Source organism: Delphinus delphis, chromosome 3 (genome assembly GCF_949987515.2).
Source record: "Delphinus delphis chromosome 3, mDelDel1.2, whole genome shotgun sequence".
NCBI classification, from domain to species: domain Eukaryota; kingdom Metazoa; phylum Chordata; class Mammalia; order Artiodactyla; family Delphinidae; genus Delphinus; species Delphinus delphis.
Window position 1 is genome coordinate 109806187 of NC_082685.1, and position 144179 is coordinate 109950365.

At 41.0% G+C, this 144179-nt stretch overlaps 2 protein-coding genes across 4 annotated transcripts; one reads left to right on the top strand and one right to left on the bottom strand.

Moving 5' to 3' along the window:
• Nucleotides 1-4640: 4640 nt before the first annotated feature.
• Nucleotides 4641-54702, bottom strand: THBS4 (thrombospondin 4). The gene is made up of 22 exons (XM_060007000.1): nucleotides 54434-54702; nucleotides 48832-49035; nucleotides 37373-37620; nucleotides 33888-33996; nucleotides 33422-33504; nucleotides 33034-33085; nucleotides 32608-32813; nucleotides 30843-30980; nucleotides 29146-29214; nucleotides 21281-21433; nucleotides 18136-18240; nucleotides 17113-17220; nucleotides 16647-16806; nucleotides 15218-15336; nucleotides 14097-14149; nucleotides 11355-11548; nucleotides 9812-9990; nucleotides 9120-9168; nucleotides 8830-9026; nucleotides 8025-8197; nucleotides 5429-5568; nucleotides 4641-4888 (listed from the first exon to the last, which is right to left on the bottom strand). Exons 1-22 carry the CDS (start codon nucleotides 54519-54521, stop codon nucleotides 4827-4829), a joined length of 2889 nt encoding a protein of 962 aa, XP_059862983.1. The 5' UTR covers nucleotides 54522-54702; the 3' UTR covers nucleotides 4641-4826.
• Nucleotides 54703-113700: 58998 nt separating this feature from the next.
• On the top strand, nucleotides 113701-127993 carry MTX3 (metaxin 3). 3 transcript variants are annotated; one of them, XM_060009234.1, is made up of 9 exons: nucleotides 113701-113782; nucleotides 114288-114357; nucleotides 114727-114803; nucleotides 115745-115837; nucleotides 116356-116538; nucleotides 116685-116761; nucleotides 117278-117435; nucleotides 118713-118801; nucleotides 121586-127993. In XM_060009234.1, the coding sequence occupies exons 1-9, from the start codon at nucleotides 113702-113704 to the stop codon at nucleotides 121694-121696; spliced, it is 939 nt and encodes a 312-aa protein (XP_059865217.1). In that variant the 5' UTR covers nucleotide 113701; the 3' UTR covers nucleotides 121697-127993. The 3 variants fall into 3 exon arrangements, with proteins under 3 accessions (XP_059865217.1, XP_059865218.1, XP_059865220.1); XM_060009235.1 differs by lacking the exon at nucleotides 115745-115837; XM_060009237.1 differs by lacking the exon at nucleotides 118713-118801 and having other exon boundaries at nucleotides 121586-121704.
• Nucleotides 127994-144179: the final 16186 nt, after the last annotated feature.

A 144179-nucleotide genomic window follows, 5' to 3' on the forward strand; every position in this document is an offset into this window, starting at 1 on the left:
AGGGAGGGCTGCACCAAGGTACAGCGACAGTCCCCTCTGTAGAGTGACAATCCCCATGGTAGAAATGGGCTGTGCTCTAGAACAACTGTCAGCCACTTATTTGGAGTTGAGGATGCATTTCCCAGACTCCTCCAAAATTAAAAAAAAAAAAAATTCTATCAATGTTGTCACTTAGCTGTTTTTTGTTGATTTTGCTTTTTTCCTTATGAAGGAAGCTTTTGTACACAGAAAACACAATTATGACTACTGTAGATTCTTCCAGCACAAAAAGAATCTGGTCTAGAGGTGAGGAAACTTGAGAACTAGGTCATTTATACATGAATCTAGGGGAGTGGGATATGAGCCGCCCCTGTTTGGAGGGCATACACTTGAAATCCCTAATAACATTGGGACTATAGGAGAGCCCAGCTTTCCCTTTGGGGTCATGAGAAAAATCCCCTTCAGTGTCCAGAGCCCCAAAACTTTGGCTAATAAACAACCTCAGTCCACTGAGTTCACCCCAAATGTCTTGAAACAGTATAGTTTCCTTATTGGGTAAGGGTCTTTTATTCCTAAGAAAACTTAAATACAGAGATGCTGAACCAGTCATCCCAATATTTTTGTGTGGTGTTTGGGAATTATCTTTGACTATGTGGTGTGTAAAGTACTTGAAATATTTAAGAGAATTTGGCATATTCGAGAATTTAATAAACTGAATTTGAGTATTTGATTTTAGTCTTGTAATTTTAAGTTAAAAGGTATGGGAGGGTTTGGTTGAATATATAAATAGGTGGTTAAGATACCTTGTGACCCACAATATTCATGTTTGTTATATTTGTAAGAGTTACGTAAGTATGTAGGTAGGTTTTGTCAGACAAATGACAGAAAAGTTTATAAGTGAAATTGAAACATAGTAAATTTATAGTATATCACAAATTACTGTAGTATTATGTTATAGATTAATGTATTAAGTTTATAAATGCAATTTTAAATGCTTAGGGAGATTTAATTGTTTGCAAATGGGACTAAACAATCAAAAGCTTAAAAGTGGTTATAAATTTTGCTATAGAGTACTGAGTAGATTTGCATATTGATAGAGTATAGTAGAATCGTAAGATTTTTAAAAAATTGAAGTACAGTTGATTTACAATGTTGTGTTAGTTTCAGGTGTATAGCACAGTGATTCTGTTATACATATATGTGTATATATGTATATATCTATTCTTTTTCAGATTCTTTTCCCTTGTAGGTTATCACAGAATATTGAGCAGAGTTCCCTGTGCTATACAGTAGGTCCTTGTTGCTTATCTATTATACATATAGTAGTGTGTATATGTTAATCCCAAACTCCTAATTTATCCTCCCTGCCCTTTCCCCGAGTATAGTAAGAGTTTTAAGTTGAACTTATAAACTTCAGATTTTGTAGTTTGTATCTTTAGTTAATTCTGAGATCCCGGAATAATAACCTGGGAGGGGAGAGGGAAGAGCTTCCTTTCTTTCTTGGGTGGAGGCAAAATGTGCTCTACCTCCCTCTTTGCACCTGCTCCCAGGCCCTGGAGCTGTCTCCTGATGCCCTCTGCACCCTCCTCCTGCCCCAAGAACTCTCCCCACACCTGGTGGGAGTCTACCCAGGCACGGTCTTTTCCCCACAGTGATGAGCCTCTTCTCTCGGCCAGTCACACCTCCCACGCCCCCAGGACCCTTGATCTCAGTCAGAAGTGAGGAGGTGAATAGGCAACGGGATGACTTTATCCTCGTTGGTGAGTGAGTGATGGCTGCTCAGACTCCTAGGGGTGTTACTAAAACTCAAAGAAGGACCTTACTAACCTGAATGAAACTCTAATAGGAATTTGAGTCACTGAGATAAAGTTGAGTGTAAACATTCAAAAGTCCCAGGTTGTGACTTGGGGAAGAGGGTACCACACCTGCTAGTCTGTTCCTATGGTGTGTATCTGGCCTTTGTCTAGCTTCTCTCAAGTGCTTCCCAATTTTCACAGTTTTTCCACTTCTTTGCTTTTTTAAATTGAATATATTTGATATGTAACATTGTGTGAATTTAGGGTATACAACATGTTAATCTGATATATTTACATGTTGTAATGTGATTGCTGTTGCAGTGATATTTGGCGCCTCTATCATATTACATAATTATCATTTCTTTTTAGTGGTTGGGATAATTAAGTTTTAGTCTCAGCAAGTTTGATGATTGTAGTACAATATTGTCGTGTGTATTCACTGTACTGTGCATTGGCTCTCTATGACGTATTTACTTCTTATTGCAAGTTTGTACCCTTAAACAACAGCAGGCTTATCCCCTCACTCCCCATCCTCTGGCAACCATCATTTTACTCTGTTTTTCAAAAGTTTGACTTTTTTAGATTCCACATATAAGTGATATCACACAGTATTTGTCATTCTGTATCTGACTTATCTCAGCATACTATACTCAAGGTCCATCCACGTTGTTGCAAATGGCAGGAGATCCTGCCATTTTATTTCTCATGCCTGAATAATATTCCATTGTGTGTGTATACTACATCTTTTTTTTAAAATCCATTCATCCATTGGGCATTTAGGTTGTTTCCATATCTTGGCTATTGTGAATAATGCTGCAATAAACATGGGAGTGTATGTATTGCTTTGCAATCCTATTTTCATTTCTTTTGGTATATACTGATCTTACGGTAGATCTATTTTTAATTTTATGAGGAAACTCCATACTGTTTTCCACAGTGGCTGGACCAATTTACATTCAGACAGTGTATAAGGGTTCTCTTTTGAACACCTCCTCGCCAGCACTTGTTGTCTCTTGTCTTCTTGATGATAGCCATTCTAATAGATGAGATGAATCCCATTGTTTTTTTTTTGTTTGTTTGTTTTTTTGCGGTACGGGCCTCTCACTGTTGTGGCCTCTCCCGTTGCGGAGCACAGGCTCCGGACGCGCAGGCTCAGCGGCCATGGCTCACGGGCCCAGCCGCTCTGCGGCATGTGGGATCCTCCTGGACCGGGGCACGAACCTGCGTCCCCTGCATCGGCAGGCGGACTCTCAACCACTGCGCCACTAGGGAAGCCCCCCCCACATTGTGGTTTTGATTTCCATTTCCTTGATGCTTAGTGATGGTGAGCATCTTTTCATGTGCCTGTTGGCCATTTTGATGTCTTCTTTGGAAAACTGTTTAGTTCTCTGTCCATCTAAAAATTGGATTGTTTTTTGTTATTGAGTTGTATGGGTTTTTAAAAATATATATTTCAGTTTGGCATGTACTTCAGTGATTAGAATGAAATCCCCCAAGAACAGTATCTGTAGCCTTCATCACATATTGCTAGTAAAGTGCCAAGGACTCCAGAGAAAGCGCACTAAAATTTTGTAGTATGAAATACCTTTTATACCTATAAAGGTAAGACGTAACTCTACCATAGAGTGGGTGTGGACCAGGAGGGCCAGAGAGCTCCTGGAGGCCCTCAGGGCTCAGGAAATAACCTTTCAGTGGGATACAAAAAGCAAGGAAAGCGGGGAAGATTGACAGGTGACAATCTCCAACCGTATGAATTTACTTCTCCTTCCTGGGCTTTTTGGAATTGGGAAAGATTTGTAGATGTGGAACCACAGGTGTCACAACAATATGGCCCAGAGATCCTGGGAAGGCAGCTCCTGTAGCAGGATCTGCCTGCGAGACTAGATTCCCTCTGTGTCAGCAGAGGGAAGAATTGGTAGACAGGTCTAAGTTCTGTCCACTCACTGAAGACCCTGATTGAAGGTCTAAGTCCTGACTTTTGAGGCAACCTCCATCTGTAGGCTTTACATGTGAGAGGTGGCCCGAAATCCTGCACATCTCATATTGGTCATGCATATGCCACTGTGTTTTCTGACTACTGAAATATAATAAAACAGTGGTCACAGTGTTTACCCTTTATTTATGATTTAAAATACTTCCAGGAATTTTAGAATTTGGAGAATATATTACTGCCCAGCAATGTTCCTTGAAACAAAAATCTAAGGGAATTTATAAAAATTTGCCTGGATCTTTGCCTAACAAATGCAATGGGAGAAAGCGCAAAAATCAGGCAAGTTTCTGTCCCCTACACACAGAGAGGCTGCCGATACCACCGCACATAGAGTGTATGTTGTGAGCAGCTTTCTGAGTTGTAGGAGGGCTTATATGATCCATATACGCTATTGTCCTTATTACTTAAGAGGCATTCGTGCATCCAGCCAGCCAGAAATTTACTGGATATCTACTCCATGTCGGGCACTCAGCTTATACAGATTGTAGTTAAGACATGGTCCTTTATTCTCAATTAGCTGATATTCCACTAGAGGGAGCCAAATATATAAATAAGCACAATAACCGTGTTGAAAGTGCTGGCATCGGAGTCTGGGCAGAAGGTGTGTGTGTGAGGTGGGGAGGGTAACAGAAGGAACTGGACAAATCTGCCCCAGGATGGGTCAGGAAAAGTCTTCATAGGAAAGGTGTCCCTGAGCAGTGTTTCTGAGGCTTCTTACCCAGAATAAGGAGGCTGCTGAGGTGAGCACGGAACTGTGAGGCTTCTGTGTGAAGCTAACTGGAGAGACGGAAGATGAGACCTCTGGCCTGAGCCTTTTGACTGTTGCACGTGGACACCACACAGAACGGCACACACATCATCAAAGCCTGAGCCACGTGCAAGCGATGTCTGGGTAACACAGTTTTTAGAAATTCTCTTCTTTATTGCTACATTCATATAAAAAGTTTGGTATATTTGGGTGGGCAAAAGAAAGCCACAGTGTATATAAAGAAAGTTGTAGGAGGTTAAAAAAATATGTGGTTTCAGTGTTTGGAAAAGCAGTCACGGATTGTTTCTTTGGTTTAGTTATCCAGGCGATCGAAATTCTGGGTTTGAAATTCTTGGAAGTCCTCTGGGATGGTGTCTGCAAAGGAGAACAGGCACAGGGGGATTAGGAAGGCTCCCTCCAGCCCACATCCTGGTGCATCTCACGCTGGGAGGCATCCTGTAGGGGTTGCTGTCAGCCCACCCAGCAGGCCCCCAAAGACACCACTTCACGCCACACCCCCCGGCAGCCATTTTCTACCGCCGCTGCTTTGCAAATTGTTGGCTTAAAGCCCAGGAATGCTCATTCACAGGCCTAAAGAAAAAATGGATTTTGAGTTTATGATTCTGTGTGAGCTGTATGAAAATGAAGGCTGCCTGTCAATTAAACCTGCCTGAATCTCTCACTGAACCCACGTTCTAAGCCAAGCAGTTTAATTCTCTGGGGCTCAATTTCCTCATCTACCAAATAGGAGAAATGGGATCTACCTTTTACTTGGATGACACAGGGATTCTCAGGTTTCGGGAATATGTGGCGTGAGCTTGTGGCTTCTGGAAGGGATGTGTGCTATACGATAGGGTGGCATTATTGGATTTTTTTCTAGTAGTAATAGTATGCAGCGACAAGAATGTACGTTACCATTGCAGCGATATTTGAGGTTGGACCAAATGATGTTTTCCTGGGAGAAGCAGAACACGCCGAGCCGGCCTCCACGCATGGTGGTGTCTATGGTGACCCCCGAGTCAGCCACCAACTCGGAGCCTTCATAAAACTGCACCCTGTGGACAACACAGCCAGAGCGGGTCTCCGTGAGTAGGTCTCCAACCAAGGTTGGGGGAAGCGCCTGTCGTAAGACCTAGGGGTCCCACTTCTTATCCACCTGCATCTTTGCTCTGTTTCATACTCCACTTTTCACAGACCTGGATCGTGCTCCCGCTGCTGTGTTCCCCTTTCCCTACGAGACTGGAACCTCCATGAGGTCAGGGACCACCCGTCCACATCTCCCCTCTTCCGTCTCTCCAAAGGCCTAGCATGATGCTGGGCACCGAGTTCAACTCGCTGGGTACTCGCTGATGAGTTAAAGAGAAATCACAATACGACTCAGGACCAAGAGGCTTTGTGACTTCACTGTCCAGTGAGTTACCTTGTCCAGACCTCATGCTTGAAAACCACTGCTTTTCTCTAGGTCGAACTGATAACATTTGGTGGAATCCCAGAGCAATGATTCTCCTCGGGAGGGACGGCACTCCCTAAGCAGGGTTTGAGACATTTGTGGGAGCATTTTGAGCTGTCACCGTGGCATTTAGTGACAGAGGCCAGGGGTGCTGGGTAGCTTACAAGGCCCTGGAGAGAAAAATCAAAACTTGTCCTGCATCCAGACACTTTTGGGGTGCTCCTCCAGACCCGTGGGTAGGTGAAGAGACTGTTTATCTGGGCTTAGAACCTAACTCTCTCTCACTTGTGAACATCAAGTAGTTTTTGCACTGGTATTAACTGATTTTCCAGGGTAAATCGAGAAACTGAGTACAGTCGACCCTGAAACAACATAGGCTTGAACTGCATGCGTCCACTTACGTGGATTTTTTCCAAATACTACTTTACTATGTGATCTACAGGTGGTTGACTCTGCAGATACTGAGCCGCTGATACGGAAGGCCGACTGTGGGACTGGAGCATCTGCAGATCTTTATCCCTGGCGGGGTCCTGGAACTGATCCCCTGAATTGCTCAAAGGTCAGCTGTACTTTGTTTTGTTTAACAGTTAAGCTGTTTACTATTTACTTATTTTATTGGAGTATAGTTGACTTACTTACAATGTTGTGTTACTTTCTGCTGTACAGCAAAGTGAATCAGTTATACATCTACATATATCCACTGTTTTAGATTCTATTCCCACATGGGCCATTACGGAATATTGAGTTCCCTGTGCTCTACAGTAGGTCCTTATTAGTTATGCATTTTATATACAGTAGTGTGTATACGTCAATCCCAACCTCCTAATTTTTCCCTTCCCCGCCCCCCCGTAACCATAGATTGTTTTCTACATCTGTGACTCTACTTCTGTTTTGTAAATCAGTTCATTTGTACCTTTTAGGTTCCACATGTAAGCGATGTCATACAATATTTGTCCTTCTCTGTAGCTGTTCACCATTTTAGAAAGTCACATTACCACTGTTGTGTCTACAACACACCAATCTGTAGTAGGACATCGCCTCTGCCGTGACTCTAGGCACAGGTGCCAGTGTCTGTCTCATTTTGTGTTGGGTGTGGTTGTGTCCAAGCATTTACACGATTTTGTTATAAATTATTATTTCTGTATTAGGGATCAGATTGACTCTCTAAAATAATATGTGCAGGTAGGTTATATTTTCTATGATTTCATTTTGGGACACAGAGGGGGCATCTCAAAATATGTCATAAAAAAGGGGCATTAAGCTTAATAGGGCTGAGAACATGATCATCTTACTGTGAGACAGATTACATTTGATGTAATGTCTCAAAGAAGGACAAAATGTGAACTAGCCCTCATGATCCGTTTTTTTCCACTCAGCAGCTTCCTTGCCCCCGGTCAGCAGAAAGCAATCAGCACCCTTCCTAAAAGTGCTACATAAGCTGGCAGGGGTGTTGATCTGTAAGTTTGAGGAATGAGAGAGAAAAGTACACCGACTAAATTTCAAAGATGTAGTGCTAAGGCATCCTAGCTTCTGAGAACAGTTGTTTGTTTTTTAAATAGTCCTACAGGGAAATAAGGCAGATTACATCCGCTCACATGAAGGTCAGTTCATGCCATCACTGTGTCAGGCACTGGGGAGACCAAGATAAAATGAGACATGGGTGCTGCCCTCGTGGAGTTTATCAGACCGTGAGGGACTCACTGCAGCGTGAAATGTTTGTGGGTAAGTGATGATACAGGGCCCAGAGGGACCACATGGGGATGCGGATGGGAGAGTCAGTGCATGTCTCACCTCACACGGGTCAGCGTGGCAGAGGGGAATCACCGTTTTGGTGCCCCGGTGCCAAGGCCTCCCCCACAGAAGGTCCTTCTACCCCCAGTTTGGCCCTACCATCCAGGCGGTCAGTCTGAGCTGGGTGTCATCCTCCCACCTCTATTCTGGGAGCCTGAGGTCCCAGCATGTCCTCGGGGACCCTCGGCTCAGGGAAGCGGAGGCTGCGCGATGCAGGAGGAGGATGCGCTTTACTTCAAGTGCACGGGGAGGAGGGGGCGCTGCACCTACCTGATGTAGCCCACCTGGGGCCGGTGCTGCAGGAACCAGCGGTAGGACACCTTGTCCTTCCAGCCAACGTTCCTGGAGTCCTTCCACAGCAGCCTGACCTGGTCGCTGGTGTCCCCGGTGTGCCACAGGGAGTTGCGGAGATGCTCCCCCGGACCCGTCTTAGACTTAACGGCCTGGACAACGACACGAGTGAGGTCTTAGAACAGAACGCACAGACCACCCTTCCCGCACCCTCCATCCCTGGGGTGGTGACGGGGTGGGAATTCACGGTTACAATCTGGTGGCTTTGGATCTGGACACAAAGCATCAACACTTAAGTGCCATTTCTACTGCGATGCTCCCCCCAGCCTTTCAGTAATCCGCACTGGCCAGTATTCCACTAACCCAGCCCATGTTTTTCCTGCTGAAAATCCATTGCTCCCCACATTTGGCCAATGAGGCCTCCGAAGTGTGCCTTTCCTCCCAGCAGGAGTGACAGAGGTAGCCTCCCAGCCCTCCTGTACAAAGCTGGCCCCATTGAGGAAACACAATACCAGTTTCCAAAAGAGTATGCCTGAAGCTGCACCCCAAATCCTCCCCACCTCTTGGGCCCCTACTGGGGGGCTGACATTCTCACCATCAGTCACCCAGAGGGAAGCACGTAGCTTGTACGCAGGAGTGAAGGCAAGGCCCTGGATGGGCTCCAGTGTTCCCTAACTTGAATGCTGGCACGAATGCATCAGTTCCTTAGATGGATAAATGCCATATGGGAGAACACAGAATTTAAAAGGTGGGTGAAGGGCCCAGAGGAAAGGGAGATGAGTACCTTGAGCTGAATGCCAGGTTCTGCAACAGCTCGGAACGGGGTGGCCTGCCAGTATGTCTGCTCCGTCTGCTTCCACATGACCACATAGAAGCTGGAACTGTCTTGGTAACCAAAGATAAAGCCAGCATAGTCATCGTCCGTCTGGGTGTTGACGTGGAAGGTCCCTTCGAAGTCCACGCCATTAAAAGCCGTGTACCCTGTAACGATCAAAATAGATGAGAAAAACAGACAAGCCACACCAGCTCGAAAGAGTGAATTCTGTACCAGTGGTGATGAGGCCCTGGACGTACCCACTGCCAGGCCTGGATCGCTGTTCATGGTCTGCACGATCTCCATGCCCTGCGGAGAGAGTTGAAGGGGTTAAGATTAACCTTGGAGGGCGTAGAATCATCTCAGAGAAGCCCAGAACCTCAGACCTCCATGTAAAGATTTCATTATCTGAGGAACTGCTCTCCCTTGTTATGTGCTCAAAGAAAGCGTACCCTTAGAAAAAAACAAAAACCCTCAAAGCTAAGTAGAAATAGTTTTGCTAAAACTGTCACTTAAGCTGAGTCAATAAACCCTTAATTAGAGAACATATGCTTCTAATGAATGTGACCTCCTGGGTGACACTGGAAAACCGACGAAGCCTCTCTGTGCCTGTCTTCTTTAGGTCCACAGGGAGGAGGACACACGGGAGCATCTACTGCAGAGATTAGAAGCATGGCTCTAGGGTCAGACTGCCTAGGTCCCAAATCCAGCAATCTTAGCTGCTTAACTGCAGTGCTACCATGAGTAATCATTCAAGCTTTGTAACACTTGAGCTCATCATCTGTAAAACGAGGCTAATGAAAGAGCTCTGTCACAGGGCTGTTGAGAGGAACAAACACGACGTGGAACAGTACCCGGCTGGAGGTCGGCACCCTCAAAATTTACCCACTACTCTCAGAAGGGCCTGTGTCGAGAGGCAACGCTGAGCCGGTGCCGACCGCATGACCCTCACCTTGTTCAGGACCACCCAATTGGGATCGATCTGGGCGTCCCCTTCAGGGTCCAGGACCACCGTCTGATAGGCCCTGAAGTCGGTCAGGGTGACCTCTGCGTTCTCCGGGCACACGTCGATCCGATCGATGACCTGGTCGTGGTCGAAGTCTGTCTCGCAGATGTCCCCCACGCCGTCGCCTGTGGGGGTGGAGGAGGAGGGGACCAGTTCAGTAATGCCTACTACCCCCAAGCCACCCCCTCCGTGACAGAGGGGGCTGGGCAAGGAGCAGAGAGAGCCCAAGACCCAGCTCCACGTGGAGCCAGGAGTCCTGGAATCATCCGTGTCTGAGCCGGCCCCACGGTCCTCGTGGTGGGTTGGTGAACCCCACTGCAGGTGAGTGAACCCCACTGCAGGTGATCAAAAGGACTTCTTAGGGACAGAGTGGAGGGCAACTGTCCAAAGGTGACCTGACAAGGGACTTCCCTGGTGGTCCCGTGGTTAAGACTACATCTTCCAATGCAGGGCGTGCGGGTTCGATCCCTGGTTGGGGAGCTAGGATCCCACATGCCTCGCAGCCAAAAAACCAAAACAAAAAACAGAAGCAATATTGTAACAAATTCAATAAAGACTTTAAAAATGGTCCACATCAAAAAAAAAAAAAATCTTAAAAAAAAAGTACACTTCAAAGTTGACCTGACAGGAAACCCTGGCTGTCCTCTAGGACAGGGGTTTCACCAACTGGTGGATCTTTTTTTTTTTTTTTTTTTTTTTGCGGTACGCGGGCCTCCCACTGTTGTGGCCTTTCCCGTTGCGGAGCACAGGCTCCGGACGCGCAGGCCCAGCGGCCATGGCTCACGGGCCTAGCCGCTCCGCGGCATGTGGGATCTTCCCGGACCGGGGCATGAACCCGCGTCCCCTGCATCGGCAGGCGGACACTCAACCACTGCGCCACCAGGGAAGCCCCAACTGGTGGATCTTAAGCCTGACCTTACGTAAGCAAACGTCTACAGTACTTTCTGGACTATGACGCATAAAAAGCAGGGAAATTATGGTCACCAAAATCTAAGAAGAATTTACAGTGATCCTTAGGCTGAATATAGCCCAGTGTCTTTTGTCCAGCTGACAGATGGTATTAAAATTTGAATTTGCATACTGGGATGGGCATGCCCTCACCAACGCACCACCATGTGTCCTCACCACTCTGCTGTCTCATTTCTGGCTCTGTGCATACCTTTCCTTAACAGCTTGGCCCCTGCAGGCATCAGGCAGCGCTGCGGTGCCCTCCTCTCCATCCCGCTCCTGCCCTGTGACTCTGGCGAAAGGCACGAGCAAGATGGTGGAGCAGCTCTCCAAGCCCCGAGCAGCACGTGGCTGCTTCCCTGCCCTGTGTGGTCTCATCCTAGGGCTGCGCGGAAGCAGCTCTTCTCTGACAGTTGGAGACTGGTGTCTAGCAGATGTCGACTGTCCACACAAGCTATGGCTGCTCAGAGAAGCTGGGGCCCTGGCAGAGGGAGGCCACCATGGGCCTGGCTGAAGGGAGCCTGGGGCTGAGCCCACTTACTGTTGCTGTCCTCCTGGGCAGGGTTGGGGACCAGCCGGCAGTTGTCTGGTCCAGGGGGCACCAGGTCTGGGATGCCGTCATTGTCATCGTCATCATCACACTCGTCACCAATTCCATCCTTATCAGTGTCCAGCTGGGCACTGTTTATGACAGTGGGGCAGTTGTCTGTACTGTCCTGGTGCCCGTCTCCATCACTGTGGGAGAAAGGAGAGGGGGTTTGCGTCCCAGTTCAGCAGAGGACACGAAGAGAAGCAATGTGTCCAGTTCTCAGGAGGGAGAGTTTGGGTTTGGGGTCTTAACCAGGCTTGGTCTTTTATCACCCCCACAGGTCCTTAGATGAGGCTGCCTTATGGGCCTCAGAGACCATTTCCCACTTCTCCAACCTGTTGAAACAAGTAGATCATTTTCTATTCAAAATAAGGGCCTATTTCTGTGATTTGGTGACCAGATGCTCCTTTCAGTCCCCGGGCACGACTGTGACCCCCGACAGAGAAAGTGGGAGGGGAACAAAGTGAGGGGCAGTGGACTCACTGCCCGCTGCGAGTCCTGGCTCCGCTGCGCACCAGCATGGGGCCCCGGACGTGACCCTTACCCCTCTACGGCTCAGCATCCTCCCCTGTACCATGGGAATAATAACAGCCTACCTCACAGGGTTGTTAGGAAGATTGAATGATTAAGTGATTAGAATTTTGCATGTTACGTTTTGATATAAGAAAAACACTTCTGAGTGCCTGGCTCTTGGGAAGCCCTAAGGTGTTTCCTTTTCTATGACTCTTCACCATGCCCGGCCAGTAAGCCCGAGAAGTGTCAGACGGGAATGCACAGGGAGAAGGGCAGGAACAGCAGGGCCGCCCTTCCCAAGAACTGAGCACGTAGGCCGGGCTCGGCCCTGGGCTAACGCGCTTCTCAGAACCCTCGTTCTCTGCCCACCTGACATGCCTTCTTTCCAGGCCTAACGGCCACCTGAGGATGAGTCTGCCCTGTCCCCAGGCTTCCCTGAGTTGACGGAGGCCTCCCACGGCTACCCTGGATTAGAGCACATACTCCTTTCACGGGCGCCACCCACAGCTCGTCCTGGACCAGCAGCTGCCCCACGCTGTCCACAGTGGGACAAGGAAGGGAAGCCAGGGGCCAGTCCATGCCCTTCAGGCCAATGCTTCCCAGATGGGTCCCAGAGAAAGTGAGGTCAACCCCGACAGGCAGAAGGTGACACAACTCCAACAGTGGAATTCCTGGGCATGTGGCAGGGCTGCTTTCCAAATCATAAGATTGAGCTGTTTCCATTAGCAGCCATTCCATCTAGCCCTGAACATTTTTATGCAAAACCAAGCAGTTTCTGTCCTCAAGTTTGTGGGAATTAAAATGTAGTGGAATGAGTTATTTTAGGCAGAAAATCTAGAGGCTGGTGGGACAGGATATTTTAGAAATCACTTAGATGGCACTGAGAGCACAGGATGACCTACAACAGGGAACATTCTTGATGTACATTATCGAGGGAAGTTGTCAGGGTACCAGCCGCATCTTAACCTCAAAAACGGAGACATCCTATGTCAAACTGTCTCCGACTTGCCTCTCCTTTCCTCATGCTGTGATAACACTAGTACCTCAGTTACCATTTTCTGCAGGTTATCTGAGGGCCAGCACTGTAGGTAGGAGCTTTACCTACATTATCTTTCTTTTTTACCATCACTTGGCATTTAATTCTCTCTACTTTGCAGATGAAGAAATTGAGACTCAGAGACTGAGAAGTCTGTTGACGTTCACTTAGCTGGCATGTACTGTGCTTCAAGGACACGGAGCACAAGGACTTGATAGGAGCTGTCCTTGAGCAAGGTTGGGCTTGGGAGCTGCTGCCTGTAGGGAAGCCTCTGAGAAGAGGTTGAGAAGGGCAGCTATGTTTCTTCCTGCTTTGCCTTTTAGACTCCTTTCCCTCTCTCACCCCTGTCCTGCTGCCCCTATGATTCCCTACAGAGATGAAAGGGTTTAGAGTCTTGGACGGCAGGTACCTCTAGGGCAGAGCTGGCCATGCCTACATTTTTGATGTTCCTATAGCATCTGATCCAGCCCCGTGTCTTAACGTAGGACTCCATCCATGTGGGGCGAGAAGGGCTGACAACATTCATTTGCATAGAACAACTCCACCCAAATAAAGAAGACTGAAAGAAAAAATTCCAAGGACAATGAAATAACAGTGATTCCCTCAGCACACTGACAGCTCTCTATTTTGGGATGATGATGAAGCTTTCCTGAGCTGAAAGAATATAACAGCAAAAGAGCTAACATCGATGCAACAGAAACTGTAATATGTCCTTTCCATAAATTAACTCAACTTTCACAAGAGTCCTAAGAGCTACATTCCATTTCCATCCCCATTTTACAGATGAGACAATGGAGGCACAGAGAGATGAGGTAACTTGCCTAAGGTAAGCTGATGTGTAGGTGGAGGAGCTGGGATTTATATCTAGCTGTGTCGCTCCAGAGCCCATCTTTAAAGCATGATGCTACACCGCCTCTCCTGTGATAGAGTCTCAGTTGCTTGAGTGCCTAGTGGCCCCTCCTGGTACCGTCAAGTCCCCCATTCATGGAGGTGCAGTGACCCTGACCAAAGACAGGGCTATGGTCCCTCCAGCAACTCAATCTGCCCAGAGAGATCCCAAAGCATGGCAGCAATGGAGAGCTCTGAAAGAGAAAACTTCCTCTGGAATTTTCATCAGCCCTATGCAGCTGGGAAACGTGCCATACCTGTCCTGATTGGTGTCACAGGAGTCCCCAACCAGATCGTTATCCACATCAGACTGCAAAGAGAACAAAACGTGTCATTTACCCCTGGGCCTGCACAGAATGTTCCAGAGAAGGCAGACCCAGCCCATCATCACTGGATCTCAGGAATTATTCCTCTGGAATTGGGGTGGTGCAAACTGCAAAAGGACAACACCATATTGGTGTAGGCACAATGCTGAATTTTCAAAAAAGCCTTCCAAAATATCAAGCTCCAAGGATGGGCTGCCTACACACCAGATGAGCTGATTGGAGAAGGGCGCTGGGGCAGCATGGTGGCAGGTGGAGACGTGGCACTCAGGCACGGGTCGGAAGGGAGCCAGCCACAGGCACGGGGACAAGGCAAACAGATTTTGCTTTGCTTCTGCATTTTGGAATTGAGCCAGCATGGGAGTGAGTCAGAGGGCAATAATGACGCCCCTCTCTCAGGGCTTTAAAAATAAGTGACACATCATATCCAATTATCCAGACAGGAAGGAGGAGAGAGAAGGCAAACAGCACATCGCTGACTGATCCCAACCTGAAATGTCCATACATAGGCTGTTGTTGGGATTTGGGGATGAAAGGGACATGAGGCTCCCCATGGTTAATTTCCACATTGCATTTTCCTTTCAGCCAAAAAAAAAAAACAACTTGTTTTGGGCATCATTAAACTATTACTGGGACTTCCCCGGTGGTCCAGCAGTTAAGACTGTGTGCTCCCAATGCAGGGAGCCCGGGTTCGATCCCTGGTCAGGGAACTAGATCCTGCATGCCGGAACTAAAGATCCCGCACACAGCAACGAAGAGCCCACGTGCTGCAACTAAGACCCGGCGCAGCCAGATAAATTTTAAGAAACCCCCAAAACAACTATTCCTAACCTCACAGGGACTTCACAGCCTGTGAGATTAGTCCCGAAGGCCTCAGATCTCCCATCACCTCCAGGCTTAAGTATACAATTTCACCACCTCTGCTGTTAGGTATAAGGCAACAGCAAAGAACTGGGCTGGCGGGCTCGGCTGGGCTCTTCCAGACACGTGTCTTACGTGAGTCTCTGCATTGGGCAGTTCAGCCTAGAGTTTGGATGGCCCTGGATCCTACTAACCTGGTTAGGGTTGCTGACATCAGGACAGCTGTCACAGGCATCCCCCACGCCATCACCATCTTTGTCCTGTTGATCACGGTTGGGAACTTTCTGGCAGTTGTCCAGGATGTTTTTTATTCCTATGAGAAAGGAATGCTTCTCTGAGTCAGGTGAACATCACAGAAAGGTCTGGAGCACAGACTTCCAGGTGCTGTAGAGATCAGGCCAGCACATGGCACACAGTAGGTAATGTCTGCCTGGGCCATCCTCAGAGAGCCATACCTTTTCCAGCAGTTACCTGGAGGTAATGTCAAAGGATGGATTCTGGGAGCCTTAAAAGAAGAATGACCTGAGGCATTTATCCACTGAGTTAGAATTTGTTGAAGATATCAAGGGCTATCACTGCAACCAGATGAGGGGGTCATGAGGGCTAGGTGGGCCGACCCTGGAGAGGGAGGACCTCACGGGTGTGTGAGCTATGACGAGGGCCCCGGGGCTCAGGCAGTGGTGTGCTGGAGTCAGGCCAGTCATACCCATTTCTCCCCAGCTTCCCGTTCAATCATGTCATCTCCTCTTGGTACCTTGGAACCAGTGATGGTGGGAGTGGTATTTACATAATGGAAACTGGCAAATGCTACAACTCGGTGCGTTTTTTGTTTGTTTCGCTGAGCGGGTTTACCATCCGTCAGGCTTATAGAAGGTGGGATCGTGTTTTAGAGACATGGGAATAGTCTGGAGTGTCGGGTGTGTGTTGGTTAGTGGTGGGTGTAGTGTATTTCTAAAAGGAAATTCCTTCAAAGTCCTGTGTTGTGATGTGTTTTTCAGAAACTATCGGATCCAGCCTATACTTTGATGATAGTCACCTATATGTTACGGAAGCTATACAGGAACAAACGTCCTCCCTCACGGCCTGTGAGGCTCCAGAGTTGTGCTCCAGAGGTGCTATTCACACAGACCACAATACGAGGCCCCTTCAGTGGCCCCTGGAGCTGGGTGATGCAGCCGCCCTGCCTGACGGCTCTTCCCAGGCTCCTGGGAAATGCCCGAGTCTCTGCAGGAGGAGCCTGACCCAGGGCTGCAGCCCATGACCCTGCTCAGCCCCTCTACCTCAATCCTCCACTTCCAGGACCCTTATGCATGAGAAGGATGGTGGGGAGGGAGGAAAGCTGCAGTCTGGGAAGACAGATGCCCTACAGAGTCACGTCCCTGACAAGACACTGCTCGAAGGGATTCCTACAAAGTTTCTGGCAATGATATAGAGTTCCCAGAACACCAGGGTTCTTCTTCCACAGAAACAAGTGGGCCTTGGGGCCACCAGGCACAGGCCATGTGGAACCCCCTGGAATGGAAAGGCCCTCAGAGTCAGTCATTCTATTCCTGCTCCTAAGAGAGAACAAGGGGAAAAAGGACAAATGAGTCCCAAGTAAAAGACTAAGCAAGACACACCCACCATCTCCATCCATGTCGTCATCACAGGCATCTCCTTTTCCATCCCCGTCCGTGTCCTTCTGGTCATTATTTAGGACATTCCGGCAGTTATCACAGGCATCCCCAAACATATCTTTGTCACTGTTCCTCTGGTCCACATTGTGAGTCAGGACACAGTTGTCCTAAAGGATCAAAAGACCGACATTAACTCTGACTTTTACTGAATCCCCACTGTGTGCCTGGTCCTGCGGTGGATGCCAGCCAACCTTCCCCCGACCGGCATGAGATGTCGCAACTCAGGAGGCCCAAGTTCATCAGTTTTATAAACATTTCATAATCTTAGAATAAAAAACTGCAGTGTCATGGGAACGCAGGCATGGAAACAGACAATCGGGATGATTAATATAAATAGTTGACTTCACGGCCTTTCTTCCACCATCCCTGGTACGTGGCAATTCATAGGCCCTCCCAGCAAAGCAGGTACTTACCTGCTCATTCAGGATCCCATCTCCATCAGCATCCTCGTCACAAGCATCTCCAAGGCCATCTCCGTCTGCATCCTCTTGGCCGGAATTTGGCACATACTTGCAGTTGTCCTAAGTTGGAGAAACACAGCTCAGAGACACATCTACATTTGTATTTTTTCAGCTTTATTGAGGTATAACTGACAAAATTGCAAGACATTTAAAGTGTATAATGTGACGATTTGATATACGTTGATATTGTGAAGGGATTCCCCCATTGAGTTAATTAACATATGCATCACCTCACATGTTTATCTCCCCATGTTTTTTGCTGAGAACATTTAAGTTCTACACTCTTAGCAAATTTCAACTATACAGTACAGTGTTATCAACTATAGTCACCATGTTATACATTAGATCCTCAGATCTTATTCACCTCATGGCAGAAAGTTTGCACCCTTTCATCAACTTCTCCCCATTTCCCCCATCCCCATCTCCATCTGTCTTAAGTCAAAAACTATTTCTGCCTGTACCTGTCTGGCTTTTTTTTAAAAAATAAATTTATTTATTTTTGGCTGTGTTGGGTCTTCATTGCTGCGTGCTTTCTCTAGTTGTGGTGAGCGGGGGCTACTCTTTGTTGCGGAGTAGGGCTCTAGGCACACGGGCTCACGGGCTTCAGTAGTTGTGGCACGTGGGCTCAGCAGTTGTGGCTCACGGGCTCTAGAGTGCAGGCTCAGTAGTTGTGGTGCACGGGCTTAGTTGCTCCACGGCATGCGGGATCTTCCCAGACTAGGGCTCGAACCTGTGTCCCCGCCTGCACTGGCAGGCGGATTCTTAACCACTGTGCCACCAGGGAAGTCCCTACCTGTCTGGCTTTATTGTTGATGGCTGTTTTGCTACATTTGAGATGCAGCTACTTCAAAAATACAATTTTAAATGGAAGCCACAGAACCTCTGCCCCATATAAGATGTGGCTTTGGAAAGCCACAGAGTGAGTGCGCGTGCACGTGCGTGTGCGTGTTTTTTTCTCCTGCTCGACCCCCTTACCTTTTTGCAGTTGCTGGCAGAGCACAGCAATTCTTCGTCAGGGTAGCTGTCAATGTCCACGTCCTTTCCGCAGATGTAGCCGTCACCAGCCCAGCCAACCCCACACTGTGAAGGAAAAACCCATCAGGAGTCCAGGAGCTGAGCCTGGTGGGAGGCCAGGGTCCGACAGGGGCCTCTGCTCCTGTGTGTGCATCCCCAGAGGGAGGGCCAGAAAGCTTTGTTCGCAGGATTTTAAAACTATTAAACTGTGTTTTGAATAGTCTACTGCTTCAAAATTCAAAAAGTACAAAGGGAGAGTGAAAACTCCTTCCTGCTCTTGCACCTTGGCTCAGGAATCAAGGCAATCTGCTCTCATGAATACTTTCAGAGACATGCTGGGGAGAGATCAGCAAACACACATACGTTCTTTTTCTCTTTTTGTCGTTCAGCACAATTGGTAGCACACATATAAACACTGCTCTGTACCTTGAATTTTTAAAAAATTAACATTATATCTTAGAGCTCTTTTCATATTACCACACGTAGATTAGTGTCTTCCTTTCTAATGGGCACAGAGATAACATACATAAAGTGGAATGCATGCACCTCAATGAATTCAACCAGTCCCCTACTGGTCGGTGTCAAGTCGTTAAAACCTTTTTCTGTCGCAAACAATGCTGCCACAAAGAATTTGAGGACGTTTATCATTCTGCACATGTACTGGCTTCTTAGCATGAAATTCTTGGTTCAAAGGGTATTTGTACTTTTGAATTATTGTCAAAATGTTCTCCATGTGATTATCCAGTTTCTTCTCCCAATGGAAATGAATGCACACAAGGGTGGAGCGGCCGCTGTGGCACCTTCCTTAGCATTCTGGAGCCACAGTCGTGTCTCTGAACCTAATGGTCTTCTAGATCAATGTCCACCACAGCAGGAACCTTCCAAAGTGCTTTACCTCCACTCATATCTTTTAACAGGTGAAGATTCCCACAGGGGTAGTGCTGGGTCTGCATGTTCTCTACGTTTCTGGAAAAGTCTACCCAAGTTCCGTGCCACCACCAGCTGCTGAGAGCAAGCCTTCCTTGTCAGCAGAAGAGGCATTAAAATAACAGTTATTCTATACCGGACTCTATAAGCATTATCTCCAGTCCTTACAATGATGCTGCAAGGTCATCACTATCCCATTTTACAAAAGAGTCGACTCAGCTCAGAGTGGCTAAGTCCCTTGCCCAAGGTCTCAGAGCTGGGACTTGAACTCAAGACTGTCCCAGTTCAATGTTTTCTGCCACATGTATTTGGTTAACAAGCACTTTGAGTTCTCCCTCTGATATTCCATATAGTTGGCCTGGCTAAAGGATGAATGATAAACCCAAGAGAAAGGAAATCCTTCAGTAAGAGGTGTCCTGGGTATGAGGTGGTACCTGGGAGCTCAGCTCAGGAGCAGGATAGGTGCCCGAGGAGGGGCAGGCAGAACTGCAGAAGGAACAGGAGACAAGGGGGCCTGGAAAATGACAGGGAACCAGCAAGGCAGGGGCAGGTAAGAGCCGGGGGAACAGGGCCAAGGAAAAAGAAACTTTACATGAGTAAATGTTAAATTTCCTGCCCTCATTAATCAAAATAACGTGATTTAAGACCAGTGACTTCCTAAGCTGCAGGCTGGCTGTTCTTAATCGTGTGCACCCCGCTTCTGCAACCAGAGATGTAGAAGGCAGAATCCAAAGACACCCCTCCCCGTAACTACCCCTATTTCTGTTCAATTGCTTCAGCAGGGCCTTCAGAGGGCCTGCAGAGCTCAGCCGTGGGGTATGGTCCTTGACTCATTTTAATGAAGAAAAGATTTCCTCTAGGAACAAGGTTGTTTTTAATGAGCCATTTTCTGGCAGATTAAATTATTTTAGTAGTCACACCAAGTGTATTAATCCTTTACCATCTGTCATTGTGCCTCACCACAAATTCAAAAACACATTAAGGGAAAAAAACACAAAACACATGAAGAGCCTCCTCACCCACCATCCCAGGGGAATCGTTAATTTGTTCACAGAAAATGAGGATTTAAACATAGATACACGCTTGCCTCTCAATGGGAATAAACATGCCCCATCAACAGGAATTAGAGGAACCCCTTGAACCCAGCCCATTCCTTCATCAGTATCTTGTTACAAATTATCTGTGTTGATGGAGAGAGCTGGTGCCATTACAGTTATTTCTCTAACTTAGTTTTGATTCTTCTCATTTTTCCTATTTGAAAGTGATATGCCCATTGTAGAAAATTCTGAGAACCTGAAGGTAAGGGAGTCTGAGTTTGAGGTATAAAGAAGAGAGAAAAAGTCTCCCAGGATCCATCCTGCCGCTCAGGGTGATCGCCATGAACCTATGAGCCCCCAACTCTAAAGGGCCTGGCTCCCTGGGGAGGTGAGTGGCTGAAGACGGCTGATTGAGCAGCGCCTAGTATCCCCCAGGACTCCAGGGCAGGATGGATGGCAGGCATGAACCTCATTCCTCGCCAAGGGCCCACTACACACCTGCCTGGTGGGAGATCCTTGCAAGGCTGCAACTGCCCTGCCCTCTACCCACCTCCCTCCTCCTCCCCAGGCCGGCTCCCGGGTGGGGAACCGCATGGGAAGGGAAGTGAGCACCCACTGAGCTACTCCTGAACCCGGCCGAGGTGGGCACAGAGAACAGAGGGTGCTGCGGAAGATGGGAGGTTTCCTCCCAGGGTTTATAAGAGCAGCCCACCAGCCCTCCGCTGTGGCTCACCTCCTGGAGTATGAGGCCAGATTTTGAAACTGGATGCCCTCAGGGTGAGGACAGTAAGGAAGGGCAGCAGTCGGAAGGGAGGGAAGGAGGCTCCTTCCGCTCCGGCTGTTCACTTCTTGGGCCTTCCAGAGGGGGTGGCTGGGAGCTGGGGCTCCACCACCGAGGTGCCCAAGGGGATGGTGCCGACCCACGGCCAAGAGGGAGAGAAAGAGGGTGGCTGATGGTCAGGGGGACCTCAGATTGCTCCCCACAAACTCAGCTGACTCTGTTATTACTACATCCTTTGTTTACTTTGATGGAATTGTTTTCATTCTTGAGTACTTTTACCCTGAAGCAAGTAGAAACCGGAGAGGCATGGTGTTTCAAATGGGAAGGGGGAAAATGATAAAGAAAGTAGCAAACAACTTACCACGCATGTCACATCCCCCTGCCTCTCTTCAATGCACTGTGCGTTCACGCTGCAAGGGTTCAGTTCTGGATTCCTGCAGTTTCTTTCCATTTTGCATCCCCTCGTCTGATCACCAATGTACCCTGGTTTACAAGGCCCACAGCGATAAGATCCCTGTAAGGAGCAGAGCAAGACGGTGAGCCAGGGCCTCAGACCTGTGAGCAGCTTGTGTCTATTTTTACATGTACTCGATGATGCCAGGATGAAGTGAGCCCCATGCCTGCCTCTGCTTATGTGTATGTCTTCTAACACTGTGTGAGTATTGGGGGAGACACTACCAGACTGGAAGCCACAGCAGGCCACGGAGACATGAAGGAACACAATCGAAGGGAGAAGGCTGGCCAGTGAGCCACTTTGACTTGCCGGCTCCACTGTGGAGGGCAAGGAGGAAAGGGCTGAAAACTCCAGTGAAGTCCTGGGAGGTGGAGTGAGAAAATTTACTCTGGGGACAAAGAACACAGTTTGGTAAAAAAGCAAATGAGAAAATTGTTTTTAATGTTCATTTGGCTTTTTTTTTTTTTTTAACAATCAAGTGACAAAGGAACAGAGAAATGTCGTCGGCCTTGCGCTGAGAATTCTTGATGAGGTGGGGTGCTGTGAAAGAAACCTGGCAAGTGAGCTGTCAGCTCCATTGCGGTGGCGCTTCCGGGACAAACTTGACTTCTTTTTTTTTCTTTTTTACTGAGATAGACTTTACATATCATGAAAGACATCCACATAAACTACACAATTCAATGATTTTGGTCACTCACAACCCCTGACTCACTGAATCCAAAAGATGCTTTCCAAGTATTATTATTTTATTTTGCCCACACTGCAGGGCTTGTGGGATCTTAGTTCCCCAACCAGGGATTGAACTCAGGCCCTGGGAGAATCCTAACCACTGGACCGCCAGGGAATTCTCTCCAATGATCTTTCTTGATCTGTCAGCCTCATTGGAAGACTCCCTTTGGTCAGTTCTTTCCTTTTCTTTGTTTCTCTGCTCTTTTTCCTTTGCCTACTCCTTCATTTTTGAGGTTTTCTAGAGTTCTATTTTGTAGACAGTTCCACTGTCTACTTTTCCTCTCCCTGAGTGACTTTAGTTATTACCTTCATGTCAGTGTCTCCCAAATCCATTTCCGCAGACTAGCTTTGTCCTGGTAAAAAGCTAAGAAGCTAAAAAGCTAATAAGTCCCAGTATATTCCTAGGCAGCATTGTGGATAGAACAGGGCTCTGCAGCCAGACTCGATGTCTTATGAGGTGTGTGGCCTTCGCCTAATTATTTAACTTTCCTGTGCCTCAGTTTCTTCAACTGTAAAATGGGGATAATAATAGTGCCTATTGACAGGTTTGTTGTGAGGATTAAAATAAGTGACTTGATATTTATAAAATGCTTTGACATATAAGGAAGCTAGGAACCTAGAGATTAAAAACCTTTCCCAGGAACATACAGTAAATGAGAAGCAGTCATACCTGGAGCCAATAGTTCCTTCATTGACAGTCTACTGTGCTACACCTATCACCTTGGAAAGAGTCAACAGGAACTTTCAGGAATAAAAGCCAAATCTGATTAGTTAAAATTTCAACCCAAATGGAATATTATTCAGCCATAAAAAGAAACGAAATTGAGCTATTTGTAATGAGGTGGATAGACCTAGAGTCTGTCATACAGAGTGAAGTAAGTCAGAAAGAGAAAGACAAATACCATATGCTAACACATATATATGGAATTTAAGAAAAAAAAATGTCATGAAGAACCTAGGGTTAAGACAGGAATAAAGACACAAACCTACTAGAGAACAGACTTGAGGATATGGGGAGGGGGAAGGGTGAGCTGTGACAAAGCGAGAGAGAGGCATGGACATATATACACTACAAAACGTAAGGTAGATAGCTAGTGGGAAGCAGCCACATAGCACAGGGAGATCAGCTCGGTGCTTTGTGACCGCCTGGAGGGGTGGGATAGGGAGGGTGGGAGGGAGGGAGACGCAAGAGGGAAGAGATATGGGAACATATGTATATGTATAACTGATTCACTTTGTTATAAAGCAGAAACTAACACACCATTGTAAAGCAATTATACCCCAATAAAGATGTTAAAAAAAAAAATTCAACCCACTAAGCGTTAGGCATTTTAATTAAATACAAATGACTTTCGAGAAGTCCTATGAAAATAATGAATACCATTTGGGAATTGTGTTGTCACGAGTAAAATGCATATTTTGGAATACTGAACTATTAATACAAACTAAAAAGCTCTTCCTATTTAAAAAATACTAGAATGATAATATTTTATTCAATAAACATTAATTCAAAAGCCCAACACTGATCAGGAAACTTGCATAAGCCTCTGAGATAGCCTCATCCACCAGAGGGCAGACAGCAGAAGCAAGAAGAACTACAATCCTGCAGCTTGTGGAACAAAAACCACATTCACAGAAAGATAGACAAGATGAAAAGGCAGAGGGCTATGTACCAGATAAAGGAACAAGATAAAACCCCAGAAAAACAACTAAATGAAGTGGAGATAGGCAACCTTCCAGAAAAAGAATTCAGAGTAACGATAGTGAAGATGATCCAGGACCTCGTGAAAAGAATGGAGGCAAAGATCGAGAAGATGCAAGAAATGTTTAACAAAGACCTAGAAGAATTAAAGAACAAACAAACAGAGATGAACAATACAATAACTAAAATGAAAACTACACTAGAAGGAATCAATAGCAGAGTAACCGAGGCAGAAGAACAGACAAGTGACCTGTAAGACAGAATGGTGGAATTCACTGCTGCGGAACAGAAGAAAGAAAAAAGAATGAAAAGAAATGAAGACAACTTCTGGGAGGTTGAAGAGACCTCTGGGACAACATTAAATGCAACAACATTCGCGTTATAGGGGTCCCAGAAGGAGAAGAGAGAGAGAAAGGACCAGAGAAAATATTTGAAGAGATTATAGTCGAAAACTTCCCTAACATGGGAAAGGAAATAGCCACCCAAGTCCAGGAAGCGCAGAGAGTCCAATACAGGATAAACCCAAGGAGAAACACACCGAGACATATAGTAATCAAATTGGCAAAAATTAAAGACAAAGAAAAATTATTAAAAGCAGCAAGAGAAAAACAACAAATAACACACAAGGGAACTCCCATAAGGTTAACAGCTGATTTCTCAGCAGAAACTCTACAAGCCAGAAGGGAGTGGCATGATATACTTAAAGTGATGAAAGGGAAGAACCTACAACCAAGATTACTCTACCCAGCAAGGATCTCATTCAGATTCGATGGAGAAATCAAAAGCTTTACAGACAAGCAAAAGCTAAGAGAATTGAGTGCCACCAAACCAGCTCTACAACAAATGCTAAAGGAACTTCTCTAAGTGGGAAACACAAAAGAAGAAAAGGACCTACAAAAACAAACCCAAAACAATTAAGAAAATGGTCATAGGAACATATATATTGATAACTACCCTAAACGTGAATGGATTAAACGCTCCAACCAAAAGACACAGGCTTTCCGAACGGATACAAAAACAAGACCCATCTATATGCTGTCTACAAGAGACCGACTTCAGACCTAGGGACACCTTCAGACTGAAAGTGAGGGCATGGAAAAAGATATTCCATGCAAATGGAAATCAAAAGAAAGCTGGAGTAGCAATACTCATATCAGATAAAATAGACTTTAAAATAAACAATGTTACAAGAGACAAGGAAGGACACTACATAATGATCAGGTGATCAATCCAAGAAGAAGATATAACAATTATAAATATACATGCACCCAGCATAGGAGCACCTCAATACATAAGGCAACTGCTAACAGCTATAAAAGAAGAAATCGACAGTAACACAATAATAGTGGGACGTTAACACCTCACTTACACCAATGGACAGATCATCCAAAATGAAAATAAATAAGGAAACACAAGCTTTAAATGACACAATAGACCAGATAGATTTAATTGGTATTTATAGGACATTCCATCCCAAAACAGCAGATTACACTTTCTTCTCAAGTGCGCATGGAACATTCTCCAGGATAGATCACATCTTGGGTCACAAATCAAGCCTCAGTAAACTTAAGAAAATTGAAATCATATCAAGCATCTTTTCTGACCACACGTTATGAGATTAGAAATCATTACAGGGGAAAAAATGTAAAAACCACAAAAACATGGAGGCTAAACAATATGTTACTAAATAACCAAGAGATCACTGAAGAAATCAAAGAGGAAATCAAAAAACACCTAGAGACAAATGACAATGAAAACACGACGATCCAAAACCTATGGGATGCAGCAAAAGCAGTTCTAAGAGGGAAGTTTATGGCTATACAAGCCTACCTCAAGAAACAAGAAAAATCTCAAATAAACAATCTAACCTTACACCTAAAGGAACTAGAGAAAGAAGAACAAACAAAACCCAAAGTTAGCAGAAGGAAAGAAATCATAAAGATCAGATCAGAAATAAATGAAAATGAAGGAAATGATAGCAAAGATTAATAAAACTAAAAGCTGGTTCTTTGAGAAGATAAACAAAATTGATAAACCATTAGCCAGACTCATCAAGAAAAAGAGGGAGAGGACTCAAGTCAATAAAATTAGAAATGAAAAAGAAGAGTTACAACAGACACCGCAGAAACACAAAGCATCCTAAGAGACTACTACAAGCAACTGTATGCCAATAAAATGGACAATCTGGAAGAAATGGACACATTCGTAGAAAGGTATAACCTTCCAAGACTGAACCAGGAAGAAACAGAAAATATGAATTGACCAATCACAAGCAATGAAATTGAAACTGTGATTAAAAATCTTCCAACAAACAAAGGTCCAGGACCAGATGGCTTCACAGGTGAATTCTATCAAACATTTAGAGAAGAGCTAAACCCATCCTTCTCAAACTCTTCCAAAAAATTGCAGAGGAAGGAACACTCCCAAACTCATTCTGTGAGGCCACCATCACACAAAACTAGACATGTCAAAACCAGACAAAGATACTACAAAAAAAGAAAATTACAGACCAATATCACTAATGAATATGGATGCAAAAATCTTCAACAAAATACTAGCAAACAGAATCCAACAACACATTAAAAGGATCATACCCCATGACCAAGTGGGATTTATCCCAGGGATGCAAGGATTCTTCAATATACGCAAATCAATCAATGTGATACAGCATATTAACAAACTGAAGAATAAAAACCATATGATCATCTCAATAGATGCAGAAAAAGCTTATGACAAAATTCAACACCCATTTATGATAAAAACTCTCCAGAAAGTGGGCATAGAGGGAACCTACCTCAACATAATAAAGGCCACATATGACAAACCCACAGCAAACATCATTCTCAATAGTGGAAAAACTGAAAGCACTTCCTCTAAGATCAGGAAAAAGACAAGGATGTCCACTCTTGCCACTATTATTCAACATAGTTTTGGAAGTCCTAGCCACAGCAATCAGAGAAGAAAAAGAAATAAAAGGAATCCAAATTGGAAAAGAAGAAGTAAAACTGTCACTGTCTGCAGATGACATGATACTATACATAGAGAATCCTAAAGATGCCACCAGAAAACTACTAGAGCTAATCAATGAATTTGGTAAAGTTGCCAGATACAAAATTAATGCACAGAAATCTCTTGCAATCTTATACACTAATGATGAAAAATCTGAAAGAGAAATTAAGGAAACAGTCCCATTTATCATTGCAACAAAAAGAATAAAATACCTAGGAATAAACCTACCTAGGGAGACAAAACACGTGTATGCAGAAAACTATAAGACACTGATGAAAGAAATTAAAGAAGAAACCAACAGATGGATACACCATGTTCTTGGAGTGGAAGAATCAATATTGTGAAAATGACTATACTATCCAAAGCAATCTACAGATTCAATGCAATTCCTATCAAATTACCAATGGTCTTTTTTACAGAACTAGAACAAAAAATCTTAAAATTTGTATGGAGACAAAAAAGACCCCAAATAGCCAAAGCAGTCTTGAGGGAAAAAAACAGAGCTGGAGGAATCAGACTCCCTGACTTCAGTGTATACTAAAAAGCTACAGTAATCAAGACAATATGGTACTGGCACAATAACAGAAACATAGATCAATGGAACAAGATAGAAAGTCCAGAGATAAAGGCACGCACCTATGGTCAACTGATCTATGACAAAGGAGGCAAGGATATACAATGGAGAAAAGAGAGTCTCTTCAGTAAGTGCTGCTGGGAAAACTGGACAGCTACATGTAAAAGAATGACATTAGAACACTCCCCAACACCATACACAAAAATAAACTCAAAATGGATTAGAGATTTAAATGTAAGACTGGACACTATAAAACTCTTAGAGGAAAACATAGGAAGAACACTCTTTGACATAAATCACAGCAAGATCTTTTTTGATCCACCTCCTAGAGTAATGGAAATAAAAACAAAAATAAACAAATGGGAACTAATGAAACTTAAAAGCTTTTGCACAGCAAAGGAAACCATAAACAAGACGAAAAGACAACCCTCAGAATGAGAGAAAATATTTGCAAACGAATCAACGGACAAAGGATTAATCTCCAAAATATATAAACAGCTCATGCAGCTCAATATGAAAAAAACAAACAACCCAATCCAAAAATGGAAAGAAGACCTAAATAGACATTTCTCCAAAGAAGACATACAGATGGCCAAGAAGCACATGAGAAGCTGCTCAACATCACTAATTATTAAAGAAATGCAAATCAAAACTACAATGAGGTATCATCTCACACCAGTTAGAATGGGCATCATCAGAAAATTTACAAACAACAAATGCTGGAGAGGGTGTGGAGAAAAGGGAACCCTCTTGCACTGTTGGTGGGAATGTAAATTGATACAGCCGCTATGGAGAACAGTATGGAGGTTCCTTAAAAAACTAAAAATAGAATTTTTTAGTTTTTAGTGGGATACAGCAATCCCACTACTGGGCATATACCCAGAGAAAACCATAATTCCAAAAGACACATGCACCCCAATGTTCATAGCAGCACTGTTTACAATAGCCAGGTCATGGAAACAACCTAAATGCCCATTGACAGACGAATGGATAAAGATGTGGCACACATATACAATGGAATATTACTCAGCCATAGAAAGGAACGAAATTGGGTCATTTGTTTGAGACGTGGATGGACCTGCAGACTGTCATACAGAGTGAAGTAAGTCAGAAAGATAAACACAAATATCGTATATTAACGCATGTATGTGGAACCTAGAAAAATGGTTCAGATGAACTGGTTTGCAGGGCAGAAATAGAGACACCGATGTAGAGAAGAAACATATGGACACCAAGGGGGGAAAGCCATGGCAGGGGGTGGTGGTGGTGTGATGAATTGGGAGATTGGGATTGACATGTATACACTGATGTGTATAAAAGTGATGACTAATGAGAACTGCTGTATAAAAAAAAAAGAAAAAAACCCCAAAGTCCAACACTGCAACTTTGAGAGAAGATAAAGAACAAATTTGGCATTTATAAAATTATTATTATTATTAATTTTTTTGGCTATGCCACACAGCTTGCGGGATCTTAGTTCCCCGACCAGGGATTGAACCCCAGCCCTCGTCAGTGACAGCGCAGAGTCCTAACCACTGGACCACAAGGGAATTCCCATATAAAATCATTCTTATATAGAAAATTACTTATAAATTACTCTTACATTAAAAACTGTTTTTCAGCACAAATTTTATCCTCACTTGCAAGTCAAATATATTATGCCCATATGTTCTCCATGTGTTTTGGGGTTATGATTTACGTACACATACTTGTTTTAATAACTAGTCTTCAATAACAAGAGCCATGAAAAATACTCACCAAAGTGTTAACACAGATAGAATTGAGAACACACGCTCCACTTCGACACTCATCCATGTCAGTGCAGACCTAGTGCAGAGAAGTTTAAAGGGACACTGTTTAAGTAGAAAGACAAATACATTTTGCTTTGTTTTGACATCTTTGTGTGAAGCGAGGACGTGCAATTTCAGGTAGGCTGGCGATCAGAGTATATCCTTAGTGGCCCTGCTTTTGCTTGAGGGTGTCCCACTTGCCCTGAGTTTTGGAGTCTCTTCACAAAGTGATATTAGCCAGGGTCCTGGGGATTTTACTGCTCTAGGGCTGGTTTTGATGTCAATTTTGGGGCTCCTGTTTCTGCATTCTATGTGTAACATAGGTTTGGAGCTCATGACTATGTGTCTTACAAGTTTGGAGCTTTGATTTGTTGTGGGCAACTGTCATTTCTGTCAACCATGTCCCAAAGCTGACATCAAGCTTCCTGTTGACTTTTGGGGCCTAAGAAAGTTTTCTCACCTCCTTGTAATAAGTAGGGTAGCTCTCTAAGGCTTCTGGCTTTCTTCAGGGGTATTAGGTCTTTCTAAAGGTTCAAGACTACATCTGCTATACCCACACAGTGCTTGAACCCCAGTTTCCCACTTGGAGGACCTAAAACCATCTCCCACCTCCCATGAGCTGCTGTGACATCAGTTTCCACCCACAGCTCTGACTCTGAGTTCCCTCTTTGTTTCTCGAACCTGCACATTTCCTCTTATTTCTTTTGATATTGGTCATGCATTAAAATTTGTTGTTTAATTTCAGCAAGTTGGTTCCCTTTGACCTGAGTTCATTCTGCCATATTCTGGAAATCCACTGGAAGGGCTCCTTCCTAGCTTACATAAAGCACCTTCTGTTTCTTTTTGTCTATTTTCCTTAGCTTAGTCTTGGCGATTCTGTCTTTAGAGAAGAGGAAGAAAAACTTAGGTCATTACTCCAATGGCTTGTCATTCGTGTGTGTCGCGCTTGGCTCCTTTTTCTAGTCTAAAAAATGATGCCCTCTAGAATCCTTTGATAGGCTGCTAGGAAATAATGAACCTCTGCCCTTCTTTAAAGCTAATAATTTCCGTAAGGTAGTAAAATATATTTATAGACCAACCATTTTTAGGGGCTGAAAACATCAAAAAGAATTTCACGGTCAGTCAGTTAAATAATGGTCAGGATATAGTAGAACATTTGGAAATAAACGGAGACTGTCACAAAGTGCTTGAGTGCTCTACAGCAATTTACGGCTTATATAAGAAGAAAGGCAGGTTTCCTCAGGGGATTATTTCTACTCTTGAAATCCTCTCATCTCTAAAACAGCTTCTGATCAGCAACAATGACTCTATGAAAGTGACCTAATTTTTCAAAGCTTTTATTTGTTTCCCCAGTTCTTAAGTTATTTGGTGGGACAAAATGTTCAAAAGGCTACCAACAAAATAAGGCTGAAACATGTCACATATCCAGGATTACCCCCTTCACTGCTTTCCTAGTGCTACTCGATTATCCCAGCTGACTAGCTTCCTCCTCACTAGCCTTGATGAAATGAGTTGGAAAACTTCCTAATGTGCCCGCAGTGCATGAGGACATTCTGCACACCCTTGGCCGCTCCGGGAGGTAAAGGGTTATATGGAAAGAGGTGGGAACCAACCAAAGGTTTTCTGTTGGTAATTAGAGATTAAAAGGCCACAACTTCAGCACACCTGCTTGTTTGTCTTGGCAAAATTGATCCCAACACCCTGCACCGTGGACCCTGTGAAGCCCACCGGGCAGGTGTCACATCTGAAGCCAGGAGCCAAGTTCACACAGCGCACGCCTGGGTAGCAGGGATGGTATTTGCACTAGAGAGAAAGAAAAATTCACTCTTTAGCCGCATGGAGAAAACACCCTCAAACTTCCATTCATCTATTTGTGCAGACTTGGGGATTCATTTAACTATCATTTTTTGGTGCTCGACATGATCAAAGGCAATAAAGGCTTCCAATTTCATAGTTACTCACAGAATCCCTGACCCACATGGTCTGGAGGTTTCCTTGTAGTGGGCTTTTGCTATATTACAGAATCACGCACAGCCAAGTGGAAAGAGTCCTTAATGTTAACCAGTCTACCTCCCAGCGCAAATTCCCTGATATTCTAACTTGGAGTTTTAAAACCTCTGTGAGAGGACAGTGCTCCTGGACCCCTTGTCAGCTAGCTATTAGTTGAGTCCAAAGGAACCAACTACTCAAAGAAAAAGACCTTGAGAAGACAAAACCAGGGCAGTTGTTGTTTCTTGAGTAAGATGTGATTCATCAGGGTCTGTGCCTGCCTTTGTGCCCTACCAAGTCCATGACTGTTCCTAGGCTCTCACAGTCTAGGAGGTTCATTCTGATTTTGTTTTGTTTCGTTTTTAACCAGTTCAACTAATGTAAAAAACATGACCACTTCCTGCCCTTTCAAAAGGAGGAAAATTCCAGCTCACAGATAAAAACCAGATGCAGTTCTGTGAAACATGTGCAGATGTTCTTCCAGTGGAGGGATGACTAAAGACCATCTTAATTGCTTACTACCTGGGGAGGTCATCAGCTACCACAAGCCTGCAGGATGCATGTGTGTGAAAGCTCCTTCCAGCCTTCCTCTGGCCAAAGGCACATGGGGGCAGCCTTGCTACCCACTGCGAACACTGTTTTGGGACTGGACCAGTGACTGGCTAACGATGGTCCTTCAGGGCTTTGCCAGCTGGCCAAACAGCCCGTATTTGCTGTATGTCCTTCTGGCTCCATCTCTGGGCACTTTTGGTTACTCACAGATAATGGGGCCTCTTCAAAAGGTCTTATTGGTTTGAGATTCCTGTCTGCTCCTCTGTTTTAGGAAGCCTGAAGCAATCAGTTGCAACCCCTGAAATATACTCTTACCCAGATCTTTCCCCTCCCATGTTTGCAAATGTGTGGAAAAATCACAATTGTCACAGAGACTGCTTAAGAGAAAGAATCAATGTTAGAGTTGAAGGCTGAAATCTCAGCATTGTAGTAACACAAACTGGAAGAGTGGGAACCATGGAGGGGAGACGCAATGATCACGGCCACAACTGCGTGTCATGCCTCCTCCTTCCCACCATCACAGATCTCTAAGAATTCCTGAGGGAGTACTTTTTTTTTTTTTTTGGTATGCGGGCCTCTCACTGTTGTGGTCTCTCCCGCTGCGGAGCACAGGCTCCAGACGCGCAGGCTCAGCGGCCATGGCTCACGGGCCCAGCTGCTCCACGGCATGTGGGATCTTCCCAGACCGGGGCACGAACCCGTGTCCCCTGCATCAGCAGGCGGGCTCTCAACCACTGCGCCACCAGGGAAGCCCCTGAGGGAGTACTTTTTATGTAGCCTGGAGGACAACCCAAGTCATCCCTTAGTCATCAACATGGCTTCTTTTTCCATAAGCTGTCGGATGTACAAGATACTGAGGGAGCCCCATCCTATCTAGTTGAACTTTTACCTCATCAACGTCAGAACAGGTGATCCCATTTCCTGTGTAGCCCTCAGGGCAGGGCCCACAATGAAAGCCATCTCTGGTGTTGGTACATCGGACGCCACGGAAACACGGGTTGGAATCGCACCGGCGCACTGGGGGTATCAGGGATGCTGGGAGCACGGGGGGCACCACGGTGTTGGAGGGGGTTGGAGACTGAAAGCTGAGAGGACCTAGAGGAAAACCATCATCCACAGGCTTATAAACCACCGAGAAAACAGAGCTGATACAGAATCAAGTTTAGTTTCGCAGTGAACTTCTTTTCCCTTCCCTCTGCCTCTGTGCCAAACCTCCAGAAACCAGCGCCAGTGGAGCCTCACCCACCCAGGCCCATCATCAGCTGGCATTTGCTGGTCCAACTCAGAATGCACCAGTTACTAGAAAAGCACTTACCGCAAGCCTGGCATTCAGCTATGGTGTTTCGCAAAAATGATGTTTCCTTGACCTTTAGAAATGGGAAGGGAGAAAAAAAAAGATGGAAAAGGAGTTCCTGATGTATAATCCAGGAGTGAAAGAATCCATGAGTAGCAAACTATTAAGCAGTACTTAAAGGAGTGTTAAAGGAGCTCTTGGTAGTTCCCACTCTGCATGGGGCCCTGGTGTGTTTATCACAGGCTGGTCCCCCATTTTCAGAGCCCCAGGGCAGCGGGCTGCACGGGGCCACTTGGGCTCAGGCTCCAGGTCCCCTCCCTGCCTCTGCAGGCCTGCAGATCCATTAACTCCAACACACAGCTTCTCTGATAAGACTGGGCCTTCTCTGATGGTATGTCCTACTTGTTACCTGCTGTCTCAGAAGATCCTTCACCTCTCCCAGTAGCTGGTTTAGTTGTGACATCTGCCCCAAGAACTGCCGATTGAAGTCTCCTGTAGGAACAGCAGAAGATAAGGCGCGTTCAGTCAGTGACAGCTATTTCTACAGTGACTCAAAAACAAATGATTTCCCAGAGACCATCAAGACAAAGAACCTAAGATACAGGAATTTAGTTTAGGGTCAAACTCATTTAATTCATCTAAAACATAATGATGCCACTGGGCTGGTTACACCAAATTCCTATGAATTATACTAATAAAAGTGCAATGAAAACATTCCTTGCCCTGGACTTGGCACAAGAGCCTCATCTCTGTAGGTACATGCTCCCGTAGGGCTGCTCTGCCGACAGCCCACCTTTCTGGGATGGGACCCAGTCCAGCCGGGGGCCTGGGGGTTTGTGTTGATGGAGGTGTGCAAACTGCCCAAGAGCCCACACCTGTGCTTGTGGTAGCCAGCGGCTCGCTCTGCTGCAGGAAGCAGTCTTGCAGGCTGGCCACCTGGAACAGCGAGCCTCTCACCGCCAACTTCAGCTCTTCCAAGGAGTCCTGGAAGAAATCGGATTCATACCATACATTGCTGATGTCATTCAAAAGCCAGTGAGCTTGCAGACGCACACAATTTTCATAACACAGTAGGCCTGAATACTTGGACTCTGACACTTTCCATAATTTTGTGGGTTTGCATTTTTTCCTGAAGCTGCCAGCCCTATCCTTTTGACTGAAGCAAATATGGAAGAAACCAGTAGCTTAGGAGAGTGCTGGAGTCCAGCATGGTCTGAGAGCTCATGAAGGTGACTAGGAGAAGAGAAAAGGCAGTTTTCCTTCATGGTAAACAAGCTCTTTTGTGGCAGGAACCTCTTAAGAGTTGTCTGTTTATGGAGTTTAGACTGTAATGAATAAGACATTGACCCCAATTTGAAACACTATTGTTCTTAGGGTGCCTTGGATCCAGGTTTTAGCAAAGTCTCTGGTTTCCCTGGATTATGAAGATGAATAAACCGTATATTCTTTTTGTGTGTGTATATTCTTTTTCTTTCTTTTTTATTGGGGTATAGTTGATTTACAATGTTGTGTTAGTTTCTGCTGTACAGCGAAGTGAATCAGCTATACGTATACATATACACCCTCTTTTTTTGGATTTCCTTCCCATTTAGGTCACCACAGAGCACTGAGTAGAGTTCCTTGTGCTATACTGCAGGTTCTCATTAGTTATCTATTTTATACATATTAGTGTATATATGTCAATCCCTATCTCCCAATTCATCCCACCCCGCCTTTCCCCTCTTGGTGTCCATACATTTTTTCTCTACATCTGTGTCTATTTCTGCCTTGCAAACAGGTTCATCTGTACCATTTTTCTAGATTCCACATATATATGTTAATATACGATATTTGTTTTTCTCTTTCTGACTTACTTCACTCTGTATGACACTCTCTAGGTCCATCCAGGTCTCTACAAATGACCCAGTTTCATTCCTTTTTATGGCTGAGTTATATTCCATTGTATATACGTACCACATATTCTTTATCCGTTCCTCTGTTGATGGATATTTAGGTTGCTTCCATGACCTGGCTATTGTAAATAGTGCTGCAATAAATACTGGGGTGCATGTGTCTTTTTGAATTATGGTTTTCTCAGGGTATATGTCCAGTAGTGGGATTGCTGGGTCATAGGGTAGTTCTATTTTTAGTTTTTTAAGGAACCTCCATACTGTTCTCCATAGTGGCTGTACCAAATTTACATTCCCACCAACAGTACAAGAGAGCTCCCTTTTCTCCACACCCACTTCAGCATTTATTATTTGTAGACCTTTTGATGATGGCCATTCTGACCGGTGTGAGGCGATACCTCATTGTGGTTTTGATTTACATTTCTTTAATAATCAGTGATATTAAACTGTATATTCTGTGATGTATATTTTCATATATTTTCACACTATTGGTTTATATCCATCATTCATTGTTAGTCATAGTCAATTTTCTCACCCCTTAATTTTGTAGCTTTTACTGTACTCATTATTTTATATATGTATGATAGAAAATGTTTATGTTAACTGTGGCAACATAAAGTCATCATTCTTATTTTAGAAATGAGCATGCTAAGGATGTTCAGAGGGACTCTGCTTTTTCATTTAGCTAAGTTAAGATGTATGCAACACGTGCTACATAATAGGTATTTTGTGGAATCAGACCATAAGCTCTATGGAGGCAGAGCCATGACTGTTTGGCCTAATGCCTAGAATGTGCCTACTGACTGACTAATTGACTGACTGACTGACTGAGAAGGTACTATGAAGACAGAGCACTGTGGTCCTTGTTGATAGTCTAAGGAGGTAAAACTTTTGGACAAAATTCCAAAAAATTCCATCTGTTTCTGATTTTTAGATATGGACTTATTTGGTGGAGACTAATTTCTGAAATGTCAGTGACACAATTTCTGACTGTCATTCTGACTATTTGGGCTACTCTGGGGATTCAGAAATAAAGTTTGGCATATCTCTCCATTAATTTTTTTCTCTCTCTATAAATCTACACTAAATATATATACAACTCTTTCTCCCTCTCTCTACACTTGGATTTTAGCTTTCTTGAAACTTCTGCTTGAAAATGCTTCCTATGTTTCAAGCACAAATTCTAGTACCTGATTCATAGTTTTTACATTATTATCTAAAACTCCTCAGCATTCCTAGTTACAATGGAAATTACTGTTTACACCCTGCTTCTTTACACAAAGGGCTCAGAATAACTTGGTAAGAGCACATATAGTTTAGTTAAAGCATATAATAATGAAATAGAAGTGGAAAATAGTGATTGCAATATATAAAACAAGGGCCACAGTGGATGAACGTAGTTACTGATTTTGGGATTGACTTCCGTATCAGATGAAATTCTGGAACGATGAGCAGTTATAGTATAATTGGAAAAGACAAAGAATACTACTAGTTATTTATAGGAAACAAAGTATTTCCTAGCACAAAATTCTTTTTTTTTAAATAAATTTATTTTTTTTTATATTTATTTTTGGCTGCATTGGGTCTTCATTGCTGCACGCGGGCTTTTCTCTAGTTGCGGCGAGCAGGGCCTACTCTTCATTGTGGTGCATGGGCTTTTCATTGTGGTGGCTTCTCTTGTTGTGGAGCACGGGCTCTAGGAGCACGGGCTTCAGTGGTTGTGGCACGTGGGCTCAGTAGTTGTGGCACATGGGATCTTCCCGGGCCAGGGCTCGAACCCATGTCTCCTGCATTGGCAGGCAGATTCTTAACCACTGTGCCACCAGGGAAGTCCCCCTAGCGCAAAATTCTAAGAGAAGCATATGTGGCAATTTCTAGAGTAGGTGCAATGATATGATGGAAAAAAATACCATCAACAGGGCATAAAACAGAAGACAGAAGTGATGTGATTTGTAAGGCCTCATGGAATTAAGTTGGCAATAAGGGTCTTTTTGTTAGGGATGCTCTAGTGAGACCTGTGAAATATGTTGTTCCTGGTGCTTGGCAATTTCCAATCATTCTTTTTTACTTTCATTAAAAATATAATAACGTTATAGAAAGATTACAAGTAGATCATCCTATTGCCCTAAGAAAGTTTAAAAATTTTTGCTATTCTTTTTGCTATTCCTTTCCTGCTTTACAATTATATTGCCAAAGTCTCCACTTATCATCTAAAAGAGCAGCTCTCAATTTTGACTTCACGTTAGAATCAGTATTTTAAAAAATACTGATGCTGAGGCACCACCGCTATAGATTCTGATTTAACTTGTCTGGAGGGTGGGCCCTCTAGCAGTCGGTTTTTAAGTTCCACAGGTGTTTCTAACATGCAGCCAAAATTAGACCCACTCTTGACCTCAGCCCACTCTTCTGCATTCAGCAGAAGCTTCAGAAACTCATCTTTCCAGTTTGGAGAATGGTTTGTGGGTTCTTACCTGTGCCTTCCTCTGGAAAGTCCTCAATTCAACAGCCTCAGGACTCTGGGCGAGGCCAGAAAAGGCTCTGGGGAGATTGTGAATGGAATCCACTTGCGAGCAGTCCACGTAGAGCTCTACAGAGCCAGCTCCCCGGTGCAGATTGTTCAGTCTCAGGAGGACCCTGTGCTGCCTGCCGTCGGCCAGCTGCAGGTTGTTGAAAACCACCAAATGAATCTTCCCATCATTCTTCAGGTAACGGAGGATGGCTAGAACCAAGCACGGGTCAGTGGGTAATGAGATAAAGGGAAAGGGCGTGATACTGTGCTGCACAGCCTCCAGGTGACAATGGCAAGGCTGGGTCATTGGAAAGACGCAAGTAAGTCAGCACCATAAATTTTCAACATTCTGTGTGCCAGGCATTTTTCTAGGCATTGGCCACCACTCTGTTGCTAAGAATGTTTTGTGCTCATGAAGAGAGACGATAAGTAGTAAATTTGAAAATAAACAGAATAATTTCAGATAATGATGAGTACAGTGAGCAAGTAGAACCCATCAAAAGTCAAGTAACATCCAAGTAAGCTCCTGAGGGCATGACTTCACTAATTTGCAAACATCTACTGAGCACTACTACAGGGCTGGGTGCTGCCCTTCGTTGCTGTAAACACTTAATTTCTCCTCACTGCAACCCTGTGAAACTGGAATGACTACAGGTGAGGAAAGGGAAGCTCAGATAAGCGAAGGAACTTGCACAAGGACACAGTAAGTGACAGGACTAGAATTTGAAACTGAGTGTGGTTTATTCCATGACTAAAAGAATGCTAGGCCTGGATAGGCCTTTGTAAGGACTTCATGGGAGATCCACTACCTTACGCAAAAAGACATTCCCAGTATTACGTTGAGTGAAAAAAAGGTTTTGAGTCAGTACAGGTTCATTCCGAAAAAACTATGTAGGTATGTACATAGACTTATTTACACATATACAGAAAATTAGGAGGAAATATTAATACGGTCATTGCTGGACGATGTGTTTTTTTCCTTTTCTTCATTTTCATTGCCTGATTTTTCTACAAGAAACATGCATTACTTATGTAATACAAAAAAGTAAAAGAAAAAAATGAATTCCACACATAAACCCAGAGTGTGCTACAGTCAGTCTATATGATTCATAACAAGTAACTGGGACCATCTTTCCTCAGATACCTCTTCTGTGAAGTGTAAATGCCAACTTGGTGCTGCCCCATGGAGTAGCCAGCCAGGAATATCTGTTCATGTTGCAATACTGCCAGAAAAAATAATCCCTACTATGAAAATTTAAAGATGTTTTTGAAGACTTCCTCCAAATACATTAGACTTTCTAGGTTGACTTCCCCACCCTTCTAAACCCTGACTAGATTTGCTTTCCCATTTGACCATGGCTGGAGGGGGCCGGTTGGCATCAGGGTCTGTGGTATAGACAGATGCCCTGAGGAGTCAGGAGATCTTCTCTCGTGCCCACGTGGTCGCCGCCACTTGCTTACCGAGAGAGAAGAATTAGTAAGACCTGACAGAACAGACTGGCTAGAAGGTCTTTCTATGGCTGTAGTACATTACTACGTTTCCTGAAGCAAAGTATTGGTAAGACTTTGGTAAATGTGGTATGAGGAGAAAGAAAACAGACATGAGTAGAAATTCTTGAGGTATTTTAAACATGGGATACAACAGAGTTTTTTTACCCCTTTATTTAATATTGTTGAGAATTTATAATAGTAACAGCATGGCTGGAAATTGGAGGCATAAGGTACACAAAAGAGGGGGAAAATGAACCCAAATATATGCACTAATTCAATATTTTAAGACATCTATTTCTTTACTTTTTTGAATAGTTTTGCAAATCCCTGGCGTTTTTACAGGCCAGTGAAAACACCACTTGGACTACCAGACTTCAACCAGGTCATAGACACATATACTCAGGATCTCCTCGTTTTCATTATGGCCACAACCTCTGTTCCTCATAGTAACAGTTTAAGAGAATACACAGAGCAGCTTAAAACAAATACCCTTGGTCTTTCTCTCCTGGGATTTCTGTGTAATTCAAAGGAAACATATTTTCATGGGCCCTTGCCTGCTTTTAGCAGGCCTTCCAGGCCATGTGGGCCATGATTTATTTTCATAACTTAATTGCTAAGTTTAATTTTATAAATAGTACCTAGTGGAGTACGTTATGTATAACACTTGCACATTAATGTTGTGAATATAAACTTTCAATGAATAATTAAATGATTGCATTGAAAGCTTTTCACATATAAATTTAAAAGTTTAGAGAGTAGCAATTTAACAACTATTGCAGGCAGCCAAACCTGCCATTGTGTTCATGCTGTCATTTAAGGGCACGCTAGACTTCTGCCTTGCTTTGTGTTGCAGTGCAGCACTGAAATGAGATTCCTCATGCTCATAGATCTTGTGACAAGAGCAAGAGGAAAAAAAGGAAAAGAAGACTTATGGAAACTTCCATCTTCACAAGGTCTGTTAGCAGAAAATTATCAAGTGCTTTGACATTTACCATTCTTCATACTTGATCCAATAATTTTCATTTTGCTTATGGCTTCCATTTTTCTTTTTTATTGCAAACTTCTTACTTCAGTGCTTCTATACTTATTTTATCTTCAGAGCAGTAAGACTACCCCAGAGGGTCAACAGGCACCTGCTCAGAAAACTCAGCATTCTCCCATCAGTCACAATGAGTCTAGAAACAGCCTCAACAACCCAGGAGCCTGCAGCCTGGGAGATTCCCTGACCTTCTCCAGAAGCAGCACCACTGGAAGGGAGAGAGCAGACATGGTTCCCTTCCTCTCTCTGGTCCCCCTTTCCCAGTGCTCACCTTGCCCAATCTTAGCCCAACATACACACAGAGCAGAGGGGAGCAAGACAGAGGGGAAAATACAAGTGAGCCAGTAAGACATCACTTCTGCCTCCAGAAGGAGTGAAAAATCAGGCCTGGAAGCCAGAAGGAGCAGTCTTCTCCTGGCTCCAGCCCACTTCTGCCCCTTAGCACCCCAGGGAGCAACGCACTCAGGAAAACGGTCACTGGGTACAGCTCTGCTTCTTCAGCTGAGGCACATTCCATGCTCTTGCTTGCTTCTCACTGAAACAAGTTTGGTTGGTGATTTCAGCCTTGTTCTCTCTCAGGGGGAGTACCAAGAACTCCTCTGATTAGAACTGAATGCTGCAGGTCTTCAGAAGGTGTTTCTGCCTCTACCTTGTTCTATCTCTGGGTTTCTCTGCCAGATTCCTTACTTACCTTCCTGCTGAGGGTCTCTTTCTATGCAGTTTTTCTGGACTGAAAGCTTGAGATTCTTACAGGACCGTTTGGACCAAATGATTGCCTTTTCAATGCAACACACAACCGGGCCAATGGAATCATTCACTGGCTCCCTAGTGGTCCCTAATTAACGTGTAACTTATCCCAGGACTGGCCCAACCTTCCTGCCACCTTCCATTCTGCTGATCACCAGCCAAGCTGAACGACCAGTTCTAACAACCCATTTTCACCCCTCTCTAGCGTTCTCCAGCCTCCCTCATCCTTTTCTTCCTGTGCGAATGTTCTCTTCTCCGTTCCTCTCCTTCCTGCTCCATCATTGCTACAAATCTGAAGCCAAGCTCCAGTTCAAATGCACCAGACTCCCTCTAGTCTTCCATCTTCCCCATGGTTGGAAGTTACTGCCTCATTCATCTTCCCTAACACTTTCTCGGTGCTTTGCTAGGTATACTTTTTCAGGACTCAGGTTCCAGTCATGGCTCGGACACTTAATCCCTATGTGACCCTGGGCCTGAAGGGTCCACTTCTTAAACTATTGAAAGGAGTCAATAAAAGCTGTCCTTCCTATTTCATTTTGTTTTCAGTGGTGGTCAAATAAGAAAATGCAAAAATATAAGCTGCTGTACAAACGTAGGTACTAGTATATTTGTTTATTTCTTATCTTCTCTACTAAAGTATAAACTCTTGGGACAAGCAGTCTATTTCTTACTAATTTTCCCATACACCACAGCATCTGAGAACACCAAATACAACTATCTGTTGAATGAAAAAATAGATAAAATAGACTGTATCTACTTTGAGACATGTATCTACTCTGATTTTTTTTTTTTTTTTTTTTTTTGCGGTACACGGGCCTCTCACCGCTGTGGCCTCTCCCGTTGCGGAGCACAGGCTCCGGACGCGCAGGCTCACGGGCCATGGCTCACGGGCCCAGCCGCTCTGCGGCATAACCCGTGTCTCCCGCATCGGCAGGCGGACTCCCAACCACTGCACCACCAGGGAAGCCCCCTACTCTGATTTTTTTAATCCACAATCTTTTGAAAAATGTGGGGAGCAGTTTCTATTAGTTTACTTACATAAATCCTTTCCTTCTAAACTAAGCATCTTTGTGTACTTGAGAGTTTGGAGCCCCGTTTTATGGCTGCATTTCCATGTCTGGGTACCAGCCTGACAGAGGAGCCACGCAGCCCGGCCTGATTAAAACCATCTCAGTGACTGGCGGGGGATGAAGACGAAGAAGCAAACTCAAGCAATGAAGATTTGAAATATTGCTATCTTGGGAAAACTTTCAAAACGTGCTTTTTGAAAAGTGGACGGACTTGGTGGTCAAAAATATTATGATGTGTTGAATGTCAAAGCTATGAAGCAGGCTACCAGCTTTAAAGAACTGGAAATGATAATATTTTGTCTGCTTGGGCAAAGAAATTCCGCGTGACCTGGCCTGCAGGCAGCAAACTCAGCAAGGTAGTCCAGGGCTTTCTGCTTTGCTTGGCGAATGGCTTTGCTTGGCGAATGGCTTTGCTCTTTGGCACTTTTAAATATATGATGAAAGCAATTGCTGTCAACCTTTCCTCTTCTTCTCTAAATAACTGTACATTAAAAAAAGACTTCTTGCCATTAATGTTTCTTGTGACGGATATCCTTGTTTGCCTTGACTCATTTATCTTTATGCCCTACACGCTAAGGTCTTTGTAACTTTAGTGCTTTGGAAATACATAAAAGATAAATCATCAAACTGCTTTTCGTAAAAGTACTCTGGGTGACTCCCAGGTGTGATAAATGCAGTATGTGTGTTTTGAAATTTTTTTGTAGCAGTTTAAACCAATGTAAAGCTTACAGAATACACACACGCGCACGCGCGCACGTGCACACACACACACACACGGAGCAAAGAAACCATCCAGTGAAAGGAAGCACAGCAGTTATACTGAACATCTGCAGAAGGCTTTATATTTTGCCAAGTTATGAGGCATCATTGTAAACAACTATCAGGTAGGTAACAGAGCTGTAAATGTGCACAGGATCCCAAGGTCACCTTATAGGAGAGAGGCGCACAGCAACTTCATAAATGCCCATGGAATGCTCTCGAGCCTTAGCAGAGCCACAGAATATTAGCATTATAAGTCATCCAGCTTAATATCTCATTTCACAAATCCCTTCAGTAAAAGTGCAGCCTCTACCAGCACACTTCCAGTAACAAAGAACTTTACTTTGCAGAAAAACCCATTTCACTTTTGGATTGCTCCCCAAGCTTTTCCTAATTCAGAGCCAATATCTGTTTCCTCCGACTTCCACTGGTGTGTCCTAATTTTACTCTTCAGAACTATAGACAGATATAATCTTATCCTCAATCGAAATGACATTCTTCAAATATTTTAAGGCAACTTTCACTTCTCTCATGTCTTCCGTCTGGCTCCTTGATTTCTCCAGTTCCTTTAACTTTTTGACTTGTGATGTGGTTAAAAAAAACGGGATCCAGAAGGATGCTGGCTTGGTGACTCTCCTTAAGGTAGTCTCTGACTTGACAGTGTCCCTGTGAAATGTGCTCACAACTAGACACAGTATTCTAGATGTGGCTGGACAATGAAGTGTGCAGTGGGACTATCAGTGCCCTTAATCTGGCCACATGTGTGTATTAATGAAGCCTAAAATTTGAAAAGCTTTAAAAAGAAGTTGCATCACTGTATCTGTTCATTCATTCATTCAGCAAACATTTCTGAGCAACTACTAAGTGCCAGGCACTGTGCTCAACATTGCTGGGCTCTTAACGTTGTTGACTGGAATGCTTAGGATGGGTCTTCCACATCCTGGGCGTCTACAGTTTACTTTTCATTCCTAGAGGATGGATTTGCATTTATTATTGTTAAATTGAATCTGATGGTGGCCTATTGTGTGTCAGCCAGGTAGGACCTTGCAAATCTTGATAATGGCATCTGACATGTTCAACTGTTTTTTCCAGCCCTGTGCCAACTGCAAACATGTTAAAATACTATGTTTCCACCTAAGTCACTGATATGTTGAAAAGTTCAATGCCCAAGACAGAGCCTTGTCAAAACCACTAGATACTTTGCTATAAGGCAATTTACCAACTCCTAACGGTACTATTTATCTAGCTTATTCTTTTTTTATATTATTCAGAAAGGTATAATGAGTGACTTCATAAAATTCATTAAAAAATTTGGCAGGATTTATTTTTAGTAAACCTATTTGCCTTCAAATAATCCCAGCTTTCTTTTCCAGGAAATCCCCAAATGCATGAATAAAACAGTACAACCCTCTGAAGGTTTGTCCTAAAGTTCACGAAAATTCTTTCCACTTTCTGGATATCATCATTTTAAAACTGAGTTCCTTCAAGGGTACCTCATAAGAGTACTGTGAAAGTTAAAAGGGAAAATGAGCGTTGAGCCTTTAGCATGGCCCTGGTTCATTGTAATGGCTCCATAAATAAATATTATTATAAGTGTTTGAGGCACCTCATTTTTTCCCCTTCATTATTTGGTTTAGAATTCTAACTTTTTTTTTTTTTTTTTGGCCTCTCCACGCAGCTTGCGACATCTTAGTTCCCCCATCACGGACTGAACCCGGGCCCTTGGCAGTGAAAGCTCAGAGTCCTAACCACTGGCCAGCCAGGAAATTCCAGAATTCTAACTTTTAAACTCTTCCATCTCTTTCAAGCTGTATCTCTCATTAGCCTGTAGGTTTCAGAACAACTACTCTGAACCGTTTGACTTCTCCTGTCATAGGCTGAGGAGCCTGACTCTTTCCAGTCATTACTGCTAATTCTTGGAGTTCCCTTCATTTCCACAGCATCAAGTTGTTTTTTTGTGGCTCTCAAATTAAGGCTAAAGAAGAGGTCCTCTCATGCTTTTTCTGAAAGGTGAAGCTTTCACTAAGGTAAGCCAAGAGTTCACCAACTCATCATTTTTGGAAGACAGTTGCCTAAATAATAGAAAGGTGTCTCTGTCTCTATCTATCTAATCTATCTAATACGGTAACCTGAAGTTTTTATTGAGCTTCAGAGTCTAAGTTATTATACTTTATGTAAGTCAGTTCTTGCAATCAACCTGGGAGGTAGCTGTTATCATCCTCACTTTAGAGATAGTAAATCGATGCTCAGGGGGGTTCAAGATGTATTCATGGCGACACAGTTCCTGAGACTTTTAACTGTGACTCAAACTCAGGATACTAACTGGAAAGTTGTCTCTATGTCAGATTCAAGAAAATCACCAACCATATCTTCTACCCAGCTAGGTGGTTTCTATAGAATGCTTATTTCTATACCACTGTATTACTAATAATCTGATAGAGCATTTCTATCAGAAATACTACCTGTATCACTTTTACATCCTCAACCAAATGGTCTTCAACATTCATTCATTCAAAAAGTGATTCCGAGCCAGGCCTACTGTGTGACATTGTATACATCTAGAATTTCCACAACAATGTCTTTTTTTTTTTTTTTTTTAAACAAAGATACTCTTCTCAGCCTCCATTTATTCTATCCAGTCTCTTCATGAGCCACTTCTATGTACAGGGCACTGTGCTATGTGCTGCAGTGTACACAAAGGTGAGTTAAGGGAGGCTCAGTCCCTGCCTTAGGGGAGCTTATAACCTACTGGAGAAAAGACCTCTAAGTAATTCAAATACAAGGCAAGCGAACACTAGCACCTTCTGTGGAGGTACAAAGTCATATAAAGAAAGGTGTCAGGAGGAGCTGGAGATGTGTCTTACGTGTGTAGGATTTCAGTCACTTGAGATGGTGCAGGGCATGCACCAGGGGGAGCAGAGGGCAAGAGCAAAAGGACAGAGAAGGAGCGACAGTGTGGGTGCGTCCAGGGAACAGTAGTTAGTCCATCCAGCTGAAGCACAGGCTGCACGGACAGTTGGAAGGACAGATAAACTGGAAAGGCTGGTTGGGAGTCGGGCAATAGAAAGCCCTAAAAGCCCAGCCTGGGCAATTGCACCTTATTCAGTTTGGGATCGGAAGCCACTACAGGTCTCTGCAGTCAGGCATAACTAGATCCAAGTTATGCTTTGCGAACAGTAACGAGGCGACCATGGTAGGATGACTTGGAGAGTGAGAGGGTAGAAACAGAAAGCTCAGTGGCAAACTCATTCTTTGCAGTCTTCATGGAATACACTTTAGTTTCTCGTAGGAGCTCGTCAAAGGCCCAGACAACCAAATCCTCTCTTCGATTCCATCTGTGCAGTCACCCTCTCCCAAACCATAACCTTTAATAGAGGGAAAGATGTGTCCTATTTCCTACTCTGGTGCTTTAAGTCATGAGAGATACACCTTGATTTCTTGTTTCGCTGTTTTCCATGCAAAGCAACAGAAGACAAGATCAGCTGAGGCTTGTCAGTTGAATAACGGACTGGGGTTCACCTTTCAGGAAGATGCTTTCCCCCCACCCTCCACAAATCATGGCAGGTGTGCATGGCCCCCTCAACGGTCAGGTCACTGAAGATGGTCTCTTGCTCTTTGTAACTCCCCTGCTCGACCAGTCCCTGCTTCACCTACTCCCTACTCACATGAAAGTGTTTGCCCCCTGCTCCGGCAAGTGCTTATTCTAATCCTTAGGCCAGAACGCCTCCACCTGCTAGTTTATTAAAGGGAAACTTCTGCCCTCATGATGGCGGTTAACCTGAGGGGCTGTGAGGGATGTGCCCCAGCTGCCGGGTTTCCCTGGTAACTGACGAGCCAACCTGACGTCAATTCCCCCATACATGGTAGCCTCCTTCTCCTCCGAGTAGCAAAGATCGCTGCCATGTCCCGCCCGCTGTCTGCTCTATACAGTGGGACGTCGCTCCAGGACCTTTTGCTGCAGACATGTAAGATCCCCTGTCCAATAAACTGTTGATGTCTCTGTCACTGTTCTGGGCTCTTCTTTTGGTCTCGAGGCCTGCAGGGTGCAGCCCAGCACCACCACTGAACACCTCAATGGGGAGTCACAAACACATGCTGCATCTTTTTCTGGACCTGATGGACCCAGTGACTTCTTTCTTGTTCCAGTCACAATGGGCTGCTGCTCCTCCCTAGAACTTTCAGATTCACAAGGGATGGCAAATCTCTGTCCTTTTTCCTATTGCTCCAGGGAATCTTCTCTGTGTCAAATTCTTCAACTCTAATACTGTTATAAATTCCTCTTTGTTTTCTGAGAATTGTCATCTCTGGATTCTTTTACGACTCCTTTTAAAAAATATTTTTTCTAAGAGCTTTTTATCTCTTCTAGTAGGTTGGCAGGTGGAAAGGTGTTCAATCCTTTCCTCTTTTTTTCTCCTTTAACATGGAGATCAGCTGGTATTAACAGCTGACTCACATGACTGGTGATTCTTCAAAGGAAACACACTTAACAACCCCCTTCCCTATCCATCTACCTGCCCATGTATCTAGCATTACCCTGGCTTCTACAGAGTGAACAGAAAGAATCAGCTCGGGGGAAGTTGCTTGTTTTTCCACAATGGCCAATTTAGAAATAGAGGGTGAGATTCAGAGAGAGTGAAAAGCTAGAAGCAGAGTTTTTGGCTCTATAGAGGGCCTTTTAGCCACTAAGCTGAGCGAGCTAAAAGAAAAACCTTCCAGTGCATCTAAAATAATTTAGTGAGAAGCTACTGCCCTTTAGATGAAGAAGGGTGGCTTTTATAGATGACAAACTGGGTAGCTGGGTTCTTAGACAATGAGATGTTCCTTCAAGAGACGTGAGGCAAAATGGGGTTGTCAGAATCAAGGCAGAGAGATGGGTGAAATTACCTCCCATCAGGGCTGAAGGCGGGGCAAAGGGAGCAGGAATGGTTGAAACATCTGCTAAATCATGAATCATGTCCCCAACTCCCTTCATTGTCTGAAACCGCACCTCAGCCCCTGAGAGGCCAGAGGAACAGAGAAAGCAGACTTGTGAGTGAGATGGAAGGAGGGAGGGAGGATATTGGAACTTGACATAAAAGGAGGGGTTAAAAGCCCATTCCTTCTTGCTTTTAACTCTATAGCCCTATGAATGCTAAGAATTAGGAATTTCTTCCAGCTCCCAACACCTGCAGCTTTAAGTGTTCAATCACAATTAGAATCTCAGAGAGTTTGAAGCACTAGAAGTATCTACTTTGTAGAGCAAACTGAAATAAAAATCTCGCCGGAAGGACCAGTCCTCCTTTTTTAAAAGCATGAGGCAGCATGGACACGTATCTGTCACATTCCTCAATAAGCAGGAACAGGTGTTGTCCGCAGGGCACGGGTGGATGAGAAGGAGATGAAAAAATAGTGACCTTTTCCTTGGAAGTCATTTCTTAGTACATGTAGGAACTCAATTTGACAGTGAAACATTTGACAGCAGAGGGAACAAACAAGTGACAGACCTGTGTAAATTGGCACAAAGCAGGTAGAAAAGAGAGCTGTTCATTTCGTTCTACCACTGAGATATATTCTCTCCATCAAGTCCGGGAGGTGCTTGCAGAGCTAGGAGTTAGGTCTGCTAAGCCACATGCTTCTAAGGGAGCACAAGAATGGTGCGAGTGGCTATTACAGGCTGAATGTGTGTGTTCCCCTCAAATTCATATGTTGAAGCCCAAACCCTCAATATGGTGGTATTAGAAAGTGGGCCTTTGGGAGGTAATTAGGTTAAGATTAGGTCATGAGGGTGGGACCCCCACGATGGCATTAGTGTCCTTACAAGAAAAGGAAGACAGAGCTCACTCTCTCTCTCTGCACCAGCACACACTGAGGAAAGGCCATATGAGGACACAGTGAGAAGGTGGCTGTCTACAAGCCAGGACCCAGGCTCTCATCAGGAACCAAATCTGCTGGCACCTTGACCTTGGACTTACCAGCCTCCAGTACTGTGGGCAATAAACATCTGTTGCTTAAGCCACCCAGTCTATGCTATTTGTTATAGCAGCTCAAGCTGACTAACAGAGTGGCCAAACGGTCCTGGGTCCTGTCCCTTCCAGGACTGGATCCGGAATAACATGAGGATTGGACAATGTCAAAGGGCATTTTTGCCGCAAGCTATTCTTCCTTCTTTCTCCCGATATCAACTCACCCTCCCTATACAGGTAAGTGCACAATCAGAGGAATTTGGTTGAAAACTGAAATCAATGGTGGATGGAACCATCTGAAGGAAAGTAGACCCCAAATCCTGGAATAGGCAGAGAGGATTTTTAAGAAAATAATTTCTATAAATCTCCTTACCTTTGTTCAAGCGTCCCATCACAGTAAACTCAAAATACTTGCTGTTGTCCGCCGAAGAGTAAAGTCCGAAGATGGTGGCTGAACTTTTCGTCTGCAGCTTGAAGGTGGAGATCACATAGAGCTCGTTCAGGGTGGTGTCTGTCAGGACTGGCTGCAGGGCACCTGGGTTCAGCCTCTGGCTGGCGGATGGGAGGAGGTCAAAGACTGCGGAGAATGGGGAGAAAGGAACAATCAGTGAAAGGTTTAACTTTGGGGCAAACACGTTTTTAGAGGGGAGACAATTTGACAGTAAGCTATGAAGTAAACTGATACTGTAATCATTTTTCCACATTGTCAAACTCGCCAGTTCTTCCTCATCACTCTTACAGTGGCTGGACATTTGAACCAGAAGAAATAGAGCACAATATTCATCACAAGGTTATAGCCCCCAAGAGAAGACAAACTTTGCAAACCCAAAATTGCATTTTGGCTGAAGAAGTGGCTCTGAAAATGCCCACTAGGGAGAGGCTAGTATAAAGGCTAAAAGCCTTTATACTAAAGGCTTAACGTACAAGATGTGGGGGACGCAGGTAACAGCGTCCAAGTCATTGTTTTTCTTATGGCCCCTAGTAGTGAATTTCTGCCTTGGGGTCCCTCATGTGCCTCTTGGACCGGAGCCAGTTGTCTTTTCCTGGTCAGTGATAAGTGACACAGGAAATATGCAGCAGAAAGCAGGGATGTGGTAGGAGATACACTGACAACAAAACAGTTTGCTACCTTTGTGAGACCAAAGTGTTCGCTTTGTGCATTTACAGTGCCCCAGTGTTTCTCTGCTAAGAAATCCCGATGTGGAAACAAAACAAAACCATACAACGTGGTTTCTATTTCTTGATTGTAACCTCACTGATAGAGTTGGTCTACAAAAACTAGAACCTGCATGTATATTTGTGTAAGTTGCTTCTGATCGAGTCAGCAGCACCTTCTCTCAAACTTTATGAAAGTTATGAGAGAGTCTGTGCAGTTAATTTAAAAGGCAAAGGCCAACTTTGGGTAATACTCACTAGAAGTTACTTAGTATTGTTCTTGGTTTATGCAAATATCGTTTGGACAATTCCATAGCCTGCAGGAACTTCAGGCTCCAGAGCTGTCTCCTGGATACAATTATCTGGTTACTAAAAAGGGTCACAGTATCCATAATTTATAAAGAGCTCTTACAAATCAATAATAAGCATCCTAATAGAAAAACGGGTAAATAACGTGAAAAGGCAACTTACAGAAAGAGTTACAATGGCACATAAGTAGATATATAAGTGTTCATATGCTTAACTAATGATGACGGAATTGCTAACTTAAACAACGAGGTATTATTTTCACCATCAAATTGGAAAAACAATAAATACAATAATACCCAACTGTTGGTGAGGATTCAGGAAGATGGGTACTCCTATACTGGTGGGTAAGATTTAAACTGGTATAAACACTTTGAAGCCAGTTTCAATAGCAATATCAAAGGCCCTAAGACACATATGCTCTTTGATTTAGCGTTGCTACAAAAGGAATTTATCTTAAGAAAATAATGGATGACACAGTAATTTATTTAGGAGATTCACCACCAGTGTTCATTCTAGAATTTCTATTTAGGAAGGAGTTATGTGAAATTCTAATTGGAAGAGGTGGGAAACCTGAATCTTTGCTGGCAGAGCACTTTGTCTCTTCTTAACAGAGACAGAAAGGCTTGACAGGGATTACAGGGATTTCAGCCCTCCGAAGCCATCCTGTGGCACTGCAAATGTTCAACAAATTATTTATAGTATAAAAACACTGGAAACTAAGTGTCCTACATTAGAGCCCTGGATAAATAAATTTTGGTCCACCCAAAAAGAGAAATACTATATATTAAATTACTATATATTAAAAAGGGTAATGCAGCTGAATACTTAGATATGGGAAAAAGCTCATGATACATTAAGTGGAGACAGATGATAAAATTACATGTATAACATGATCCCATTTGAAATATGTATTTGCCCAGAAAAAGATTTGAAAAACAATGCGACAAAATGCTAACAAGAATAGTAGCTATCTCTGGGTTGAATAATTATACATTTTTAATTTCATTTGATTTTACTTATCCAATTTTCTTTTCTTTTCTTTTTTTTACAATGAACAGGTGTTGCTTTCGTCAGAAAAAATAAAGTTATGAAACAAACAGGCAAAAGCCTAGTTATTAATGAATGTCTACTCCTTTTGAAAGACGATATGTCTTCAGATTGGATCTGTATTGTTTCTTTCATGTGTATCAAGAACCTTATACAATAATGATTTTAATACTAGCAGTGCTGGAAAGCAGAATATCTATTATGTTCTTTCTAGCATCCCACATTCCCCAAACATGAGGACTGCTGCCAACTGTACTTCAAAAGGGGCATAGAATTTTTAAATTTCTAGAGAACTGGAAACTTTACATTTCCATCAGTGGGAGCAAAGGGAAATAAGGCAATATATTTAAAAGTTCCATTCAGGACAAGACATCTTCAGGAAAGAGATGTGTGTTTAAAAGTATGTGAACTGCATGCAAAACTAAACTCTTGGTATTCCTGATTTTTGCTTTGACCATGATTACGTCATAATTCAGCTGAAACTAAATTCACCGCATTTCAATCTGTACGGTTCCTCTAATCCACTGGCTTCACTCTCAAGAGGCCAAGTTGGGATTAGTTAGTAATGAGTTTGGAGAGTGTTTTGAAAAGGAAATGAGACACCACAAATTTCTACTAATGTTATGACGCTTTAGTAATAGCGCCAGGATCTAAGCACAACCTTCTAGTGTTACAGGTGAAATTACTGCTACCAATGAGCCCAACCATCACTGTATGAAAATTGAATACTTACCAATAAGACTAGCAAGGCAGCTCAGAGGAAAAAGGAGATAAATTATTCAGCTGAGCTGATAATTGCAAACTAATCAACTCAATAAAGAATCTATCAGAAACTTGACTTAATCAGATCATCTACAGCAATTAAATTAACCAGATAATTTAGGTATAGCCTGATTTCAAGTCTCCATAAAACAGGCAGCTCTGTCCAAGGAGAAGCAAAATCCATACCTGCAACACACCATGAAGTTGTGTGTTCAAACGTCAAGAATTCATATAACACAAAATATTACACCCATGAATTCAAACCTGTTAAATAATGTTTGCAATAAGAAAACTTTTGAACTGTGTCAAAAAGCTTCCTTTCTGACACCAAAAGCAAAGGTAACAAAAGCAAAAGTAAACAAGTGGAACTACATCAAACTAAAAAGCTTCTGCACAGCAAAGGAAACCAACGAAATGAAAAGGCAACCTATGGAATGGGAGACGACATCTGCAAATCACATCTCTGAAAAGGGGTTAATATCCAAAAAACTCATACAACTGAATAGCAAAAACAAACAAAACAACAAAAAATCACAACCAAACATATTTAAAAGTGGGCAGAAAATCTGAATAAACATTTTTCCAAAGGATATAGATAGATGGCCAACATATACATGAAAAGATGCCCAACATCACTAATCATGAGGGAAACGCAAATCGAAACCACAATGAGATATCACCTGACACCAGTTAGAATGGCTATTAGCAAAAAGACAGGAAACAGCAAGTGTTGGTGAGGAGGTGGGAAAAAGGGAACCCTTGTACACCATTGGTGGAAATGTAAGTTGGGGCAGCTACTATGGAAAACAGTATGAAGGTTCCTCAAAAAATTAAAAATAGAACTACCTTATATGATCCAGCAATCCCACTCCTGGGTATTTAGCCAAAGAAAACAAAACCATTAACTCTGAAAGATATATGGAGTTATTCATCACAGCGCTATTTACAATAGCCAAGATATGAAAACAACCTGTGTCCATCAACGGATAAATGAATAAAGAAAATGTGATACACACACACAACAGAATATTATTCAGTCATAAAAAGGAAGGAAATCTTGCCCTTTATGACAATATGGATGGATTTTGAGGGCATTATGTAAGTGTAATTAAGACAAAGACAAATACTGTATGGTCTCACTTATATGTGGAATCTTAAAAACAAAAACAAACAAACAAGAAAGGACAAGCTCATAGACACAGAGAACAGACTGATGGTTGCCAGAAGTGGGGTAGTAGTGGTGGGGGTGAAATGGGTGGAGGACGTCAAAAGGTACAAGCTTCCAGTTATAAAATAAATAAGCCATGGGGATGTAATGTACAGCATGGTGACTATAGTTAATAGTACTGTATTGCACATTTGAAAGTTGCTAAGAGAATAGATGTTAAAAGTTCTCATCACAAGAAAATAATCTGTAGTCATGTGTGGCAATGGATGTTAACTGGACTTACTGTGGTGATCATTTTGCAATGTATACAATTATCAAATCATTATGTTGTACACCTGAAACTAATATAACATTATATGCCAATTATACATTAATTTTTTAAAAAGGCTTCCTTTCTTACCTTCTTAGAAGCAAGGTCACAATGAATAAATACTATAAAGTACAGCATTTTAAACATTTCAACCCAAACTAAAAGCAGTTTCACTGCCCCCTGAAAACACAATTCTGGTTGCCTGGTCTGGAATCAAAATGAGTTATCTGGTGAAATGCAAAGTTTAAATGGGTAGTTACTGCAGTGGGAGGGGAAGGGAATGGAGAGCACTAGCACAGGCTTTCTTCATTCTGCCTTCCTTGAATTAGCAATTTTTACTTCAAGTTGCGTGTCTCTTCCAGCTTTATTTCCTTAGTCAGTAAAAATTAACCCCAGGCATCAATTCAAACAGATGAAGATCATCACTGGATAGCCAGTTAAAGCCCTAAGATGTTTTCTTGCTTAAATAGTATCTTCCTTTTGGTCTTTCCAAAATTCTGTTAAACTTAAGTGCTTTCTGCCCAACAGTTCTTTTCATCCCATCTCACAAAGGGGTTTGAAGACTGATCATCCAGGTGGCTTTTCAAATTATTAATCAACTTATTAACCTCTTTGTAGAGAAAGACCCATTTCTCAGCCTTCCAGTTCAATTTACCTCAAGAATCAAGAGACCAAGCCAACTTCCAAAGGAGGTTTTGGGGTCCCAACAAAGTTGGAGCAGAAAAAGGCGAGTGGCAGGGCAATACAGCCATACTGCACCTTTCTTGGGGATATCAGCCTCAGACCACCTGGTGGGAACATCGCTCCTGCCGCGTCGAAGGATTTAGGATGCTGGGCTGAGTGGAGGGCCGGCCAGAGAGAGCCGCGGGGGACGGAATGCGGCTTTCACCCTACTTCAGACAGAACGTGTTCGAGGTCTAGGGCCGCGCCATAAGCTTGGAAACCCCACGTCTTTGCCAAGCCTGAAAATAAGTTTTGCATCCCCTTAACTATTGTATAGGGAATTGGTCTCATCGCTGGATAATCGAATCTCCGAAAATTCTAATCTTTATCGTTTCCAATCACAATAAAAAACAGAGAGGTGCCGAGCGAGGCCCCAGGAGCCAGGGGCCGAGCCGCGCGCGGAGCTGGTCCCTCCGTTCGCCCAAGTGGACCGCGGAACGGCGGGCTCCGTGACCGAGGGACCCTGGCCCGTGGCTCCCGTCCCGGCTCGCTCCCACTTACCCTGGGGGGTGGTCTGGGCGCCGGCCCCCAGCCACGGCTGCAGGGCCAGGTGCAGCAGGAGCAAGGCGGCTCCGCGCGGGGCCAGCATGTTGGCTTTTCCTGCTCCCCGCGGGCGCTCGGGACTCACGGCTCCGCGGGCCCTGCCTGGGAGTGCGGACGGCGCGCAGCCCCTCGGTCGGGCTTCCAACGCGCAGCGCAGGTGAGGTGAGCGCGGCGTCCGGGCTGCCGTCGGGGGCGGTGCTCGCGTCCTGGCGCCGCGGAGCTGAGTGCGCTGGCTGCTGGGCAGGGCGCTTTATGGTCTGGCTGGCCGGGGTGGGGGAGGGCCGAGGCCGGGGCGGCCTACTTGGCTGGGATCCCCTTTGGCCGGGAAGTATGGGGGCGGCCTGAGCGGGGAGCGTGGGCGGCAGAGAGAGAGGCGTGAGCTTCGGGACTGGGGACGGGAAGGAGCCCTGGGCCGACTCGGTCCTGGGTGGGTGGGCGTAGTCGCCGGGCCCGCACGGACGAGGGGGTTAGGAGGATGCGAAGTGCAAGGATGAGCAGTCGCGGGGCTGGTGAGAAAGTGAGGACACGCAGGACAGAGAAGAAGGAGAAGAGCGGGGCAAAGGAGGAAGAAAGTGACACTGACCCGCTAGCTTTGGGCACCATCCATCCCCCACCTCTTCTTTTCTAAACAGAAGAACATCGTTTGGTCAGGCTCATAACGCCCATCTTGGGTTCCCTTCCCAACGAGCCCTGAAGGCTCTCCGGGAACTTCTGCCTCCTAAGGTGGTCCGGAGAACAACTGGTTTCTTTTATTTCTTCAAGCTTTTCTTGAATACTTTAAATGATGAATATTTTCCCCATCAAGTTTTGAGACGTGAACGGTGAATGTTTCAAAGTTTTTGAGTTTTCAATGGAAATAAAACACATCTCAAGGAATCCATCCAGACAGAACCATTTATAGGATGGCAGTGTTTTATGGAGAATTTTTCAGTTCGGTTTCCAAACACTCTGCCCACTTCTGTTCCGCCTTCCCAAAAGATTCCAAGTGACAGTTTAAAGCTATGGGAGTAGGACCTAAAAGAGAGGGAAGGAACATAAGGAATTAGTCTTCCTCCTAGGCAAAGATCCCTAAAAATAATGTGGATTAATTAGAGGAAAAAATATTTCAGAACAATGGCAAACTTTTTCCTCTTAAACAATCTTGACTAATGGAGAAAATCCAGCAAAGTGTTTATATCCCTATCTTTAAATCTCAAAGAATTCCATTTCAAAGTTTAAGAAGCTATCTGCCATAAACTGGAAGATTAACTCATCTTCTTATTCCCAAACGGTGCTAGAATAACCCCTCACCAATTATGATTCCATTTACAGCTAATGACCTGAAAATTTGTGAGCTATATTCAGAGCTCGTTTCTATTTGGGGTCTAACATAGTTCTAATCCAGGCTTCATTTAAGGCCACATTACACTAAATCTCTGTATGGAGTGGGTCACCATATGTCTACATATAAGAGAGCACTGAAGAGACAAAGGGCACATGTTTCCAGCAATGTGACTGTACACTAGTGAGATGGATTAGACTCGAGAATCTTCAAGTCACCAAACGGTGTCCTCAGGAGTGGCCTGGGTTGGAGGGAGCTCCAGGCCCCCAACTTCTACTTTAAGCACAATGGCTCTGCTTGTATATGTTTTATGCAACGGACTTCGGAGTAAGTAGGACTAAGTTATTTGGAAGGCAGATACCTTTGTTTTTAAGTCATCTTTGTTTAGTCATCTTTGCCAGGCATCCCCAAACCCTAGCAAATTCCCAACAAAACAGCTTGCACAGGTAGGCACACAATAAATTTTGGTTGAAACTGGATGACTACTAAGTGTACCTGAGCAACAAAAGAATCAAATGACTTTCTGCTAGCCTAATAGAACTTACAATTTAGTTTTGTTTTTAAAGAGACTGCATATTTATGAGGCTATTCTTTGGGGAACCTCAGTCAGCTTTTTCTTCATGTTCTCAGAATCAAGAGGAAATTTGATTACAATAAAATTCATTAAATTGGCTGTGAAATATATGGTAAGGAGGTGAAAGAGTTAATCTGTGTCTTTTCTGTGCCACCTCATTAAAATATCTGTTGTTAACACTTACACTGAATTTTAATTTATTTTAATAATGTACTAATTTATTTAAATTTTTCCCAATATCAGACTGAGCTCTTTAGCACTATCTCATTTATTTTCATAGTCCTAATTCCAAGTACAGTGCTGACACTTGATAGTAAGTAGCTCATTGAATTTACTTTCCTTCTCTTGGTACTATAAAACAGGATAAGAGGTTGTGATATGTTAGTAATCCATTCGTGCCGTAGATTGCAAAAATGGCCCCAAAGCTTCACTGTTGTCTATATATCTTTTGCTTTCCAGCTGTAGCTCTAGGCTTGGCCATGTAGTTTTCTTGGTCAATAAGAAGTTAGCAAAACTCCTACAAGCAGAAGTAAAAAACATACGTGTGTGATTGGATTTGTTTACTTTTCCACCTCTGCCTTTGCCATGATAGTGTGGCTGTGCTAGCCTGTTGGAGGACGAGACATGGAGCAGAGCTGAGGCACCACAGTCACCCTAAGTAAAGCCAGCTGAGATCTGCTCACAGCTGACTCACACAGGTGAATAGGTTCAGGCAAGATCAGCAGAGCTGTCTTGTTGACTCTAGCCATGAGAGGAACAAACGTTTATTTTTTAAAATGTATTTATTTAATAAATGTATGTATGTATGTACGTATTTATTTATGGCTGCATTGGGTCTTTGCTGCTGCACGTGGGCTTTCTCTAGTTGCGGCGAGCGGGGGCTACTCTTCATTGCGGTGCGGGGGCTTCTCATTGCGGGGGCTTCTCTCGTTGCAGAGAATGGGCTTCAGTAGTTGTGGTGCATGGGCTCAATAGTTGTGGCTCGTGGGCTCTAGAGCGCAGGCTCAGTAGTTGTGGTGCACAGGCTTGTTGCTCCGCGGCATGTGGGATCTTCCCGGACCAGGGATCGAACTCATGTCCCCTGCATTGGCAGGCAGATTCTTAACCACTGTGCCACCAGGGGAGTCCCTATTTATTTATTTTAAACATTTATTTTTGTATGCCATTAAGATTTGGGGGTTGTCTACTATGTAACATTATTGTTACATTACGATCTTATTGTAGCAAATTATATACTAGGTTCTGTGCCATTTCTAATTATTGTAACACAGAGTATGCCCCATTTTTGATGTTTGCTGACAGATTTCAAGCTACAGCACTCCCCTTCCTCTTGGTCCCACATCTGAGCAACTGGATAAGAAAGCCTGGGTGCTCCTTCCTTTGGTGCTGTGCAAGCCCTACATCATGCATGGGAACACTCTCCCCAGCCCTACCTGCTAATCATCATGAACACCCCAAAGCCAGCCTTCTTTCCCTTCTCTCTCAAGCCATCTGCAGACCAGCTTGGGAGCCCATCCTGCTCTCACCAGAAAGCCTTCCTATGTGAGTAATAAACCTTTTCAAAATCTTTTGCAGCCGGGCGTGGGGATACCCATCCTGCTTCTGCTCCTCCTGTTCTTCAGAAGGGGGAGAAGTTACTCGTATTACACGCTACTATTTGGCACAGCTAAGTAGAAGCTATATACATATTTGTTAATTGATATTTGAATAAAGCTATCATTAGTTATGTCAAGTTTTCCACTTGAATTTCTTTTTTAACATCTTTATTGCAGTATAATTTCTTTACAGTGGTGTGTTAGTTTCTCCTTTATAACAAAGTGAATCACCTATACATATGCATATATCCTCATATGTCCTCCCTCTTGTGTCTCCCTCCCATGCTCCCTATCCAACCCCTCTACGTGGTCACAAAGCACCGAGCTGATCTCCCTGTGCTATGCAGCTGCTTCCCACTAGCTAGCTATTTTACATTTGGTAGTGTATATATGTCCATGCCACTCTCTCACTTCATCCCAGCTTACCCTTCCCCCACCCCATGTCCTCAAGTCAGTTCTCTACATCTGTGTCTTTATTCCTGTCCTGCCCCTAGGTTCCTCAGAACCTTTTCTTTTTTCTTTTTAGATTCTATATATATGTGTTAGCAAACAGTATTTGTTTTCCTCTTTCTGACTTACTTCACTATGTATGACAGACTCTAGGTCCATCTACCTTACTACAAAAAACTCAATTCTGTTTCTTTTAATGGCTGAGTAATATGCCATTGTATATATATGCTACATCTTCTTTATCCATTCATCTGTCAATGGACACTTAGGTTGCTTCCATGTCCTGGCTATTGTAAATAGAGCTGCAATGAACTTTGTGGTACATGACTCTTTATGAATTATGGTCTTCTCAGGGTATATGCCCAGTAGTGGGATTGCTGGGTCATATGGTAGTTATATTTTTAGTTTTTTAAGGAACCTTCATGCTGTTCTCCATAGTGGCTGTATCAATTTACAGTCCCAGCAACAGTGCAGGAGGGTTCCCTTTTCTCCACACCCTCTCCAGCATTTATTGTTTGTAGATATTTTGATGATGGCCATTCTGACTGCTATGAGGTGATACCTCATTGTAGTTTTGATTTGCATATCTCTACTGATTAGTGATGTTGAGCATCCTTTCATGTGTTTGTTGGCAATCTGTATATCTTCTTTGGAGAAATGTCTATTTAGGTCTTCTGCCCATTTTTGGATTGGGTTGTTTGTTTTTTTGATATTGAGCTGCATGAGCTGCTTGTAAATTTTGGAGATTAATCCTTTGTCAGTTGCTTCATTTGCAAATATTTTCTCCCATTCTGAGGGTTGTCTTTTAGTCGTTTATGGTTTCCTTTGCTGGGCAAAAGCTTTTAAGTTTCATTAGTTCCCATTTGTTTATTTTTGTTTTTATTTCCATTTCTCTAGGAGGTGGGTCAAAAAGGATTTTGCTGTGATTTATGTCATAGAGTGTTCTGCCTATGTTTTCTTATAAAAGTTTTACAGAGTCTGGTCTTATACTTAGGTCTTTAATCCATTTTGAGTTTATTTTTGTGTATGGTGTTAGGAAGTGTTCTAATTTCATTCTTTTACATGTAGCTGTCCAGTTTTCACAGCACCACTTATTGAAGAGGCTGTCTTTTCTCCATTGTATATTCTTGCCTCCTTTATCAGAGATAAGGTGACCATAGGTGGGTGGGTTTATCTCTGGGCTTTCTATCCTGTTCCATTGATCTATATGTCTGTTTTTGTGCCAGTACCATACTTTCATGATTACTGTAGCTTTGTAGTTTAGTCTGAAGTCAGGGAGCCTGATTCTTCCAGCTCCATTTTGCTTTCTAAAGATTGCCTTGGCTATTCGGGGTCTTTCTGTTTCCATGCAAATTGTGAAGTCTTTTATTCTTGTTCTGTGAAAAATGCCATTGGTAGCTTGATAGGAATTGCACTGAATCTGTAGATTGCTTTGGGCAGTACAGTCATTTTCACAATGTTGATTCTTCCAATCCAAGAACATGGTATATCTCTCAATCTGTTTGTATCATCTTTAAAACTCTGCAAGCAAGAAGGGAGTGGCAGGACATATTTAAAGTGATGAAAGGGAAAACCCTACAACCAAGATTACTCTAACCAGCAAGGATCTCATTCAGATTCAATGGAGAAATTAAAACCTTCACAGACAAACAAAAGCTAAGAGAATTCAGCACCACCAAACCAGCTTTACAACAAATGCTAAAGGAACTTCTCTAGGCAGGAAACACAAGAGAAAGTAAAGACCTACAATAACAAACCCAAAAGAATTAAGAAAATGGTAATAGGAACACACATACCGATAACTACCTTAAATGTAAATGGATTAAATGCTCCAACCAAAAGACATAGACTGGCTGAATGGATACAAAAACCATACCTGTATATATGCTGTCTACAAGAGACCCACTTCAGACCTAGGGACACATACAGACTGAAAGTGAGGGCATGGAAAAAGATATTCCATGCAAATGGAAATCAAAAGAGAGCTGGAGTAGCAATTCTCATATCACACAAAATAGACTTTAAAATAAAGACTATTATAGGAAACAAAGAGGGACACTACATAATGACCAAGGGATCAATCCAAGAAGAAGATATAACAATTGTAAATATTTATGCACCCAACATAGGAGCACCTCAATACATAAGGCAAATGCTAACATCCATAAAAGGGGAAATCAACAGTGTCACATTCATAGTAGGGGACTTTAACACCCCACTTTCACCAATGGATAGATCATCCAAAACGAAAATAAATAAGGAAACATAAGCTTTACATGACACATTAAACAAGATGGACTTAATTGATATTTATAGGACATTCCATCCAAAAACAACAGAATACACTTTCTTCTCAAGTGCTCATGGAACATTGTCCAGGATAGATCATATCTTGGGTCACAAATCAAGCCTTGGTAAATTTAAGAAAATTGAAATAGTTTTAAGTATCTTTTCCAAACACAACGCTATGAGACTAGATATCAGTTACAGGAAAAAAATCTGTAAAAAATACAAACACATGGAGGCTAAATAATACACTGCTAATTAACCAAGAGATCACTGAAGAAATCAAAAAGGAAATCAAAAAATACCTAGAAACAAATGACAATGAAAACACGATGACCCAAAACCTATGGGATGCAACAAAAGCAGTTCTAAGAGGGAAGTTTTTAGCAATAGAGTCCTACCTCAAGAAACAAGAAATGGGACTTCCCTAGTGGTGCAGTGGTTAAGGATCTTCCTGCCAGTGCAGGGGACATGGGTTCAAGCCCTGGTCCGGGAAGATCCCACGTGCCGTGGAGCAAATAAGCCCATATGCCACAACTACTGAGCCTGCGCTCTAGAGCCCACAAGTCACAACTACTGAGCCCACGTGCCACAACTCCTGAAGCCTGTGCACCTATAGCCTGTGCTCTGCAAGAAGAGAAGCCACCACAATGAGAAGCCCACGCACCACAATAAAGAGTAGCCCCCACTCGCTGCAACTAGAGAAAGCCTACGCGCAGCAACGGAGGCCCAACATGGCCAAAAATAAATAAATAAATAAATTTATTTTAAAAAAAGAAAAGAAAAAAGAAACAAGAAATGTCTCAAGTAAACAACTTAACCTCACACCTAAAGCAATTAGAGATAGAAGATCAAAAAAGCACCAAAGTTAGCAGAAGGAGAGAAATCATAAATATCAGATCACAAATAAATGAAAAAGAAAGGAAGGAAACTATAGCAAAGATCAACAAAACTAAAAGCTGGTTCTTTGAGAAGATAAACAAAATTGATAAACCATTAGCCAGGCTCATCAAGAAAAAAAGGGAGAAGACTCAAATCAGTAGAATCAGAAATGTGAAAGGAGAAGTAACAACTGACAATGCAGAAATACAAAGGATCATGAGCAAGCAAGGATCATACAAGCAAGTGTATGCCAATAAAATACACAACCTGGAAGAAATGGACACATTCTTAGAAAAGCACAACTTTCCAAGACTGAACCAGGAAGAAATAGAAGATATAAACAGACCAATCACAAGCACTGAAATTGAGATTGTGATTAAAAATCTTCCAACAAGCAAAAGCCCAGGACCAGATGGCTTGACAGGCAAATTCTATCAAACATTTAGAAAAGAACTAACACCTATCCTTCTCAAACTCTTCCAAAATATAGCAGAGGAAGGAACACTCCCAAACTCATACTACGAGACCACCATCACCCTGATAACAAAACCAGACAAAGATGTCACAAAGAAAACTACAGGCCAATATCACTGATGAACATAGATGCAAAAATCCTCAACAAAATACTAGCAAACAGAATCCAACAGCACATTAAAAGGATCATACACCATGGCCAAGTGGGGTTTATCCCAGGAATGCAAGGATTCTTCAATATATGCAAATCAATCAATGTGATAAACCATATTAACAAATTGAAGGAGAAAAACCATATGATCATTTCAATAGATGCAGAAACAGCTTTTGACAAAATTCAACACCCATTTATGATAAAAACTCTCCAGAAAGTAGGCATAGAGGGAACTTACCTCAACATAATAAAGGCTATATATGACAAACCCACAGCCAACATTGTTCTCAATGACAAAAAACTGAAAGCATTTCCTCTAAGATCAGGAGCAAGACAAGGTTGTCCACTCTCACCACTAATATTCAACATAGTTTTTGAAGTTTTAGCCACAGCAGTCAGAGAAGAAAAAGAAATAAAAGGAATCCAAATCAGAAAAGAAGAAGTAAAGCTGTCACTGTTTGCAAATGACATGATCCTATATATAGAGATTCCTAAAGATGCTACCAGAAAACTATAAAAGCTAATCAATGAATTTGGTAAACTAGGATACAAAATTAATGCACAGAATCTCTTGATTTCCTCAGTGATCTCTTGGTTATTTATTAGTGTATTATTTAGCCTCCATGTGTTTGTATTTTTTACAGATTTTTCGCTGTAATTGATATCTAGTCTCATAGCACTGTGGTCAGAAAAGATTCTTGATATGATTTCGACTTTCTTAAATTTACCAAGGCTTGATTTGTGACCCAAGATATGATCTATCCTGGACAATGTTCCATGAGCACTTGAGAAGAAAGTGTATTCTGTTGTTTTTGGATGGAATGTCCTATAAATATCAATTAAGTCCATCTTGTTTAATGTGTCATGTAAAGCTTATGTTTCCTTATTTATTTTCGTTTTGGATGATCTATCCATTGGTGAAAGTGGGGTGTTAAAGTCCCCTACTATGAATGTGACACTGTTGATTTCCCCTTTTATGGATGTTAGCATTTGCCTTATGTATTGAGGTGCTCCTATGTTGGGTGCATAAATATTTACAATTGTTATATCTTCTTCTTGGATTGATCCCTTGGTCATTATGTAGTGTCCCTCTTTGTTTCCTATAATAGTCTTTATTTTAAAGTCTATTTTGTGTGATATGAGAATTGCTACTCCAGCTCTCTTTTGATTTCCATTTGCATGGAATATCTTTTTCCATGCCCTCACTTTCAGTCTGTATGTGTCCCTAGGTCTGAAGTGGGTCTCTTGTAGACAGCATATATACAGGTATGGTTTTTGTATCCATTCAGCCAGTCTATGTCTTTTGGTTGGAGCATTTAATCCATTTACATTTAAGGTAGTTATCGGTATGTGTGTTCCTATTACCATTTTCTTAATTCTTTTGGGTTTGTTATTGTAGGTCTTTACTTTCTCTTGTGTTTCCTGCCTAGAGAAGTTCCTTTAGCATTTGTTGTAAAGCTGGTTTGGTGGTGCTGAATTCTCTTAGCTTTTGTTTGTCTGTGAAGGTTTTAATTTCTCCATTGAATCTGAATGAGATCCTTGCTGGTTAGAGTAATCTTGGTTGTAGGGTTTTCCCTTTCATCACTTTAAATATGTCCTGCCACTCCCTTCTGGCTTGCAGAATTTCTGCTGAAAGATCGGCTGTTAACCTTATGGGGATTCCCTTGTATGTTATTTGTCATTTTTCCCTTGCTGCTTTTAATATTTTTCTTTGTATTTAACTGTTGATAGTTTGATTAATATTAATATGTGTCTTGGCATGTTTCTTATTGGGTTTATCCTGTATGCAACTCTCTGTGCTTCCTGGACTTGACTATTTCCTTTCCCATATTAGGGAAGTTTTCAACTATAATCTCTTCAAATATTTTCTCAGTCCCTTTCTTTTTCTCTTCCTCTTCTGGGACCCCTATAATTCGAATGTTGGTATGTTTAATGTTGTGCCAGAGGTCTGTGAGACTGTCCTCAATTCTTTTCATTCTTTTTCCTTTATTCTGCTCTTCAGTAGTTATTTCCAGTATTTTATCTTCCAGGTCACTTATCCATTCTTTTGCCTCAGTTATTCTGCTATTGATTCCTTCTAGAGAATTTTTAATTTCATTTATTGTGTTTTCATCGTTTGCTTTTTAGTTCTTCTAGTTCCTTTTTAAATGTTTCTTGTATTTTCTCCATTCTATTTCCAAGATTTTGGATCATCTTTACTCTCATTATTCTGAATTCTTTTTCAGGTAGACTGCCTATTTCCTCTTCCTTTATTTGGTCTGGTGAGTTTTTGCCTTGCTCCTTCATCTGCTGTGTGTTTCTCTGTCTTCTCATTTTCCTTAACTTACTGTGTTTGGGGTCTCCTTTTCACAGGCTGCAGGTTCGTAGTTCCTGTTGTTTTTGGTGTCTGCTCCCAGTGGCTAAGGTTGCTTCAGTGGTTTGTGTAGGCTTCCTACACAGTGGAAGGGACTGGTGCCTGTGTTCTGGTGGATGAGGCTGGATCTTGTCTTTCTGGTGGTCAGGACCGCATCCGGTGGGGTTTCTGTGACCTTATTATGATTTTAGGCAGCCTCTCTGCTAATGAGTGGGGTTGTGTTCCTGTCCTGCTAGTTGTTTGCCCTAGGGTGTCCAGCACTGTAGCTTGCTGGTCATTGAGTGGAGCTGGGTCTTAGGCGTTGAGATGGAGACCTCTGGGAGAGCTTTCACTGTTTGATATTATGTGGACCTGGGAGGTCTCTGGTGGACCAATGTGCTGAACTTGGCTCTCCTACCTCAGAGGCACAGGCCTGAAATTCAGCCAGAGCACCAAGGCTCTGTCAGCCACACAGCTGAGAAGAAAAGGGAGAAAAAAAGAAAGAAAGAAAGAAAGAAAGAAAGAAAGAAAGAAAGAAAGAAAGAAAGAAAGAAAGAAAGAAAGAAAAAAATAAATTTATTAAAATAATAAATTAAACAAAATTATTAAAAATTTAAAAAATTTAAAAGTAATAAAAAAGAAAGAAAAAGAGAGCAACCAAACCAAAAAACAAATCCACCAGTGATAACAAGCGCTAAAAACTATACTAAAAAAAAAGACAGAACCCTAGGACAAATGGTAAAAGCAAAGCTATACAGACAAAATCACACAAAGAGGCAAGTACATACACACTCACAAAAAGAGAAAAAGGAAAAAAAATATATATATATATATTTTAAAAAAAGGAAGAGAGCAAGCAAATTAATAAATCTACCAATGATAATAAACTCTAAATAGTAAACTAAGATAAACATAAAACCAGAAACAAATTAGATGCAGAAAGCAAACCCCAAGTCTACAGGTGCTCCCAACGTCCACTTCCTCAATTTGGGATGATTCATTGTCTATTCAGGTATTCCACAGATGCAGGTACGTTAAGTTGTTTGTGGAGATTTAACCCGCTGCTCCTGAGGATGCTGGGAGAGGTTTCCCTTTCTCTTCTTTGTTTGCACAGCTCCTGGGGTTCAGCTTTGGATTTGGCCCCGCCTCTGCGTGAAGGTCGCCTGAGGGCATCTGTTCTTCTCTCAGACAGGACGGGGTTAAAGGAGCAGCTGATTTGGGGTCTCTGGCTCACTCAGGCCGGGGCGAGGGAGGGGTATGGGTGCGGGGCGAGCCTGTGGCGGCAGAGGCCGGCGGGACGTTGCACCAGCCTGAGGTGTGCCGTGCGTTCTCCCGGGGAAGTTGTCCCTGGATCATGGGACCCTGATAGTGGCGGGCTGCACAGGCTCCTGGGAGGGGCGATGTGGAGAGTGACATGTGCTCGCACACAGGCTTCTTGGTGGCAACAGCAGCAGCCTTAGTGTCTCATGCCCGTCTCTGGGGTCCGCCCTGGTAGCCGTGGCTCGCGACCGTCTCTGGAGCTCGTTTAGGCAGTGTTCTGCATCCCCTCTCCTCGTGCACCCCGAAACAATGGTCTCTTGCCTCTTTGGCAGGTCCAGACTTCTTCCTGGACTCCCTCCCAGATATCTGTGGCGCACTAGCCCCCTTCAGGCTGTGTTCACACAGCCAACCCCAGTCCTCTCCCTGGGATCTAAGCTCCCAAGCCTGAGCCTCAGCTCCCAGCCCCGCCCGCCCCGGCGGGTGAGCAGACAAGCCTCTCGGGCTGGTGAGTGCTGGTCAGCACAGATCCTCTGTGCGGGAATCTCTCCACTTTGCCCTCCGCACCCCTGTGGCTGCGCTCTCCTCTGTGGCTCCAAAGCTTCCCCCCCTCCGCCACCCACAGTCTCCGCCAGTGAAGGGGCTTCCTAGTGTGTGGAAACCTTTCCTCCTTCACGGCTCCCTCCCACTGGTGCAGGTCCCGTCCCTATCCTTTTGTCTCTGTTTATTCTTTTTTCTTTTGCCCTACCCAGGTACATGGGGAGTTTCTTGCCTTTTGGGAGGTCTGAGGTCTTCTGCCAGCATTCAGTAGGTGTTCTGTAGGAGTTGTTCCACACGTACATGTATTTCTGATGTATTTGTGGGGAGGAAGGTGATCTCCATGTCTTATCCTCCATCATCTTGAAGGTCTCCCCCTTCTCCACTAGAATTCTTGAAGGGAATAGAAATGGAAGATAATTACTAACATTTAAAGATGGTTTGAAGGGAGTATGGTTTACACTGTAATATGTGATGACATTTATGCCACAGCACTGGAAAATGTAGACTTTGGACTACTGTTTAGTTTAGTGTTAATAACAAAGAAAGTTCCTTTTTTTTTAAAATTGGGGTATAGTTGTTTTACAATGTTGAGTTAGTTTCAACAAAGGAAGTTTCTTGATTAAGTGACAGGAAAATAGCTTCTCTAGAAACTAGTCAACACCAGTAAGGGCCTGGTAAATGAAGCAGGGGACATTTGATTAGTGTACAATTAAAAGTAAAAAACTTTTTCGCGGAACTCAAAAAAAGATAGTTTGCCTTAGCAATTAGGCACTGAAGATTAATGAAGCAAGGAAAGAAGTGTGTACAATCACTCATTTTCAATCTCACTAAGGGTCTAAGTAGACTATTTTAAAAATTCTTATTAAGCTTCTTTAATATACTTTACTAAATACTGTGTAAAGATTCCTTAGAAAAGTAGCCAGAGTTGCAATTGTGAGGACATTTATTACCAGTAACTATGTCTACCCAGCTTGAAGTCCAGAGAGAGTTTTGACAACTAGCATTTCTTAAAGTAACTGCACTGCTTCATTAAACAATACATTAATCCATCCAAATGGTGGTTTCTGCAAAGTCTAGTGATAAGAATGATTATTGTTCCAGGGAAATCCCAAACTTAGTGCCAGACGTCTAAATGTATTTGCTAAGAAAATATGATGCAAACTGCAATGACATCATAGGACATAAAGCAAACTTGCAAAATACGCTAAAATTATATTCATTTGGATGTGAGGAGTTTAGAATTGGGGATGATTTGATTTGAATTGGATTGAAATTCATCTATGGGGAAAAAATGTTTGTAAGCAAGTGAATAGTATTACTCGAATTCCTGGGGGCATGTTTAACTTTACTAAAATAACTAACACATGAAGGATTTTAGTAGTTAACTGTCAGCTGGAAACTTGGTACCGCTAATGAAAAATGAGCCCTAACAAGTTTGTAAAGAAGCTGGACCATATATATAAATATTTTTTCCAACTCTAAATTATAAAATTCTGTAGGTGTTGCTATCCAATCATTGACAAAAGTGTTGAGTTAGAAAGAATATTTGCCAATCGATCATGAAATCTGAATTAGAGTTTCTTCTCTTTAATATAATCAGCTATCCAACAAATAATTATTTTGTGCCTCTTCATTACTTCACTCAACAAATATTTCTCAACAGTCTTCAAGAATGTGCCCACTACTGTGTTAGACAATGGCCATACAAAGATGAATGACACACAGTTCTTGTTCTCCAGCTCAGAGTCTGCTGTGAGAAATACAGAAGTACAGAGGATATAAATAATATGATAAAGGCTATAACAGATATGTGTCCTAAGAAATAAGGAAATGCTGAGGAGAAAGCAACTTATAGTTAGAGAGAATTGGAAGAGTCTTCCTAGAAGACATTCTCCACGTGGCAAAGTAAGGGAAGAACATTGCAGGCAGAGTGAATGCGTGTTATGTACAAACCCATGGAGGGAGATGTCAAGATGATGTCTGGGGTCCCGACCTGGGCCACGTGGCAGACTGTAGTGCCATCCCCTGAGATATGAGGGGTAGATGATGGTTTGGCTTGGCCATGTTGAGGTTAAGGCACCTTTAAGACATTCAAGTGGAGCTGTCCATTAGGAGCTTAGTTACATGGGTCTGTAACTCAAGAGAGAGGTCGATAGGTGTGGCCTCATTCATTTACAGGTAGCAGCTAAAGCTGTAGGTGTAGATGAGACTGCGTAAGAAGTGTGCGTCAGATGAGGAAAAAACACCGAGGAACACTAATGTTCAGAACCAGTAGAGGAGAAGGCAGAGATAAAGATGGAGAGAAGTAAAAGAAAAGTGGGAAAGTGTGGTATCAGGGAGGCATGGTGAATAGTATCAATACCTTGGAGAGGTCAAGCAAGATAAGAACTGAAAACTGTGCTTTGGCTTATCAACATGGAAGTCATTGGTGACTCTGTTGGAAGCATTTGATGGAGTAGTGTGGGTGAAGGAAAAACAGGGGACCGCCATTTGAGGAGTGAGTATGACAGAATAGGAAGTGGAGAATAAAGATAATGATAAAAGTAAGATAACTTTCAAGAAGCTTGCCCGGGATGTGGAAGGTGGAGATAGGGCAGTAATTATTGGGAGAGATAGGAACATATTTTGACATAGATGGAACAGAGCTGCCAGGGAGGGAGTTGATGATATGTGATTTTTCTTAATCAGGAGGCATTAAAAGTATAACTAGTGTCATGTGGTGGTCTATTAAATTTGATGTTTTATGTTTTCTTATAATAGTTTTTCATTTTCTGTATCACAACAGAAGCTTCACAAGAATGAAGGCTGTCTGTAACAGACAGTAACAGAATTCCCATCCCAGGGGTTCATTACCTCCTATAACATGAAGTCCAGAGGGAGAGAGTTGCAGGGATGATTCAGTGAATTAACAACCTTATGCCTCTGGGTCAGCTCTTGAACTTCCCTCGTGGTTATTGCAGCTCCTAATGTCATGTCTTTACATGACATCATCCAAGAGTAGGAAGCAAGGGGACGGTGAGGCTTCTGCTCTTGTATCTCTCTCAGTCTCCAACCACTGCTCATTTTTCCATGAGGAAGACCTTTCCCAGCAGCACCCAAATAGACTTCTTTCTCTTCAAGTCTTATTGTCCAGGAATGGGTCACAGACATACCCATGTCTTTTCTGTCAGGAAGGGTGGGAAAGGGACGACTGGTGTCTTCAGCCTCCATTGTGGGAGTGGGCTCGACCAGGAAGGAAGAGGGAGAGGAGGGTGGATTACAGACCAGGCCAACATGGTCACCACAGGCTCTGTGTCTCTCATTCTGCTAGTGCCCCCTGCAGGGCTGGGTGCTTACAAGTGGGTCTTTGGCAAATGGTCCTTATTCTCTTTTGAGATTCATAGCTCAAATAGGCGAAGCTAGAAGAGAAGTGGTGAACTGGTAAATGAGAATAGGAGGGAGGGGGTGGGGAAAAATAATGGACTTAGGGAAAAGAGGATGGGCAAAAAGAGACGAAATAACTTCAGTTTCCATGGGTTTAATGTGAAGAATACTCTTAATATATAAGAAGTTCTAGACCAGGGATTGGCAAACTGTGACCCACAGGCCAAATCTGGCTTACCACCTGTTTCTGTAGGGTCGACAAGTTAAGGGGAGTTTTGACATTTTTAAGTGGCTGCAGAAAAAAAATTATAAAGAAGAGTGTTATTTATGACATGTGAAAATTATGTAAATTTCAGATTTCAAGGTCTATACATAAAATTGTGTTGGAACACAGCCATGTTCGCTTGTCTACGGCTGCTTTTGTGACACAACCACAGAGCTGGGGAGTGGCAACCAAGTCCATGTGGATTACAAAGCCCCAAAGTCTTTACTGTCTGGCGCTTCACGGGAAAAGTGACTGGCCCCTCTTCTAGGCCATACGTTTTCTGAAATCCTATCCATTATGTTAGACTTAATTATTAAGCAGAAGAAAGAAAGGGAAGGAAGAGGAAGCAAATATTAGCAGACTCCTGTTGCTGACTCCATTCCTTACTCTCCTGTCTTCTATTAAGACCTAGTAGTTGAGGGGCATGGGGCATGGGCATCACATCTTACTTCCTAGTACCACAAACTAATAAGTATTAAATCTACCTTTCCTCTCCTTCCTCTCTCTAGGTACAGTATTCTGCCAGTGGTATTAAGATGGACCAGCTTTACATCAGTCTCAGGAGAAACGGGAGGGAGTTGGTCATTGACTTGAAAAATCTGTCTAATGAAAATATGCTTCCTTTTATGGGTCTAGGGAAATGTGAACTGCAGACCTTTTATATTGCCACTTGAGCATTCAATTTCATTGGTAGATAGCATGTGTTTCCTCATACGTGTCAGTTAAAAATGAGATTCTGCCTTGCATAATTCTCAGAAAGAGATTTCCTTCTGGTGTCTGGCATGTCTCTTCACAGAAATAATTCTGAGTATGGTTGTAATTGCTAGTGATATTGATGACTTTGGCTGCCACATTTAAAAAGTGACCAGTGGGAAAGCAAAGTAGACGTGACAAATCCAATAAAGGAAAAGTTTCAGCAGGAAAAGCAGAAGTGAGCAAAGGTAGCAGAGGAATTGGGGGAAGAAGGAGAGAAAAAGGGGAAGGCAAGGTGAGGAGGCAGCCAAGAGTCCCTCAAAAACAAGCTCATTGTATGTGGCCTCTCCCATTGCGGAGCACAGGCTCCGGATGCGAACGCTTAGCGGCCATGGCTCACGGGCCCAGCCGCGGCATGTGGGATCTTCCCAGACCGGGGCACGAACCCGTGTCCCCTGCATCGGCAGGCGGACTCTCAACCACTGCGCCACCAGGGAAGCCCCAAGTGCTGCTTCTTTTTAAATGACCCGTCAAAGAGTCCCATGTTCCATTTGATACCTTCATTTTTCTTTCTTACACACATACTGTCTCTCCCTCTCTCCCTCTCTCTCTCTCTCTCTCTCCAGAATGTAAGCGCTCCTTTCCCAGTGACCTCTGGTTGGAACACCTGTTCAGTGAGGCTCCCGGAAGTCACCAGTGAGAGCACAGACCTTGGTATTAGTCCTCTGAGGATTACTATCCCTCTTATCTTGGTCGCAGCAGCAGTCTTTCAACACTATCTGCATATCTCATAAGCAGCTTAGTTAAGCAGCTAAAATCAAGGCCTGCAGGCTTGCCTCAGCATACCCGAACAGGGCTTTTCCTGTGACATTATGACTAATTTTTTATCTTCATTTGCACAACACAACTTACTTATACATATGTACTTATATGCATATTCATGCATGCATATATATGCATGTATATGCATAAGTACACACACACACACACACACACACACACACACACTCCATCCTTATCTCTTCTCTGTGGAAGAGTCTTAGTAACTCACATAATAATAGTAATCAACTTTATCTCATTCAGATACAGAGCCCTGTCATATCTTTGATCTCATTTACTCTTCATGACACTGAAGTGAGATAGATAAGATGGTTAAAATTCCCACTGTACAGACTAGAAAACTAAAGGTCAGGGAGGTTGAACAACCTACCCAAGGGAATGCTGAAGCTTGGCCTCAAACTCAAGTCTCTGACCCCGGGCCCAGCGCCTTTCTACTCTACTGCACTGGCTTCTAGAGAATGAATGATCAATGCAAAAACCCCTGCTTCCTGGGCAGGCTAAGGGAAGGGAAGCGATAAGAATGAATTTCTTGCTGTTAATTTAATTTATTTTCTTCTAATATATTATGTGAAACCAAAAACTCAGTTTTCCAGTATTAGCTTTTCTTTCTCTACACTCTTTAAAGACCATTGCCATAATGGTTGTGGTCACCAGCACAGTGTATCCTGAGCTAGCCCTGTCCTGTGAAGGAATGCTGTGTCTGATCTGGAGACGTGGCACATGGAGTCACACCTGGGTTTGAAACCCCGCTCATCACTCTCTAGATGTATGGCCTTAGAAGGTGTATGGTCTCTTAAAACTTTTGTTGGGGGAGGGGGTGGTGTCTTCATTTCCTCACTGGGAAATGGGAATGATACCTACCTTGTGAGTTGTATGAGAACCAGCTCCAGGATGGTGTCTGACATAGTAACTTTCAATTAACAGTGGTTGTTTATTCCTACGTTGAGACTGTGACTTCAGGGACTTGAAGACTCCCAGGATGTGTGAATCTGAAACATTTCTGAGGAGGGCTGCTGAAAATAAGCAGGGGTATTGTGCTGGTTAGGAATGCAGTAGGCTCTGCAGCCATAATGGCTTTGATCATGATTCCATACTGTGTGCCCTTAGGAAGGCCTTTAATGGCTCTGTTCCTTAGACTGAAGTGTCATTCAAAAGATGGAGATGCTAATGGTACCCATTGTAAGATGAGTGGAGATGCCAATAGCACTTTTTGGGTGAGAGAATAAATATAAGCATTTAACCTAGTGCCTGACACAAAGTGGTTTCGTTATTACTTTCATTTTGGGGGAATGAGGTATTTCCATTTTAAATTGAGTTTGTTAATCTATTATTCTCCGGAGCCTAAATGAGAGGAAATGGGGAAAGAGTAGGTTGCCTTGACAATTTTAAACAAGTAGAGCGTATTCTCTTAGAGAAAGAACACCCGACCCTCTTGTAAAAAGAAGGGAAAGACAGCAGGACTTAGAGGAAATTTTAATTGCTCTGACTACAAGCAGAATTAATGCTTTTGCTGCCTTGGTTACCTAGGGCAAAAATTGAGCTCAAAATCAAGGAGGAGGCTGTGCTATTATATATAGAAACTCTGTAATCTCACTCCTGGGTAACTGTATGTGTGTGCAGGTACAGTTAGATATGTTGGCCAACATACAGATCAGAAAAATAGAGAGTTTTGGAGGCTGGTAAAGGCTAAGGAAAGTCCCAGGCTAAAAATATCCTCAATCCAAAACTGTAATTGACTCTGCGGAATAATTATTCTGCTATAATCAGGGTCTGTGGGACATCATGGAATGTTATGATTCTGAGATTTGCTTGTTGCAGAATAGATATTTGTTTACTTTCCTTCATTTCTCTATGTTTCTTTTTTTTTTTTTTAACATCTTTATTGGAGTATAATTGCTTTACAATGGTATGTTAGTTTCAGCTTCACAACAAAATGAATCAGTTATATATATACATATATTCCCATATCTCTTCCCGCTTGCGTCTCCCTCCCTCCCACCCTCCCTATCCCACCCCTCCAGGCGGTCACAAAGCACCGAGCTGATCTCCCTGTGCTATGCGGCTGCTTCCCACTAGCTATCTACCTTACGTTTGGTAGTGTATATATGTCCATGCCTCTTTATCGCTTTGTCACCGTTTACACTTCCCCCTCCCCATAGCCTCAAGTCCATTCTCTAGTAAGTCTGTGTCTTTATTCCTGTTACACCCCTAGGTTTTTCATGACATTTTTTTTTTAATTCCATATATATGTGTTAGCATACGGTATTTGTCTCTCTCTTTCTGACTTACTTCACTCTGTATGACAGACTCTAGGTCTATCCACCTCATTACAAATAGCTCAATTTCGTCTCTTTTTATGGCTGAGTAATATTCCATTGTATATATGTGCCACATCTTCTTTATCCATTCATCCGATGATGGACACTTAGGTTGTTTCCATCTCTGGGCTATTGTAAATAGAGCTGCAATGAACATTTTGGTACATGACTCTTTTTGAATTATGGTTTTCTCAGGGTATATGCCCAGTAGTGGGATTGCTGGGTCATATGGTAGTTCTATTTGTAGCTTTTTAAGGAACCTCCATACTGTTCTCCACAGTGGCTGTATCAATTTACATTCCCACCAACAGTGTAAGAGGGTTCCCTTTTCTCCACACCCTCTCCAGCATTTATTGTTTCTAGATTTTTTGATGATAGCCATTCTGACTGGTGTGAGATGATATCTCATTGTAGTTTTGATTTGCATTTCTCTCATGATTAGTGATGTTGAGCATTCTTTCATGTGTTTGTTGGCACTCTGTATATCTTCTTTGGAGAAATGTCTATTTAGGTCTTCTGCCCATTTTTGGATTGGGTTGTTTGTTTTTTTGTTATTAAGCTGCATGAGCTGCTTATAAATTTTGGAGATCAATCCTTTGTCAGTTGCTTCATTTGCAAATATTTTCTCCCATTCTGAGGGTTGTCTTTTGGTCTTCTTTATGGTTTCCTTTGCTGCGCAAAAGCTTTTAAGTTTCATTAGGTCCCATTTGTTTACTCTTGTTTTTATTTCCATTACTCTAGGAGGTGGGTCAGAAAGAATCTTGCTGTGATTTATGTCATAGAGTGTTCTGCCTATGTTTTCCTCTAAGAGTTTGATAGTTTCTGGCCTTACATTTAGGTCTTTAATCCATTTTGAGCTTATTTTTGTGTATGGTGTTAGGGAGTGATCTAACTTCATACTTTTACATGTAGCTGTCCAGTTTTCCCAGCACCACTTATTGAATAGGCTGTCCTTTCTCCACGGTACATTTCTGCCTCCTTTGTCAAAGATAAGGTGACCATATGTGCGTGGGTTTATCTCTGGGCTTTCTATCCTGTTCCATTGATCTATCTTTCTGTTTTTGTGCCAGTACCATACCGTTTTTTTTTTTTTTTTTTTTTTTTACCATACCGTTTTGATAACTGTAGCTTTGTAGTATAGTCTGAAGTCTGGGAGCCTGATTCCTCCAGTTCCTTCTTTCGTTCTCAAGATTGCTTTGGCTATTCGGGGTCTTTTGTGTTTCCATACAAATTGCAAAATTTTTTGTTCTAGTTCTGTGAAAAATGCCAGTGGTAGTTTGATAGGGATTGCATTGAATCTATAGATTGCTTTCGGTAGTAGAGTCATTTTCACAATGTTGATTCTTCCAATCCAAGAACATGGTATATCTCTCCATCTATTTGTATCATCTTTAATTTCTTTCATCAGTGTCTTATACTTTTCTGCATACAGATCTTTTGTCTCCTTAGGTAGGTTTATTCCTAGATATTTTATTCTTTTTGTTGCAATGGTAAATGGGAGTGTTTTCTTGATTTCACTTTCAGATTTTTCATCATTAGTATATAGGAATGCCAGAGATTTCTGTGCATTAATTTTGTATCCTGCCACTTTACCAAATTCATTGATCAGCTCTAGTAGTTTTCTGGTAGCATCTTTAGGGTTCTCTATGTATAGGATCATGTCATCTGCAAACAGTGACAGCTTTACTTCTTCTTTTCCGATTTGGATTCCTTTTATTTCCTTTTCTTCTCTGATTGCTGTGGCTAAAACTTCCAAAACTATGTTGAATAAGAGTGGTGAGAGTGGGCAACCTTGTCTTGTTCCTGATCTTAGTGGAAATGCTTTCAGTTTTTCACCATTGAGGATGATGTTTGCTGTGGGCTTGTCATATATGGCCTTTATTATGTTGAGGAAAGTTCCCTCTATGCCTACTTTCTGCAGGGTTTTTATCATAAATGGGTGTTGAATTTTGTCAAAAGCTTTCTCTGCATCTATTGAGATGATCATATGGTTTTTCTCCTTCAGTTTGTTAATATGGTTTATCACATTGATAGATTTGCGTATATTGAAGAATCCTTGCATTCCTGGAATAAACCCCACTTGATCATGGTGTATGATCCTTTTAATGTGCTGTTGGATTCTATTTGCTAGTATTTTGTTGAGGATTTTTGCATCTATGTTCATCAGTGAGATTGGCCTGTAGTTTTCTTTCTTTGTGACATCCTTCTCTGGTTTTGGTATCAAGGTGATGGTGGCCTCGTAGAAGGAGTTTGGGAGTGTTCCTCCCTCTGCTATATTTTGGAAGAGTTTGAGAAGGATAGGTGTTAGCTCTTCTCTAAATGTTTGATAGAATTCGCCTGTGAAGCCATCTGGTCCTGGGCTTTTCTTTGTTGGAAGATTGTTAATCACAGTTTCAATTTCAGTGCTTGTGATTGGTCTGTTCATATTTTCTATTTCTTCCTGATTCAGTCTTGGCAGGTTGTGCATTTCTAAGAATTTGTCCATTTCTTCCAGATTGTCCATTTTATTGGCATAGAGTTGCTTGTAGTAATCTCTCATGATCTCTTTTATTTCTGCAGTGTCAGTTGTTACCTCTCCTTTTTCATTTCTAATTCTATTGATTTGAGTCTTCTCCCTTTTTTTTCTTAATGAGTCTGGTTAGTGGTTTATCTATTTTGTTTATCTTCGCAAAGAACCAGCTTTTAGTTTTATTGATCTTTGCTATTGTTTCCTTCATTTCTTTTTCATTTATTTCTGATCTGATTTTTATGATTTCTTTCCTTCTGCTAGCTTTGGGGTTTTTTTGTTCTTCTTTCTCTAATTGCTTGAGGTGCAAGGTTAGGTTGTTTATTCGAGATGTTTCCTGCTTCTTAAGGTGGGCTTGTATTGCTATAAACTTCCCCCTTAGAACTGCTTTTGCTGCATCCCACAGGTTTTGGGTCGTTGTGTCTCCATTGTCATTTGTTTCTAGGTATTTTTTGATTTCCTCTTTGATTTCTTCAGTGATCACTTCATTATTAAGTAGTGTATTGTTTAGCCTCCATGTGTTTGTATTTTTTACAGATCTTTTCCTGTAATTGATATCTAGTCTCATGGCGTTGTGGTCAGAAAAGATACTTGATACAATTTCAATTTTCTTAAATTTACCAAGGCTTGATTTGTGACCCAAGATATGATCTATCCTGGAGAATGTTCCATGAGCACTTGAGAAAAATGTGTATTCTGTTGTTTTTGGATGGAATGTCCTATAAATATCAATTAACTCCATCTCGTTTAATGTATCATTTAAAGCTTGTGTTTCCTTATTTATTTTCATTTTGGATGATCTGTCCATTGGTGAAAGTGGGGTGTTAAAGTCCCCTACTATGAATGTGTTACTGTCGATTTCCCCTTTTATGGTTGTCAGTATTTGCCTTATGTATTGAGGTGCACCTATGTTGGGTGCATAAATATTTACAATTGTTATATCTTCCTCTTGGATCGATCCCTTGATCATTATGTAGTGTCCTTCTTTGTCTCTTCTAATAGTCTTTGTTTTAAAGTCTATTTTGTCTGATATGAGAATTGCTACTCCAGCTTTCTTTTGGTTTCCATTTGCATGAAATACCTTTTTCCATCCCCTTACTTTCAGCCTGTATGTGTCTCTAGGTCTGAAGTGGGTCTCTTGTAGACAGCAAATATATGGGTCTTGTTTTTGTATCCATTCAGCCAATCTGTGTCTTTTGGTGGGAGCATTTAGTCCATTTACATTTAAGGTAATTATCGATATGTGTGTTCCTATTCCCATTTTCTTAATTGTTTTGGGTTCGTTATTGTAGGTCCTTTCCTTCTTTTGTGTTTCTTGCCTAGAGAAGTTCCTTTAGCAGTTGTTGTAGAGCTGGTTTGGTGGTGCTGAACTCTCTCAGCTTTTGCTTGTCTGTAAAGGTTTTAATTTCTCTATCAAATCTGAATGAGATCCTTGCTGGGTAGAGTAATCTTGGTTGCAGGTTTTTCTCCTTCAACACTTTGAATATGTCCTGCCACTCCCTTCTGGCTTGCAGAGTTTCTGCTGAAAGATCAGCTGTTAACCTTATGGGGATTCCCTTGTGTGTTATTTGTTGTTTTTCCCTTGCTGCTTTTAATATGTTTTCTTTGTATTTAATTTTTGACAATTTGATTAATATGTGTCTTGGCGTATTTCTCCTTGGATTTATCCTGTATGGGACTCTCTGTGCTTCCTGGATTTGATTAACGATTTCTTTTCCCATATTAGGGAAGTTTTCAACTATAATCTCTTCAAATATTTTCTCAGTCCCTTTCTTTTTCTCTTCTTCTTCTGGAACCCCTATAATTCGAATGTTGGTGCGTTTAATGTTGTCCCAGAGGTCTCTGAGACTGTCCTCAGTTCTTTTCATTCTTTTTTCTTTATTCTGCTCTGCAGTAGTTATTTCCACTATTTTATCTTCCAGGTCACTTATCCGTTCTTCTGCCTCAGTTATTCTGCTATTGATCCCATCTAGAGTACTTTTAATTTCATTTATTGTGTTGTTCATCGTTGCTTGCTTCATCTTTAGTTCTTCTAGGTCCTTGTTAACTGATTCTTGCAATTTGTCCATTCTATTGTCCATTCTATCTCCAAGATTTCGGATCAACCTTACTATCATTATTCTGAATTCTTTTTCAGGTAGACTGCCTATTTCCTCTTCATTTGTTAGGTCTGATGGGTTTTTATCTTGCTCCTTCATCTGCGGTGTGTTTTTCTGTCTTTTCATTTTGCTTATCTTACTGTGTTTGGGGTCTCCTTTTTTGCAGGCTGAAGGTTCGTAGTTCCTGTTGTTTTTTGTGTCTGTCCCCAGTGGCTAAGGTTGGTTCAGTGGGATGTGTAGGCTTCCTGGTGGAGGGTACTAGTGCCTGTGTTCTGGTGTATGAGGCTGGATCTTGTCTTTCTGGTGGGCAGGTCCACGTCTGGTGGTGTGTTTTGGGGTGTCTGTAGACTTACTATGATTTTGGGCAGCCTCTCTGCTAATGGGTGGGGTTGTGTTCCTGTCTTGCTAGCTGTTTGGCATAGGATGTCCAGCACTGTAGCTTGCTGGTCGTTGAGTGAAGCTGGGTGCTGGCGTTGAGATGGAGATCTCTCGGAGATTTTTGCTGTTTGATATTATGTGCAGCTGGGAGGCCTCTTGTGGACCAGTGTCCTGAAGTTGGCTCTCCCACCTCAGAGGCACAGCACTGAGTCCTGGCTGCAGCACCAAGAGCCTTTCATCCACAGGGCTCCTTAATTTGGGATGATTCGTTGTCTATTCAGGTATTCCACAGATGCACGGTATATCAAGTTGATTGTGGAGCTTTAATCCGCTGCTTCTGAGGCTGCTGGGAGAGATTTCCCTTTCTCTTCTTTGTTCTGACAGTTCCCAGGGGCTCAGCTTTGGATTTGGCCCCGCCTGTGCGTGTAGGTCGCCGGAGGGCGTCTGTTCTTTGCTCAGACAGGACGAGGTTAAAGGAGCCGCTGATTCGGAGGCTCTGGCTCACCCAGGCCGGGGGGTAGGGAGGGTCACGGAGTGCGGGGGCGGGCCTGCAGCGGCAGAGGCCGGCGTGACGTTGCAGCCTGAGGTGCGCCGTGCGCTCTCCCGGGGAGCCGTCCCTGGATCCCGGGACCCTGGCAGTGGCGGGCTGCACAGGCTCCCCGGAAGGGCGCGTGGCTAGTGACCTGTGTTCGCACACAGGCCTCCTGGCGGCGGCAGCAGCGGCCTTAGCGTCCCATGTCCGTCTCTGGGCTCCGCACTCTTAGCCGCGGCTCGCGCCCGTCCCTGGAGCTCTCTCAAGCAGCGTTCTTAATCCCCTCTCCTCGTGCACCAGGAAACAAAGAGGGACGTAAAAGTCTCTTGCCTCTTCGGTAGGTCCAGACCCCTCCCCGGACTCTCTCCCGGCCAGCCGCGGCGCACCAACGCCCTGCAGGCTGTGTTCACGCCGCCAACCTCAGTCCTCTCCCGGCGCTCCGACAAAAGCCGGAGCCTCAGCTCCCAGTCCCGCCCCGGCGGGCGAGCAGACAAGCCTCTCGGCTGGTGAGTGCCGGTTGGCCCGATCCTCTGCGCTGGAGTCTGTCCGCTTTGCCCTCCGCACCCCTGTTGCTGTGCTCTCCTCCGCGGCTCCCAAGCTCCCCCACTCCGCCTCCCGAATCTCCACCCCCGAAGGGGCTTCCTAGTGTGTGGACACTTTTCCTCCTTCACAGCTCTCTCCCGCTGGTGCAGGACACGTCCCTATCCTTTTGTCTCTGTTTAGTTTTTTCTTTTGCCCTAACCAGGTACGTGGGGGGTTCCTTGCCTTTTGGGAGGTCTGAGGTCTTCTGCCAGCGTTCAGTAGGTGTTCTGTAGGAGTTGTTCCACGCGTAGATGTATTTCTGGTGTATCTGTGGAGAGGAAGGTGATCTCCGCGTCTTACTCTTCTGCCATCTTCCCGGAACACTCTCTATGTTTCTTTAATAAATGTTCTTGTTCCATTAAGGCTGGTGTTCATCCAACTAAGGACATCAATGGTAACCTACACAGCTATCTTGGGGAAAGGTTTGCCCTGTGCTTCGGTGGAGCCTTGTGTTGAGAGAACTGAGACATCCTCATAGAGTAGTTTGGTCCAGAGCATCCCAAATCCAGTACCGTAACAAGAAAATGGGAGAGATGTGGGCTCTGTAGTCTGATCCTTGTCTAAGCAAATAAATAAAGCATGAAAAGAAGGATGTATCAGACTTGTCAACAGGGCTGTTTCCACTGTTGTTATGAAAGGAATTTATGACACTGAGAAGGTGTTCTTTCATGATCTAGCCTCTCTTTATGTACATTTTTGTACATAAGGTAGATTATGACTTTACAACGATTTGAGTAAATGAGCTTCATAAATCAGGAGAAAAGATTGGCTTGACAGCGTACTTTTTTGTCTATTGAGACAACTATATTTTCACCTAGGTAGCTGAAAGGTAAATGTACTGGATTTATGTATTAAGACCAGAGGCTTTTTAATAATGATATGAGAAGGAATATTTTTTTGAAACTTGCTTGTGGTTATAACTGCTATTTAAATCTCTACAAACATTGGAAGAAAAATAATTGTGATTGAATTTTTATTTAAAATGTTGTTGCATGAAGACTTTTGTTTCTGGTAGTATATTAGAACAAGATGCCCTGGATGATCCTCCTAGTAAAAACAATGAACATTTCAGAGTAGAAAACATTTTAAAAATTAGATTGATTATTGAGCTGTAAGAAAGCAAGAAATTCACAGAGGCCAAATATAAAGTTAGAGCCTGAATCCTAAAAGGCAGTGAGCACTGAAGTCAGCTTTTACACTGAGAGTATCTGATAAACCTTGGGAAATTAAACTTCTGTTTTATCAACTTCACAGGTTGAAGGGATAAAAAAAAAGCCAGATAGAAACAACCTAAGTGCCCATCATCGGATGAATGGATAAAGAAGATGTGGCACATATATACAATGGAATATTACTCAGCCATAAAAAGAAGCGAAATTGAGCTATTTGTAATGAGGTGGATAGACCTAGAGTCTGTCATACAGAGTGAAGTAAGTCAGAAAGAAAAAGACAAATACCATATGCTAACACATATATATGGAATTTAAGAAAAAAAAATGTCATGAAGAACCTAGGGGTAAGGCAGGAATAAAGACGCAGACCTCGTAGAGAACGGACTTGAGGTTATGGGGAGTGGGAAGGGTGAGCTGTGACAGGGCGAGAGATAGTCATGGACATATACACACTAACAAACGTAGTAAGGTAGATAGCTAGTGGGAAGCAGCCGCATGGCACAGGGATATCGGCTCGGTGCTTTGTGACAGCCTGGAGGGGTGGGATAGGGAGGGTGGGAGGGAGGGAGACGCAAGAGGGAAGACATATGGGAACATATGTTTATGTATGACTGATTCACTTTGTTATAAAGTAGAAACTAACACACCATTGTAAAGCAATTATACCCCAATAAAGATGTTAAAAAAAAAAAAAAGCCTAAGACCCTCCTAGGATGAAGAAATTAATAGGAGGACGCCCTCCCCCATGTAAAGCTGAGACCTGAAGGAGTCACACCCTAAGTATAAGAGTGGACTAGAAATAAACCCTCTGTTCGGAAGGGGAGGACAAGAAATCTTGCCTGTCTTGATTTTAGCTCTGATGTAGGGGAGAAAATCTTCCCCCTGAGCAGTTGTACCTATAGCTATCCTTCATGTGGTTTTTTTGTTTGTTTGTTTTTGCCTTTTCTTACAAAGTTAAAAAACTTCATGTTTTAAAACTTACAGAGAAGTCAAGAGAAAAGTACAATGAACAGTTCTAGCGTCACCAGTTTCTCTATACATATGCCAATATCTATACCCACACACGTGTGTGTGCACGTGCGTGCACGTGTGCGTATCGATAAATACCTGTTTTTTTGGTTTGAACCAATTGAAATTAACTTATAATCACTGGTCACTTTATCCTTAAATACTTCAACATGCATTTCCTAGAATAAGGACATCTTCCTATAGAATCATAATATTACCTCATCTCAGAAAAGTAATGATAAAATGTCATTTACTATATGGTCCGTATTCTAATATTCTTAATTGTCTTCCAAATATATTTTATGACTTAAGAAAAACAGAAGCTGCCCAAGGTGCATTGAACTTGATTGGTCTGTTTCTTAAGCTTCTTTTAATTAAGAAGAGTATCCTGCCTTTTATGTGTGAGTATGACAATGACTTTTGTAGAATTCCAGCCAACTGTCATGTAGAATGTCCTATATTCTGAATTTGACCAATTGTTTCTCATTATTAGATTCAAGTTAAATATTTTTGTCAAGAATGCTTCAGGGACTTCCCTGGTGGCACAGTGGTTAAGAATCCACCTGCCAATTCAGGGGACACAGGTTTGACCCCTGGTCCGGGAAGATCACATATGCCACGGAGCAACTAAGCCCGTGCACCACAACTACTGAGCCTGTGCTCTAGAGCCCGTAAGCCACAACTACTGAGCCCATGTGCCACAACTACTGAAGCCCCCGTGCCTAGAGCCCGTGCTCCACAACAAGAGAAGCCACCGCAATGAGAAGCCCACACACTGCAACAAAGAGTAGCCCCTGCTCACTGCAACTAGAGAAAGCCTGCACGCAGCAACGAAGACCCAGTGCAGCCAAAAATAAATAAATAGATAAATTAAAAAAAATTTTTTTAAAGGAAGAATGCTTCATAGTTTATGTTGCTTCTTGTGGTTTTGTAGTGCTAAATTCATGCTACTATATGGCGTGAAAAAATATCATAGAGATCTGGTAGTGTCTCCAGGCAACTAAAGTCCAAAAAAATCCTCTCTGGAGGACAAAAACTGTAACCCAGTTCTCAAAGAATTCCTACGGATAATGTTCCAAATAATAAAAAAAATTACAAAACATTCAAGGAAATAAGGCACCATAGGTGAGAGCCAACAGAAACAACTGAAACAGAATCACACTTTCACAGACTTTCAAGCTATACAATAAGTATATTTAATATGCTTCAAGAAATAGAAGCCTGAAAATAAGGACAAGAAACAAAAAATGTTTTAAAGTATATTTGAAATAAAACTTCTAGGAAAGGAAGATAGAATTGAAATGAAAAACAATGTATGAATTATATGGTAGATTGGACAAAATTAAGAGATAATTAGTGAAGTAGAAGATAAATCTAAAGAACTTGTACAAAATATAGCACAGAGAAACAAGATTAAAAAGAAATATGAGAAGTTAAAAGTAAAGGAGGATAGAGTAAGAAGTCCATATGTCTAATTGGAGTTCCAGATGGAGATATTAGAAAGAATGGAAAAGAGACAATATTTAAAGAGAGAATGGCTGAGAATTTTTCAGAATTGTTGACAGACACCAAACTACAGAATCCCCAAAAATCTCAAACAGGATAAATAATAATTAATGGAAGCCAGAAGACAGGGAATATTATTTTTAATGTGCTGAGGAAAAAAAGAACTATCAATCCCAAACTCTATAATTAATGAAAAGAATAAGGGTAAAATAAGGACATTTAAAGACAAATAAAACTCAGTATAGATCCTCACAAAATGAATTCCTAAGGTATATACTTCAGACTCAGAGAAAAATGAACTCAAATTGGAAGTATGAAATACAAGAAGAAATGATGAGCAAAGGTTTTATAAATAAATAGACTTAAACATTGGTCATATAAAACAATAACAATGATGCTTAATTTGTAGAATTAAAAAGCAAGATAGAACTAAAGTACTATAAACAATAAAGTTGGGAGGGAAGCAATTAGATAGAGTCTTATGATGATCTTGTATTTTTCAGGAGCAGGTAAAATGATTGATAAGTTTAGATTTTATTAAATATTAAAATATTTATGCTTATCTCTGGGAGAGTAGAAAATGTATTGCTCAGAAACTAGTGGAAGGAAGAAATTAACAAAGAAAAAATCCTGCCCCCCCAATACACAAAATTCTTTTGGTTTGCATGTTGCCAAACTATATTGCGGGATTGTGCCATCCATATCACTGAGTTTTTCTTATATAAAGCTATAAATAAGAAATTTCCTTCAGATCCAAGTGCCAACAAAAAGCTTTGTTTATTTTAGGAGATTTCTTTATGGCTAGTAGGTAATTTTGTATCTATTATATTTTCATTTTTGCTTTTGCCACCTGGAAGCCCCGCCCAAACATTGACCTCCACTTTAATAATTATGTAGGAGCTACTATCCTATAGATCTTTTAACTCTTCCCTCCCACTTTGATTATCTAACTTTTATTTTTATTTTTTATGATCCTTATTTTCATCTTGTGTTCGTGTCTTAAATGCTCTGTAGGACAAATTAGGTAGGAATAAATAAATATCTACTTGAATGGATCAATAAGTAAAAATGAAATGATTAAAGCAAATAAAAAATTGAAATCTGGAAAGTGGTAACTATGTTACTTGCTCTTTAGTCTTCTTCATTAGTGGCTGCACAGGAAGAGTGGTATGAGTTAGTCTACCCTGTTTGAATCAATTCATCCAGGGCTGGAATTCCAAGCAGCTTGTCTATGCTTGGGGTTTTTAGTAGCAGTTAGTGGTGCAAAACACTAACACGACAAGCAAAATCTATTATGAAGAAAAGAAATGAGAACTTATTACTGACCAACTTTTAGAGCTAGTAGTACTTTAAACATGATATTATACATATATATGTTTCATCATTTGTGAACACAGTTTTGTCTCTCAGGTAGAAATAGTAATGGAGAAAGAAGCTGCCCTACTTTGATATAATGAAGCTGATTATGGCAGTTGAATTTGTTATACGAGTTCATCGCACTTGATTCAATTTATGCTAAAAATAACATTCTTTCTCAGAGCAATCCCACTCAAAAAAAAAAAAATCAGTGGAGACCTTCAAAAGAACACAGAAAATAAAAATGAAATGAAATAACAAAATGACATTTTAAGACTACAGTGTAGTTGTTATATGGGAGGAGGCCAACAATGGGGTGACCCCAAGAATTAGGCTATGCAAAGAAATAGCTCTTTGCCAGCTGACCACAGGTAATGGGTAAACCCAGTATACAGCCACATCTTGTAGAATACAGAGACGTGACTTTAACCTGTCCCAATGAAAAATTTTAACACGTTTAAGGAGAGACTGTGGCAGTCAGAAAGGGAACTGGTCAGACATTGAAGTTTTAGAAATGGGTGGTATGGGCAGAGTTAGTGAGGCAAAAGTTGGCAGTGGACACATGAGTTGTCCTGGCCGCTGATACAACGCTTCTGGGCCAAGTGGCAGACAGGCCACATGGTAGAAATGGATGCATCAGGTAATTATAGGCTGACCCCATTCAACCTCACCCTTGTTGCTTGCCAAGCAAATTTCTGTTAAACTGGCTTCCCGGCAGTTTGTCTAAGAATGTACTTGCCAGGTATACACTGATGTGTATAAAATTGATGACTAATAAGAACCTGCAATATAAACAAACAAACAAACAAAACAACTAATACTAAACTTTCATTGCGTTATTTGTATGGAAATATGTTAATATAAATGTTTCAGACATTACATGAAATTTCTAAAAATCTTATATGTTCTGGTATAATGTTACAAGTCATAATTCTAGTTATTACTTTAAAATGTATATCTCAGAAATAGCTAAATTTCCTTGTCAATTGCATTATTATGAACTTTCATCAAATCTTTAACCGTGGTCATCTTTAAGTCTTTTGTCATTTACAGACAGTTCTGGGTGTGCTCTGATGCTTTTGCAAATATGTTCCTATAAAAGGGTTTCATCTTCAAGGAATTCACGGAAAAGACTTGACAAGTACAGGTTTCTGGTAAATGACTATACTGCTGATTGAATGAATAAGCATTTTCAGAACTCTAATGGAAAACTGATGAACTCATAAAACGGCTAACAAAAGATCAAGATTGAAAAGAAATTTAATTACATGGGACTGAGTGAACGGATGAGGAGGATTATAATTTTTGTGACTTTCCGTTTGAATAAAAAAAAAAAAAGGAATGTACTTGCCAGGCTGAAGCTAATGCCAGCCCTGTTAAAGACACTTTGCCTTTTAATGAAAATAAGGGCAGTCTGCTTATTATCCTTCAGCCTCCCTCCACAATGACAAGACAAGAGCCTCTGCATCTCTATGACTGAATCCCCAACCCAGGTCTATGGTACTTTTACCACGGAAAGGAACATTCCCCTTGGAAGCCAGTCTGGCCGTCTTCCCCATGACACCTGGCCTCCCCAGGGACCTTCTAAATGTTGACAGTCAGCCATCATTTTACATTAGTAGATGAGGGTAATGTTCCAATGAGACATGTGATTACCAGAGGTTCCTTATCAGAAGAAGGAACGTGCCAGAAGGCAAAGAGATGAGCTTCAAAACATGGGTTCAGGGGCTTCCCTGGTGGCGCAGAGGTTGAGAGTCCGCCTGCCGATGCAGGGGACACGGGTTCGTGCCCCGGTCCGGGAAGATCCCACGTGCCACGGAGCGGCTGGGCCCGTGAGCCATGGCCGCTGAGCCTGCACGTCCGGAGCCTGTGCTCCGCAACGGGAGAGGCCACAACAGTGAGAGGCCCGCGTACCGCAAAAAAAAAAAAAAATAATAATAATAACATGGGTTCACCTCTCCCAGTACAGCTCGTAGGGGTCCTGGCTAACTCCTCCACCTAGGTGAGGAGGTGTCAGCCCTTTAGAATGTACTCTCCTATGTTCCCAGGGTCTTTTAGACCTTTATAGAAGGTCTCTCACTTGTGGCCAGGCCATGTAAGCCCCAGAGGACATCACTCACCTTGGCTGCACCTTCCCCTAGGTACCTGGGTCACCTAGGGCAAGTCTATCCCTGAGATAGTCAAATCCCACTTGGCTTTTGCTGCCACCAACTCAGTACTAAAGAAATGAAAACTTTCCTCATCCCCTAATTGTCTTTTTTTTTTTAATGCCAAAAAAATAAAAGTATGATAAGGTAACACCTTTTTCATTGCTTCATCTTTTCTCATCTAAGTTTGGATAATGTTCTAAGATTGGGTACTGAATGTTAATTATCTTAAAGGATGTAAAATTTCCATTACAAGATTACTTACAGGAATGGTAACATCTCCAAGTTCTTGGGAGTTAAACACATTTCAATGTGGAAGGAGTGTTAGGGAGACCTTGGCTTTATCTGAATCTGGGAGTAATGACATAAAACTATCACAGAAAGGGCCTCAGTTATTGAGTACAATCCTCTTCTCTCTTTTCTGTATGAGGATAAGCCGGGGTTCAAGGAGGTTAACTTATTTCCCCAGAGACAGTCAGTAGCAGACCAGAATGAACAGCCAGTTCTCCAGGCTCCTGGTACAGTGTTCTCTCCAAGTCTGCATTGGAATACGGTGCTCTAAGTAAAGCCCTTTGTTTGACTCTTATGGGAATGCCAGACAATAGAAGTGTACTCCATAGCTGCCTGCCTATTTTCTTCAGTCTGGTTCAAATCAGAGTCTCTTCTCCACTTCCCTCATACCCCACATTTCTGTACCTTGGGCTATAATCCACACATGTTCACAAATAAATACTAGCAGCTACTTCATGGTGTCAGTCATTTTCTTGCTCTCTTCCCCCGACCTTAGACAATATCACACCCTTTAACTCCAGCACCTCTCTTGATATCCATCAGCTTAAGTCTGTTGCTGCTTCCAAGGGTCCTGCTGCATCCACAGAGCACCATTCTGCTTCTGGAGCTACCACCACATCTGCTGGGGAGCATTGTCATCTCTGCTAGAGATCATTGTTACATCTGTTGGGAACCATATTCTGGTCTGCTAGATACTATTGTCACATCAGCTGGAGACCACAGTCATGTCTGCTGGGTACCATTATCACATCTGGCAGTGACCACATTCATGTCTGCTGGAAACCACTGTCACCTCTGCTGAGTACCACCTCTGGTGCTTTGGATCCTGTGAGATTCCAAAGCTGTGCAGCATTTTGAAGTGAAGTTTGAGAGATTACTTCTTTCCTGGTTAGGAGGAACACATGTATTATAGGAAGTTGTGGTGATGCCAAAGCAACACTGCCTCGTACACCAAAGCTTTAACCAGTTTTCAATGAAAAACTCTTTTCTTAATTTACTATAATCCTACCTCTATGGGATTTGATGATGAATCACTGAGAAGCTGGACCAGGAGACAGAGCTAAGAGCTGGGCACCAAGTTATAGCCAGAATCTCTCTTCTGAGACTTTGTTTCTGGGTCAAATTGACTTTCTTCATATCTTAGGGTAATTTTCCTCCAAGGAGGCTTATTTATGGGGTAACTACTATTACAGCTGATTTATTGGGCGCTTACTACATTCTATGCCCTGTGCCAAGAGCCAGTTTTACCTCACTTAACTTTTACAAAAGCCCTGTGAAGCAGATACTATTATTATGTCCCTAGTTTACAGAAGAGGAGATGGATCCTTACAGAGGATATAAGACTTTTCCAAGGCCACACAGCTAATATGTGGCAGACCTAAGATTAAAACCCAGATCTGTGGAATTCTGGAACCTGTTTTCTTAAGCTTTATCCTATACTGACTGGTACAAATACACTCTGGGCAGCCCACCATTACCACCTGTCACATGTGCCTGGCTATGGCTAAAACCCAGAGGCGGACACAAGGCTCAAAGTAGGGCCCTTCATGTTACCACTTTATTCTTAAAATATCAGTATGCAGGATCCTGGTAAGACACCTCTGGGGTTAAGAAATTAAACACTTTTTGTGTGTGTGTGTGTGTGGGAGGGTAGAAACTTGCTCCATTTTGAGGATCCCCATGGCCCTGCCTTTTTGCAGCTAAGAAGTTCCCTGTATTCCAGCACTGGGTGTATGGGAAAGGATGGGGATGAGGGCAGGGAGAGAGGAGAGAGGAATACTTCTGGGAGCCCATCAGCCATTCTAGAAAGCAGACAGTTTATGGTTCCTCATCCTCCCTCTGCTTTGTTCTCTCTAGTTTCACTGTTAGTGCATACTGGCTCCTCTCTCTGCCTTGTGCCAAATGCCTAAGAGGATCTGTTGGTTGGTTAGTCCCACACTATCCAATACAGTGCCACTCTTGGTAAGAGTTTTATTGCCGTGTTTCTTCAGAAGCTGATCTCCTTATGTTCAGCCTATAGATGGCTTTTATGTCAGGTTCCAATCCCTGGTCCAGTCAGTGGCAGGAACTGGTCTAGCTGCTTTGTTCAGATAGAGGGGGGCAGGCACATAAGCTTTTCTTAGCCTCCTTCCTTTTCACACACCGTTATTTTGCAGAAAATCCCATTACCACTAAAAGAAAGTGATACATTAGTGCTGTCTGATTTGGGTCTGATTTAGGTCAACATAATTACTGGGGGGGTTCTTTGGCAGAAACAACCATGTTTCAGTATTTTTATCCTCTACACAAAGCAACTGGTTCTGATATGTAACAGGTCTGAGAAAAGCATCCAATCCCAGAGGTGGGCATAGAGCTCAAAGTAGGACACTTTAAGGAGAGGCTTTTCATTCAGTTCTCCTTGTGGCTTGGGTTTGGGGGAGCAGATTGGAAGTGTGCCCTGGGAACCTCTTCCTGCAGAGCTCCGGGGAGCCAGCCCCACTTGTACCTCTCTTTCTGCCTCTGTGCTTTGTGGGCAGCTTCCTTGATGTAATAGTTTTTGATCTAAAAGAGTCAACAAGCTGAACAAACTCAAACAATGATTTTCCTTTCCTCCTGTGATCATTCCCCAATATCCATTCACCCCTTCTTCCTTTTAGTCAAGGATAGGCATATGTTCTCTTAGCTAAAGACTGTATTTCCCAGCCTCTTTTGCAGCTGTGGTGGCCATTCTAGACATTCTAGATAAGGAGATGTAAGTACAAGGGGTTTGTACAACTTCCGGGTCATATCCCGTCATGGGTGCTGTGCTGTGCTGCCCTCTAGCCATTGGGGCATGCGGGGTAGGGTGTGGTTGTTGGCTGACGGCCCTCTTTGTAAAAAGAGCTCAAAAGAGCCATCTCATCCAAGGTCATGCCCTCTTCCTGGAGCAGCTCACAGCCAATAACTGATCAAGGGATATAAAGGCCCAACTCCCCATCCCAACTCTGAAGGGCCATCTCTCCTTCACAGTTAACTATAGGGTCAGTTGAGGCCTGGCTGTGATTGTCCTGCAGCCTAACTTCTCTCTCTGCACAATTCTGCCTCCTTCCTTTCCCCCTGCAGAGGTTGATCCCAAGAGCACTGCCTAACGAACCTCTTACATGCTAATCCCCATCTCAGATTTCCTAGGAAACCCACCCTGCAGCACATCTTTAAAAGAAAGTTATTTGCCTTTCTTTCTGCCTACTTTTCTACTGGTTGGAACACAGAGAGGGCGGTGGTGAATGAGCTTTGACCATATGAATGAGAAAATGCCTTACAGAGTAGAGGAGCAACAAGATAGAAGGTAGGGGAGCCACTGGATGATGTCATGGGTCAAACTCCCCATGAACACTGGACCACTGACCACCTGCATCCTTCTAGTCTGTTATGTGAGAGAATAATCAACGTTGGTCTTATCTGAGCCACTCTATTGTTGGGTTTCTATGTTAGAGCAGCTTAGCCTATACAATAGGAGTTGGAGGAAGTGTGATCAACTCTAGTCAGATAATTTAAGACCTTGTTAACCACAGTAAGGATTCCAGACTTTATCTTAAGGACAGTGCGCCTTTGCTGCATCTTTAAGCATTGTGTATATTGTCTGTCTAAGAAAAAACTCTGGAACTGAGTTGCTTCACTCTTAGAGTAGAATTGCCTTGACATACTTTTTTTTTTTTTTTTTTTTTTGTGGTATGCGGGCCTCTCACTGCTGTGGTCTCTCCCGCTGCGGAGCACAGGCCCCAGATGCGCAGGCCCAGTGGCCACGGCTCACAGGCCCAGCCGCTCCACGGCATGTGGGATCTTCCCAAACCGGGGCATGAACCCGTGTCCCCTGCATTGGCAGGCGGACTCTCAACCACTGCGCCACCAGGGAAGCCCGACATACGTTTTTTAAAAAGTAACATTAGTAGGACTATTTGCCTAAATTTAGTTAGAATGACTCAATTACTAGAAAAAAAATTTTTTGTATTATCCTCACAAAATTGTAGATTTCACATTAATAAAAGTAGAATAAGAAGCTGATTATTCTCTTTGGCATTTTATTTGAACCACTGTTCTTTTGAGTCTCTCTTTACTGGAAGTAGATTTGATTTTTTTCACTGCAATCTGGCAATCCTGTAGAACTTGAGTGGAAAATAGGATTATGCTGAAAATTTCTTGCAGGAGGAATGATTAGTGACTCTGTATGACTAAAGAATAGTAATTAGAGGCACAAAGACTTGAAAGGTCAATTCTTTAAAAACTTCTCCATAGTATGTGTAACCACATTACTTTCTTGGTTTAGACAGCAAACTAAATTCATATGTTTTCTTGGGGAAAATAGAAGCAACAACCTCGTAGCAAAACTCCCTGTCGAATTGTTTTCTGAACATCAAATAGTAAATAGTTTCCCCACTCTGGTTCACAACGCTGCTCTTGACAATTTGGTTTTTTTGGACACCCATACGTGATTATTCACCTAGGTGGTCTAGGTTGGAATTTCAGTTATTGCTATCCAAATAAAACACTCCTTTTCCAGGAATCAGCAGACTCTGTATTAACTGTTCTCTCAGAGCCTGGATGAAGGCCATGTTGGGAACCTGAGGCTTCTCTTGAGTACTTTCTACCATCTTTTCCTCTCAGAGAGGAAACAGAAGCTTCTTTAATAAAGTCTCAGGTTGTAAAACAATCCCACGTCTACCCACTCAACTCCTCAACCATCTCCCATCAGTCCTCCATTGGCATCTCTCCCAAGATGCTTTAAAATGAAAACTACGTAAAATATGGTTTTTCCCTTCTTTCTTCAAGACCAGGACAGGCTAGTTTTCTTCCAAGATACATGTACCACACTTATGTATAAATAAGCTTCTTTCCTCAGAACAATGGTCCTCAACCAGGGACGATCTTGCCCCCTCACCCCACCCCGGGGACATTTGGCAATGTCTAGAAACATTTCTGGCTGTTGCAGCTGGGGGGATGCTACTTGAATCTAGTGAGTAGAGGCCAGGGATGCTGCTAAACACCCTGCCATGCACGGGACGGCCCCCCACAACAAAGAACTATCCAGCCCAGAGTGTCAGTAGTGCCGGTTCTGAGAAGCCCTACCTAAATAAGATTTGAAATTGTATTTATTTTCCAAATTAACTGGCTATCATATACTTTGGATTTTATTCAGAAGCAGTATTTGGAAGCAAAATTTGCCCCTTAGATTATAGTTACCAGATTCAGCAAATAAAAATACAGGAAGCTGAGTGAAATTTGAAGTTTTTACTTATATGAAAAAATTATCCATTATTCATATGAAATTCAAATTTAACTGGGCATCTTGTATTTTATCTGGCAACCTTATCTCAGATGGAGATATTTGCCATAGTTTTCACTGGTAGAACCACTTTTATATTATAATTTAAACCACTGATTTTAGTTAGAAGGTGCTCACTGTTTAAAAAAATTTTTTATGTTAATGTGGTACGTAAACAAACTGATTAACTTTCAGAAAGACCGTATTATTATGAACACGGCTAGAGAGTATCTTTTGTTTCTTCTCTGAAAATCATATCAATCTGATTTTTGTTAAATAGCTGTGATGTGATAATAGACTTTATAATGTTCTTCTGCTCTGCTAGGAATGGTCCTCATTTATTCTGGACCTGGGCCCAGGTTGTTCTAAGACCTTACCCCAAATACACAAATCAGGGTCTTTCATTTTCTTTTTTGGCAGGACCATCTATTGCTTTCTTCACTCTCAAAATAAAACTAAATGGTTACAATTTGAGAAGAATGTGAATAATTAATATTGATAATCTCAGACAAAATCCAATACACCATCCACATCACTAGAAGAAAAGTGACTGTAAGATCCAAAACAATAATATTTGTCTTTCATAAAAATATGTGACATGTGTATGAACCCAGGGCTGGGGTCAGAAGATCTGCATTCTGGTTGAGGTTCTGTCACTGGCTCACTCTGGATCTCTTATCTAGTGCTCAACCCTCTACACTCGGCTCTCTCTTTACCAAGTTTAAGATGCTCTGTGACTTAGGTATATTAAAATATATGAGAAATGACTAATGTTATCACAAAATCATCACATCTGCTAAATTAAATTTTAAAGAATAGTTAATTCAGATAACTGCAAATTTACTAATTAATTTAAACTTTAACTATACTTATTTATATTATACATGGAATTACAAGCTGCTAAACTTTAAGAAATCCATAATCTATTATCTTTTGCCAATATAGGAAGAGCTGGGGAATATTACAGTAAAAATGAATACATTTACACTATTTTCTGTGTAGTAGCACTGAAGCACTAAAATAGTCCCAAAAGGAGCTAAGAAAAAGAACAAGGAAAAACCACCTTGTTCCAAAATGTATTGAATGCAACTTTTCCACATGATCTTAGTCTAATTACTGTCATTTCTGAGCTCTCGTTATTATTTTAATGTTTGAAATTGGCTTTCATTTTACTTTTTTCATTTACCCCAGTTGCAGAATGCTAAAAGTTGCCCCTTTGCCCCAATGGGTAAACAATTCTCTAATCTTTCATCTGTTTGTCCATTTCTAAAACTTTTCTGAATTTCTAAATCAAATCCACAAGCCTCAGAGAAGGGAAGACTCTAGCAGGTAAGAAGCAAGAAGGATCCAACCCAATGTCATCAAAGGTCCAGCCTGCAGGATGTGTCTGGCAGGACCTCAGATCTGCATCTCAGGAGCAAACACCAAGAGATGCTGCGTCACCAGCATTTGAAAGCACCTGCCTAGAAGGCACAGACAGAGTCCTGACTTCTCCAGGCCAGTCGGATGCAGCGCCGATCCCACTAACAGAATGAACAATATCATTTACACACTTTAGTTATCACTCTAAAATGGATAATCTAAAACTTTTCTATTTTCTCCATTTGGGGAAAAAAATAAACCCTTGAGGCAACCCTGAATGATACTTCAGAAAAGGTAGCCTCCAGTTTCAGCTCAGCTGTTGCAGCTAGGATTCCTTGTGAAAGTGACCAGCCATGGGTAGAATATCAGGAAGCTGAACTGGAAGGTTTTCAAAGTCCTTTTAGCTCTAAATTTTAGTTCCCTTTATCTTCACCTCTCTGGCTCTGATTCATTTATGCCGCATTGGGAGAGCCCCAAGTATGAATGACCCATCCCCCCACTTGCTATCACCTATTTCCCTGTGCTTAGCTGCACTTTTAACTTTTAAAGAAACAGACTTGTAGAGGAATGTTTAAAACCCAAAATATATGAAGAGCTTCTCCAGAATCTCGCACCAGTTTGTTTCTGATGATAAATACCAGATGCTAGAGAGGAAGATTAACTATGCAGGAGACTTGCATATAAATTATACAGTAATGGCAAGAAAGGGGTCTGGAGGGATATGGGATTTCATTTTGAACTTGGCTACGGCATCGGCTTCTGTCCCCAAAGGGGAGCAGTTTTGAGTTGCTGTACGTTCATTCATACATATATGTTCATTGTTTTTTCTTTTCTTTTTTTCTTGCATTTGCTCTCAGTTTTTTTTTTTTTTCTTTCTTTCTTTTGCCCTTTTTCCGTTGGAAGAACTGCTGTTATGTCTGGTTTGTAGAGATCAGAATGCCATGGGCAGTTCTTGAGTCTCATGTGTGGTGGGAAGGGGTTAGAGAGCTTACTCAATCAGGACAAATCGTTAGCAAACAGCATGGTGTGACCACTAACCTAACCCTTCAGAAGGAGCTCGCATGCTGCAACTAAAGGATCCCGCACGCTGCAACAAAGATCCCGAGTGCCGTAACTAAGACCCAGCGCAGCTAAATAAATAAGTAGGTAAGTAAGTAAGTAAGTAAGTAAATAAATAAATAAATAAATATTTTAAAAAAGAAAGAAAGCTCTCTAGGTTCAAAACCATGCCTTCACCTATTTTTCTATCTCTCCCTGCTTAATCCTCCTCTTTGTCTAATCCCCTTCCCCTCTGCTCCCTTTCTTGATCCCTCTCTCCTTTCCCTAAGTATTTCCTGAATCTCTAATTTGGTTTTTAAAAGTCTATGAAATGCTTCAGGCATATATAAAAGTATAAGGAATAATATAACAAATATTCGTTCCTACTACTCAGCTAAGTTTGTTATTGCAAATTATTGAAGCCCATTCTATATCACCCTCCTGATATATCTACCCTCCATTCTCCACGCCAGGAGTTAAACACAATGCTTAACTTGCTACTCATTCACCTATAACAGATTATAAAATGGAACTTAAAAAAAAACTTGTTCTCTCTGAAAAAAAATTACATTCTTTCTTCTTATGATAATAATCAGGGCATTTAAAGTGATTATATATACAATGGATAAACAACAAGGTCCTACTGTATAGCACAGGGAACTATATTCAATATCAATATCCTGTGATAAACCACAATGGAAAAGAATAGGAAAAAGAATATGTGTGTGTGTGTGTGTGTGTGTGTGTGTGTGTGTGTGTGTGTGTGTATATATATATATATCTGAATCACTTTGCTGTACAGCAGAAACTAATACAACATTGTAAATCAACTATACTTCAATAAAATAAATTAAAAAAAGAATCAGGGCACTTAATTAAATTTTAAAAGAGAAAGATGAAACAAAGTTTTTCAAGTGAACGTACATGGAAATAATTGTTCCTCCAGCTACCTCCTGCTGAAGGGGCATGCACTAAAGTTTCCCAACACCATCAATACAATTGTGTTCAGAAGTCTTTTTCTGAATCCCTGTAATTTTAATACTCTTTTGTTTAGTTCTCAGTCTTTCCTCTTTTCTTTCTCCTGGAGTTTCCCCAACTGTCTAATTGTTCCCTCCTGTCTCATTACAGGATTCACCCCAATGACATTTACTGCTTGGACAATTTATTCTTGAACATAAAATGTTCTCTCTCTGCTCTGTACCAAATGAATATAGTTGACTTTCTCGGCACCTTTTCTAAATGATTTGGTGAAAAAGGATGAAAACCATTCACATCAGGATGGAGCATGAGGTCACTGAGAGAGGTGCTTCCAGCCCTTCGGAGGCAGGATGACTATTAAACATGGCAGAGAGCATGGTCCTTGGGCTGCTGTTCCTCTTTGGAAAATGTTAATGGTTTAGGGGCAGTGGAGCCATCCTTAGTAACAGGGCCTTCCTGACATCCAGTGAGGGGATGTCAGACCCCGAAGCCAGGACTGAAAGAGACCTCTGCTCCCATCAGGCCCAGCAGATGTGCCTTGGTAGAGGTGCCCTTGATGTAAACGTCTGGTGTCAGATCCACATCTATGTCAGGCAGCTACTAAAGGCAGTAACTGGATGTCCAAAGGGCAGAGTGCTTGCTGTGGAGCACCACCAAGTGGTGCACTACCAAGTAAGCCCAGAATTAGGTGCTGGTCAGTTTGCTGTTTTAATATTGATGACAGTTAACAAAAATAGAATGCATGGTATGGTATAAAATATGAGAGTAAAAGATGTCTAATCAATAAACTTGAAGTACAAAGCATGTTGGAAGTAGGGTTGTATAACAGTGGCTTTTTCCAAATAATGCTATTTAACTATTTTCCAAATTGTTCTTTTTCTCATTCTTACAATATGATTTATTTACATCTTTGGTAAATAGTTAATGTCAAGAATGCCTATGAAGTAAATATTATTTAGTGTAAAAAGCTCAGGCTTTGGAGACAAACAGAACTGGGTAAAAATCCTCATGTAATCACTTTTCAGGACAAGATATCTACCCTTGGTGTCTCCAAGTCCAAATTCCTTAGCATGACTACACAGGCCTCTGACTATGACTGTAGTCTTATTTCTCATTATTATCTACTGCTCACTTTATCGTCCTAAAATGTTGAATTACACGTTCTCAGACCACAGCATACTATTTCTTTACTCCCTGTCTTTACTTGAGTTGTTATCTCTGCTAGGAACTCCTCCCTGGTCATGAGGGGTGCTTGCCTGACACTGCTTCATCTCCAAGCGCTCTGCAGATGGGTGAATTATCCCTCCCATATAAATTCATAATACCCTGAACTTATCCCCATCAGCACGAAGCACACAGAATGGATGTTATATGTTTATCTCCTTCAATATAAGCCACTCAAAAACAAGAACCACATCTTATTTATCTTGGTAACACTGGTGTCAGCATTTAGTAAACTCAATAAATGTTTGCTGGATTGGGAGGGATATATCTGTGAAATGAGTATAATACCATTCCTAGGATTACTGTGAGGAGGAAGTTTAAAATGCTGCTGCTAATTCTGTTACCCAGCCTCTTTCTAACGTATTTCTAAAACACAGAAACAAATATATCATACATGCAAAGAAAATATATATTGACAGTCATCTCTAGATGTCGTTTTTGAACTCATAACATTTTCCATAGAAAAAAGTGTTCAACTGAATTGTAAGCATATTTACTAATTTTAAGATACCATTTGGCTTATGAAATCCAAATAGCAGAAAGACACTTATGGACCAGATGAACAGTTTCACTGAGAGTCAACTGGTCTCTCTTAATTTTTATAAACTGTTGGCCATATCTACAAGTAGAAATTATCTTGAAGAAGAATAAATGTAAAAATAGATTGGTTTTTAAACAGGTCCACATACATAATTAATACATCTACACCTAAAAAGATCAGAGAGAAAAGAATTTTTCACTTTTACCACCATAAAAAAATGAGGCACGTGAATTTGTTTCTTACCTAGTAACTTGAGTTAATGCAATGGAATAAACATAAATGAATTTATATACATATATAAATTATATGTTATATATTAAATTATAATTAAAGTCCATACTTTATTCAGATTTATTTCGATTTTTATCTAATCTGTAACTTCCCACCTCCAACAGTGAAGACGCCTATCGTCTGCCATCCATGTACTTAATTGTTCAACTCCATAGTACATATAACAGTATCAGAATTACTAACCCATACCCGTACCTGTGGACTTTATCAACTACAGTACAGCATATGTACAGTTCTTTTTGCCTTTAGTCATACAGACTACACTCATCTCAAAAGTTGCTTAGATTAGGACCACCATCCATCCCCTTCAGTGTGGTTGTTTCATGCATTTGTAAGAAAGATTCTTTTGTCACAGTCTCTATCCCATGCTGGGATCCCCTGACCTCCTAAATAATTTTTAAATTTACATATATTAAGGATCATTTTTTGTGCTGTAAAATTCTATGGTTTTAGACTAATGGATCATGTCATGTGTCCACCATTACAGTATCTTACAAAGTTGTTTCATCTCCTTAAATAACCCCCAGTGCTTTACATTCAACCTTCTCTCCCTCCTTTCAAACCCCTGGCAACCATCAGTCGTTTTACTATATCTATAGTTTTGCCTATTCCAGAATGTCATATAATTAGAATCATATAATTTTTCAGTTTCACCTTTTTCATTTAGCAATATGCACTTTAGGTTCATCCATGTCTTTGGGGGGGGGGCTTGATTGGTCATTTATTTTTATAGCTGAATGATATCCCATTGTATGTGTATGCCACAGTTTATTTATCTACTCACCTATTAAAGGACATCTTGGTTGCTTCTGGTTTAGGGTGTTATAAATAAAGCTGCTATGAACACTCCTGTGCAGATTTTTGTGTGGATGTAGGTTTTCAAATCAGCTGAGTAAATACTTAGAGGTACAGTTGCTAGATTGTATGATATATTAATTTCCTAGGGCTCCTGTAACAAATTATGAAAAGCTGGGTGGCTTAAAACAACATAAATTTATTCTCTCAGTTTTGGAGTTTAGAAATGAAGTGAAAATTGAGTGTCAGCAGGGCCATGTTCCCTCTGAAGACTCTAGGAAAGAACCCTTTCTTGCCTCTTCCTAGCTTCTGGTGGCTGCCAGAAATCCTTGGTATTCCTTGGCCTGTAGACACATCACTCCAATTTCTGCTTGTCTTCACATGGCCGTCTGCCCTTCTGTGTGTCTGTGTCTCTCTTTCTCTGTGTCTCTATGTCTCCTTCTTATAAGGACATCAGTTACTGGATTTGGGGTCCATCTTAATCCAGTATGATCTCATCTTAACTTGTTTACATCTGCAAAGCCCCTATTTCCATATAAGGTCACATCACAGGTACTAGGAGTTAAGATTTCAACATAATTTTGGGGGAGGGGGAAACAATTCAACCCACAAAATATAGTAAGATAGTGTTTAGCTTTGGGAGAAATTGCCAAACTGTCTTGCAAAGTTTTGCATTCCCACCAGCAAAGAATAAGCGTTCCTGTTGCTCCACAGCCTTGCAAAGCAGTTGGGATTGTCAGTTTTTTGGATTTTAGCCATTTTAACAGGTGTGTAGTGATATCTCATTGTTGTTTTAATTTGCAATTCCCTAATGATAAATGATGTTGATCATCTTTCTATATGCTTATTTCCATCTGTATATCCTCTTTGATGAGGTGTCTGTTCACATCTTTCCCATATTTTTATTTTATTTTATCTTTTGGAGTATAATTGCTTTACAATGGTGTGTTACTTTCTCCTTTACAACAAAATGAATCAGTTATATATATATATACATATGTTCCCATATCTCTTCCCTCTGGCATCTCCTTCCCTCCCCCCACCATCCCTATCCCACCCCTCCAGGCGATCACAAAGCACCAAGCTGATCTCCCTGTGCTATGTGGCTGCTTCCCACTAGCTATCTACCTTACATTTGGTAGTGTATATATATCCATGCCTCTCTCTTGCTTTGTCAGAGCTTACCCTTCCCTCTCCCCATATCCCCAAGTCCATTCTCTAGTAGGTCTGTGTCTTTATTCCTGTCTTACCCCTAGATTCTTCTTGACATTTTTTTTTCTTAAATTCCATATATATGTGTTAGCATACGGTATTTGTCTCTCTCTTTCTGACTTACTTCACTCTGTATAACAGACTCTAGGTCTATCCACCTCATTACAAATAGCACAATTTAGTTTCTTTTTATGGCTGAGTAATATTCTATTGTATATATGTGCCACATCTTCTTTATGCATTCATCCGATGATGGACACTTAGATTGTTTCCATCTCCGGGCTATTGTAAATAGAGCTGCAATGAACATTTTGGTACATGACTCTTTTTGAATTATGGTTTCCTCAGGGTATATGCCCAGTAGTGGGATTGCTGGGTCATATGGTAGTTCTATTTGTAGCTTTTTAAGGAACCTTCGTACTGTTCTCCACAGTGGCTGTATCAATTTACATTCCCACCAACAGTGCAAGAGGGTTCCCTTTTCTCCACACCCTCTCCAGCATTTATTGTTTCTAGATTTTTTGATGATGGCCATTCTGACTGGTGTGAGATGATATCTCATTGTAGTTTTGATTTGCATTTCTCTAATGATTAGTGATGTTGAGCATTCTTCCATGTGTTTGCTGGCAGTCTGTATATCTTCTTTGGAGAAATGTCTATTTAGGTCTTCTGCCCATATTTGGATTGGGTTGTTTGTTTTTTGTTATTAAGCTGCATGATCTGCTTATAAATTTTGGAGACTAATCCTTTCCCAGTTGCTTCATTTGCAAATATTTTCTCCCATTCTCAGGGTTGTCTTTTTGTCTTGTTTATGGTTTCCTTTGCTGGGCAAAAGTTTTGAAGTTTCATTAGGTCCCATTTGTTTATTTTTGCTTTTATTTCTATTTCTCTAGGAGGTGGGTCAAAAAGGATCTTGCTGTGATCTATGTCATAGAGTGTCCTGCCTATGTTTTCCTCTAAGAGTTTGATAGTTTCTGGCCTTATATTTAGGTCTTTAATCCATTTTGAGCTTATTTTTGTGTATGGTGTTAGGGAGTGATCTAATTTCATACTTTTACATGTACCAGTCCAGTTTTCCCAGCACTACTTATTGAAGAGGCTGTCCATTCTCCACTGTACATTCCTGCCTCCTTTATCAAAGATAAGGTGACCATATGTGCGTGGGTTTATCTCTGGGCTTTCTATCCTGTTCTATTGATCTATCTTTCTGTTTTTGTGCCAGTACCATACTGTCTTGATTACTGTAGCTTTGTAGGATAGTCTGAAGTCAGGGAGCCTGATTCCTCCAGCTCCGTTTTTCCTTCTCAAGATTGCTTTGGCTATTCGGGGTCTTTTGTGTTTCCATACAATTTGTGAATTTTTTTGTTCTTGTTCTGTGAAAAATGCCAGGGGTAGTTTGATAGGGATTGCATTGAATCTGTAGATTACTTTGGGTAGTAGAGCCATTTTCACAATGTTGATTCTTCCAATCCAAGAACATGGTATATCTCTCCATCTATTTGTATCATCTTTAATTTCTTTCATCAGTGTCTTATACTTTTCTGCATACAGGTCTTTTGTCTCCTTAGGTAGATTTATTCCTAGATATTTTATTCTTTTTGTTGCAATGGTAAATGGGAGTGTTTTCTTGATTTCACTTTCAGATTTTTCATCATTAGTATATAGGAATGCCAGAGATTTCTGTGCATTAATTTTGTATCCTGCCACTTTACCAAATTCATTGATTAGCTCTAGTAGTTTTCTGGTAGCATCTTTAGGATTCGCTATGTATAGTATCATGTCATCTGCAAACAGTGACAGCTTTACTTCTTCTTTTCCAATTTGGATTCCTTTTATTTCCTTTTCTTGTCTGATTGCTGTGGCTAAAACTTCCAAAACTATGTTGAATAAGAGTGGTGAGAGTGGGCAAACTTGTCTTGGTCCTGATCTTAGTGGAAATGCTTTCAGTTTTTCACCATTGAGGACGATGTTGGCTGTGGGTTTGACATATATGGCCTTTATTATGTTGAGAAAAGTTCCCTCTATGCCTATTTTCTGCAGGGTTTTTATCATAAATGGGTGTTGAAATTTGTCGAAAGCTTTCTGTGCATCTATGGAGATGATCATATGGTTTTTCTCCTTCAATTTGTTAATATGGTGTATCACGTTGATTGATTTGCGTATATTGAAGAATCCTTGCATTCCTGGAATAAACCCCACTTGATCATGATGTATGATCCGTTTAATGTGCTGTTGGATTCTGTTTGCTAGTATTTTGTTGAGGATTTTTGCATCTATGTTCATCAGTGATATTGGCCTGTAGTTTTCTTTCTTTGTGACATCCTTCTCTGGTTTTGGTATCAGGGTGATGGTGGCCTCATAGAAGGAGTTTGGGAGTGTTCCTCCCTGCTATATTTTGGAAGAGTTTGAGAAGGATAGGTGTTAGCTCTTCTCTAAATGTTTGATAGAATTCGCCTGTGAAGCCATCTGGTCCTGGGCTTTTGTTTGTTTGAAGATTTTTAATACAGTTTCAATTTCAGTGCTTGTGATTGGTCTGTTCATATTTTCTATTTCTTCCTGATTCAGTCTTGGCAGGTTGTGCATTTCTAAGAATTTGTCCATTTCTTCCAGGTTGTCCATTTTATTGGCATAGAGTTGCTTGTAGTAATCTCTCATGATCTTTTGTATTTCTGCAGTGTCAATTGTTACTTCTCCTTTCTCATTTCTAATTCTATTGATTTGAATCTTCTCCCTTTTTTTCTTGATAAGTCTGGCTAATGGTTTATCTATTTTGTTTATCTTCTCAAAGAACGAGCTTTTAGTTTTATTGATCTTTGCTATCGTTTCCTTCATTTCTTTTTCATTTATTTCTGATCTGATTTTTATGATTTCTTTCCTTCTGCTAACTTTGGGGTTTTTTGTTCTTCTTTCTCTAATTGCTTTAGGTGCAAGGTTAGGTTGTTTATTTGAGATGTTTCCTGTCTCTTAAGGTAGGATTGTATTGCTATAAACTTCCCTTTTAGAACTGCTTTTGCTGCATCCCATAGATTTTGGGTCACTGTGTCTCCATTGTCATTTGTTTCTAGGTATTGTTTAATTTCCTTGTTGATTTCTTCAGTGATCACTCCGTTATTAAGTAGTGTATTGTTTAACCTCCATGTGTTCGTATTTTTTACAGATCTTTTCCTGTAATTGATATCTAGTCTCATAGCGTGTGATCAGAAAAGATACTTGATACAATTTCAATTTTCTTAAATTTACCAAGGCTTGATTTTTGACCCAAGATATGATGTATCCTTGAGAATGTTCCATGAGTACTAGAGAAAAATGTGTACTCTGTTGTTTTTGGATGGAATGTCCTATAAATATCAATTAAGTCCATCTTGTTTAATGTATCATTTAAAGATTGTGTTTCCTTATTTATTTTCATTTTGGATAATCTGTCCATGGGTGAAAGTGTGGTGTTAAAGTTCCCTACTATGAATGTGTTACTGCCGATTTCCCCTCTTATGGCTGTTAGTATTTGCCTTATGTATTGAGGTGCTCCTATGTTGGGTGCATAAATATTTACAGTTGTTATATCTTCTTCTTGGATCGATCCCTTGATTCTTATATAGTGTCCTTCTTTGTCTCTTCTAATAGTCTTTATTTTAAAGTCTATTTTGTCTGATATGAGAATTGCTACTCCAGCTTTCTTTTGGTTTCCATTTGCATGGAATATCTTTTTCCATCCCCTTACTTTCAGTCTGTATGTGTCTCTAGGTCTGAAGTGGGTCCCTTTAGACAGCAAATATATGGGTCTTGTTTTTGCATCCATTCAGCCAATCTGTGTCTTTTGCTGGGAGCATTTAGTCCATTTACATTTAATGTAATTATCAATATGTATGTTCCTATTACCATTTACTTAATTGTTTTGGGTTCGTTACTGTAGGTCTTTTCCTTATCTTGTGTTTCTTGCCTAGAGAAGTTCCTTTAGCAGTTGTTGTAGAGCTGGTTTGGTGGTGCTGAACTCTCTCAGCTTTTGCTTGCCTGTAAAAGTTTTAATTTATCCACCAAATCTGATTGAGATCCTTGCTGGGTAGAGTAATCTTGGTTGCAGGTTTTTCTCCTTCATCACTTTGAATATATCCTTCCAGTCCCTTCTGGCTTGCAGAGTTTCTGCTGAAAGATCAGCTGTTAACCTTATGGGGATTCCCTTGTGTGTTATTTGTTGTTTTTCCCTTGCTGCTTTTAATATGTTTTCTTTGTATTTAATTATTGACAGTTTGATTAATATGTGTCTTGGCGTATTTCTCCTTGGATTTATCCTGTATGGGACTCTCTGTGCTTCCTGGACTCGATTAACTATTTCCTTTCCCATATTAGGGAAATTTTCAACTATAATCTCTTCAAATATTTTCTCAGTCCCTTTCTTTTTCTCTTCTTCTTCTGGAACCCCTATAATTCGAATGTTGGTGCATTTAATGTTGTCCCAGAAGTCTCTGAGACTGTCCTCTGTTCTTTTCATCCTTTTTTCTTTATTCTGCTCTGCAGTAGCTATTTCCACTATTTTATCTTCCAGGTCACTTAACCGTTCTTCTGCCTCAGTTATTCTGCTATTGATTCCATCTAGAGTATTTTTCATTTCATTTATTGTGTTGTTCATCATTGTTTGTTTCATCTTTAGTTCTTCTAGGTCCTTGTTAAATGCTTCTTGCATTTTGTCTATTCTATCTCCAAGATTTCGGATCAACCTTACTATCATTATTCTGAATTCTTTTTCAGGTAGACTGCCTATTTCCTCTTCATTTGTTAGGTCTCGTGGGTTTTTATCTTGCTCCTTCATCTGCTGTGTGTTTTTCTGTCTTCTCATTTTGCTTATCTTACTGTGTTTGGGGTCTCCTTTTTTCAGGCTGCAGGTTCGTAGTTCCCGTTGTTTTTGGAGTCTGTCCCCAGTGGCTAAGGCTGGTTCAGTGGGTTGTGTAGGCTTCCTGGTGGAGGGGACTAGTGTCTGTGTTCTGGTGGATGAGGCTGGAACTTGTCTTTCTGGTGGGCAGGTCCACATCTTGTGGTGTGTTTTGGGGTGTCTGTGGACGTATTATAATTTTAGGCAGCCTCTCTGCTAATGGATGGGGTTGTGTTTCTGTCTTGCTAGTTGTTTGGCATAGGATGTTCAGCACTGTAGCTTGCTGGTCTTTGAGTGAAGCTGGGTGCTGGTGTTGAGATGGAGATCTCTGGGATATTTTCACCATTTGATATTACATGGAGCTGGGTGGTCTCTTGTGGACCAGTGTCCTGAAGTTTGCTCTCCCACCTCAGAGGCACAGCACTGACTCCTGGCTGCAGCACCAAGAGCCTTTCATCCACACGGCCAGGTACGTGGGGTGTTTCTTGCCGTTTGGGATGTCTGAGGTCTTCTGCCAGTGCTCAGTAGGTCTTCTGTAGGAGTTGTTCCACGTGTAGATGTATCTCTGGTGTATCTGTGGGGAGGAAGGTGATCTCCGCATCTTACTCTTCCACCATCTTCCCGGAAGCCTAGTGATCTTTTCCTCATTTTTAAATTGGGTTCTTTGTTTTCTTGTTGAGTTTCAAGAGTTCTTTGTATATTTTGGATACAATTCCTTTAACAGATAGGTGTTTTGCAAATATTTTTTCCCTGTCTGTGGCTTATCTTTTCATTCTCCTAATAGTCTATTTCATATTTTTATTATTCAGTTGTATATATTTTTTTCCTTTGAGACTTCCTCTTTGACTCATTGATTATCTAGGAGTGTCTTGTTTAATTTCCAAGAGTGTGGAGATTTTACTGTTGTCTTTCTGTTTCTTATTTCCAGCTTGATTTTAGTATGGTCAAAAAATATATTCTGTATGATCTCATCAAAATTTTTTGTTGAGGTTTGCTTTATGATTCAGGATATGGTCTATCTTGGTGAATGTTCCATGAGCTCCTGGAAAGAATGTGTGTTCTATTGTTGATTGGAGCATTGTATAAATGTCAATTAAATCCTCTGTTTAATTCATCTAGATGTTTGCTTATTTTCTGTCCAGTAGTTCTATCAATTTGCTGAGAAGGGAGGGGGTTACCATAACTATAATTATGGATTTATCTATTTATTCTTTCATACCTATCAGTTTTTGCTTTATGTGTTTTGAAGCACAGCTGTTTGGAGTACACATTTAGGATTGGTATGGCTTCTTGGTGGATTGGCCTATTTATTGTTATATAATATCCCTCTTGTCCCTAGTAGTTTTCTTTGTTCTGAAGCCTACTTTATCTGATATTAATATATCCACTCTTACTTTTTTATCTGATCAGTATTTGCCTGGTATAGTTTTCTCCATTCTTTTGTGTCCAACCTACCTCTGTCATTATATTTGAAGTTCTTTGTAGACAGTATTTATCTGGCTTGTGTTTGTTTGTTTTCTAAATTTTTATTGGAGTATAGTTGATTTACAATGTTGTGTTAGTTTCTGCTGTACAGCAAAGTGAATCAGTTATACATATACATATATCCACTCTTTTTTAGATTTTTTTTCCATATAGGTCATTACAGAGTATTGAGAAGAGTTCTCTGTGTTTTACAGTGGGTCCTTATTATGGGTTGTGGTTTTTCATTCACTCTGCCAATCTCTGTCTTTTAGTTGGTGTATTTAGACCATTTATATTTAGAGTAATAACTGATTTTGTAGAGTTCAAATCTGTCATTTTATTAGTCATTTTCTATTTGTTCCCTGCTAATCATTCCTCTGTTTCTCTCTCATTCTCTCTCTCTTTTTTCTTCTTGTGGGTTACTTGAACATTTCTTAGAATCCTATTTTGATTTATTTAATGTTTTTGAGTATATCACTTTGCATTATTTTCTTATTGGTTGCTCTAGGTATTACAATATACATATATAACTTATCACAGTCTACAGGCATATGATGTTCTATCACTTTGAGTGAAGTATAGAAACCTTATTTCCTTTTAGGACCCTTTACTACCCCCACTTTTAAAATATAATTCTTCTGTTTCTGCATAATTGATCAGTATGTCAAATGACATTTTTTTCACTTAATTCTTTTTAATACAGGCATAACTTGTTTATTGCACTTCACAGATATTGCATTTTGTTTAGTTTTTTGTAAATTGAAGGTTTGTGGCAACTCTGTATTGAGCAAGTCTACTGGCACTATTTCTCCAACAGCATTTGCTTATTTTGTGTCTCTGTGTCACATTTTGGTAATTCTCAAAATAATTCAGACTTTTTCATTATTATATTTGTTATAGTGATCTGTAATCAGTGATCTTTAATGTTATTATTTTAAAAAGATTATGACTTGCTGAAGGCTCAGATGATGGTTAGCATTTTTTAGCTATAAAGTATTTTTAATTAAGGGATTTACATTGGTTTTTTTTAAAGACATAATGCTATTGTACACTAAACAGACTACAGTATAGTGTAAACATAATTATTATATGCACTAGGAAACCAAAATATTTGTATGACTTGCTTTATTGCGATATTTGCTTTATTGTGGTAGTCTGGAACTGACCAATATCTCCAAGGTATGCCTGTACAAAATACAGACAACAGGTTCACTATGCTGGAGGAGCAAAATGAATCTCTTTCAATATATATCACTGCCTAATAGCCTTGATACCAAATAAATAAATGAGCCTGGCTCCCCATTTACATTTCTAGGCAATAAGGTACCATTAGAGGAAGTCACACAATTGTGCTAACTTAGCTAGGCTTCAAGATGGCTGAGCCCCACTGTTGAAGCTTTAGATTCCATCTTCTTTCAATTCATAGGGCAATTCCTAGGATCCCTTCCCTTTTCTATCATCCTCAGGGCCAAGCTTTAAAGGGTATTAAAACCCAGGTCTCCACATAGGACTTCTAATAGTTGGAATTGGTAAAATGTAAATTGATCCTGTTACATTCTCTAGCTAACTTCACTTTCATAAAAATAGTTGAATAAATATTTAAAGAATATCTCTTTGAAAGGGCATCTAATTATTAGCCTGCCCATGGCTCTCACTTGATTTGTCTCCTTCATACTAATTTAAATTTGACCTTTGCCATTGTCAGCAATGCTTCCATTCACTTTTTTAAAATACATTTATTTATTTATTTGTTTTTATTTTTGGCTGTATTGGGTCTTTGTTGCTGTGCGCAGGCTTTCTCCAGTTGCAGCAAGCGGGGGCTACTCTTCATTGCAGTATGTGGACTTCTCATTGTTGTGGCTTCTCTTGTTGCAGAGCAGGGGCTCTAGGCACACGGGCTTCAGCAGTTGTGGCACGCGGGCTCAGTAATTGTGGTGCATGGGCTTAGTTGCTCTGTGGCATGTGGGATCTTCCCAGGCCAGGGCTCAAACCCATGTCCCCTGCATTGGCAGGCGGATTCTTAACCACTGTACCACCAATGAAGCCCTCCCATTCACTTTTTACTAACTCCCTGATACATCCTCTAAATTGCTTTGTCTCTCTCTTTAGAGCCCCTAATCTTTTTCCCTCAGGCTCTTTTGATTTGTTTTCTAATGTAACAGGGAAATTTGAAGGTAACTGATTTGAGCTAACTCAGCATTCCGTGCTCTCCTTGAAATGTACTCTAGTGTCAGAAAGAAAGCATGTCTCTCATTTTCATTGCCACCGCCACTGCGCAAACTCCTGATCTCAGCCTCTCAGCTCTTAGGGTAATTCCTAGGACCCCATCACTCTTCTCTCTGCCATCTTCAGGCTTTTGCTCACCATGTCTGTATGTAGATCCACCCTGTAAACTCCTTCAAGAACTTTATCTTGAGTATTCTGCTCCTGTCCTATTCCTTTCCTTCCTTTATCTGGCATATTCCTTGTGATATTATACCTGCCCCTATTCCTAATACCATTCTCTTTAGTAATCTCTTGCAATTTGATTTCTAACAACCTATTCAATGAGAAATGCTCAGTGCAAGGGTGACAGGTGACTCTCTTCTAATAATATTCTGCATCATTTCCTTCCTTCATTTTTTTCACATTTAAATTCATATAATGCAATGCATGAATTCATAAAACGCTTCCTCCTATCATGTCCATGAAACAATAGCATTCCACCTCCCGTCCATGACTATGTGAATCCATTAATATTGTATTAAGACTTTTACTCTTTTTTTACTTCCTCAAAACTACAAATCCCCATGCCTTCCAATATCACCAATTATGGTTCTCAACTTAGTTAATCAACATTCTTCCTGATCAGTCCCCAGCTTATTGTCAAATCCAGCATCCATTTACTTGTCTTCAGATTCTTTGCCATTGTCATTCCCATCTCTAAGCATTGACTTATATATGTAGTATAGCCCATGGAGTGCCTTCCTCTGTGCCAATTTAAATCCAATGCACTCATCCTTCAAGGTCAGCTAAAGTCCTACTTCTTCTACCAGGCCTTTGCCAAGCATTGCAGTACATTAAAGACTTTGTCTACAGCCACATTAGACTTGTGGTCTGCTTGACAAAATGGTACCTCCTAAACATCTCTAGTTACCTCAAATATGTAGGCTTTGTTTTATCAACTATCCCTTTGAAAGCATGAACACGAGTTTTTATTCCCTGACTGCCCAGCAAGGTGCTGGGCATATAGAAGTTGCTTCATGAACTTGTTTAATGGCTTAATTCTAAACAAATACTATTAAATAAATAATGATAGTAATATCATGTCACTGATAATTCTACTCTGAGTGAAACTATGATTTTTATAGGACTACTTAGAAGGCTACAGGCAGAATGGCCACCAAAAAGTTTACAAATAATAAATGCTGGAGAGGGTGTAGAGAGGAAGGAACCCTCCTACACTGTTGGTGGGAATGTCAATTGGTAGAGCCACTATATAGGGAGAACAGTATGGAGGTTCCTTAAATAACTAAAAACAGAGCTACCATATGATCCTGCAGTCCCAATCCTGGGCATATATCCAGAGAAAAACATAATTTAGAAAGATACATGCACCCCAATCTTCATAGCAGCACTATTTACAATAGCCAAGACATGGAAGCAACGTAAGTGTCCAGCAACAGATGAATGGATAAAGAAGATGTGGTATATATACACAATGGAATATTAGCCATAAAAAAGAATGAAATAATGCCATTTGCAGCAGCATGGATGGATCTAGAGATTATCATACTAAGTGAAGTAAGCCAGATAGAGAAAGACAAATATCATATGATATTGCTTATATGTGGCATCTAAAAAAAACGATACAAATGAACTTCTTTAAAAAAAAAGAAAGACTCACAGACACAGAAAACAAACTTATGGTTACCAAAGGAGAAAGGGGAGAGGCACAAATTAGGAGTTTGAGGTTAAAATATACACACTACTAAATATAAAATAGATAACCAACAAGGACCTACTGTACAGCAAAGAGAACTATACTCAATATTTTGTAATAACCTATAATGGAAGAGAATGTATAAAAGTTATATATATATTTATTTATATATATAAAACCGAATCACTTTGCTGTATACCTGAAACTAACACAACATTGTAAATCAATTATATTTCAATAAAAATTTTTTAAAAAGAAAAAGAAGGCTATAGGCAGAATGACATAGTGGTTAAGAGTATAAGCCCAGACTGTCTGGGTTCAAATCCTGCCTGTATCACCTATTGGCTGGGTGACCTTGGGAAGGTTAATTAACATCTTTGTGCCTTAATTTTCCTCCCTGAAAATAGGGGAACATAACAGTATTTACCTCATGGAGTCATTATGAAGATCAAATGAGTTATGTTGGATACTTAAAACAATTTCTGGCATGTAGAAATTGTTCCATGAATGTCAGCTATTATTAAATGCTTATCACACATAAAATGATAGTATCTCAGAGCTAAAACAACCTTCACTTTATAAGTGAATGAGTTGAGGAATAAAGGTGAAATGATTGGCTCAAGGTCATATGGTTATTTAGAAACAAAATCAGGAAACCAGCTCTCCTGACTTCTATTCAGTGTTTGCTAGTTTCCTCCCCAAGGGTTCCTTATCTAAACATGGCACTGAATTACAGAAGTTTAGAGTTGAAAGCGACATTCAAGGCTCTCTAGTTCATAATGCATAATCACTTGTCACAAACCTTTCATCTTTGCTGACAGCACCATATTACAGATTCTTAATCATCCAGACAAAAGATCTTAATACCATGGCTCCTAAGTTAAGAAACCCATGAGGGATAGGAATGGATGCCAAGATCAGGTCCCCGGAGTCCAGATGACCATCACTAGATGAAGCCATTTTCAATGTCTATATTTTGAAAAATGAGGTTTCTTTCTCAGGGAAAACACTGTCTGGAATACTCATTATAAAGCTGTAATTTAGGTCATCCCACACATACATGAATGTTTTGCAGATAGCATGCTTCCTGGTAGGAATCTGAAATTATTTTGATGAACTTTGAATAATACTCTCTAGCAGCCAGAAAAAAGGCGCAGGGGCATACCAACTACCCATACCAGGCATAATTCCTGAAGGTTTCAGCTTTCTCTGTGGTTCTCGGGAACAATATTCAGCCTGGTTGTGCAATCAACTGGCCTAGGGTTTTAAAATTCAATCTAGAAAATACAGACTCTCAAGAGGAATTGCAATAATAAAAGATTGCTATTAAACAGGCACTAATAAACCTGTGTGTAAGGATTCTCTCATCATAAGCATTAGCATGCTATTCTCTGTCTCAACTCAAAGCTAGGAGATTTAATTTCTCTTTAATGCAAATGAAACTGTTGTATGTAACAGCAGCAATAATGGAGAAGGCTAAACTGAGTAATTATGCTGTGTGTCCACAAAGAATGTGCATCCACTTTCACCTCCCTCCCTCCTATAAACAAGACTCAAGTAATCTACATTCTCTGTGTACGATTATTTAAAATGTCTAATTGTAGTATATGGACTCTGAGCTTTATGGCTTGGGATTTTAATTCTCTAAACAGGGAGGTCCAATTACTTGAATCTGGATGTTGAATTACCTGCTTTATTCTGAAGACTGAACAGACAGACTCCATTGATCCCACAGAGGATGTATCATTCCTACTCTCTGCTTCCATAGTATTTTATTTTTATCTCTAACTTTACTCATGATAATCTAACTTGTTACACCTAATCCTTTGTCTCCTTTGTAGAGTATAAACTCCTGAGGAGAGAAGTCATATCTTATTTATCTCTGTATTCTCCCAGAGCCTTACAGTGTTTTGGACATAGTAGCTGCTCAATAAATATTCTGACATTTAATTTTAATAGTACATATGTTATGCATTTCCCAGTTTAAAGTATTGTTAAAGGAATGTCACCTTTGACATAACTTCCCTACCCATTTCTGAGAACTCTTGCCTTTGAAACATGAAAATGGACTTTAGCAGATTCATACTGTTAATTTAGATGGCTATGTAAACAGTAAGGGAGTGCTTAGCAATTACTTGTTCAATTGTAATTTTATGAAAATTTGCAGAGATTTCTTTTGAGTTTTCAGTAGTTTAAAGGGACCCAGCCATCTCAGAGGCACAGGAAGGAAAGATCTCAGAGGAGTGACTGGGAGGGTATCCCAGAAAGTTTACTTTCCCTTCTAGAAAGAAGCCTGACATCCAGGTGCTAATTTCAAGACCCAGAGAGCATGTTACGATCATGGCATTCCCAAGGCCTATCTTTCCTCTTTTTCCTCCATTTTTTCTGAGAAATTGTCAGCTTGATGTTCAAGAAACATGTAGTTCATGCCCACTAGGCCCACAGACACGACTGGTGACATGATTTGCAGGGCCCAGTTGAAATAAAAAATGCAGGGCCCTTTGTTCAAAAATTATTAAGAATTTCAAGACAATGACACCAGAACAAGTGTGAGCTCTTCTAAGTATAGGGCCCTGTGTGACTGCAGAGGTCTCACATCTATGAAGCCAGCCCTGTTCTGTCTTCAAAGAACTTCTGGTACAATGAAAGGCAAAAGGTTTGTATCAGATAGAAGCTACAATTCAAGTATGTACAAGATGCTACAGGAACCCAGAAGTTCCTAACTTTGGAAAATTGTCCCAGGGAGGTGACAGTTAAGCTCATTTCTGAGGGAGCAGTGCCAGGGAAGAACAATATTCCAGACTGAAGAACGGCAGAATTCACTTGACAAACTTCAGGAAACTTGTTACTTTTAGGAAGAGTGTAACAAGCAAATATGAAGGTGACTAACTGAGATTGAGAGTGGCAAGAAGCAGAAGCCAAATATATGGGGAAAAGGGGTCAAACAATTACAGAGTGCCTACTATATGCCAAGTTCTTTACCTCTATGTCATAATTTTAAACACAACAATCTTGTGAATAAACTTGTCATGCCTGGTTTACAAATGGGTTATTTAGGCCCAGGGTAGTAATAGTCAAAGTGCCTGGTACACATGGCATCCAATAAGTACTTGAGGAATTACTGGCGGGTTGTCTGACATTGCCCAGGACTCTTAAACCCCAGGCCAAACTGATGGCTAAGCGTGTTGTTAACCCCTTCAGTGGCCCTTCCCGCCTTGCACCTCTCCCAGTCCCCAGAGTACCCTTCCTTCCCTCGCGCCCCGCCCCCGCGTTTCCACGTGCCGGAAAGTAAGCAGCAAAAGTACTTCCGGGATAGCAAAGGTCGGCCCCGGCAAGATGGCGGCGCCCTTGGAGCTCAGGTGCTGGGGAGGCGGCTGGGGGCTCCCGTCGGTGCACAGCGAGTCCTTGGTGGTGATGGTGAGGCCGCCTCGCGGGCCAGGGCGCGGGAAAAAAGGGGCGGGGCCCGAGACGCGAGGCTGGCTGGTCCGGGTCCCGGCGGCTGGGGTTGGTTCCCGCCGCGCTCGGGCCCGGCCAGCCGGGTCGCTGCTCGCTGCACCGCCCGGGGCTCCCTCCCGTCCAACGAGTTACAGCCTAGCCTGTGGCCCCGCCGAATCCTGGAGGAGAAGTCATGGATTCTCCGCTTGGCTCCGAGTTTTCTCAGCCTTGCAAAGCCGTCTGTGCAGTGGAATGAAAGCCCAAAGCAGTAGGCGCGCGCTCCCCGCTCTGCATCCCTCAAACGTTTGGGGGGAAAAAAGTCCTCGAAATCTTGGTAGCGCGCAACCCCGGCTAGAAGTAGCGGGAGGGACGCAGCCCCCGAGTCAGGCGTTTCTGCCTTCTGGGGACCCGGCTTTGAAATAAAGCTGCTCTGCAGATTTGCATTACGTATTCAGTCTAAAATGTTTTATTGCAAACTCTCTTTCAGGCTTACGCCAAGTTTTCTGGTGCACCCCTGAAAGTCAATGTCATAGATAACACCTGGAGAGGTTCAAGAGGTACAGTGTAAACTTTTAAACACCCATTTCTGCCCTCTGTAAGCACCCTCCCCCCTCTTATTTAAAGTTAGGGGGCTTGTAGCCATGGAGTACCTTGGGGTTTTAGTTCTTACCACGATCTTAGCTGTGTGTTGCTTATGTTTTGATCATTTTGAGTAATACTTCAAAGGAGAAGCCAAATCAGTGGAAATTATGAGAAATGAAAATGCTCTCCAAAACTTTTTGTGTGTGTGTGAAATTGCAAAAACCTAAGATGAGTTACTCATTTTTTTTTTCTCCAAATGTGACTGGCATAGTTTTTAGGGTATTGGAGTCTCTTCAGAGGAAATCGAAATGCTTCCTTATATGTAAACTGTGTTGTGATTACAGGAGATGTACCAGTTTTGACAACTGAAGACAGTATTGTTTCTCAGCCGGCAAAAATACTAAACTTTTTAAGAAAACAGGTGGGTTCCTTCTGGAGAAATAGATTCTTGATCCCTGCATGTTGCTTCCAAAGAAAGTGCATTAAAAAAATTTTTTTTAGAATTCTTTTTTGGAGATACATAGGGCTTGATATAAGAATAGATTTGAGAGTCACTGCTCTAAATCATGAGTTGTACTGTGATTCAAAAGGCATATAGTGAGTTATAGTCAATTTATATTTTCATGCACTTTGCTTGGTTTTTATTGAAGCTTAGGTGTAAGTAGATTCAATTTAACCATTTTCACTATTATACTTATTGATATGATTGTAAATTTAGTTCCATAATTGCTACACATTTTGTGCTTGGTGTGAGGTCTGAGTTCCCATCAACTAGCAACTATTTATTTTTTAAAAGCACTTAAACTAATAGTTGCAGTTAAATGTTTCATGAAATAATGTATCCAAAATATCTGAACATGCCAAGATTTATATATCTAAAATGTTTAAACTGTAACAGTTTACATAAATGTAAAAGTTATCATTGATTTTGCCAATAGTTTAAAAAAAGAAGTCCTATATCAACAAAATTTAGAACTTTTCTCAATTGGAAGGTTTTCTCTTTTCAAGGGGAAAATGCTACTAATTAGAACTTTTTCCTTGTTGTTAACAAGAATAATAATAGCCTCTATTAAGTTTGTACTACATGTCATGCACTAAACTAAACTAGGTCATTAACAATCATTGAAATAATAGTTAATAATAAATAAACACCTAAAACTAACATTTATTGACCTTAACGTGTGCATGATGCTGTGCTAAGAACTTCATTTGCATTAAGCAGCATTTGTCACTGAATTTGTATTTCTCTTTTCCCCTTTTAATATGTTTGCCATTTTTGAGGAAGAATAGGAGTCCTAATTTATTTAGCTTCACTGTTTTGGGATGTTCTTATGAGGTTTTTGGTTTTTTATTTTTTAATAGAAATATAATGCCGATTATGAACTGTCAGCAAAACAAGGGGCAGATACACTAGCTTACATTGCTCTCCTCGAAGAGAAGCTTCTTCCTGCAGTGGTGAGCATTGGTGAATATTACAGTATTTTAGTGACGTACTGAAAATGTACTTAGTCGATTTAGAAGAAAAATAATGGAAAAGGCTTAAGAGAAGAAATTTCATTTATGTATCAGTCTTGATTCTTTCATGTAACTGCAGAACTGGGTTGATTCTGTTAGACGTTCAACTAGTGTATGAAACAACAAAGTGAAAGTTAATGTCATTTTGGAAATAAAGATTCTCTGTGAAAGATTGGAGTTTGTCCACATATAGAGTTGGGCCAACTGTAATTCATTCATTCAACAAATATTCATTGAGCACCTACTATGTTCCAGGCCTTATTCTGGGTGCTTGGGATAGAGCAATCAACAAAACTCACACATTTAAAAACATTGATTTATCCTTGAGTCATCCTAACTGGAAAATTTGTATGGAGTCAACTTCATTCAGAGATATTTATGAAAAACTTTCACATTGATTGAGGATCTTCCTTTTAGTAAAAGAATATCTTTGTAGTGTGTTTTCCCTCCTTTTGCAGCTTCACACATTCTGGGTTGAGAGTGACAATTACTTTACTGTGACAAAGCCATGGTTTGCTTCACGAATGCCTTTTCCCTTGAGTTTGATCCTGCCTGGAAGAATGTCTAAGGGAGCACTGAATAGGATTCTCCTGACCAGGGGAGAGCCTCCCCTCTACCACCTCCGAGATGTAGAAGCTCAGGTATGATTGGAATTACCTTCAGAGCAAGGGCCCTCCAGAGGAGGGACAAGAGAAGGAGCAGGGATGAACTTATCTATAGATGCCAGTCTGAAAAGGAGTTCTCAAGTATCTTTCCTACCTTTGAGATGTAATTTCATCCTTATTAGATATACAGAGATGCCAAGGAGTGCCTAAATCTTCTGTCAAACAGACTGGGAACATCTCAGTTTTTCTTTGGAGATACGTGAGTGCATTCCCTTAAAAACCATTTTGATGTTCTGTTTGCATGTATTCAGTGAGCAGTTATTTAAAGCAAGTTCCCTTGCCTGGTCCTCCCACCCCATCCCCAATGAGTTTTTCACTTAAAAAAAATATTTAATGGATTTTTACTGTAGGAAACTTTTTCTGTTGCGGTAATCTTACATTGACTTAATATGCTACATATGTGAATTTGAAACTTCTAAGACTATTCCCACCACGTCTCCAGTCTCTATATAACACTTATGAGTAAAAATGAATCTTTAATTTACAACTTAATTTTCTTCTAAATAAAATGGGTAGAGTATTTTTTAAAAGCTACAACTGAGTAAAACCCTAGCTGCATCATTTTTATAAGCCAGAATGGGTAGTAAACCTTTTTAAAAGACCGTATTGTATACTTCAGAATTGACAAATGTATTTGAGAAAAAGTGTTTTTTTTAACATAATCCCAAATTAATATTTTCTATGTGCTTTTAAAAAATCCTTAATTTATTTTTAGGCCTTCTACTTTGGATGCCTATGTGTTTGGTTTTCTCGCACCTCTTTATAAAGTACGCTTTCCTAAAGTTCAGTTACAAGAACATTTGAAACAGCTCTCCAACCTGTGTCGCTTTTGTGATGACATCCTAAACAGTTATTTTAGGCTTAGTCTTGGAGGTAAGCTGGTTCCTCTTCAGCTAATCTTTGTTTGCATAGAATACTTGCATATTCTCCTAAGGATGTATAAGCCAAATTCATTACTTATTAAAGAAGTTTGTATATTGTCTTTAAATGCTGGTTTATAGAACTTCAGAAAGTTGCATTTTTCCAACTTATTTTTACTCCCATGTGTTAGTTCTTCTTTAAATAGAGAAATATATATTTGCCGTTTGTCTGTTCTGGATTTTATACAGTTCTTGCTTCTTGTTCTTTAAATATTGCTCCTTTGAAGTGGGTCATTTTCTTCTAAAAGTTAACCACAGGTATTTATTGTGTCCCTGCCGAAAGATAGCATTTATCCTAATGCAAATGGGCAGTTACTTTAAAGGTTGCTTCTAGCATTTTGCTTTGTGAACAGAAATGAGCAGCAGATTGATTTTGGTGAGGTACACTCCCATGATTCCACTACTTCAAAACTGATTACATCAGACTGGAGGTATAGTAAACAGAGGGCACCTGTCACTTAGGCTCTGATTCTTCGAGTGTTGGGCCTTGTGCTTAAGTGATTGGGACACAAAATTTGTATGGGGAGAGTTGGCCAGAATTGTCCTTTTAAGAAATAGAAGTCATAAGGATCGTTGGTTAAGGGACAGTTTACTTTTTATAGTGGGTTATGTGTTTTGTATATAAAACACTTGTATATAACAAGGGAGGGGTTAGTTAGTTTGGGGGTCATGAAACTGAGTAACTTTCAACCTTGTTACTTGGGAGCAGTGGTTAGCAAACCTGACTACAGAACAAATACAAAATCTTGGGTCCTATACCAGATTCACTGAATTAGAATCCCTTAGGGGTAGATCCCAGGAATCTGTATTTTTTAAAGTTCCTCCAAGTACTTCGGATGCTTTGTGGGTAACTGTTTGGGCCTTAGAAAGCTGTTCAAATAGTTGTAACTAAAGACCTATGTGAAATGGGGGGGAAGGTACAAGTCAAATTTGAGAAGGAAATGAGGACTGTTGTGCTCTAATGACCTTGGCTATCTGCATAATGCTTGGCTAACAGGGTCTCCTTAAGGACAAATTTAGTCCTTTAGCTTAGGGTTTGGTTTTGGAGCATTACTCTCCCTCTTAAGTTTGCCTTTGAACCCAGAATGGTTTTTCACTTTGCCTTTTTTGGAGGGTGTGGTGGGCAATGGGGCACTTAGGAGGGTTGGATAGACTCAATATTCTTTGAATCTAAACAGCTTGTAAGGCTTTCAGAATTTCCTCTTTCTGATTTCTGTCCTGGCTTCTTAGGCATCTCTCCTGCTGGACAAGAAACGGTAGATGCAAATCTGCAGAAACTCACACAACTTGTAAATAAGGAATCCAACTTGATTGAAAAGGTCAAGTTTACTTCAATTGTTATTTTATAGTAGTTTAGTATTTTTCTTTCTGCAATTAATATTGTTTTGGGTTATGCATTAACTTTACCTTTTCAGTTTTTCTTTAAGTTTATTTTTTCAGAAAGCTGTTTAAACATACATTTACTAAAGCTGTACAAAATACAGTGTTTTGAAGCCAGTAATGTCCTGATTGCTATGGGGAAAGATCTGATAATGGTATTGGATTTACTTTTACCACCCAATTAGTAGTACTTTTCAAGTTAGGAGACCCCAAAGCCTGGCTTCAAAAAAAAGAGAGAGACAAACAAGAAAACACTCCTTGCTTGCTTGTCTGCTTCTTTCTGTCTCTGAGGGTTGACGTTTCTTGAGATTGTAAGCACCTGTGCTTATCCTTTCTTGCTAAAAGCACTATGGTGTTTTTTTCTTTCTTCCACGTAAATGGTTTTCTTTTGCCTCCTTCCTATCCTCTGTTCTAAACGTTGTCTGCAATTTTTGCCAGTGTGGATATTTTGCCACTTAGGGAGTATGCATTTGTTGAGAGAGATATTGAGGAATTGGGTGGGGGAGGGAGCCAACAATGGAAATTTCAAGGGTGATTCTAATTGGAAAAATACAAGGGAGTTATGCATTTTCTCCTCAAATGTTTGATAAACTTGCTTTTTCTTTCTTATGCAAATGCATAATGCTTTATTCTTTCACAAACTAATAGGTCATTGTGGCTTAATAACACTGGCTAGAGGATTTGGGGGATTGAGTAACAGGCAGTGTGTTATATGAGCTTTATATGAGTTATCTCATTTAATCTTCACAGAAGCTCTGTGTGTGCAGGTATTTTGTCATTCCCATTTTACAGATGAGATACTGAAGCTTCGAGAGTAGCTTATAACATCACCTGCCCGAGGCCTTTCAGCTGGCAAGAGGTAGAGAGGGAATGTGAACCCTAGAAATTGGATTCCAGCATGGACTTTGCAGTTAGTCAGTCATCTAACTCATGAATGAAAGTATGTATCCATTACTACTGGTGGTAATAGCCAGATTTATAACAGCCACTCTCTGGAATGACCATTTTACTTCTCTTTATGGTATTGCATGTACCTCTTATTAAAGTTTGGGTAAGCTGAATGAAAGCCAAGTTTGTCTTAATTCATAGCCTAACCCAGCAAATCTCATGAGAGGAAATACACTGAGAGTTAAGTGTGGATAATGGAAAGATTACTCAGACTGTTTTAGATACTTTTCTGCGAGATGAAGGCTATCCAGTATAGCTTCCATTTCTATCTGTGGCAAATTCATTAGACATGTGAAGGGAACCATGAAATACCTACATATGCAGAAAGTGAAGCCAGGAGGCCCTGTCACCACTTGGTACAGTTCCATTTTGGCATCATCAATATATGAGAGTTTCCTGACCCTATATCAGCACCTCTCTCCACCCCACTTCCCATCTGCTCTTCAGTACAGTTCACTGTTTGCTACAAGACATTAGAACAACAAATTCTATTGGCTACCACCGTTCACCATTTAGACAGGAAATCTAGAGCTTAAAAAAAAAGAAAGAGTTATGTTTGAGGAACTTAGTTCTTGCAAGGAAAAAAAAGACATCACAATTGATTCAGATAGTTCACTGGGAATACTTTTTCCCTCGGAAAATTAAGAGTTAATCTTTTATTCTTTTCCCTTTATTATGAACCCTATGTACCTCTGCTGAAACATTTCCCCTGTACTTTATAAAAGCATCTTGAGAAGATAAGAGAGAGTTTGGGGCTGCTTATATTCAAAACTCTAAAAAAGCCTACCTATCAAGTAGGTGATAAGATGCTATATTCTGTTGGTTTTGGGTCATTGATGGCAGCTGATTTCAAGTCTTCTATGAAGCAGCTTAACACCAGGACCTTGCACTCTGGTTTTGGGGTACCCTGGTTAAAGGTAGTTTTCTAAGGTCTGACTCAGTTCTAAGTAACCCCTGTCCTAGTGTTTCCCGGGATGCTAACATAATCCTTAGGGTAAGTCTGAAACTCTTGGACATTTTCTAAATATGTTCTTGATTTGTTTCTCTGGAGCAGACTTAGAACTGATCCAGTGTTTGCAGTGCCTCTGGATTAGGTCTAAAGAATTTATCCTTCTTTCTGTATCTTTTCTTAGCTTCTCTTGGTCTAAATAGTCATAGCCTTAAAGAGGTGATCTTTTTGAGTGGAGTTCAGGCCATTTTTATTGAGGCAATGCGATATAGTTGAAAGAACAATAGTGTTAGAATAAAAAGACCTGTGTTCACATTTCAGCTCTGATGCTAGCTTTGCAACCTAATGCAAATCTGGTAACCTTTCTGAGCTTCATTTTGCTAATCTGTAAAGTAGGGAATGATTGTGTCCGTCTTTTTGTTTTTCCTTTACAGTTGTGTTGGGAAGATCAAATGAGAACATACTTTGTAAACTGTGGAGAGTAATGTAACAGAAATACTGCTTTTACACTTAATATTAGAAGATCTCTTAAACCAAGTTGTGCTGTGGTTGAGTTCAGTAGACTGTTCATTATGTGGAATTACTGTAATTTTGTGAAGTCATCAAGGATGAGCCATATTGCTTTCATACATATACTGAGTCAGCCAGTATTTAGATATGATGTTTAGAATTCTTGAGAGATTATTTGCAAGAAAAAGGTTTCTCTAGCAGTCCTAGAAACATAAGGTTCGGTACTCTTCTAGACTACAGTTTGGATGGGGAGGCCACAGTCCATATAAGTGATGCCATAGCCATAAGTCAGATGTACCTTTTGTACTTTCCACAGATGGATGACAATCTTCGCCAAAGCCCTCAGCTTCCTCCTCGGAAACTGCCAACACTTAAATTGACTCCAGCAGAAGAAGAAAGTAATTCCTCACAACGGCTGTCACCCTGACAGTCTTCATGCTTTGTGTCCAAAGTCATGTAATTGTTGCAGTAATCTCTTACACTAAGTGTGTGAAGGCAAAAAGAAAATTCATGAATAGGTATAAGGAAGACTCTAAAACGAAACTTTCTATGACAGCAATTTTTTTTTTAGTTAGGAAGCTCGTGTTTTAGCTTGGCAATGCACTTTAAGTAACATCAAGGTAAATGCTAAATGAACTTGGGGAAAAAAGAAAACACGTTGTACTGTAAATAAAAAACCTGCCTTAACCTTGGCAGATTTTTGCCTTTGGTTCACATGTTGCTGGCCCAAAGCTACACTTCTGTTCTGAATGTGCACTGTTAGTTTATCCAAGTTAATTTATTAATTTAGTATCCTTATACCAGTCTAAATATCTAATATGTGGCTCTTTGGCTGAAGCCTTTTTTTCTTCTGTTTAGAAATCTGATGCCTATTTTAGATGTTAGGAAAAATATATTATTCTAATATTCTATTTACTTCAATAGAAAAGCCTGTATTTAACTTTAAAAAGCAATGAGGAATGTGTTTTTAAATTATGCTCTCATAAGTCTAATCTTTGGGGGAGTTACTACCATACATATAAATATTAAAGATGGTTACATATAATATTTGTCTGACTATATGCACTTCAATGTAACAGTATTTGCTCATGTGTTCAATACAGGTTAGCAAGGGCTGTTTTAATTTATTGGAGCTTTAGACCTGTGTATTCGTAGTACATCTTTAACTCTAGTCATCTCTTTCTTGGGTTGATTTCGGGAGAGCTGAACGTGTTTGCATCGTTATTATGCCAGGCTGTAAAGTCTAACTGACACTTGCCCGGTTGTTAGACACTACTCAGGAGGAGCTTACTGCCAGAGAACTAGAAGTACCTACTGTGCACCTGGTCCAGGTTCACCATGCTTGGCTCAGACCAGTGTTCTTCCTAAGAAACATATCATGTAGTCAAAACCTTTATGACAACTAATTATTTTCCATAGAGTTAACTACAGTTGAAGGATTCAATGGAGTAATCGGAAATAGCAGATTTTAAAGAACATTTTCTATTTATTGGTTGCTGAACTGTTCAAAGATTTCCTGTGCGGGTAATTTTACTTACAATAGAATCTTGCTTATTTTAGTGGCTGAGGTGCTTCTGCTGTCCTAAAACTACTTCTGGGGTTTTTAAAATATAGGACCATGTTTTTGATTAGTGTCTTAAAAGATTACTATGGTGCTCAGCAAATCTTGTCACATCCTGCAGAAACCCCCAGGTTAGGAAAACAGTTTTGGACTCAAGAGACTTGTCTAATTTGAGCTGAGTGGAACTCAGCTGTGTTTGACCTGTATCCTCTCCATTTGTTCTGTATTTAGGTAGCTATTTATACAGAAGTCTTTATGTCATTGTAAATATTTTTTCTTGAAAGTTTTAATGAGAAACAGGGTAGTCTTCAAAGTCTTGTTCATCTGTTTGGACGCATTGAGAGAAAGAAACTAATGAGTTTCACATTACTTCTGCAACAGGTGGGAGAGAGTGTGTGTGTGTGTGTGTGTGTGTGTGTGTGTGTTATGCGTTAGTCTTCTGTTAGAGTCCAGCAGTCGGAAATCTGTTTGAATATTCTGTGTTGGAAATCATGACCATAGGACTTTATTGTCCTCTAGGATTGATGTTTATTGGAGATGGGTGGTTAGCACATTAATCATCTGCTTATGCTTTAGTCAGGGTTAGTCATTTTCGATTATGATTTCTACTAAAACTTTCAAAAAGTATTTGAAGTGACTTACAATTGTCAAATATGTAAAACAGGACAATTAAAATTAGTTTTTGGCAAAATAAAAAATTTGTAGGAGAAAGAACTATATTAACCCTAACAGATTCTAAAATTGAATGGTAAATTTAACTCCAGATTTCTCCATGGGCAAAGTCAAAGGATAATACTGGGTTATGTAAAGTTTTCTGTCAGTAAGGTTACTACTGTCCATGAGTAAGCAAAATGTATTTACATTTTTATAAGAATGTGTAATATCGTATTCTTACGACACAAAGATGCAGCCAGTAAGCATACTGTAATGTTTGTTGAAAGTTTAATAAAAAAATATCATTCTAGAATAACAAGTATCCTTTTTTAGTAGAAAGACGACTGTAAATATGATTTATTTCCTTTTGGTCATTCCTGCTTTGAACTGCCTTTAGCTGTATGCTATATAGGCCATGATGCTTCCAGACTATCTTTCCTAAGATGCAAAATATGATTTAGATAAGTGAGAATTTATATGCTGGGTTACTTAGTTGAGGTTTTTGGTATAAGCTAATGAGATGCTAGGAAGCTATCACTGAACACAAACCACTCCAGGGATCAGCCACACATATAGGAAGCTCTTGGAAAGGAATAACTGGGCAGAGAGCTTTTGAGCAACCTGTCAGGATATGCTTTGGATAAAGTTTGAGTTCGCTGAGATAAATGGTCCACAGTCTTAAAATACTGTGAGCCACTTTCTTTTGGAAGTGATGGTGGAGGATAATATGATAAAAGGGACTATGTTTGTGTTTATGTTTCTTGGTAGTACAGGATGAGAAAATTGGTCAGATAATTCCCATAAGATAAAGATCGTTCGTCAACAAACTGTCATCAGTTATCCATAAGACTGGCCATTCCCCTAAGACCAAAGAAACTGTAAAAGACCTTTAAGGACAGTCATTCCTACACAGTGTTTTTCCCCCTAAAAGGTTGGCACTGACAAACGAATTAAATTTCAACCTAGACATGTTTGTTTTATTTTTTGAGGGCTAGAGGATTAGAGATTTTATGTTAAATCTGAAGCATTTTGATTTCCATTTGTAATTTTTGTTCATTTAATGTGGCTAGATATATTAACTTAAAGGAATGGGTAAGCTTATTTCAATCAGAGCTAAGTTACAATTTTCAGAAGTCTGCAAAAATGGAAGAAAACTAGACATCAAAAGAGGCAGAAATTGGTAACAGTATCTCAGAAAACCAATTTTTAAAGGTAGTATCATGTGATAAAAGTGGTATTTGAAGTCAGTAGTATGTTTTCTTAGAGCCTCTTCCAGGAATAGACATTTACCATGTTATTAGATTTTTCTTAAACTGTTTACTTTTTCATAAACTGTCAAAAATTGTATCCCTCTGAAACCAAAATATAAATGCTTAAAATGTAAAGACAGGAAGCTGAGGGATGGTTACATAGGATCTCTGTGTACTATTTTTGCAACTTCTTTTTGTGAGTCTATAATTATTTCAAAATAAAAGGGTTTTAAAAATAAATTCAATAAGTTTATCATTATCTAAACTATGATTTAAAATTTAATGCTTTAAACATAGTATTCAGTTCCAGATTAATAAATGCATAATATAATTAATTTATTTCATTCTTGAGTTTAAAGAAAAAAAAACTCAGGTTTATAACAAATGATAATCTAAAGATCTGTTTTGCCTTATCAGCAAAGAAAAAACAAGAACCCCTAAAACTAAGAACCCCTTTTCCCTAGGAGATTAAAAATTCTACGGTTTTATGTTTGTAATTGTATCTTTTTTCCCTATGGTATGGTATCCTTTTATGAGGATAAAATATTTTGGAAAAAACTCCTCCATGTCTCTGTGTGGTGATCCTTCTTTGTTTTGCAAGTGTTCTCTAACTACACTAGGGATGAACAAAATGCAGTGTGTCTGTGTGCTTTTTGTTTTTTAAGTTCACAGGGATTTAGTGATTGACCTTGTCTTGGTTTAATTATTTATATAATTGAAATCCTGAGCAGAGCCACATATATTTGGGTTGTAATGACGGTCTTTTGTATATGTTGTTGGCATTTAGAATTATCTTTTGCCTTTTTTCTTGTTCAGCTCTGTGGAACTTACATTTACTTTTCAATGTTTTCATATTTCCTAAGAAATTACTAGATTTTTAAGAAATTCGTTGTTAATTACATGAACCAAAGGTCAGTAATCCTAGTCTCAAAGGTTTAACTGAAGTTTCATTAGATCTTCAAAATGTTGATTTTCATAGAGATGTAAAGATGGAGTGCTTTGCTTTTTTTTTTTTTTTTAAGGGTTTTTAAAATTATTTGGCCCCAAACTCTTGTTGGGATATAATGTTTGCTAGAAGCCCAGGTTACCTCCCCTAGACTTAAAATTATTGTGATTGAGGTGGAGAGGTATCCTCGGAATCAAAAAGCATGCAAAAATCATTTGTTCCAGATGAGGAGGCCAGTGATTACTGATGAGAATGAACATTCTTGAACAATGATAGAAGAAAGGGTAGCTTTGAGTTGGATGTTTGTAAACAGAGAGTGGAATGTTATGATAAAAGACTATTCAGAGCAAAACAAAGTAGTTCCTTTAAAAAAATGCAGGAAAATAAGTCTTTATATCCTCATTATTATTAATTTGAAATTATATTGTAAGATAGTTTTAAACTATAATTCAGTTCTTTGGAGAAGCATTTCAAGATATATTTTGGCAGAATATATTGTTATTATATGAATAGTGGGTTCTTTGGCTAAATAGGGAAATGCTGGGTTAGACAAAGTTAAGTTACTGTAGGCTTCTCAGCACCTTACATATGCTGTTGGTGGTTTCAGACTCCAAGAAGGGCCTGTATTTTATACACTATTTTCCTAATTTATTTTTATGTGGATTTTTTTTTTTAAGTAGGTGTCATGTGGGATTTGTGTTCTGAGAAATACAGTTAGGGAAATGCTGCCCTAAGAGTGCTTCTGCTTGTTTGTACTCATTGCAGAGGTTTCCAGTTGTTGGCTGCCCTTCTAGTGAGTGGTGATAAAATGGAAGCGACAGGTTAGGGCTCCCTGGGACCATGGAGTTGACTGAGGATTGGCTGTGGGTTTAGACAGGTTGGTTATTTAGGCACATGTGAGGCCCTTGGTCAGTCCAGCTGCTTCCCTAGAATCCCATTTGGCTTGGAACAGCTGTACAAGAGTGTGAACTGGTGGTTTCAGAGAACTAACCACTTGTTAGGCATCTATGAGACAGAGGGAACCAACTTGGAATTCCATTCCAAACTGTTTTTGGCTGTGCTTTAAAAGTACCAGAAAGGCAGTGAGTATTTATAGCATTAAAGTCACATACAAGCTAGTTATTTTATATATATATATATATATATATATATATATATATATGCATGCACATGCATACACACATAGTGTCTTAGAAAGTGTACAGTTCCTTCCGTGACAAAAGCAAGGAAAGTTTAATATTTTCAACTTCTATTACTGAAGACATGGTCTAAAAAAGGATTGTATGTTTGTGTATGCATTTTCTAGGATGAGGGTTTACAGTTTTTATTAAATTCTCAGCAAGTTTCTGTATCCCCCCAAGTTTAAGCCTCACTAGACCTTCTAATTTCAGAGGACTAAGTATATCTGATTTCATTTCAAAGTATAAAACCAGTTCACTCATCAGGTGTAAGGATGCTCTTTGTTTTCTGCAGTGTATATGGTTGCATATTTGGAACTGCGTGCTTTGGATGTGTATTGGTTGGAAAGCTTGCCTTTGGGTTTGAGTTGTGGTGTGGTGAACATCTGGCCATGTGCAAAGCAGTTGGATCTTTGTTCTGATTCTTTAGGTCTTCTCATGCAAATTCAGAGAAATGCCTTCTAATCATTGAGTTTACATGTCCCAGATCCCTGGATGTCTAGAAACAATGGCTTGCCAGAGTTTGCGTCAGTCCTGAGGGAGTCACGCACTATAGAGGAGGCTGTGTTCGCTATTTGTTCTTTGACCTGTTGGCTGCCTCTCTTGCAGTGCTGGCGTCTTATTTCTTGGAGAAGGACGGGTGTACTCAAGCTTTTATGTTAACTGCATAAAGATGAGCTTTATTCTTCTTCTGACTTGATGTTTTATTTTGTAAAATAGGAAATGTCTTTCCATTTTTCTGTTCATCCCAAAGTGGAAATTTGAGGTGTTTGTAATATAACTTTAGCTTTCTGGAAGACTGATAGCAAAGAAGACAAGTAAGAAATTTATGTATACTCATATTGGTTTTGTTCCACCAAGCTTATCTTCAAATGGTATACATTTGAAACATCTGTTCTAGTGTATAAACACTGTAGTTTTGTTATGAAGTAAACAATCTTAAAATAAGCATTGTTGGTCATAATTTCAACATTCTAGCCTTGCCTTGTGTGAATATATTTTACTCAGAGATTGTGTATAAATACCCAGAAGTGGTGATGATGATCAATGTTGTAAAGAATTTATTCTGATAAATGAGAAACTGGATATAATGTCAAAATAGCTATTTTCACAATAAAATCTCAAGTTGCTCGAATGTTTATTAATTCCTGGTTTAATGTTACTTATTCCTTAAGGTGAATATTTCATTGGGAAGAATTTTGGGGTTGTTCAAAATAGTTTTGTGCTGGGACTGAGCTAGATAGAGGGTTGTTCTTTTTAAAATGTCCATTCTTTCTGTGATGCCTTGAGATCACTTGTGCTCTTTCCAGCCTGTGCTAAAGGAGGTTAGAGGCCTGCTCCCTAGGCCATTGTGTGTGTGTAACCTCAGACAGCTCACACAACTTTTCAGGACTCCAGTTAGCTTATCCCTTTGGCTTTATAAGTTTCTTAAGATTTTTTTTTGCTCACACAACTCTTCAGGACTCTAGTTAGCCTATTTCTTTGGTTTTATAAGTTTCTTTAAAATTTTCTTTTTTGCTCACCTAGAAAGTCCAGTGATGTTCCATGTAATTGGATGGAAGGCATACACTGAGAAAAATAATGCAACTTTAGGTAGTGGGGAAGATATTCATATTTTTTGCTTTTTTTTTTTTTTTTTTAATTGGGTAGCATATATGGGTAAGGAGAACCCTGTTAGGGCTGTTAGTCTAGTAAGGGCAGGTTCCCTGAGGGGATGAGTATTTGTTAGTAGAGTTTATTTTTTTTAATTGAGGTATAATTTATGTATAGTAAAATGCATCAACCTTCCAAGTAGAGCTGTTCAGGTATGTATTTCTCTCACATGAGAAGCCAGCTACATCTTTGTTGATACTTCTATCCCCAAAGAATACAAATCTTAATTGCGTATGAACTTTGGGTTTCAGATGAAATGCCCTTGGGCGGATTGAGGTGGTAATGATCACTTACTTCTTGCAAGAGAGCAGGAAAGAAGAATTGGTGGTGGTGGGATAATAGAATTCTTTTGGGGAAAGACAACTGTTGGATTGGCCAAAAAGTTCATTCGGGTTTTTCCATAAGATGGTATTTGGAGTCACAAAGCTGAGAACCTTTCAACAAACACCTTCAGAATTTTTCGTTCTTAATTGCTCAGCTTAGAGGCTTGACTTTGGTCTGGGACTATTTGGGGTGCTCAAAAGCTCCTGAATATTTAGTATGATGTCCTTTGGTGAACAGTAGGCTGCAACGTAAGTGGTGCTCTGTTTTTCTTTTGCCATTAATAGCAGCCATTGGTAGGAAAACTTTTAAGTTTTCCATATGGGGATCTTGTCCTAAGTGAATCTCCGTAGGAGAAAGATTGAAATAAAGGGGAAACCACTAAGATCACTGAGGACTGCGCATATGTTTGAGACAGGTATATATGAGAATAAGAAGGAAATGGTGGTGGAGAATGTAAGGATTTGTCTTACTCCATCTTGTAATTAAGTTCCTAGTTGTAAAGCAAAGGAGATACACATCCCTTCTTGATCTGACAAGAAGTTCAGGAGAAACGATGAGAAAACATGGCACATTTCTCCAGGTACATTAGTCAGCCTCCTGGAATGCTTTAGACGTCTATGATTATGAAATGAAGACAGCTGTGCATCGTCAAAGACGTTGCTAATTTCTAACACAGCCAACTCGCTCCAAAAGTTGTACTTTTCCAAGTAAGAGAGGGGCTATTATATTTATCCTGCTTTTTGAGTAAACGAGTGAAAATAGGGAAATCTTGACATTTATAAATAAAATTAGGGTTTTTTTTTTTTTTTTGCGGTACGCGGGCCTCTCACTGCTGCGGCCTCTCCTGTTGCGGAGCAACAGGCTCCGCACGCGCAGGCTCAGCGGCCATGGCTCACGGGCACAGCCGCTCCGCGGCATGTGGGATCCTCCCGGACCGGGGCACGAACCCGTGTCCCCTGCATTGGCAGGTGGACTCTCAACCACTGCACCACCAGGGAAGCCCAGGGATTGGTTTTTCAGATCCGAGTTTCGGGCAGGTGGTCGTCTCAAGAATTCACATTTTGAAAAAGTTAAGAAATCTTTTGGTGTAGAAGGAAGCATGACGCTTTCCAAATATCACAGTTAAGACCAAACAGATTTCAGTTTTATTTTAAATGCAAGAAGCAAACTGACTTATTTGAAGACTGTCAGATTGTGCCTATTCTGATATGTGTTGTCCCAGTTCTGTCTATGAGGGGGGAATTGTCATTTTCATCTAATGAGCATGGTTTACGTTTTGTATTACATATAATATGCAGTTCACAGAGTGACTACTGCTAAAATGGTTTAGAAAAAGGTGGGAAGGGATATAGTAGATGTAGAAATTAAAAGGAAAAAGAACCAAAGAGAAAGGAACTCTAATTATGATGTAATTGGGGCTGTGGCGAGGAAGAGGAATGGAATGTAGAAAGACAGTGGATTTTAGAGTTAGAAAGCCAGGCTTAACACAGCACACCAAACTGGTGATTTTAAGCAAGTCACTTGATTCTTAGTCTGCATTACTGTTCGTTGCAATGCAATGGAATAATTGAATCTGGATGTATGAACATTTTTATGTGTTTGTTTTTTTAAAAAAAATTATTAAAATTTAGACGCTACCAATAGGAAGAGCCCCATCCCACCCCTTATGAATAACCTCTGTTAACCTATTGGTATCTAGTCTTTCAGTCTTCTGTTTTCTACACACACACACACACACACACACACACACACACACTTCTGTATATATTGTAATCCTATATAGTATGTACTATTCTGTAATATGCTTTTTCACTTAGTGTTCAGAAAATCTTGTAGGTCACTACATATTCTACATGATTTTTAAAGGCTGTGTGCAATTTCAGTGCATGATGTTACATTGTTTATTTCATTCCTTTGCAATGGATATTAGGGTAAATTCCTCTTGTAATGGTCTTTGTTATATGTTATTAAGTTGTTTCTCAGGAAGATGCACCACTTTATATTCTCCAATGCCCTGTGTAGGAGAGCCTGTTTTACTGCAACCCCATGAACTTTGAGTTCTTTATCTCGTCACTAATCTAAAAGGTAAAAAATAGTTTATTTATTTATTTAATATGTATTTCTTTGATAACTAGTAAGGGTGAATATTTTCCCCATATGTCTACATGTAGTCCATTTGTGTTTCTTCTGTAAGTTGTCTATTCATATTCTGCATAAAAGGAAAATTACTTAACTTCTCTGAAACCCTGTCTTCTCTGCTGTAAGACGGGGTTTCCATGTGGTCTAAACGGAATAACACATTGCAGATCCAGAATATGGCAGGCATGCAACAGTATTGTTTGCCTTCGTGTTATTTCCTGGATTAAGAGCTCCCAGAGGATGGAGACTCATTATTTATCCCAGCACCTAGTACAGTGCTTGGAACAGAGAAGAAGCTCAAAAAGTTTTTGAGGAAGGAGGAATAGCTGGGATTCGAAAATATTTTGAGTATATCAGGAAAAGGAGTGAGAAAAGTTGAAGCCGAGATCCAATGAATAAGTAGTGAGAAAACTGGTGGGTTCCTCAGAAGCTTATTATTCAAATGGAAGAATTTAGGTTTTATTCTCAAAGCTCCACAAGAAACAATTTCTTACAAAGTGGCTAAAGGACGTTAAATATTTGTATTCAAGGCTGTAAGTAGCCTTGAGAAGTTGAGTTATTATTTTGTAAGCTAGTGAGTACATATTTTAAGTACACTAAGAAAGGTGACTAATTAAAGGAATTAATTAAAATTTCTGAAAAGTGAATAATTAAAAAAATGATTAATCCTAATTTCCATATATTAGATTTGCCTAGACTAGGAGTAAACATGCAATAATAATATAATCATATTTTAAAATGCTAATAAGTTAAAGTAACCCAGAGTTGTGGTGCCTCGAAAGGAAGGAAGAGAATTGGTGTCAGGTCTTGTTTTATCCAACATGCCCTGGGATCATGGGGGAGAGAGTCAGTGATCCGTTAATGAGAGTTGCAGATGGCTCTAAATTGAGAAGTATTGTAAACAGCAGGAATGACTGAGAAATGATACAAAAGGAGCCGGAAAGGTTAGGAACATGGACAGGAAATCAAATGATTCAGCCTGGAGTAATGCAAGCCAGTCTGACATCTGGGGCCAAATAAGAAGAAATAGAGATATTCCATGAAAGAGACAAACATGAAAAACAGTCACATCTCAAAGGAGATTGTGGGTGTGGGGAGGGAGTAGAGGAAAACAAGAGAAGTAAGAAGCAGGAACTAATGATATGTGCTCAGTACTATGGTACTTTCCATGTTGATTTCTTTTTGAGCTTAAAGCAATTTAGTGCTATGTAAGAAATAGAGTTTTTGAGGATTAACTCAGTACCTAGTGAAACAAAAGCTCAGCCTGTCTTTTAGTTGATCCTAATGATTGTTACAGTGTTATCAGTATAGAGAGCATTGTGGAAGTGGCTGGAATCTTCAGAAAAGCTCTAGTAGGATAGATCACTTGCCATACTCCTACCTGGCATCTCTCATTCAGTGGGTGTTGCCAGGAACTCTTGGAGCAGCTCCCTCCAGGCTATCCTAGTTGCCAGCAGCATGAGGGGGCCCTACAAAACCTTTGGTGGGTTTGTACAGGGTCCAGCTTAAGCAAAAATAAGATGTGAGTTTCACAGTGGCTGCTCCATGAGGCAGTCTGTTCCTTCCAGCATTTCTTAGTATCCCTTATCCTTCTCTCTTGCTATAAAAGTCTAGTGATCATTTGTATTTTCTCTAGATGTCAATAAACTAAAGTCAGATTTATTGGCAATATTGGCCCACTTTAGGAATCTCCAACTCTTTTTTTTTTTTTTTAATAGAGCCACCACTTCTCATATTGTCAGTTACAAGGGCTTTAGGAATTGGGTCACAGTGAGGACCTCATGGAGATGAAGAGGAAGAGGACCAAATTATTCTAGGGAGGACAAACCCCTAAGCAGGTGATGCTTACTGTATCCATTCCCCATCCCGAGGAGAAGACCAGAACATTGGTGCAAAGAGTATGTTGAAGGCGTGAGCTGGAAAGGAGAGGTGTCAAAGACATATCGCTTGTAGTTCCAGTTGTAGCTTGTAATGTATGTTAATGGCTCAAATTGGAAGCTTGAAGCTGAATGTGTCACCTATACCCAGACATATTTGTCTTGTAACAGAAGGTCCTTATGGCTAAAAAAAATTCATTCATGTATTCAACAAGTATATACTGGGTGTCCCCTATGTTCCAGGCACTGTTCTTAGTACTGAGGATACATCAGTGGACAAAACACAGATCTCGGCTCTTGGGGTACTACATTTTAGCAGGAGGGGGAACAATTAATAATGAACTTAATAAGCAGAGTATATAATGTAGTAGAAAGTGGAGGTGCTATGGAAAAAGAAAGTAAAGCAGGATAAAGGGGCTGGGAGTGCTGGGATTGGGGGCAAGTGACGGTATTAAATAGGGCAAGATAGGCTTCATTGTGAAGATGAACAAAGACTTGAAAGAAGTGTTGGGCGGCCTTCCACATATCTGATGAAGAACATCCTAGGTGGAGCATTGGTCCTAAGGGAAGGTTTGTCTGGCATGTCTGAGAATCAGCAAGGAGGCCAGTGTCTCTGGAGCAGAGTGAGCAAGGTGGAGAGTGAAAGAGATGAGATCGGTGACTAAGGAGTGGGAGCAGACCAGGTAAGAGCCTGTGGGCATTTGTAAGCCTTTGGCTTTTACTCTGAGCCATTTCAAGGTTTCGAGTACAGAAGTGATGTCACTGATTACTTTTTAAAAGGACTATTTGAGCTGTGATGCTGAGGATTGACAAGAGTGTGAGCAGGAAGACCAACTGAGAGCATATTATAGTAATCTACCCAAGAGATGGTGGTGGTTCAGATGGATTAGGATGGTAGCAGTGGAAGTGGTAAGAAGAGGTTGGATTCTGGATGTATTTTCGTGTACCATCAACAAGATTTTTTGACTGATTAGATGTGGGTTGTGAGAAAAAGAGAAGTGACTTAAAGATTTTTGGCATGAGCACTGGATGGATCAAGTTGCCATCACCTGAGATGGGAAAGGCTCTGAGGAGAATAGCTTTTGAGGGGTGATTGGGAGTCTCATTTCTGACATGTTGAGTTTGTGATATCTTTTACACATCCAAGTGGAGATGTTGAGTAAGCACTTGAGGAGATATAAGTTTGGAGTTCAGGAGATACAAATGAAGAGTCATGAGTATAAAGATGTTATTTAAAACCATGCGACTGAATGAGATCATCAAGAATTTAAGTTATAGAGAAGAGAAGAGGACTAAGAACTGAGACCAGGGACACTCTGAACATGAAAGGAGGCCTGAGACCAATGAGGCTGGAGGAAAATCAAAAGAAGGTGATGTCCTTGAAGCCAAATGAAGAAGGAAGAGGGAGTGATTAAGTGCAGTGACTAGAGCTGATGGGTTATGTAAGATGGGGACTGTGACTTGACCATTGGATTTAGCAAAATGACCTTGATGAGCAGTTTCCATGGAAGGGTGGATAGGAATAGGTTCAAGAGAGACTAGGAGGAGAGGAATTGGGAAGAGTGAGAAGAAACAAATGATGACGGGGATAATTGTAAAAAGCATGACAGAGCTGGGAAAGACATCTAGAGGTAAAAATGCCTTCCTGTGGGTCCTTGAGCTCCCACCAAGAACATAGCTACCTATTTATTTATGTATGTTTATGTATAGCTGCAAATCAAGTCAGCATGCAACCAGCAGCTGAGCTAGGTCATTAGGAAACCTTCCCTTTAACAGAGATTCAAATGGGGTTTAATAGAGTTTGTCAAGGGACTTCTTATTTATTACAAAAATGTCGCTATTTAAAACATGGGATTCTTCTCAAAATGATGAGCTAAATTCGTTTGTGAATAAGCATATTAATACATTTATACTTAGTTAAGCCAGAGGATGCAGGGACGGAGTCAATCACTGGAGTATTTTCTCCTTTGTCTAGAGGATTTCAGCTTCTGTGGTTTAGGTAATAGAATTTGTTTCCTTTATCTAGGCCTGGGGCCCAGAGAACTGAGCCCAAATGAAGTAAATCTGCATCTTTATTTTCCATTTGAGCTACTTAATGACTGTGTGCATTCATCAGGGGACAGGATGAGAACATATTCGAAAATTAAAGGGTTATCGCTATAGAAAGCATTGAGAATGCTGTGTGAAGCATAAGTATGTTTTAGGAAAAATATAATGTTTTAAAGCCACCGACTAGTCTGAAAACAAACCAGAAACCTTGGTGTCATCTTATCTCTTTCCCTGTCTTTCTAGTCAGTCACCAAGTCCCATCTGTTCCTCACTATGGTCATCACTTGGATCTGAACGGTGCTCCTGCCATGGCCTCTTCTATCCTGGGTCACTGCTGCAGATACACCATCAGCCTCCTATCTCTGGTTTTGCTCCTTTCCAAACCATTCTCCACATTGTTCAAGAGTGATCTTTATAAAATGCATAAAGATCATGCTTCACCCTTGCTTAATACCTTTTAATGGTGTCTTGTTGTTATCAAGTCTAAGCTTCTTAAGAGAGCCTATAAGACATTTCATCATCTGGTTCAAGTTCAACCTTGCCCCACCTTCTGTCCTCACCACTGAAGATCCAGCCACCAAACCTCCTAAATCTCCAAATCACTCCATACTTTCTTTTAAGTCTTTGGACGAAGAGGCTCAAATGAGTAATAGAGAAGCCACAAAATCAATTTAACAAGACTAAACAGAGAATTAGATTTTTAGGCATCTTTAAAATAGAAATGGAAGGGAGGTTGTTCTTGCCCTTTGTAACTCCCCTGCTTGACCAGTCCCTGCTTCACCTATACCTACTCACATGAACATGCTTGCCCTCTGCCCCAGCTAGGGATTGTTCTAATCCTTAGGCCAGAACGGTTCCACCTGCTAATTTATCAAAGGGAAACATCTGCCCTTGTGATGGTGATTAACCCGAAGGGCGGAGAGGGATGTGCCCCAGCTGCCAGTTTCCCTGGTAACTGAGCCAACCTGACATCAATTCCCCCTATAAAGGTAACCTCCTTCTCCCTGGAGTAGCAAAGATCGCTGCCACGAACTCCCTGCTGGGGTGGGATGTTGCTCCATGACCCTTTTGTTTCAGACGTGTAAGATCCCCTGTCCATCAAACCACTGATGTCTCTGTTGCTGTCTCTGGGCTCTTCCTTCAGTCTCGAGGCTGGGCAACTACAAGGTTTGCAGGCCTGCGGGGTGCAGCCCAACAGAGGTCCTTTGTTTCCATGTTCCATGTATTCACATTATACTAGATGTTTCTATTTCTGCTTGGCTCATGCATGTGTGTAACAGCACTGCACCTAAATCATGTTTGGCTTCTTCTCTACTCGACTTTGAGAATTCTCATGGCTTAATCCTTTCCCTGTTTTTACATTTTACTCACTCACTTCACACACCCACTTTACACACTTTCCCTTGTTTGTCTTTTCCATCCTCAGTCTTCAAATACTGCCTATAATTTGACATCTCACAGACCGATGTTTCAGGCATCTCTTGTGAGATCAGACTCCTATCCAAAGGAGATCTAAAAGGTCTGCAGCAATCTCAAACTTGAATCTAAAGCTGAACTCTTATCTTCACTCTGCCAAAACCTCTTCCTCTGCTAGTGCTTCCCATCTCAATAAACATCACCTGTGCTTCTCCGTTGCCAAAGTCAGAGACCTGAACATTTACCTTTTTCTTAGTCCCTAAGAAAACCTACTAACATGCCAGGCAATGCCTAAAATGTTTTATATATAATAACTTTGTCTTTTAACAAATCTGTAAAGTAGCTGCTATTATTATCACCCACTTCATAGATGAGGAAACTAAGGCACAGAGAGGTTACGTCATTTGCCCAAGGTCACGCAGCTTACTAATGGTAAGTAAGTAATCAGGGATTTAGACTCAGATGATGTGGCTTCAGAGTCCATGTGCTTAAATTAACCTCTACACCAACTGTTACTCTTGGTATCTCTTTCTGATTCACCCCTGATAAACTCTCATCCAACTTATCAGATGTGTAAGGAGTCCTACCTCCAAAAATGCCCTAAATCCATCTACTTCTTTCCGTCATAGTTGCCATCACCCTAGCCTTTTTCTGAGGCTGTCATATTTCCCTGGAGATCTCCAATTCCACTCTTGTCCTTCCCACCTCCCTCAACTCAGCATCCCTAGTCATTCTTCCCAAAGAAGCCAGGTCTTAGCTTGAATGTAATTTTTTTTTTCCTGAGAAGCCTCCCTTGATTCCCATAAATGAATCACATCCTCTCAATTATCCTTTCTCATATCACCCTATTCATTTCTTTCATGGTAAATTTCATAATTGATAATTAGACGTTTGTGTCTTTATTTTTTAAAGCTCCATGAGAACAAGGATTTTGTTTTATTTTCCACTATCTACCCAGTGCCTAGCACAGACCTTAGCCCATAGTAGGCATTTAGTAATATCTGTGAATGGATGGATGGATGAGTGACTAATATTGAGTAAGAAGTGACTAACTTTTATGTGTTATAATGAAAGTATGGTTTCACTTCTTTATAATGAACTAATGGGAGGAGGCTGTATGAATTACTGAAAAATATACAATGTATGATCTTTAAAATAAAACATAGTTTTATTGTTTCAGTGAAGGACTTTGTATAATTCCAGTACGCATGCCACCCATTGCTTTCACCCCAACACTCCTTTCTAAGAGATTCTGTTCCCACCCTCACACCGCTAACTCAGCTCATTGGACCAGAGATAGAAACTGATCCGAGCTAAGCTAATTAGATTCTCCCTGCTCAGACTTTAGAGTCAGGAACCTGAGAAACAGATCTTTAAGGCAACTGCATTCATTCAGACTTCAAATATTTATTGAGCATCTAGAATGAAGTGGTCGTTGGGGATGTAATGAACAAGACACATCTCTCCTTGAAGACATTTACAGTTCAGAGAAGAAGACCTGCTATTGCAATTCAGCGTGTTAAGTGCTGTGACATGTGAATTACCAAGGAGTACACAGGAGGGCCTAGGAGAGGTGCCTTAAGCAGTCTTGTGAAGGCAGAGAAAGTTTCCCAGCAGAGGTGATGTCTTAGCCAAAAAAAGCTAAATTGACCCAGGAGAGAGTAGGCATGAGGTGAAAGGGTATTCTAAGCAGAGGGAACAGATAAGGCCAACACAGTGCATTCAGTCTGTTGTGCAATGATAGGGGAGATTTTACTGAGAGGGAAATGTGGTCTCCACCATGAAGGCCCTTGTCAGCCTGTACAAAGTTTGGACTTTATCCTGAGAGCTGTGAGGTTCCTGAACAAGGGATTGTATCAGAAGAGTGACACATTCTAGAGTGCTCTAGAAAGATCCCTATGGTTTCAGTTGGGGGGAACATAGTGGAAGGAGATGTACCAGTTAGGAGATTGTTATAGAAATCCAGGCATGGAATGATGTTGGAAGGAATGAGTTGGTGACCGTGGGAAGAAATGGAGTGGATGGTTAAAGTGTGTTTAGGTTGATGAAGGGTGAGGGAGAGAGGAATTAAGGACGACGTCCAGGCTTGCAGCTTGGGCTCGCAGTAGACTGTGAGGTCACGCTGTGAGACAGGAGACATGTCAGGGACCTCAAGGAAGAGGTCAGGGCTGGAGACATAAATGGGAGTGTTATCTCGGAAGAATTAAGTGAAAGCTTTGGGGTTGACTTTACCCAGTGAGTATGTGGAGAAGAAGAAAAGAAGAGGTCCATGGGTGGAATCCTGCGTGACTCCACAATTAAGAAGGTGAATGAGGAAGAAGAGTCTATAAAAGAGTTTGAGAAGATGTGTCCTGAGAGCCAGTTGGAAACCCAAGGAAGAGTGATGTTGCAGAAACCAGTGGCTGACACCCCCTCTGGAAGAGTCTAACGAATGTCAGTGTCCTAACACAATGACCAAATCAAGGACAACTTCACAGTAACTAATTGCTTGGGGATATCTAACATACATGATAGCTAACATATATTTCTCTTAATTATGTAAATGTCATTCTTAGATTGTTATCTATGGCGGTATCCATCTGTGTGTCCCTAAGAATGCTAAGAAGCTTCCCGATAGTCGCCTCGCCCTAATTCCCTGCAAATTCTCTAAGAGTAGAGTCTGGAAAACTCACTGGAGCACCGTAAGACAGAAGGGGAAAGGAAAACCAGACTGGACGGACTCCATGATCCTTCTCCAAAGTATTTCTAAATGGGCTTAGGAGATTAGCATGCTTCATGTCCAGACTGTTCCTGCAGTGATTCAGCCATGTGGCTGACAGAGTCTTGGTGGTCTAGCCTGGTGTCAGACCTGTGTCTCTGAGGTGGGAAAGCTGAGATCAGGACATTGGTCCACCAGAGACCTCCCAGCTCCATGTAATATCAAATGGCGAAAGCTCTCCCAGAGGTCTCCATCTCAACGCTAAGACCCAGCTCCACTCAATGACCAGCAAGCTACAGTGCTGGACACCCTAGGCCAAACAACTAGCAAGACAGGAAGACAACGGCACCCATTAGTAGAGAGGCTGCCTAAAATCATAATAAGGTCACAGACACACCACCAGATGTGGTCCTGCTCACCAGAAAGACAAGACCCATCCTCATCCACCAGAACACAGGCACCAGTCCCCTCCACCAGGAAGCCTACACAACCCACTGAACCTACCTTAGCCACTGGGGGCAGACAGCAAAAACAACAGGAACTATGAACCTGCAACCTGTGAAAAGGAGACCCCAAACACAGTAAGTTAAGCAAAATGAGAAGACAGAGAAACACACAGCAGATGAAGGAGCAAGGTAAAAACCTACCAGATCAAACAAATGAAGAAGAAATAGACAGTCTACCTGAAAAAGAATTCAGAGTAATGATAGTAAAGATGATCCAAAATCTTGGAAATAGAATGGAGAAAATACAAGAAATGTTTAACAAGGACCTAGAAGAACTAAAGAGCAAACAAACGATGAAGAACAACACAATAATGGAAATTTAAAATTCTCTAGAAGGAATCAATAGCAGAATAACTGAGGCAGAAGAACGGATATGTGACCTGGAAGATAAAATACTGGAAATAACTACCACAGAGCAGAATAAAGAAAAAAGAATGAAAAGAACTGAGGACAGTCTCAGAGAACTCTGGGACAACATTAAATGCACCAGCGTTCAAATTATAGGGATCTCAGAAGAGGAAGAGAAAAAGAAAGGGACTGAGAAAATATTTGAAGAGATTATACTTGAAAACTTCCCTAATATAGGAAAGGAAAGAGTCAATCAAGTCCAGGGAGCGCAGAGAGTCCCATGCAGGATAAACCCAAGGAAAAACATGCCAAGACACATATTAATCAAACTATCAAAAATTAAATACAAAGAAAAAATATTAAAATCAGCAAGGGAAAAACAACAAATAACATACAAGGGAATCCCCATAAGGTTAACAGCTGATCTTTCAGCAGAAACTCTGCAAGCCAGAAGGGAGTGGCAGGACATATTTAAAGTGATGAAAGGGAAGACCCTACAACCAAGATTACTCTACCCAGCAAAGATCTCATTCAGATTCAATGGAGAAATTAAAACCTTCACAGACAAGCAAAAGCTAAGAGAATTCAGCACCACCAAACCAGCTTTACAACAAATGCTAAGGAAACTTCTCTAGGCAGGAAACACAAGAGAAGGAAAAACCCTACAATAACAAACCCAAAAGAATTAAGAAAATGGTAATAGGAACATACATATAGATAACTACATTAAATGTAAATGGATTAAATGCTCCAAACAAAAGACACAGACTGGCTGAATGGATACAAAAACCAGACCTGTATATATGCTGTCTACAAGAGACCACTTCAGACCTAGGGACACATACAGACTGAAAGTGAGGGGATGGAAAAAGATATCCATGCAAATGGAAATCAAAAGAGAGCTGGAGTAGCAATTCTCATATCAGACAAAATAGACTTTAAAATAAAGACTATTACAAGAGACAAAGAAGGACACTACATAATGATCAAGGGATAATTCCAAGAAGAAGATATAACAATTGTAAATATTTATGCACCCAATATATGATCACCTCAATACATAAGGCAAATGCTAACATCCATAAAAGGGGAATTCAACAGTAACACGATCATAGTAGGAGACTTTAACACCCCACTTTTACCAATGGAAAGAACATCCCAAATGAAAATAAATAAGGAAACACAAGCTTTAAGTGACACATTAAACAAGATGGACTTAACTGATATTTATAGGACATTCCATCCAAAAACAACAGAATACACTTTCTTCTCAAGTGCTCATGGAACATTTTCCACAATATATCATATCTTGGGTCACAAATCAAGTCTTAGTAAATTTAAGAAAATTGAAATCGTATCAAGTATCTTTTCCGACCACAACGCTATGAGAGTAGATATCAATTATAGGAAAATATCTATAAAAAATACAAACACATGGAGGCTAAACAATACGCTACTAAATAACCAAGTGATCACTGAAGAAATCAAAGAGGAAATCAAAAAATACCTAGAAACAAATGACAATGAAAATATGACGACCCAAAACCTATGGAATGCAGCAAAAGCTGTTCTAAGAGGAAAGTTTATAGCTATACAAGCCTACCTCAAGAAACATGAAACATTTCAAATAAACATCCTAACTGTACACCTAAAGCAATTAGAAAAAGGAGGGAAAAAAAAAACCCAAGTTAGCAGAAGGAAACAAATCATAAAGATCAGATCAGAAATAAATGAAAAAGAAATGAAGGAAACGATAACAAAGATCAATAAAACTAAAAGCTTGTTCTTTGAGAAGATAAATAAAATGATAAACCATCAGCCAGACGCATTAAGAAAAAAAGGGAGAAGAGTCAAATCAATAGACTTAGAAATGAAAAAGGAGAAGTAACAACTGACACTGTAGAAATACAAAGAATCATGAGAGATTACCACAAGCAACTCTATGCCAATAAAATGGACAACCTGGAAGAAATGGACAAATTCTTAGAAAAGCACAGTCTTCTGAGACTGAACCAGGAAGAAATAGAAAATATAAACAGACCAATCACAAGCACTGAGATTGAAACTGTGATTAAAAATCTTCCAACAAAAAAAAGCCCAGGACTTCACAGGATGTCCTCACAGGATGGTTTCAGAGGAAAATTCTATCAAACATTCAGAGAAGAGCTAACACTTATCCATTTAAACTCTTACAAAATATAGCAGAGGGAGGAACATTCTCAAACTCATTCTACGAGGTCACCATCATCCTGATACCAAAACCAGACAAAGATGTCACAAAGAAAGAAAACTACAGGCCAATATCACTGATGAACATAGATGCAAAAATCCTCAACAAAATACTAGCCAACAGAATCCAACAGCACATTAAAAGAATCATACACCATAATCAAGTGGGGTTTATCCCAGGAATGCAAGGATTGTTCAATATATGCAAATCAATCAATGTGATAAACCATATTAACAAATGAAGGAGAAAAACCATATGATCATCTCAATTGTTGCAGAAAAAGCTTTTGACAAAATTCGAAACCCATTTATGATAAACACCCTGCAGAACGTAAGCACAGAGGGAACTTACCTCAACATAATAAAGACTGTATATGACAAACCCACAGCCAACATCATTCTCAATGGTGAAAAACTGAAACCATTCGTCTAAGATCAGGAACAAGACAAGGTTGCCCACTCTCACCACTATTATTTAACATAGTTTTGGAAGTTATAGCCACAGCAATCAGGGACGAAAAAGAAATAAAAGAATCCAAATCGGAAAAGAAGAAGTAAAGCTGTCATTGTTTGCAGATGACATGATACTATACATAGAGAATCCTAAAGACGCTGCCAGAAAACTACTAGAGTTAATCAATGAATTTGGTAAAGTTGCAGGATACAAAATTAATGCACAGAAATCTCTGGCATTCCTATACACTAATGATGAAAAATCTGAAAGAGAAATTATGGAAACACTCCCATTTACCACTGCAACAAAAAGAAAAAAATACCTAGGAATAAACCTACTGAAGGAGACAAAAGACCTGTATGCAGAAAACTATAAGACATTGATGAAAGAAATTAAAGATGATACAGTTAGAGAGATATACCATGTTCTTGGATTGGAAGAATCAACATTGTGAAAATGGCTCTACTACCCAAAGCAATCTACAGATTTAATGCAATCCCTATCAAACTACCACTGGCATTTTTCACAGAACTAGAACAAAAAATTTCACAGTTTGTATGGAAACACAAAAGACCTCGAATACCCAAAGCAATCTTTAGAAAGAAAAACAGATCTGGAGGAATCTGGCTCCCGGACTTCAGACTATACTACGTAGCTACAGTAATCAAGACAGTATGGTGGGGCTTCCCTGGTGGAGCAGTGTTTGAGAATCTGCCTGCCAATGCAGGGTACACGGGTTTGAGCTCTGGTCTGGGAAGATCCCACATGCCACGGGGCAACTAGGCCCGTGAGCCACAACTACTGAGCCTGCGCGTATGGAGCCTGTGCTCCGCAACAAGAGAGGCCACAACAGTGAGAGGCCCGCGCACCGCGATGAAGAGTGGCCCCCGCTCGCTGCAACTAGAGAAAGCCCTCGCACAGAAAACGAAGACCCAACACAGCCAAAATAAATAAATAAATAAATAAATTTAAACAAAAAAAGACCGTATGTTACTGGCACAAATACAGAAATATAGATCAATGGAACAGGATAGAAAGCCCAGAGATAAACCCACACACATATGGTCACCTTATGTTTGATAAAGAAGGCAAGAATATATAATGGAGAAAAGACAGCCTCTTCAATAAGTGGTTTTGGGAAAACTGGATAGCTACATGTAAAAGAATGAAATTAGAACACTCCCTAACACCACACACAAAAATAAACTCAAAATGGATTAAAGGCCTAAATGTAAGGCCAGACACCATCAAACTCTTAGAGGAAAACGTAGGCAGAACACTCTATGACATCAATCACAGCAAGATCCTTTTTGACCCACCTCCTAGACAAATGGAAATAAAAGCAAAAATAAACAAATGGGAACTAATGAAACTTAAAAGCTTTTGCACAGCAAAGGAAACCATAAAAAAGACTAAAAGACAACCCTCAGAATGGGAGAAAATATTTGCAAATGAAGCAACTGACAAAGGAATAATCTCCAAAATTTACTAGCAGCTCATGCAGCTCAATATCAAAAAAACAAACAACCCAATCCAAAAATGGGCAGAAGACCTAAATAGACATTTCTCCAAAGAAGATATACAGATTGTCAACAAACCCATGAAAGGATGCTCAACATCCCTAATCA

Bases quoted from the DNA above. Each gene is read 5' to 3' on its own strand.
- MTX3 (XM_060009234.1), top strand. From the start codon at position 113,702: ATGGCGGCGCCCTTGGAGCTCAGGTGCTGGGGAGGCGGCTGGGGGCTC. The intron at 113,783-114,287 runs GTGAGGCCGCCT...ACTCTCTTTCAG, and splicing joins GCGAGTCCTTGGTGGTGATG to GCTTACGCCAAGTTTTCTGG. The intron at 116,762-117,277 runs GTGAGTGCATTC...ATTTATTTTTAG, and splicing joins CAGTTTTTCTTTGGAGATAC to GCCTTCTACTTTGGATGCCT.
- THBS4 (XM_060007000.1), bottom strand. From the start codon at position 54,521: ATGCTGGCCCCGCGCGGAGCCGCCTTGCTCCTGCTGCACCTGGCCCTG. The intron at 33,997-37,372 runs GTAAGAACCCAC...GATTTCTTCCAG, and splicing joins CTTTCCAGAGGAAGGCACAG to GACTCCTTGGAAGAGCTGAA. The intron at 33,086-33,421 runs GTAACAAGTAGG...CCATTTCTAAAG, and splicing joins AGGATCTTCTGAGACAGCAG to GTCAAGGAAACATCATTTTT.